Source organism: Mytilus edulis, chromosome 8, assembly GCF_963676685.1.
Source record: "Mytilus edulis chromosome 8, xbMytEdul2.2, whole genome shotgun sequence".
NCBI lineage: Eukaryota > Metazoa > Mollusca > Bivalvia > Mytilida > Mytilidae > Mytilus > Mytilus edulis.
In genome coordinates this window covers 2,822,870-2,967,048 of record NC_092351.1, presented here as the reverse complement: position 1 = coordinate 2,967,048, position 144,179 = coordinate 2,822,870, and the positions used below count along the sequence as shown (strand labels likewise).

Below are 144,179 nucleotides of genomic sequence, written 5' to 3'. Positions count from 1 at the left end.
TGGCTTAGACCAAAGTCTCCTACGATAATCTAAAAAACCCAGATGGCTTAGACCAAAGTCTCCAACGATAATCTGAAAAACACAGATGGCTTAGACCAAAGTCTCCTTCGATAATCTGAAAAACACAGATGGCTTAGACCAAAATATCCTTCAATAATCTGAAAAAACAGATGGCTTAGACCAAAATCTTCAACAATAATCTGAAAAACACAGATGGCTTAGACCAAAGTCTCCTTCGATAATCTTAAAAACTCAGATGGCTTAGACCAAAGTCTCCTTCAATAATCTGAAAACACAGATGGCTTAAACCAAAATCTTCAACAATAATCTGAAAAACACAGAAAGGCTTGAACCAAAGTCTCCTACAATAATCTGAAAAAACCAGATGGCTTAGACCAAAGTCTCCAACGATATTCTGAAAAACACAGATGGCCTAGACCAAAATCTCCAATGATAATCTGAAAAACACAGATGGCTTAGACCAAAGTCTCCTTCCATAATCTGAAAAACACATCTATGGCTTAGACCAAAGTCTCCTTCCATAATCTGAAAAACACAGATGGCTTAGACCAAAGTCTCCTTCCATAATCTGAAAAACACATCTATGGCTTAGACCAAAGTCTCCTTCCATAATCTGAAAAACACAGATGGCTTAGACCAAAGTCTCCTTCCATAATCTGAAAAACACAGATGGCTTAGACCAAAGTCTCCTTCCATAATCTGAAAAACACAGATGGCTTGAACCAAAATCTCCTTCAATAATCTGAAACACAAGGAAATGCTTAGACAAAAATCCCCTACGATAATCTGAAACACAAGGAAAGGCTGAAACAAAAATCTCCAACTATAATCAGAAAAACTTCTTTCTATTTGAACTTAAAATGCCTCATCTAGATCTTTGTCCAGCTTACAAATGATTTTTCTTTACCACTTATTATCATTTCAGCCCTTAGGTCCAAATATATACTCACCTCGTCTGGATCATTCCACCCCCCTGGTCCAGCGTATGATGACATATTGTATGGATCTTTAGCCCAGTAATTAATAATACTAAGTACACTATCAAAAGAATCCTCTATATCATTGTAATTCCTCCACATATTACAGGTCTTTCTGATGGCAGCAAAATCAGGCTGTAATAAAGTCAAAACCACATTAATTTGCCTTCACTGAATCAATCAATTAAAATTAAGGAATAAACAACTCAACCGCCTCTACTAGACGAAGGGAACGTTAAGTGTTACCATTGTTTGTCTGCCACAACACGTTCCCCAAAAATAGTTTTTCATTCTCTACCTTTAGTTTGCCTCTTAGACAAATGTCACAAAACTTATACACAGTGCTTATTACCACAAAACACAGATCAAGTTTTTAAATTGAGTGGCGTCACTTTTACTGTTCATGAGTTATGCCCATTGTAAACATAAAAATTGGTAAGTTTTTGTTTTTTCTTTGTTTTCTAACTTCAGTTTGTCTAAACAAAATGTTACGAAACTTTTACACGATACTTATTACCATAAAAATCTTATCAAGTTTGAAAATAGGTATATACCCTTTGAGTTATGCCCCTTTATATATGGAAACTTTTCTTAATCTGTCGTTCCAGTTCTCTGAATTTAGCTTGCCAAATGTAATGAAACTTAAACACAATGCTTAATACCACAAAACTCAGGTTATTTCCAATTTGGGTGGTATCACTTTTACCATTCTGGAGTTATGTCCCTTTATCACATTATATGCAAGTGGGTGCATCATCTGTGTCCCATGGAAGCATCCTCCATTTAGTCTAATTTCATCTTTTGTTTAGAGATAAAGGTTTATAATACATTTAAACAGACCTGCTGCTGAGGATTAATTTTCACTTCTGGTGACCAATTATTATTAACTTGATTTCCTGTTTTAAAAACTCCTGCATTCATGCAAAAATAAAATTCTGTTCTGTGATAAACACTTTATATTGCTGGTTTATCTTTACATATGGAATCAACGCAATATTAAATCAACAGTATAATAAATCTTTGTTAAGCTAAGTTTTCTCATATACCATACAATGTTTATGTTGAAGTAAGGGGCTACTCAAATCCTACATATATATAGAAGCATTCCATCATATTATATGTTCAACTGGCAAAGTAGTGAAGTGGTTTAAAACATGATTAAAAAATACGATTGACCAAATATTCTCAAATTTAAAAAAAACACTTGAGACAGGGAAATGTATTACTGAAGAACATATCATTATTATATTCTTAGGTAATACAACTTTCTTAACTGCCTGTTGTCTCTGTATTACAAAAATACTTCTTACAACATTTCTCAAAATCAATTATTAATCTATTCATAAATGGAAGTAAAATTAAATAGTTTATGTCAACTTCTTTCCATCTGTATTCATTGCAGGAAGAAGAGTAACTTTTATAAATTCTTAAAGTAAGGCTTTCTGAAATAACCTAATGGTTTATTTATTTTATTAAGTACATACCTTTATTTTCTTCACTAAATTATTCAAAGGCCATTCACAAGCAAACACCATTGGTCTTCCTGTTTTATTCATAAAAAACTCCATCACTGGATAACCTACAAATAAGGATAACAGTGGCATGGGTTAAGCAAGTTGTGTTCTAAATGTTAACTGTTTGACAGAAGAAAAAAATATCATGGGAAATAAAAAATTGTGGAAACCATCTATGTTACCTTATACTGAATTTAACTATATGAGACTTAAGATTTTAGAAGGATAACAGAATAGTACAAAATTGAAAGAAGACTGAATAGCATTTTTACATTCCATCAATTGTGTTCTTCTAATTTCTTACCAACTTCATGTCATGAGGGTCAGCATTACACTGGTCCAACTTACCATACTTCATGTCATGAGGGTAAGCATTACACTGGTCAAACTTACCATACTTCATGTCATGAGGGTCAGCATTACACTGGTCAAACTTACCATACTTCATGTCATTAGGGTCAGCATTACACTGGTCAAACTTACCATACTTCATGTCATGAGGGTCAGCATTACACTGGTCAAACTTACCATACTTCATGTCATGAGGGTCGGCATTACACTGGTCAAACTTACCATACTTCATGTCATGAGGGTCAGCATTACACTGGTCAAACTTACCATACTTCATGTCATGAGGGTCGGCATTACACTGGTCAAACTTACCATACTTCATGTCATGAGGGTCAGCATTACACTGGTCAAACTTACCATACTTCATGTCATGAGGGTCAGCATTACACTGGTCAAACTTTACGAAATCGACCCCCCAATCAGCAAACGTCTGAGAATCCATCTTCATGTAAAATTCACTGCCAGGATAACCGGCACATGTCTTCTTACCAAAATCTTCATAGATACCAAACTTAAGTCCCTTGGAATGTATCTGATAAAACAAACCCATGTGATTTAAGAATCGTATGTTAATCAGGTGGAATAATAGAAAACAGGCTATTATTTAAAGTTGGAATTATTTTTAATTATGGAATTTGTTTAATTTTCTGTGCTGGAAATTTTTAATAAATTCCATCTTTATTTGGTATAATAATGTTTTGAGCGGTTCATAACACTTTCCATATAATGTATTTTGTATAGATAGTGTTGTGCGCGGCACAGTACATTCTATTGAAAATGTACTATCTTCTTTGTAAAAGAAAGTGTTGTGCGCAGCACAGACCATTGAAGTACAGAATAAGCATGGAATTTACTAGAAATTTCAAGCACAAGAAATTATAAAAATTCCATGATTAATAATAATTCCAAGTTTAAATAATAGCCTGTTAGAAAGATAATAGAGGCATCACTTTGTATGTCCTATAATATGAGGCAGGCATTACCTGTAAATGGGGACGAAGTCTGTATGAATTATTTTTTTGTAACTTAAATATTTGTTAAAAAAAAGAAACGGAAATACCGTAACGTTTCCGATTTTGGTTCTGTTGTTAGAGATTTTAGTTGTGACGTTATTTAAATTATGACGTCATGTGCAATGTAAACAAAGAAACGCTATCATCAGGTAACGTTTTTTCATATCAAGGAATTATTAAAAATGAAATTGGTATTGCACGTTCCTTCCTATTTTATACTAGACTGATAAATATATATTTTACTCAAAGTTTCATACAAACGAGACTGGAAAAAGGAAGTACATTGTACATTTCTGCGTAGGTCCGGGATTTCAAAAAACAAAAAAAAGTTGAACGATTTTGAGTTCATTAGTACAATGAAAAATTCGGGAAATTTTCCCGATTTTTTTTTTTTATTGAATTTTCTACTGTTATTGGGGACTCGTCCCCATATAAGCTAAGTGAGTACCCATTATCTCTAATCAACTCCTATTATTTTGAACCAATTAAGATCCATGTATCTTCATCAGAATAGATTGCACATATAGTGAAGTTGTGTACCTGCTTTCACATAGCAATTATTATATCATATGTTTTTTTTTGGTTTTTTTTTTATTAATATTTCATATTTCCATATGTCAATGTATGTATATATATATATTTAAAGGTTCATTATAGTGAATTGTTTCAGAAACTCTGTGCAACCTTGCCATTTGTTTTTTTTTTATCCAATTTGTTTCCCACAGATGTAAATAACCAGAGATAATATATTATATGTAATTCTCTGCTGAATAGTTGTCCGGTTGGCAATTTCATACCACATCTTCTTATTCTTATAAATTTACTAATTTTGAGAAGCTACTGATAAAATGATTTGACACAATTTTTAATACATCCAAATTAAAAATGGTTGTCAAATAGAAAAATCAACTTTAAGAAGTACAATTAGTCTATACTCACATAGTCAGCTAGAGCCTTCATGCCATTTGGAAATCTTTCAGGGTCTCCTTGTAATCTGCCCTCAGAGGTTCTCTTTGATGCTGGCCAACAATCATCTATGATAATGTATTCATACCCAGCGTCCTTGTAACCATCAGATACCATAACATCAGCCATCTCCTTAATTAATGTTTCCCTACAAAAACAAAGTACATCAGGGATATGAACAAGTTTAAAAGGACGGATTACTTTAGCAAAATATATTTGAAGGAATAATGTTATGGGGTGAATATCAACTAGACAGCCACCAAACAAAATATAACAGCCAAAGATTAACATATGGAGTTCCAAATAGACGGTAAACAGCCATTAATTTTGGAGGCAAATAATTTAAAATTTTACTATATTGTTAATTCAGAAATAATGGCGATGATTTTATTGATGGGAATGAAATTGGGTGAGTATTGCAATTATAAGGACTTACAGTCTAATATTTGATACATATATATCTAGTTGATTCTTTATCAGAAATAGTAATAACTTCATTCCTTTTTTTGTTCATTCTTCAAAAACTCCTAATGATAAATGCACACAATAAGTTACAGTATTTACTGAAATGAAACTTGTAAAACAATTCTATGATTAGTGAAAAAAAGAATTCTGTATTAAGGAGGTACCTAACACTACAGGGAGATAACTCAGCTAAACATTTTAATCACATTGTATTGTTAAGTAATCAATCCATTAAATGAAGCTCACAGTATATGGAAAAGTGTAAAAAACAATAGTAAAGATGTAAAGGCAGGAGAAATAAAAGCAATAATAAGTACTCAAACGTACATATTCCAAGCCAAATGAGCTAAGTTTGATCTGAAAGTTAACCCGATGTGTACAATCTGTGAACAGGGAAATGAAGATCTAGAACATTTTATTCTACACTGCAAAGAATTAGAGCAAATAAGATCTAAATACTGCTCAAAAATAAAACAGACAATGGATGAAATTGATACCTCAACATACAAGAAGATCATACAACAAGGGAATTTACTGCAGCTCATAATGGACTGTACTAGCAAGGACATAAACTGTTACTCAACTGTGTATGAAAACATTGAAACTCTGGCTAGAAATATGTGTTATGAGATGCACTTGCTGCGAACAAAAAGGATAAAAAACTTGATCACAAGTACAGTATAAGTAAAAAAATTTAAAATAAAATAGGTCCTTACTAATAGTATATCCTCTTACTATTTTATGACTTATAAGTATTTAAAAAATAAATCTTCTCCTTTTAAAAATTGTAAGATATCAGTTTTAATTTTTAAAAAAATAATGACAAGATCTCCATATAAGAAATTGAACTGTGAAGAAAATTTATGTATATCTTAAAGCTTAAATTTTTTCCAAACCCCAACCATTTTACATAAATCTTATAAAATAATATTTTCATTATAGATCCTGATGTATGTATAGCACTCTTAACTAATAATTATAAGTAAGTTTAATTTGAGACCATTTTTTTCTTATTTGTAAATATATGCAGTTATTACTTAACGTTTTCTTACAACCCAGAACATATAAATTTTTATATATTTTTTAAAACTTTATGATGAAAAACCTATGAATTAATTATGATATTTATTATTTAGTGATTATTATAACCAAATTCAGTCATCTGTATATAATTAAATGTTTCATTATGTTTTAAGGTGTACATAGTTGCTAAAACTATACCCTTTGGGTAGTGCTCCACAATTAATGGAGAAATATACAAGAAACTGAACTGAGTAAATATTAAGCTTCTCGATGATCAAAATTAGTGTTTGTCAAATTGCTAATTAACCATTGCAATTTTTCTGACAAAGAGGTTGGTTCAAATTTTTTGAAATTTTAATATTTTTGTCAAAGGGAAATTAAACAAGCCAAATTAATATTAGTCAAGGTATTGGGTAATATAGAGCTTGATAAGTGTTTTTTTGTTATGTCTCAGGAAGCTTTATATTCAGATAATGGGAGTGAATAGTAAGAATTGAGCTTGAAAATAGTAATTTGTACTATGCATTGCCAGCATTGTAATATCTAATAACTCTTATTTGTGTTTTGTAGATGATTAAATAAACAGGTCATATATTTCACTCGAAATGTCGTTCACAGAACGTTTCCCACTCAGCTATGATAGCTGAGGGGGGAGATCTCCCTCTTTGACAGTTTCAGAGGTAGGCAGGTATGTGCATTGGTTCTATAGGTACATTGTCAACCACTTCCTGCATGAAAACATTTTTAAAGCATGGAGTAACACCTTGATGAAATAATTGTAAATAATTACCCAATACAATTTTTTGGATAATCTTTACAGTTGGTTTGACATCTGAATCTTTCCCATGTCAGCCATCCTAAAGGTGGTGTTAAAGCCAATCCATTATCTAGTGACCAAATACATGGACACAATAAGGAGACTATCAAAACAATCAACATTGACCTGTAATACAAAAATAAATCTGTCAAGGTATATAAGGTTTATCTGTGATTTTAGATATCAAATGTGTTCAAAGCAAATACATTTTTGGCATTGCACACACAGGCACTCGTCTCAGAAAAAAAATTCCTATATACCAAAGGTATATATAAAAAAAAAATTCTGAGATGAGTGCCTGTGATTGCACTTTTCAAGGTCATGCTTTTCTTACAATGTTTTATGATAGATTTACACTAAACTTGTTGGATGTGTACTGTTTGATATTTTAGTTTTGAATCAGTTGATTTTTCTGATACTAGTAGTTTTAAATTGGCTTTGAAATAGTCAGTAACTGTGAGCACTCGTAGATTGGTACTTGGAATCTGTTGTCTTTTTGTTTGTTACTTTTGTGCCGTTTTTGAGTCTAATAATTAGGCCATTTCCAACTGATTGTTACAATTGGTTATTTTATTATGTTGATACACTACTGTCCCAGATAAGGTCAGAGTTAAGACCTCAGTGAGACATAATATTTTCTATATCATCTGTTGTCTGTTACTGTCTTTTCTATTTGTCTGTTTCACTATGAATGTGTTATACAAGCAAATTAATCCCCTCACAGTTCCCCCCAAATAATTACATTGCATGTATATAATTATGTTTCATTATAATTATGTGACTTTGATTGGCTAACAGCAATCACACGTCCTTCTGAAATTGACATTCATTACACAATGAAATTTAACATTCATGACGACACAAGGTCCCACAATAAAGTGCACAGGTAAATTAAATAAAAACTTGATAGCCTCACTGGACACAATTACGAACGATTTTAAATATCATTTTTGAACTTTAATTTTTTTTTTTCTTTGTAGAATACTTTTCTTGAATTGTTTGTAAAGGAAATAATTCAGATTTTTTGTTTTTATGCAAGTTCTTTCGTCTAAAAAGCACTGAATTCTCTTTTTAGTTAGTGAACCTATGATTTTAATTTATATTTAACCTTAACTTTCGGAGTTCTCGGACTTTTCAATGCTCAGGGTCACCTGAGTCTGAGAAAACGTTCATTTTTGGATTATTTGGGCAAGATAAAGGGCATCACGCATATGAAAAGATTCAGGAGATATTTTTCTATCTATATAATGACAAAAGAAGGCAATTTGCACTAGCTTGTGTGCTTTATTCATGTAATTTCCAAGAGAGGGAGTCATTATTTTGACATTTACGAAACTTAATTTTTTGGTCGTCTGCAACATTAACCAAGTGCGCATGAACTTTTTTTTCGTGAAAACACAAGTAATGTAGTGGGTTTTTAATTAATAGAAACATTTATTGATTATCATGCATAAATATAATATAAGGGGGCAAACATTAAAAATCGTTCGTAATTGCCTCCGGTATTAAAGGCTAGAAATCATGTTTTCCCAATCCTAGATGTTTTGGGGTTATGAAATTGGATATGTTTGGGGAATATTGAATAGACACGTTTGGGGAGAATAGACACGTTTGGGGGAATCGGACACGTTTGTGGGGAAGGACACGTTTGGGAGTGTTACATATATTTCTTAATTTACTTTTGCTTTTTATTGATTTTTCTAAAAAAAAATTTTTAATGAAACCAAATCTTCTATACACTTTTATATTATAAACAGCTGAAAAATGTATTTCAAATGAAAGTTTTCATTCTGCAAATATTTTCTTTAAGTGGGACTAAACTTAGTGACATACTGAGCTTAATTATTTAACAAAACAGATAACGAGATACTCTGCCTCTGGTGCAGGTGTAAAATCACATGTGTGTCATGTGATAAGTAAAAATATAAGATTGTTGTCTCGTCCCTTAATTTCAACTCGACCCTCTCCATTGAAAAATAACAACTAGGAAACAGATCCCAGGCAAGTAAGTAAGTAAGTAAATTTTATTTAGAGTCGGCATATATATACATAATAACAGACAAAACATGATCTCACATAAAAAATTATGCAGCTTCATGCAAATACTACCAAATAAAAATGAAAAAAAAAAAAAAAAAAAATGCAATTAAATGAAACTTCAAATCTATTTGATTTGTGAGACTTCAGAGTCAAAGTTCATGAGGCAAGCGCCTCTGTGTGCATTGAAACGGGGGAATCAGCAAATCGCTTGAAGATCATAAAATATAACAGACTAAAAGCATAAAAACAATAAATAAATAAATAAATATAAGCACTAGCATTTAATGACAGGTATATTTAATAAATGCATAAAAAGCAGAGCAAAAGGCCATTATAAAAAGAAAGAAAGAAAGTTCAGCTTTGAGACAGCACTGGGTGGAAACGACATGAACTGCAGTAGCATTTTTGATCACCAGCAATATTTTAAATGATTAAACACTTAGCATATATTAATTATCATCTGGAGGATTCTGGAGGGTTAGATTAATAGCTGTAACATACACATTTTTTTTAATTAGACTTGGTCTAGTGTGGGACTACATTTAATAGTCCAAATAATAATGACGTCAGTCCCAGATTTTTTTTAAATAGCCTTGCAAGACGTCATAATTATTTGGATTAGGACTACATAACCTAGAGGCTCTGAAGAACCTGTGTCGCTCACCTGTTTTTCTTATTATTTTATTATGGAAATCGTGTTAAAATAGATTAAAATCATAACAGATGGCGGCCAAATTTGGTTTAATATTGGCCCCGTAATATAATCAAAAACAGGACACTTTTGTAAAGTTTATTGATATTACCAATACATTTAAGTACTTTTTGGTTTCAATCCATTCAAATGTTCTTTAGAAGACATTGGTTACATATTTCCTGATAGTGTCTGAAGCCCGGTGATCTAATTAAGGTCCTCCTGGTGGTCATCTTGAACAGTAGCAACACTTTTTTTGGTCACCAAGGCTCTTCAACTTCGTTCTTTATTTGCTCTTTTAAACTTTTTTGGATTCGAAGGTTACTGATGAGTCTTTTGTAGACGAAACGGGCGTCTGGCGTAAATACAAATTTAATCCTGGTATCTATGATCAGTTTATATTCATCAGCATCTCACAAGGAACATTCATGCCATTTGTGGTTTCATTTTATTTAATGCGCTTCTAGAAGAAGCGGTCGACAATTTATGTATTTCCTATTTCCTACTCACCATTATCAATTCCCCCCACCTTAGTAGCAATATATATGTATACCAACTTCACCTGCATATGGGATATACATTTCTCAACTTATTCTGTATTCAAGAGCTTACAACTCTCACTCAGACTTTGTAAAACGTCACCAGTGTCTGAGCAGAAAGTTGATTAACCAGGAGTATGTCAAAACTTTCATATTTTTTCTTAAAAAAAAGTTCATTGGAAGGTAACAAGACCTTGTTGATAAATATATCGTATCAACTTCACAAATAAGATGGTCTTGAATTATAGATTCTGGGTACTGACGTTGTTTAGTCTTAATCACGTATTATACTATTCTTTTATTTGCCTTTATGAATATTATATTACTTTAACTGTTTAGTCTGTTTTCATTGATATCCATTTGACGTCGCTCGGTACTTGTACATCCCAGTCTTCTTTTATTGATATCTATTTGACGTGGCTCGAGGTACTAGTACACCCCAGTCTGCTTTTATTGATATCCATTTGAAGTGGCTCAGTACTTGTACATCCCGTCATTGTGTTATTGTTCTTTGATAATTCTCAATTCTTGTCTTTCATTTTTGCTAATGCCTCGTCTATATGGCTTTTGGCGTTTCTTTGATACATATGACGTGGCTCTGTAACTATACATCCCTTTATTGTGGTATTATGCTGCATTCTTGTCTTAGTTATTGCTAATATACTTGGTCAATATGCCATTTTGGGCTTCTTTGTTACATATTTATTTGTTTTTAAAGTGATTCAGATTACACAATGTTGAACCCATACTGGATAAAAAAAAAAGTCACACCCATCTGTAGACATAACTATAAACAACTTAATTTAAGTTCTTACCACTATTCTTTCTAACACTAATACAAACAGGTATTGTAAAAGTCACCACCAGAAATAGTGTGATGATGAACAGCGGTGTCGATTTTAATCAGATGTGGATTCTTGAGAAATCTGAAGATCTACTACAAAATCAACAATCAATATCTTTGCAATTTTGCATAAATACCAAACACTTTTGATTTTCTGCGCTCTCCACAACTTTGTCTATCGGAAATTGAGATATCGACCACCTATAGCTCATTGGAAAGAGCGTTTTTACTAAAATATGGATCGCAGATACAAATTACTTGTTTTATATTTTTTTGCAATTCATGTATTCCAGTGAAGTTATGAGTATGAACACTATCGTAACTAGAAGGTCTATTTTACTTCTTGATCTTTTCCTCGATATTGAATTTGTCGACCTCCTACTTCCCAGTTACAAGTCACGGGAGGTTTAGCTACCTATACAACAATATTTAATGGCAAGAACCCACCATTTTCCTAAGAAAAAAGTAAAATCACAAAAATACTGAAATCTGAGGAAATCAAAAAAGACAGTTCGAAAATGTCTGTACCAAGTTATGAAGATGGCATTTGTTTTTCACTTGTTCCGATGATTTATTTGGCTTCCCCTTTTTGAATTTTCATTGGGTGTTTGGTATTTTTTTATACTTTTTTTACCTATCATATGCACTACATGTAACGTGCTTAATAAAATGCACGGTACCAATTTTCTTGCACCAGATGCGCATATCGACAATACATGTCTCTTCAGTGGTGCTCGTGGCCAAAATATTTGAAATCCAAAGCTTATATAAAAGATGAAGAGCTATAATCCAAAAGGTTCAAAAAGTATAGCCAAATCCGTGAAAGGAATCAGAGCTTTGCATGAGGGAGATACATTCCTTAATTTATAATAATTTTTATCATTTTGTAACAGCAAATTTTGATAACACTAAAAATCCGAAAAAAACATATCCAATTTGATTCTTCACACTCGTGCCAGGGGTTAAAAATTCCACTAGCCCGACGCCCGGGGCTAGATCAATTACGCCTCGGGCAGTTAAAATGTGTAACCCGATATGCCCGACGGACTAGTAACACAAAATTCTTGACGTTTCCAAAATAGAAAGTGGAAAATCCCTTCATCACTATTCTATGTTAGCCAATCCGAATCAATTAAGTCATCCGGGATTCCAAGAATTTGAACTGGTTTGTACAGGTCCTGTTGTATTTATTTTAAAAATAGAAAAACAACTCGGTATCGTGTGTTTATTGCAATTCTAGTACTTTAAATATTGATTTCTCATACCATGGCCTGGGGTATTGTACATTGCTGATGCCGAGATTTTCAATTAACGGTATTTGGGGGGTATGATGTATTGATCGGTATTGACCTGTCTTGTCGCACAGCTTTTGAGCACGAAACCATGCAACAAAATATTTCTTAATATTTTAATACGGGAACCCAAGGAACTTTATCAGTTTCAAAACGAAAAACTATAGATGAAGGGGGTAATGAGACTGACAATTCACCCCCACCCCCCCCAAATGCCAAATACGACCGGGAAAAGTGGAAATGTTTTTATAGTGTCTAAAACAGGAAGCCTACTAAGTCTTTATCGCGAGATTCACACATTTTCATGCTAATTTGGAAGGATTTGCCTTTGATCTATTGTTTTTTCTTTGATCTTTACAATTTGGCCAAAAACTCACGCATTTACCATATTTACTACCTGTAAAAAAAGTTGGCAGAACTAGGACACAATGATTCCTCTGGCAAGGTTGGCTATTGGTGATGAAAAAAACAGACGATGCTCTGTAAAAATTGCCGTTAATTACCCCAAGCACGCAAATAAAAAGTCTGCTTTGAATGTGGGAACAACTAAGTTAGGTTAAGCACCAACAGAATAAATAGCAGATTAACAAAAAATATGAAATACAGTGTATATCATGTATAATGTCTTCTTCAAAACAAAGGACACACACTTTGTATTAGGCAGCAAACTCTTGATTTTTACGGCATACTAGGGCTAGCAGGTCAGTTTTGATGGACTAGCAGTTCTGCCAACAGGGCTAGTGAAATCCTGCTGCCAATAAGTCCTGGGCTAGTTAGCTGTTACAAAATTTTTTAACCCCTGCGTGCATGTTCACGCGATATCTTATTACAAACGCGGCAAATAGTTTTATTCGGTAGTTCACAGTCGTACACCGGGAACGGGATTGTAGTTTATACATAAGGAACATATCTGATATCATCTGTGAAACAGATATTGCATAACGGTCAACCAACTCGTGATGGCGTCCGTAAAATTTTCGAAGGGATGATTTCAATTTCACCATTTTGAACTCTTAGTTTGATAGCTTCCTTGTAAGCAGCAACCCTCTATCAAGGAAATCATGAAAGAAACACAAGTCAAAGTTCACCTTGTTTAATAACACAACACACAATGCGGTAATATCAGTTGAAAAGGGTTATTAACTCACCAAAGATACCAGGTTTATAATTTGTTACGACAGACGCGCTTCTAAAAAGTCACGGTAAAATCACAAAGATACTGAACTTAGAGGAAGATCAATTTGGAAAGTCCATAATCACATGGCAAAAAACCGTTCGAGACTAATGAGTGCCGCTCAAATAAAACCAGCTGAAATATCAAATAAAATACGAAGGGAATACAATTGAAACCAAAACCTCCAAAAAGTTGTGCCAAAAATCCTAAGTGTTCTGAATAATTCAACATTTTATATTGAGTGAGTTTACATTAAATAAACATATCAAAGATATTTCTTATCAGAACACAAGCACTGACTTCTGAGCTTGTGAGCCATACACCTGCAGTGGCATCGACCAAGTGGTAAAAAAACCTCACCAAATATACCAGGCTTATAACTAATACGCCAGACTCGCGTTTCGTCAGAATAGAATTCATCAGTGGCGTTCGATTGTATCTAATTGGTACTAACAAAACAACAGAAGTAACAATCTTAAAGCCCATAGTTGGTCAGGCGACCTGTAGTTCAAAGCCAATTTTACTTTAACTAATAGCTTATGTTTTCTCAAACTAAGATATTATACGGTACCCCAATGACTAACATTTTTAAATGATAATTCCTGTTGACATCTGGGATAATGCAAATAAATGTTCTACAAATGAAATTTTATTGTAAAGTTAATACAAGTAGTTACATGGAAGATACTATATCTATGAAAGCCTCGTTTAATATAAACTATGAACATCAAATCATCTCAAAATTTAGAAAGTGGTCATCAACGCAGAGTGTAGACTTCAGACATCAAATTTCGCAGCGTATATATGTGAGTATTGATTCATTGTAGAGAATAAATTTTCAGATATCAAAGTATCTAGAGTATGAATGTTTTTGGTATCAAATCACCGAAGAGTACTAGTATAGACTTTTGATACGAAGTTATCGCAGACTACCAAGCTAAGGTATTAAAACATTGCAGTGTATATATGTTCAGGCAACAAATCATCACGCGTACACATTTATTTCTTAATGTCGAAATTGTCATCTTTCTGTTCAAGAGCTTGTCTTAACTGGCTTAACAAGCTGAAAAGATAAATATGCAATAATCAATTCTTCTTCGTTTTTAATTGATATTTCTGCATAGCTGTCAATAACTAAAAAAACATCCTGTTGTATATTTCTACCCAACTGTTACTTACTATATTTTATTAGAATGTAGATTAAGGAATAAATAAACAACACGTTTAATATATATATTGTAACAATCTAAATTGCATTCTGCAACACAAATGTCAATTATAATTAAACAAAGCTACTGATATTATAGTCGTGTAAGATTAAGTTCAACTATTTGTATTGAAAGACAGAGTTAACTTTTTTGGGTCTGTTTTTATGTTTTAAATATGTTTCGAATTAGCCTGCATTATATATTTTGTGATTCTGTGAATAACTGTTAATTCCATACAATTAGAATTTCAACACCGACTGGTGTTTGTATATTGAATTCAAAATTACCTATTAAGGTTTGTATTTTTTTGTCGGTTTAGGGCCATTTCCAGACTCTTTTCGTGCTTACCTGGTAATTTTTCTTTTTGTCTGTTTGGGGCCATTTCCAGATTCTTTTAATATTACAATTCCTTCCTGGTCACCCAGATTGCAGACATCTGATATATCTGGTATTGTATTTACTGCCGTGCCGTACAACTTGTCTTGTAAGATAGGATCTTTCTCTATGTAAAACATAACATGACAAATTATAATCAGCAAGTGTAAGTTATTTTCCTCATTCGTATGATGTTCTAGAACAGTCTTGTGGCAAACTAAGATCATGTGCAGAAGATTCCTTCGTTATCGTTTATTTAATAATATCATCCCAATTATCCCCTCCCCCTAATCCACATATATCGATATTGAAAACCAAATCAGATATTTATATAAGGCCTTAAGTAAAATATGATAATATTTTGTTCCAATCAGCAATTCAGCATAACTACCAAAAGCAATGTTCCTGCTGATAAGTTATCATTTTTATACTTTTTCTTTTAGCTATTAAGGTTTTCTTTTTTTATGACACACACTTAATTGTAGGTAAAAGTAAAACCATAAAAATACCGAACTCGGAGGAAAATTCAAAAAAGAAAGTCCCTAATCAAAAGCTCAAACACCTCAAACTAATGAATAATCTAACTATCATATTCCTACCTTGGTACAGGTATTTTATTATGTAGAAAATGGTTGATTAAACCTGGTTTTGAAGCTAGTTAAACCTTTAACTTGTATGACAGTCGCATCAAATTCCATTATATTGACAACGATGTGTCATCAACACAAACAGACATAAAAAGTAAAAAATGTCAAAAATAGGGGTACAACCATCAACATCGATTATAATCTTAATCAATTTAAACAAACCAAATATGTAACAAAGACGCACAAAAAGGCTTACAGACAAAGCATATACTAGGAAGCACAAATTAAAGACAAGAATACACAAATTTACCAAAGCACAATAATACAATGATGTATAATTACATAGCCACGTCATATATGTATTTTAAAAAAATAAACATAAAAAGGCATAGACAAAGAATATACTAAGCAAATATGAAAGACAAGAATACAAAATTGTTATTTAATAGCACAATAACGTGACGGGATGCATAAGCACAGAGCCACATCATATCTATCAAAGAAACACAAAAAAGCATGTAGACAAAACACATTAGAAAAAATGAATACGAGAATTATCATAGAAGAGTAACACAATCACGGGATGTATAGGCACAAAGTCGAATGGATATCAATACTGACTAAACAGCAAAAGCAATATTCATAAATTATTATTATTCACAAATAATGAGTGTAATATCTTAAAAGTATTTAATCTTTTTAGTTCACTAGATAACATTGGCGTCTACGATTGTTATCAAAAGCAATATTCATAAATTATTATTATTCACAAATAATGAGTGTAATATCTTAAAAGTATTTAATCTTTTTAGTTCACTAGATAACATTGGCGTCTACGATTGTTATCAAGGGACATTCTATTAAACAAAATTTAAATATCGAAACTGATGACTATGATCCAAGTAATAGAACCTTACTTACTTGTGTCGATCGAATAGTACTTGATATTGTTCTTTTCTTTTATTTCTACACACATGTAAAGTGCTGGTCTCACTCCAAATACTGTCACAGAGTTTCTTGCTCTATAATTTTACATTGTGAAGATTATTATTGGTAGATAAGATTATACGAGACATTAATGCAACCATACAATACTAAACATACCAAAAAGGGATAACATGCACATTTTAAAGTCACAATCACTATATTAAACAATACACTTCTTACGGTCATCCTATAATTAGAAATAAGCAAACAATTTAAGCTTGAAGGTTTTTACTGTTACAACTCTGTCCCATTGTAGGGGGAGAGTTGGAATCCCGCTAATATGTTTAACCCCACCACATTCTTTTCGTGCTTGTCCTTTCAGGAGCCTGTAATTGAGTGTTTGTCATTTGTTGCTGTGTTTGTTTTTTGTTTATTTTTTGTACATTCATTAGGCCGTTAGTTTACTCGTCTGAATAGTTTTATATTTGACATTTCGATTCCTTTTATAGCTGACTATGTGGAATGGGCTTTGCTCATTGTTGGAGGCCGTACCGTGACGTATAGTTGTTAATTTCTGTGCCATTTGGTCTCTTGTGGAGAGTTGTCTAATTTTTATAAATTTATAGCTGTTATTTTGTTATATTTGAACAAAAACTTAATGGCTTTTTCTTTTTTTAAGACTGATCATGGACAAGGACGTCAATGCTGCGTCACTCTAATGAAGGTTCACTTATACTACTGTTACAGGCGTTTTGGACAGCACGGTCAACTATTAAGAATATAAGAATGAAAGAAGACAACATACAAAATATTTTGATAAAGTGTTTTTTTTTACTTTGATTGCACAGTTGTAAACATATCTAATATAAACCTGTTTGTATGTCGTCTATGTGTTGGAATATCATCAAAATAATATCACTTTATATCATATCATGTAATTTGTCCTGTTTGATAACTATTTTTAAAAATGCACGCTTTGTTAAATGAAATTTTGGTTTTGGTTATCTGACTAAATCAGTACTTTGCATAATTCTTCTTAGCATGAACCTTACCTTAACATGTACTTTGTTGAATCTCCGTCAACACGAAAACTTATACACTCAAAATCTGACTGGGATAGTCGAGGAACAGTTAACTTAAACCCAGTTAATTCATCGCTAGTGAACTGTAACAAAGTGTCATCTCCTTCAGGATGTTTCCAGCTTCCTTTCAGCTCATCAGGGAAAACACAGTTCCCATCTAAAGTAGGCAAATAATAACAATGATAAAAATGATATCAATAATAATCCTTAAAATGCTTTCTTTCATATGCTTCACATATGTGTCCTTCATTTTTAAGGACAACATAAGAATACGGAGTATGATTGTCAATGATAAAAGAATCCACAAGAATACAAATTAAGCGGACGTACTAAATTTTATGTCACCATACGACCTTCAACAATGAGTAAAACCAATACCGTATATTAAGCAATGACATTTTAAATGAAACCCCAAATGATAGCTTTTGTGTTAAATCAGGAATAAGTATATTGTTAGTCCCGCGTGTATCACAAGCCAGTGAAAAATAATAATTCAGTTGAAATTACAATATTGTAAAAAAGGAATGCATACCCCTTACGCTTTGACATTAATCTTTGCCAAGATTCGACTATGATTTGGTTCTGTGCGGTTGGCTATTCAATTCATGTATCCGGTTTTGATTCCAAAAATGTTGGCCTTAAATAGACTAGTAAATAAACTGTCGAAATGCACATTCCAGGTGCAGTAGAATTGGCACTGTTTGATGTTCTGCTACCTTTGAGGCCAAACCTTTGCTTGTGGACTGTTTGACCTTGATGTACATGTATTACCAGACCATCCGTATATAGTACTACGATACAGTCTTGAAAATGGAAAGTATTGCTTTAATATTGAAAGTACCGGTTATAAAACTTCAGTGAATTAAGTAATGTATCTCTTTCATGAAATGCTCCGATTCCATGTTTGGTTTCGGCTAAATCTTTGGTCCGTTTGGGTTTTATCGGCTCTTGAACGTTAACATATGGTTTTGGATCATCAGATGTTAGGCACCAATTATCGAAATGCACATCTCAGGTGCGGTATTATTTTACCGTTTGATATTTGTTTATAACTAAAACAATGCAGTGTTGTATGCATTCAATAGTAATGGGATATATATATCAATGACACAGCAATCTACCAAGACAAAAAGAACCAAATCAAAAAACTAAAACATATCAAGAAGACAGTTTGTAAATATTTACAATTTTCATAATATATCGTTTGAAACTTCTTATAGTTGCTATTTTACATTTCAACTCGAATACACCAAAATTAAATTAATTTGGATCATGAAAAGTATTATACAGACATTAAGGCAACAGTAGTATACCAGTCTTAAAAAGTCATTAATCGATTGAGAGAAAACAAATTCGAATCTCAAACCAAATCCGAGATAAACACATCAACTATAAGAGGAAAACAATGGAACAACAGAAACGCCAACTGGCAACAAAAACAAAGCCAATATGCATGGAAACGAACCATATGACAACAACTTCCATATTCCTGACTTGTTACAGGATATTTTAAGAAAAGATGGTGGACTGAACCTTGTTTAACGGCATGCCAAACCTTTTACTATATGACAATGTTACAAAATATCGCTAAAACACTACGTGATAGAAATACAGCACAAACATACGCAAGGATATTAAAAGACAGAGAACCAAACATTTTTTTTAATATAATAGTCGACACAACATGCCAACTGCATAACAACAACGAACATATGCAATCAACGACAAACACCACAGGATATTAAATAACAGGGACGCGCGTACGCAATTAACATGCATTCTTGAACTTTATATAATTATTTTCACAATATTACATACCTGTGTAATTAAACAGCACTGCTACAAGAGCAAAGATTGCTAAATATTTCGTCTGAATCATCTTTGAACACAATTGTTCTAACTTTTAGAAATGAAGCAAGATCCTGACTACATCACTTTAAGCTTGTATTTATATTAAACAAACCGCCTACAATCATCATGAAATCAGAAACATGAAACTCCCAAAAAACTTGTAAACAGGATTTATTTTAGGTTAAGCATAAAAAGGGAATTGTTTAAAATCAAACCATTCCGTCATCAATATTGTGATGAAAATCCATTTTAATTTTTCAAAGGTGTTTATCAACACGTAAATTGTTGGCTATTAGTCAAACTAAATTGCTTGCTTTAATTTTGTATACCACGCAAAACCTTGGATAAAAATAAAATGTATATGAATATATTATATCGTGATACAGTGAAATAGCCAATATGTATATTTTTATTTTTATTATAATTGTTAAAATCCTAAATGAAATTGATGAAGTTTCCATCTCTGTAAATGATTATTTAATAATACATACATTGTATGTTCTATATTTTGTCAATCATGTATGATTGCATCCTGGTGGATTGGACCACTTAAACTTTCTTAAAAGACTTTAAACACGACAAATTTAAATATTTTGAAATATATTCTGTTTTTTTTTATTTGCTCTGTAGTAAACAAGGCCATGCATGTCTTCGCTGTCTAAGGTACATCAAGTTCATGTTTTATATTATATAAACCAAACTAGTGTTTTTCTAAAAGGGTATCAATGATAATTTTATATTTAAGTCTTTTCATGTCAGTCCATTGGAAATATGGTTTATGTATCCCTGTCATGCAGTCGCATAAGACACCTTAACCGCGATTTAAACTTCACCCACAAACTAAGAAAATAATGTCACTCACTATTTCAAATCGTTGTAGAATATTTAATTCTGGGCCGATTTTCATTTTTTATGCATCAGTCGATTTGTTTAAATAAGTTGTTCACGAATAAAGGTCTACCGACGCGATAGAAATAAGTAAAGGTGTTTTCCGACAGGTAATATTGTTAAGCTGTCTCGATTAAAACCACGTGATTGATAAGAAGTATCTCTGGTCAATTTATGACCGCGGCATCGCAGATAGTCACAAAAGAAATTAACGACAGTGTATTAATTAGACAGTTTCCATATCTTTTCTACAGGGCTACCCGGGTTATAAATAAATGCTAATTGATCTTTGTAGTTCCTGTCAATATAATACTTCCATGCTTACAGTGATAATGTGTGGTTACTAACCAAACTATATTGATGACCATTATTGCGTTTCCGAAAGATCGATTGTTGTTGGCCACAAGACTTATATTGTATCTAATTTTATAACATATGTGTTAACGTTATCATAAAGCAGTAGGTTTGGATAGCCATTAAACCAGGTTCAACCCACCATTTTTTCTTGAAATGTCAAGTACCAAGTCAGGAACATGGCAGTTGTTATCTAATAGTTCGTTTCTATGTATGTCGCGTGTGTTTTTATTGCACTTCAATGTTCCTGTTGTTCCTTTGTTTTAATCTTATAAATGTAGTTGATATGTTTCCCTTGGTTTTAGTTTGAAACCTGGATTTGTTTTCCCTCAATAGAATTATGACTTTTGAACTACTGTTGACTTCATTTTTATTCTTTTCAATATCTGAGTACAAGTTAGATCTTTTTAAATAACTACAAACTGAAATCTTGAATGACTAAAAAAATACTTTTATTATATAAATCAAAGATATATTTAATGACACGGTTTACAGGGTCTTATAAATGGTATAAAAAACATAAATTCAACCAACCTATCTGATATAAAGACGAGTCTAGGTATTTATACATCCAACGTTAATGAATTTAGCTATGATATGTTTTTTGTAAGTCTGCTTGGATATTGTGTTATGTCTTATCGTTTGTGGTTTTAATTCTATCTTAATTTCCTATATGTATGTTAAAGTTAAGATAATTAATCAGATAGTTCATTTAATATATGATTTTTAGTTTACTATATGCAGATGATTTATTTGTTTTTACACAGGTTTTTTTTTGGAGAAAAAACCGACGTGGTTAGAAAATTCAAATAATTACACCATTACTAACATAATTCTATATTAATATTCTTACAATGGTTAGAAAATACATCAAATAACACCATTACAAACTTAATCCCAATTTAATATTTTATCTTTATTTAACTGTAACGTCAATTTTATGATGTTGATACATTCATGTGACGCACAGTTCAAAATCATATTGTAGTGTACTGTGTGTGGAAGGTGTCAATTTTGTGTTTTACATGTTGTATAAATGTAATATTATATTATTTATGTGTGCAATTCTCTGTTCGGAGTGTTCTTTCGTGTATTTGAACTGTATTCCTGTCACGTAATGTTGCAGGTATTTTTGACATTGACATCTGAGCGGGAGGTTTGGTTAGCAATATAACCATGTTCAATCCACCATTTTTTTTTAATGAAAATGTCCTGTAACAAGTCAGGAATATGACAGATAAAATAGTCCGTTTACCGGGTATATGTATTTTGGGGTTTGTTTTTGTAGCAGTTCAGTGTTTCTGTTATTCCGTTGTTTTCCACTTATTGTTGATGTGTTTCCCTTGGTTTTTGTTTGTGACCCGGATTTGTTTTCGCTTAATCGATTTATGATTTTTGTACAGCGGTATACTACAATGCCTTTATTTAAAGCTTCATAATAGTTAGCAAACTACATTTTAGAAAGGAGGTCATATGAGAAGGAGAGAGGACGAAATACGATAATTACACATAAAATGTTACCGCCTATTCTGTAAGTGATATCAATTTGTTGAGAACGATTCGGTCGCAGAGGGAGACCGTGTCCTAATTACACATCCGAGTAAGAACGGAAACACCCGAAGTGTTGAAAACCTTCCGAGATTTTACAAAATAAGCCCGAGATCGTGGCTCAAATGTCGGTTTCTTTATAATCTCATCATTTTCGTCTGATCGAATTGCTATCCTAATGATGCTAATTTTATGTCAATCAGAGTGTTCACTCTTCTTCTCATATAACCTCCTTGATTATAGAAAGATAGTCTGGCTGATTTCTGATTTTGTCAGATTTTTTTTTATTCTTTCTCGGTCATTACTGAAGATCGATGTATCAAATGCCAATTTTCTAAATTGGACAGTAAATGGGTAGTGTTATGAGTTTTGCACATCTTTATTTACCTTACAATGTTAATATTTGATCTTTTGGTGTTTATGATTACTAGTAGTTTTCTTTCTGACAATCATATCACATCTCGGTTTTTATGGCGTACAATCAGGTTATCGGGTGAGTATCAAGTAAACGCTTGTATTAACAATTAAAACAAATCGCCTACAAAATTCATGAAATCGGTTACAATAAAACAAATATAGTTTACAATAAGGATTTATTAAAGTTCAAGCACAAAAAAGGAATTGTTCAAAATAAAAACAGGTGGTAATTTACAAATAATTAATTTTTACATTTGTGGGTGTATAACTTTACGTTAACTTGTTATCCAATAAATAATTCACAATCGTTTTTTTTTATTATTCATGTCACGCGAATAGCTAGCTCTACATATTTACTAGTATACATATAATGTCGTGCTTAATGTAATTGAATATAAGCATAGCTTTTTTTAATATATAATTATAAAATCCAAAATGAGAGATATTGAATATTCATATTATTACCCTTACGTTTAATAATTCTAATCAAAGACCGTGTACGACAATATTTCTTACACATTGAACCTTATGAAGCGTTTTGCTTTATTCAGCACATGAAAAAAACAATAAGAAGTTTAAATTCGTTTGGTGTTTTTTCTCCTTCATTACAATAACATCATATGGAATAATAACTTGTATTTCAATCATGATAGTACCAAATTGAATATTCCACCGTTTGCTGAGTCGGCAAGGTTACACGATTATTATATAACTTTCCTTAGTTTAGCTGTCTTAATTCTAGGGAAATCTCTTCCAGACAGTTCCAATTGATCTTGATTTTGGATTTGATGTTTATTTCGACAACACAGTGTATCTTTCCTGAAATGGCAATGCAAAATGTTTTGATTATCATGATTTTAAGGTAAAAGCGACTCATTGGTTATAAATGTGGTTCTTCTCGATTACATCAACTCTTCGTAATTTGTATAAGGTTTTAGATTTTTAAATAATTTGGACTCTCGCATTACTAAAGAGACTTTAAATGTGAGCATTTCATTTTGGTACATTCAGGGACCATAAGATCTGTTCCAAGTGTCTTTTTGTTGTTGGTTGGGATATACAAGTACGCGGCCACGTCCACTTGTATTTTTGTCCATCTGACGAGTTAAGCCTTTTTCAACTGATTGTTATAGTTTGTTCTTATGATGTACTGTTATAACAAATGTCCCAGGTTAGGGGAGGGTTGGGATCCCGCTAACATGTTTCACACCGCCACATTATGTATGTAGGTGCCTGTCCCAAGTCAGGAGCCTGTAATTCAGTGGTTGTCTTTTAAAGCTGATTATGCGATATGAGTTTTGCTCATTGTTAAAGGCCGTACGGTTACCTATAGTTGTTAATTTCTGTGTCATATTGGTCTTTTGTGGAGAGTTTTCTCATTGGCAATCATACCACATCTTCTTTTTTTATATGAATAACATATACGAGGAGGTCCTCTCGAGATCTTCATTGTACATATTGTGTAATAGTCTACAAAAACAGTAGTATCCGGAGAGTAAGTCTGTGCTTAAAACATCCAGATGTTGTATCACAAACACAAGAGGCCAGTTTAAACTACACACAAACGGAACCTGGCATGAAAAAACGGTATACTTATGTAAATACCATTCCAAACAACATTTTAGCATTTAAAAGGTCTTTTTTTCTAGAATGTCAAAATATTGAGAGCAAAAAAATATAAATGGTATACAATCTAATAGGGTATACGAATAAAATTCTCTTCATTTTTTTAAGCTATTTATATATTTCTAGTTGAGCTTTTATTTTTGAATGAACACAACAAAAGATATTTGCAACACCTCATTACCAATTCTTCTAAAGCAATCTATAATTAATATTGAGAGAAAATTACTGTTGAACAGTGGTGCTTAGACGCAGTCAGTTACACTTTTCGTATTTACTTGTTTTCAAAGTTTTTGTTTCAATCATAGTCTTTACTTTGTGTATGAAAATCCTCTGAGCCTTGTCCTAATACATTAAAACACTTAATTAATAATAAAAAAGCAATTCATCAAATGTCTTCTTTCGAGTTTAACTCGACGTTGTTGAACACTTAATGTATAATACAAACACAACTGACTTGTACAGACAAAGAAACTAGTCATACTAATTCACTGCAGACATTTGGTTGTCTGATAGACAAGTTAAAATTTCCGTTTTACTTTAGAGTTTAATTTAATAATTTGAAGTATAAACTTACAGTGTTTTATCTCCGTCTTTCAGCTTTTTATACAATATGCATCCTCCAATAACAAGGATTGAGATCAGGATTGTCATTATAATAATGAGGAATATGTATCCAGCATAGTTATAATCTGTCACGGACGTCGCTGAAACAATAAAGTTTAAGGTTACTTTTCTCATTGTGTATATGCTTCAATGTGTGTGTGTGATTTTATTTTTACGTGCGGGCTATGATGGCAATAGTGAGCAGGTGGTATATAAGTACCCCGAAAACTGTAAAACTCGTCAGGTAAATCCATCTTATCCATATCTTTTTGTAAGAAGTAAGATCATATAAATTTACATTGAGATATATCGATGACGTTGATACATTAACATTTCAAACTTTTCTGATTGGTTTTCATTAATATATCCTCCAGAACAGGAAATTAAAAAAACAATAAACACGATTTCCGACGCCTCATATTTAGATATATTTCAAAAATATGACATAATCGGTCGGCTTAGTACCAGAATCTATGACAAATAAAGGAAACAGTAGTATACTGCTGTTCGAAAGTCATGAATCGATCGAGAGAAACTAAAACGAAGGGAAACACATCATCTATAAGAGGAGAACAATGAAACAACAGAAACATTTAAGTGAACAAAAAATAAACGAGAAAACAAAGAGACCCATTTTAATTTTGAAAATATCAGTTTCCTCTACCTTAGAAGCAATATACTAACTTCACCTGCATATGGGATATACATTTCCCAACTCATTCGGTATTGAAGAGCCTGCAGTTGCTACTCCGACTTTATAAAATATCATTGTCACCAGTTTCTGGGCAGAAAGTTTATGAACAAAATCTATGTCAAGGAACGTCTCGTCCTCTTTTGAAAAAGTTCGTCGGAAGGTACCGTGACAAGCATTCCGTATCAACTTCACAAAAAACAAAATGGTCTTGAAGTAAGCTTTTAAATGCTGACGTTGTATGTCTTCTGATTTTCGTGTTAAAGTTATCTTTTATTTGTTTTTGTAAATTATTAACCTTAACTGTTTAGTCCATTTTTTGGCTTGGCTCATCACTTATACGTCCGCCATTGAGTTATTGTGCTTAGGTCATTTTTTGTATTCTTTCGTTTTTATTTATATGCTTTGTTTATGTGACATTTTTATGTCTTTGTTGACATATTTGTTTATTTTGAAGTGATAAAGATTATAACAAAATTTTGACTGCTGTACCCCTATTTTAGTATTATATCTGTTTTGTTTACACATTGTTGTCAACATAAAATAATTGTATGCGACTGGCATACCAGTGAGAGGTTTATCTAGCTTTAAAACCAAGTTTAATCAACCGTTGTCTAGATGAGGAAATGAATGTACGAAGTAAGGAATATGACAATTGTTTTCCATTCATTTGATGTGTTTGAGCTTTTGGTTTTGCCATTTGATCAGGGACTTTCTGTTTAAATATTCAATTTTCCTTGGATGTCGTTAATCCACCAAAGTTGTCATCTTTTAAGTTAACACCATGTATTTTATTGATATTCAGTGAGATAATGATATCGGGGTTTTTGTTCAGCAACATAAAACCGGTTTAACCCACCATTTTCTTCGGATGAATAAAGTACTAAGTGAGGAATAAGAAAGTTGTTTTTCACTCGTGTTGCATTGGTTGATAACGTTTGATTGTGTCAGTTTTAACTTATAGTTGTTTTATTATACTTTTTTCCCTCACAGATGTCACTGCGTTGAGGCATCAACCAAGTCAGTTGTGAAGGCTTGGTCAAATAAACTCGACTCAACTCAACTTTATATTACATATTTTATAGAACAGCTGCTGTACTTTAATTTCTTTCGATGCGACGTATCACTTAAACTTTTCCGTAAGTTAGAGTTGATTGCAAGAACTCTATCTATAATCTAGGCGAAACCACTTAGTTTTATTACAGGCGATGCAATGCGTTTTAAGTACAAGTTTGATGTGACCATGAGAACTGTAGCTTTATTATATGCGATGCCACATGTGACTTACCAAACGCTTGAGGTGACCTAGAGAACAATAGCTTAATTACGGGCGTTGCCACATGTCACTTACAACAAGTTTGTGTAGACTGTGAAAACTGTAGCTTTATTACGGGCGATGCCACATGTCACTTACCACAAGTTTTATATGACCTTGAGAACTATAGCTTTATTACAAACGATGCCACGTGTCAATTACCACAAGTTTGTGTAGACTGTGAGAACTGTAGCTGTTTTTACAGGAGATGCCACGTGTTACTTACCAAACGTTTGGTGTGACCTAGAGAACTATAGCTTTATTACAAACAATGCCACATGTTATTTACCACAAGTTTTATATGACATTGAGAAATAACGCTGTATTACAGACGATGCCACATGTCACTTACCACAAGTTTTATATGACCTTTAGAACTATAGCTTTATAACAAGCGATGTCACGTGTCACTTACCACAAGTTTGAAGTGATCTTGAGAACTGTAGCTTTTTTTACAGATGATTCCACATGTCACTTACCACAAGTTTGTGTAGACTGTGAGAACTGTAGCTTTATAACAGACGATGCCACGTATGACTTACCAAACGTTTGGAGTGACCTTGAGAACTATAGCTTTATTACAGAAAAATGCCACATATCACTTACCACAAGTTTTATATGACCTTGAGAACTATAGCTTTATAACAGGCGATGTCACGTGTCACTTACCAAAAGTTTGAAGTGACCTTTAGAACTATAGCTTTATAACAGGCGATGTCACGTGTCACTTACCACAAGTTTGAAGTGACCTTGAGCACTATAGCTTTTTTACAGACGATGCCACATGTCACTTACCACAAGTTTGTTTAGACTGTGAGAACTGTAGCTTTATAACAGGCGATGCCACGTGTGACTTACCAAAGGTTTGAGATGACCTTGAGAACCATAGCTTTATTACAGGCGATTCCCCGTGTCACTTACCACAAGTTTGAAGTGACCTTGAGAACTGTAGCTTTTTAACAGACGATGCCACGTGTCACTTACCACAAGTTTGTGTAGACTGTGAGAACTGTAGCTTTATTCCAGGCGATGTCACATCAGAATGATTTTGTTTTACATCACTACAAAAATGTGGATAAACTGTGGCATAAACTGTACTTCCAATAGATTTTATTGCCTATATTAAATTATAGATAAAATAGAATTATATGAAAGAAACTACTAGTTACTGAAAATTTAGATATGAGTTAAAGAAAAATGTTGATATCAATTATGAATGAAATAGATTAGACAATCTTCTAAACAATACCCCGAAATTTTCCCCTTGTAAACCCCCACCCAAAACAAAAAATAAAAATAGAAATAAACATTAACTTACGTAACAAACCATTCTGTAAGTAGTAGAATCGTCGACAGTGACGTCATTATTCCAGGTGTGTAGATAGGTAATACCGTTACTTGCCAGGTAATAAATACAGGATACTGATCCTGCAGCTTAAATCGAAAAAAAGACATTTCAGTGCATACTTACACAAGTTGATACCGAGGCAGATTATATGAAGATCATTTCATATCAATGATGACCATATGCTGATAATGTGGCTAAAATGATGAAAAAAGTAAAATCACAAAAAAACTGAACTCCGACGAAAATTCAAAACGGAAAGTCCCTAATAAAATGCCAAAATTAATAAATAATATAATAGTAAAAATTTCTATAGCGCCCTATATAACAATAAAATCACTCTAAGGCGCTTTACATATATATAACTACATGATAAAAATATAATAAGTTAACCACAAAACAAAATGGAATAAAAAATGTTATGTTTAAAAGAACTAAAAACGTATATATGAAAGATATATGAACATAAATAATTATATTGATAGAAAAATAATAGAATTAAAATCAATAATAGGTACCAAAAAAAAAATAAAAAATAAAAATTAAAACATAGAGAGCGAAAATATATTAAAAATTTAGCAGAAAGATTATAATAAATAATTGAAATGGTCATGAAAACTTTTGCTAGAATAAAAATTGTACGAAGAAAAAATCACAGCACATTTTCAAATAAAAAGAATAAGAATTAAGATAACAGCTTATTAAACGCAAGTCTGTAAAAATATGTCTTCAATTGTTTTTTAAAACACTGAACAGATTTAGAGTGACGAATTTGTACAGGTAGATTGTTCCATAGGGTAGCGGCAGCACGATTAAATTGTCTTTCACCGTACGTTTTTGTTCGGACATGTGGCAGTTCGAGTCTAAGGCTGCCCTCTGATCGTAGTGCCCTAGTTGTTGTTTGGAGATGTAATAGTTCCTGTATATAGTCCGGGGCAGTTCCTTGCAGTGCCGTGTACGTATAGACAAGGATTTTGAACTTTGGCCGGAATTCAACAGGGAGCCAGTGCAGTCCAGCGAGAATAGGTGTAATGTGTTCTCTTTTCCTAGTTTTCGTAACAAGACGGGCTCCAGTGTTCTGAACTCTCTGTAACCTTTCAATTTGACACTTGTTAACGCCGAAGAGTAGACTATTTGCGTAGTCAAGTCTGGAAGTTACAAGGGAATTAACCAGAGTTTTACAAGCATCCGTAGAGATGAAATGTCGGATTCGTCCAATGTTGCACAGATGGTAATTACACGATTTTACGATAGACGCAACTTGTTTTTCCATGGTAAGACGGCTGTCAAAATAAACACCAAGATTACGTACCGATGTGACACTATTGATGACATTTTCACCTACTTTAAGTTGGAAAACAGGCATGTTCTTCGACTGATGTTTCGATGAAAAGACGATCAGTTCCGTTTTATCCTGGTTTAGTTTCAACAGATTGTTTGACATCCAAATGCCAATTTCTTCCAAACACAATTCAAGTCTTTTAACGTAGTTGTTCCAGTCATCGAGCGGTTTGATTGTCATGTAGACCTGTGTGTCATCTGCATAGCAGTGAAATTTGAAACCATGACGACGGCATATATTTCCAATTGGTCTCGAAAAAAGACAATACAGTTTTGGTCCGAGAACTGAACCTTGCGGAACTCCGAATGGCAGATGACTGGCGTTTGATCTATCCGACCCTATAACGACTCGCTGGTTCCTGTTGGTAAGATAAGAACGAATCCAATTTAATGCTTTTCCAGTTATCCCATACGAATGTTCGAGCCGTTGAAACAATATTGAATGATCGATCACATCGAATGCTGCTGAAAGATCAAGTAATACCAAAACCATTGATAATTGTCCATCTAGTGCTTCCACGATATCATGGTTAACACGAAGCAGGGCTGTCTCAGTTGAATGATGTGGCCTATACGCTGATTGTAAAGGATCACGAAGCCTGTAGTTGTCAAGATGCTGATCAAGACGTTTATCCACTACTTTTTCCGACAATTTTGAGATGAAAGGAAGATTAGAGACTGGTCTATAATTCCGAAACAATTCCTTATCAAGTCCAGGTTTTTTTAACAAAGGTCTTACTAGCGCCTCTTTAAATGTTGAAGGCACTACTGATTGTTCAAGCGAAGTGTTAATGATGTTACCGATAAATGGAACCACAGCATCCATATTTTGTTTCAAAATATGCGTCGGCAGAGGGTCAAGCTCGCATGACTTGTTCGGTGACTTGCTGATGATTTTAAAAACTTCATCGTTAGTTGTGCGTTTGAAACAAACCAAAGGCTCACCATTAAACGGAGTGTCTTCAGCCAAAGATAACTCTCTGTTAAAGGAATGTTGCTGACTTAATACGTTTCTGATTGTGGTGACCTTATTGATAAAGAAATGTGCGAACTTATTAGACAGTTCTGTGTTCGATGTTGAGGTTGGTAGAACAATATCATGCTGCTTACCCATCAATGAGTTTGACAATTTAAAAAGTTGTTTGTGATCACCTGAGCAATCCTCGATTTAAAAGCTTTAACACATCAAACGAATGGAGAAAGTTATTGCACAGCTGTGCTGACAAAATATCGATTGTATAGTTAACAAGATATGGTATCCAATTAATTTTTATTTGACTGAAATCGGAACTGTCCCATACAAGCAGATACTAGTTACCTTTGTAATTTGAATGAAGGGTTAATGCTGTGACAAAAATAATGAAACAGCAATATGAAATATGATATTTATATATACTTAATGAATACTACGTTGATTCTAAAAACACAATAGATGATATGCAATCGCTTTTTAGATGCTGTTCCCTGTAGCTGTATTCGGCAATATTTTTCAAAAGTCAATATTAGTCTCTGACTATTTCTGATGTTTTGTTCAGGTTCTATATATTGCTAGTGATGCTTTTGGTTTGACGAACTTTTATCGTGTATGCATCATGCTTTTAAGTTTTCATCTTATATTGTATGTGTTATTATGTGTATTCCAGTTTCAGAAATGTACATGTTTCGCAATTATTGCATACAATTACAATTAACAGTATATTGTTGATATGTACAATGTTTATTATAATAACCGTATACCGTGCATGTAAAAGTCTTATATTCGAAATCATAACGCTATATACCTCAGTATACTTATCATAAAAATTTTGAATAGAAATACAAAAAAATAAAATTGAATAATCAAATTTATTTCAGCATTTGTTTCTATCAAATATGTATGCTTATACCTATATTTATCTGTGTGTATATCGTAATATATCGTATATTACACTTACAATTGTGTATATCGTCATATGTCGTATATTACACTTACAATTGAACACAAGACCAGAGGAACAAGCCTGGTATGTATATGACATCGCTGTTAGGTTGCTGCTACAGCCGTCAACACTGTTGCCGTCACAAGTTGTTGACCCACTATTGTCTGTTATGAGAACATTGGAATAACTGGCCAGAAACTGGGACGGACAGCTTGATTCCGTCATTGCAGGGATTATACCTGTATCTGAATTGAAAAAAAAACCCACTAATTAAAATTAACTGACATGGTACATTTTCTTCCCTTTGTGAAATGATGTATGATATTAATATGAACCTGCTTCATAATAGACCGACATGGTACCGGTTTATTATCATGCTAGTTCACAAGGTAACAGAAACAAAAACCCATTATCTTTACAACTAGCCAACCTTTGCTCTTACTACTAATGCCAATCAGAAATACAGAAAATGACAATTTTCAGGAATTCGGTATTACTTTAGACAGGGATCGACCCAGCGGTTCCCGTACTTGCTGTAAGCCTGCTACTGCAAAACTACCATGGTGGATCCACATGAAAATAATTTATTTCAGTATATTGAATGACGTAGAGAGTAACGTTGTTTACATTACATTTAGTGATAAATACGTAATATATACTCAAGACGAGACAAAACTAACAATTAATACAGAAGTTAATTTCTTTAAAGTGAGAATACCTTGAATTAAAGGTGAATAATTTGCACTCTCAATGTCAAAGGGCACATATTTCCCCTTACGACAGACGACCCATGAAATTTATTAGAGAGGTGTTGCAGGGGTTCTGTGTTGGACATGCCTTTATGATTCGTAAGTTGAATCCGACATCATGAAGTTTTGCATTTGAAAGAGTTCTTATGTTCATTATAAAAGAAAGCTAATTAGATAATAATAATAATATAGACTTATTCTACATACATTCTTCATTAACATATCGTTTGAAGTAACATAAATTTCTAACTTTATATCTATGTTTTAAAGAATAAAACAACTCGTTTGATTAAAGCGTTACTTTGACTATCAAATTCAAGACGGAGTTTGGTCATTGGATATTATCATTAGTCAATTTACCATTTTTTATAAGAGTTATAAATGTGCTCTCTTCGTATGGCTCCGTGCGATCACAAGCTTCTGATAAAGACACCGCTGTCCCTTCTAATACTCCGTACACATAGTCATATATAGTTGTCAGTGCTGAAAAGGCAAAGGAACAACTTCTAAGCTAGTAGACAGTACTACAACAGAGGGTTTAGCTAAAATAACTGCTGCTATCAATTTAGTGCGAGTTTCAGGTTAAAGTTTTTGGTCAAGGTAGTTTTTTGATGAATTTGAAGTCCAATCAACTTAAAACTAAGAACACATGTCCGAACTTTTACCCAGTTTCACAGTCCATTGAACATGAAAAATGATAGCGCCAGTGGGGCATCTGTGTACTGTGCACACAGTTTTGTTTAATATATATGAGACAGTTATTTTTTCTGTTTGAAAGGTTTTATACTAGTAATTTTTGGGCCCTTTATAGCTTAATGTTCGGTGTGAGCCTAGACTCCGTGTTGAAGATCACACTTTGACCTATAATGGTTTACTTTTATAAATTGTGACTTTGATGGAGAGTTGTCTCATTGGTACTCATACCTCATCTTCTTAACCCCTTATAAATACTCCAAAATACATGAAGAATTATAGTGTGTTTCAGACAGTCAGTCCAGATGAGACATTGATTAACTCAGAAGTTATTATTAATAAACTTACTTGATCCAAGATAATAATAATATTTATATGCCGACACACGATGAAGCTTTAAACATATGTATGCTCGTACATTGGTGTTCAGGGTAAACACATACCTATCAGCCCTGGAACAAAAATTAGAATATGAAAAAAAACATCGAACATACGAGATTGTGGCTTAAAAATCCTTTGTTAAGATTAAAATAGTGACATGAGAACTCATCTTTTATGTGAAAATGGTGGGGGAAAAAATCATTGCGTACCGATGCCAATAGTAACATTATGAATCCTTATATACAGATAGAATTAGTGGTATGAAAAATCAAAATACCATATTGGCAAGGCAAATCGGCTAACAAGGACAAAACGTAACACTAAAACTGTCATTAAACAAAAATGAACAAAAAAAGTTATAAAGAAGATGTGCAAAAAGAAAAATAGGTCTGACAATGAGTAAGCACTATATATAAGACTTGTTGAGAATAAATTGCCTAGTAATTTTAGGTATTTTATTGTATATTCATGAGTATAGCAAAGTTACTTACATTAAGAGATAATAATCTCCATTTTTCTCCGTACAGTTAAAGTTGAGTTCGCTAACGGTGGCTGACATAGCTATAGGATAACCCAACACTTCTGTTCCAGTAAAATTAAGATTGCCTTTGTGTGAACTATACCATATTCCTTGTAATTCATCAGGAAACTCGCAGGTGGAAGCTAGCAAATTAAACAATTGTACATACAGCATCACTCATATATACACTGCATTTTAATGGAAGACATCATATGCAGAAAGTTTTTTTTTCTGAGATCATGGAGACCTTCAATGTTTTCACAAAATATCTAACCAATTTTGTAGATTTTGCTAGGATTTTATTTCATGAGATTGAGAAAAGGAATATACGACAAAAACTAAAAGGAAAGTTAGAAGTTAAAGTCAGACATTGAATTAAGTTCCTAAACTCATATATTCACTCATAGACCGTTATACACATAAACAGATTTTAACTGTGTATCAAAGTTGAAACTTTCTTGTTTATGAATGACCTGCACAAGACAGGAAATCATATAAAATATACCGTACCTGAACAGGCTGTCAAGGAAACTGCAAGAAATGTGAAACTGTAAATCAACTTCCATATTTTTCTTCTCACAGAAAGTGTCATTCTATATAACCATTTTAAAACTGAAAAGATCTTACTTCGGATTATTTGGTTAATACGGCTAAACACTGGGATATAATCCCTGATTAAAACCATAACATGTAAGAAGGGTGTGGAATTTACTGTTCGATAAGTACATATACATTGAGACATCAGGATAAACAGGTGTGAATTGCATTGTGGAGAATCGTATCAATGTTGGAGGGTTGTGCATGTTTAAAAATTATAAGAATCAATGCATGATATTTGAGAAAACTGGGGAAATGTAAATTTCAAGCATTCAATATTAACATAGTTTTAATTTTACTGTATTCAAGTTAGACAACCAGATCATGATTTTGAACAGATTATTAGATTAAAGGGGCAATGTTCTCTTTTATTTAGTGTAGGTGGTAAGTAAGAAACTATGATTAAGTTTTACTGATGATTTGGATTTCATGCAGTTTAAACTGTTTGAGTCATCAGTCAGATTTGAAAAAAAAATCAGCAGTGCCTATCGTAAAACTAACTTGATATAAAATGACTACTACAAATACCACCCTACTAAACTCGTTGTTGTCATTCGATTTTTAAACAGTCTAGTTTAGTGTATCCTGTTATCCTGAAACTTATTCATTAAACTGAAATTAAACATTTTTTTATTGGTTTTTAACACTAATTGTTTTATTTATTTCTTTAATTGTATGTGATTGTATTTTGTAATTTACCTCTTGTTTCACATGTCAATGTGACGGAGTGTTTTTAAAATAAAGCATATTGTATTATATTGTAAAATAAAAAAATAAGAAAATTCTTAAGAGGAATTTAACTATCATACGAATACAACTAAGAAGATGTAAATTATGAGTATATATCTCCCAATTGATACGATATTCCCGGGCTTCTATTTCCTATCATGATATATTTGATAGAGGGTTCTGCTCACTAGCAAGCTATTAAACCAAGAGTACCAAATGGTGATTGAAGTTAAAATCATCCCTTCGTAAATTTTACGGACGCCATCACGAGTTGGTTGACCGTTATGGAATAACCGTTTCACATATATTCCTGATGTAACCACAATCCCGTTACCTTTTCACGAATGTAACCTACCTAATAAGACTTATCACCGGGTGTGTACTAACATGAGCAACACGATGGGTGCCACATGTTGAACAGATCTGCTTACCCGTATGGAGCACCTGCTATCACCTTAATTTTTGTTGGGGTCGTATTGCTTAATCCTTATTTTTCGATGTTACTATTGTTTTTTATGTTTGTTTGTTTGTTTGTTTGGTTTTTTTTTCTTTTTTAGCCATGGCGTTGTCAGTTTTTTTTTAATTTGATTTATGAGTTTCAATGTCTCTCTGGTATCTTTTGCCCCTCTTTTATGTAAATAAGACAGCAACAAATTTTTTGAAGTCAATGACATGCATCTTACAGTTTAAATAAAAGCAACGGATTTCTAAAAATTGCCGAGACTATAAAATATCTGCTTTAGACACCCAATTTTCAAAATGAAAAAAACAAAACAAATAAAAAAATATAAGCATCAACATATCAGGTAAAAAGATGAGAATGTCTTAATGGCAGCTCTAGAGAACTTAAGTACAGCTCTTTGTAAGAACCAGGCAGAGTGCGATACATGATGGTTTCAGATTTTATCAATACTTGGCCTAGTAGAAGCAGTAAATGAATACTGCTCAAAAAATAATTTTGAGTGCGAAAATATGAGTGGTTGCCATGGTAACGGACACACTATTTTTTGGTAGTTAAGCATGGTAAAATCTTTCAAAAATCAGCTAAATCACCACAATTCAGAGCCTGATTATGAATAAAATCATACATTTTGCATTAATGTTCATATGTAACATTGATACAATGTGGTTTAAGCTTCAATTTAGTGAAGATTGCATGTCAACCTAATTTGTATATTTTTTGAAAAATTTAGCGAAAAAATGCATATTTTCAACTTTTCTGAAATTGGGATTTTTGCGAAATTATCAAATTTTCTCTGGTGTTTTTCAGAAAAGTGCAAATGTGTATAGAATAGTTAGCACTGTAGTTATGAAGTTCGGATACTACTTTACCAAATTTAATGGAAAAATGCGTGGGATTTTTTTTAGTTTTGTCACCATAGCAACCGATTTTTTCCTTGGAAACGAAGTTTTTATTTGCAGAATATTGCAGTTTAAGAGCTTAAATGTCCTGAATTGTTTTATAACCAATAAGAAAATACATAAAAGCTAACGCAAACTTTAAATTACTATCGTCAAGTGTTGTTGACTTCAATTGTTACCACGGAAACACATATTATCCATAGCAACATATACTCAAAAACTGCAAAAATAGAAATTTATGTAAAAAATACATAAATAGAAGGTGTTTATTTCAAATTAGAATATGACTTCATTTTTTGCTTCACTCACAATCTTGTCTATGTTCTTTTCTTCAGATTGTTCAATACATGTTATATATAATGTAACATTGGGGTTGGGGTTGGAGGGGGGTGGAAAAGGGGGTAGGGGGTATGTTTATTTTTTAAAGATATCATACATGTAGATTCGTGAAAAGATAACGTTTGATCGGAGAGCTTAATTATAAATAGAATCAAATTTTTTTTCAGAAATTTCATATATAACATCGATTTAACTTTGTTTTAGTGTCAGAGCTAAGTAAAGGTACATTTTATTTCGCTTGTCAAGTTTTGGGACTTTTGTCAGATTTTGGGAAACCTTAGGTTGTATTCATTTGAATGCCTTAAAAAAATTGGCATTGACCCCCATTTATCTTTTTATAAATCTTGTACATGTATAATGATAAGCCATCTGTAAAAGTCTTATAAAATTTTAATTATTCTTAGATAGTTTTTGAGAATGTTAACTTGTCAATGATAAAGCTAGGAAAAGTCAAGAGAGAGAATATTTTCCTGCCAAAATTTCAATGGCTAATATCTCTAAAACAAGTACATTGACCTGTATATTTTTTTTACTCTTTGATTTCTTTTTTGATCCCCTATCGATACTAACTAGTTAGTTAGTTTGAAACTGAGAAACGTACTTCCTTCAGATTGCAGTTCAACCCGACCTTTAGATTTTTTGTTAAAATATCAAAAAAATATACAAAAAAAAACCACATTTTTTCTGAATACTGGTTTTGAGAAATTATCAAATTTTCTCATGTGTGTTTTTTTTTTATTGAAAAATGCAAAAAAATAAAGCATAGATAGTATTGTAGTAACAAAGTTTGAATACCATTTGACCAATATAAATAGAATATTGTGTGGGGTTCTCTTGAATTTTATCACCATATTAACGTATTTTCCCCTTGAAAACAAAGTTATTATTTGTTGAATTCTGCAGTATAGGGATTTCCATGTTCCCAATTCTTTCAAAACCTTTATGAAAATACATAGAAGCTTATATATACTCTAGATCTAAACTACAACGGTTAAGTATTATTACAACATTTATCATAGTAACAAATATCACCCATAACAACATCCAATCATAAGATATATAATATGATTTTGTGTTAAAAAATACTGATAATTATGTTAATATTTTCATTTTTCTAATGGGAATATAACTGCATGCTTTAATCTGTTTGACTCTCAGTCCTGTCTTTGTTCCTTGAAAAGACTCTACAAATTTGAATATATACACTGGGGCATTTTTGGTGAGGAGTGGAGGTTGGGTATATTTTGTTTGAATCAGGGGCGTAGCTTACGTTGAGGCAACCGCAACCGAGGCAGTTAACCGAGGCAACTGCCTCGGTAAAAAAAAATATTTTCCTTCACTGTATTTTCTTTTAAATGATTATTGCAGCAAACTGGCTACTAAACAATAATGTAGCATTGAACTTCTAATGTCTTGTTGGCGCGGTTATTGATTCATACCCTTTACGAATTATTCAAGACTTGTGGGAACATTTGAATTAATTTTCCCTCCTCTACTTGGAAATACCCTTTACGGTAGTTTTCTGTAATTCAAGTTTGTCGGAGTAAAAGGAAATCGACAACAGATTTATTGTGTCCTACCCCATTGCAAGCGAAAACAGTGAGTAGAATAGATGAGAATGCAACTCACGAGTCACCCGATCAAATCACTTTACCATTGAATTAGGTCAATTAGTTAATTTTGTGTCCGAATAATTTCTAGTATATGAGAGCCTGGGTGAGGTTTTAAGAAAACAGAAAAATCGGCCCTGAAATTAATTTAAAAGAATATGGATTTAAAATGGTGCTAAATTATAAAATAAAGGAAAATCAAATTATGGGCGACAATGATTAAAAAATAAATATTTGATTATCCCATTCTAAGCATTCAAACCCTAATTTATAACCGTTGACATGTTCCCCTACAACTATGTTCATTGACTTTGGTACTAAACAAAACAAAATATGCATTTATATATTATAGTGCACAGAAAATAATTTATATGTTGTGGTTCTCAAGTTTTAGTATCGCTATTTTAAATTCATAGTACGTTTTCATAAGCAGGGAATTTAAAATATTAAAGGAAAGAGAAATATGTCTGTTAGTTAATACGTATAATGTCAGTTTATATATAAAAAAAATCAACCAAATACTGTTCATTTATAATGAAGACTTCAGAATAAAGTAAATGTTAGTTATTCGCCGGTTGTCATGTTCATCGTGAATGAAAAAAAAAGTTAAAAATCATTCCATATGTAATTTCAAGACATTCGAAGGAATACATCACTAAAACAAGTGCCGTGCAACACTTTACATGAAGCTTATGTTTTTCTCTTAGTTTATCCTGAAATTTGTTTGTTCAATCCAGCTGTCATTTTGTGGTGATTATCTATAATTCGTTGATTCGTGACTTACGACCAAATAAATGATCATCACAAAAATTATTACAAATAAACTTTAATATTTGAGTTTTTTTTCTGTATTGAACATTTTGTACAGGTTTCTTCTATCCACCGAGCAAGGTCATGATTTCTTGTGATATGACGTATTACAGCCAACTATATTAGAGTTTACTACGGCTTGGAAATATATTGGGAGACATTAGGCATTTGAGCTGGCTTTCTGCTGGGAACAGTATGTCAATATATATATATGTTCCTGCTTTCTGTAACTGCTAGCAAGTCAGGAAACTGACTTTTCATTGGTTGTCTAATGTGATACCTTCACGTATTTTGTTATTTTTATAGCTTTGAGTATAGATAGTAAGGCATATAATTAACATTATTATGATGAAATAACATTGGACAGCAACTATTTTTAACGATTTTTTCTTGTTCAAATTGTAAAAACCTCTATAGCTTCAGGGGGGCTGCGCCCCCTGACCCCATGCCTCGTTATAAACAGAAGGCAAGCTACGCCACTGGAATATTTATATATTTTTATGTATAAAACCAGGTTTAATATACCATTTTCTACATAAGAAAATGCCTGTACCCAGTCAATAATATTTGACAGTTTTTATCCATTCGTTTGATGTGTTTGAGCTTTTGATTTTGTTATTTGCTTAGAGACTTATCCCCAGTGTTCCGTATTTGTTATACATGTATTACTTTTTCCTACAACATTTGGTTTCAATCTGGTAATCTATAATTCTTCATGAAATGTTACTAACAGATGATGGACTTCAGGGAGATTCCAATAGCACATTCTAGCTTTTGTCAAGGTCCGTATAATATTTGAAAATATTGCTCCGACAATATAATGTCCTTTACAAATTGGAAAAATTTATAATGTCTTGGTCTTTTAACAGAACACTTCACACATAACAAAGGTAAATCTCTTTGCTATTACTGTGCTACAATCAGGATAATGCAATGCTAAGGTGTACATTAACTACCTCAGATATACTGCACAGTTCAAATGTACTCATACCTTTAGGGGCTGATCCTAGACTTTGAAAGTGGTGTAATTCCATAAAATAAAAATAAACAGCTGCTCCATGAGCGCATGTTACACCCGTCGCTTTTTCAAAGAATACATTTCAATAACTTCTCTATGTAATATCACAAATTCATGAACTCTAATGGGGGGGGGGGGGGGGGGGGGGGGTATGTTAATAGATATAAACCCAACACTAAAGTTCGGCCGTTAGGTTTTCTTGTTTGAATTGTTTTCAATCGTCATTTTGGGATCTTTTACAGCTGACTATGCGGCATGGGCTTTGCTCATTGTTGAAGGACGTATGATATACTATAGTTGTTAATTTCTGTGTCATGTGGTCTCTTGTAGAGAACAATTAACAATTATACCACATCTTCTTTTTTAAATTAACAGAAAAGATAAAAAAAAATCTACATGAAAGTAAAAAAATATAATATTGTATGTATGACCAAAAAAAGGGGCTCCATAAAGGTTCTCCTATGGTCAAATGGTCACTATTAGAAATGTCTTTATAGTTAACCGTCTTGAATCGATCAAATGTGTGCACAATGTGTGGGACATTGGAAATTTATTCTTTTATTTCGCATGGGACACTAAAGTCTTGTATTCATGAATGATTACAACTTGTTGGAACTAGAAAGCATTGATAATTCAGAGTGGCTATTTGTCCGGCTAGCCGGAGGAATAGTGCTAGGGATATTTGTCTGGACATTGCAATGCGCATGTCATATAATGTGCGTTTGGAAGTGCGTTTAATATTATCTTCAGTAGCACCAAGGGGTCGCGTGTAATCCGATCACTGATTTCCAATTTTAAGATCATGGCTGAAAACGGCGATATCAATATTTGTGATAAATTTTGCAGTTTTCAGAATTTGACAATGGAACACGATAGTATGAACTTCAAGAATGATATAATCTTATAAAAGGGAATAAAAAAAAAATGAAATCACACGGAAAATGGGGAAAAAAAGATAATTTATCGGAGAACTATAGTTTTACAAAATTATTCGACTCGCTATGTACAGCTGAGTAAATGGTGGAAAAGATGTTTAAAGCAAGAGTAGTTGAGAAAGGCCTTTAAAATTGCATGTTTAACTGAATAAAATTTTGCTTAGTTATATTCCGAAAATGAATCTTGCAAGTAGTCCTCAAAGTGGTATATATGGGGGGTTGAGGTTGCATACTTGAAGTAGGGATGTTGGATATAGGATTATAAAAAGTGGGGTAATGAAATACACGGTACAACAAAGATGGGATCAGAAGAAGAAAAGAGGAATTTAGAAAAAGGAGCACACCCTGTCACCCCGACCCCATCACGTAAATAAAATCCCATCCCACCTAGTATTTCTGAATAAGGTTTTAACAGTGTTCTTTACTTTGTTTTTTTTGGGGTGGGGGGGGGGGGGGGGGTTACAGAAAAAACTACCACCTCTCTCTCAAAATATGGATAACTTTATGTCAAGGGGTCTTTAATTCTCTTTGACAGCTACACACATAATAATTTTGTACCTTTTTCAGCTTGACAAAATCATTTACGTTAACTTAAAACGCACGAGTCAAACACTACCCAAGTTTGTTATACATGTAGTTTCTTCTCTCTTCTTATATAAAAAATATGGAATATATATGATTTTTTTCTAATTATTCGTCATCCACGTTGGACTATAATACAAGTATGAAAAAAAAACAACAATTTTAATTGCCAGTAACAAGATTAGGCCCTAACAATAAAGATTGCTACCCCCTGGTGCTGCTGAAGATAATATAACACGCACACACAAATAGTGACATGTGCAGTGTATTGGCCGGACAAATAGTCGTGGTACTATTCGCCCGGCTAGCCGGAAGAATAGCAACTGCCTTGATAATTTTACAGAAAAATAAGATTGGTATGTATTGCGCTGTTTCTAGTGTTGCAGTTAATTGATAAGACCCTGTGTGGAATTTGTCAAATTATTACTGTTATTAATCTTGTATTTATGCAGACATTCTCAGCTTAGTGGTTTCATTCCAAATCTCTGGATTAATGCAGTCTTTTATAAAGGTTACAGAGACAGATACATAAAATAGGGGAGTAATTCATGTAAAGGTTAAAAAAAAACCGTTAAGAATAGAAGATTCAACCTAAGAAATTGATACCTTTTTACATGTTTACTATCTTAAAGGAGATGAGGATGTCAGAAGGATAAGAAGTGTGCTTCAGCTGAACCCCCTCCCTAACACACACACACACACTCAAAACAAGATATATTGTTATCGGAATCTTGAACTTATGAGATATATGTAGAGCGACGCATAATAAGGAATTATTCATAATTGATACAATTATTTTGCTTGATAAATTTGATTTTATAATTTTGCGGGTAATATCACAATTTTTTTACCGGGATTAGCACAATTCAAACTTAGCATATTCATTCTATTTGTCTATCTCGGAGATCCTGAATTCTAATTGCGGGATAGTAGTACAACAAAGGAGTTATTAATGATATGTTAATAGCTACATGTATATATTAAGAGGATTCCATTATACTGCACTTCTGATATTAGCGATCACCAATTGACTATTATTATTTTTTTAAGTCACCACCAACTTCAAATGTGTTCAATTTCCCTGTCCGTCTATCCGTCCGTCCATCACAATTCAGTTTTAGTTTAGAAATGCTTTGACCAAATGATTCTATTATTGGTTTGTTGTTATTATGTTACAGGTCAATTTTTTTTATGCTCAGACGGGTGTGTGCCATAAGAAATTAAAAATTTTCTTACAATTGTTAGGGCCATATATATCTTGCCTTACCATAAGCTAGGTTGGCCCGGCTATTGCAATTCCATGAAGTTCCTCATCTGCTAACTTTCAAAAACATATTATCAGATGATGAACTCGGAACAAAGTCCGACCAAACGCAATTATCTTTTCAAGTATCTACTTTTGTATGCAACATTTAAAAAAATCAACATACCCCCCTCCCCCTTTTTCCACCCACCCCACCCCAATGTTACATTATATGTACATTTATTGAACAATCTGAAGGGAAGAACCCAGACAAGATTGTGAGTGAAGCAAAATTGAAGTCATATTCCAATTTGAAAATAACACCTTCTATTTATGTATTTTTTACATAAATTTCTATTTTTGCAGTTTTTGAGTGGATGTTGCTATGGATAATATGTGTTTCCGTGGTAACAATTGAAGTCAACAACACTTGACGATAGAAATTTAAAGTTTGCGTTAGCTTTTATGTTTTTTCTTATTGGTTATAAAACAATTCAGGACATTTAAGCTCTTAAACTGCAATATTCTGCAAATAAAAACTTCGTTTCCAAGGAAAAAATCGGTTGCTATGGTGACAAAACTAAAAAAAATCCCACGCATTTTTCTATTAAATTTGGTAAAGTAGTATCCGAACTTCATAACTACAGTGCTAACTATTCTATACACATTTGCACTTTTCTGAAAAACACCAGAGAAAATTTGATAATTTCGCAAAAATCCCAATTTCAGAAAAGTTGAAAATATGCATTTTTTCGCTAAATTTTTCAAAAAATATACAAATTAGGTTGACATGCAATCTTCACTAAATTGAAGCTTAAACCACATTGTATCAATGTTACATATGAACATTAATGCAAAATGTATGATTTTATTCATAATCAGGCTCTGAATTGTGGTGATTTAGCTGATTTTTGAAAGATTTTACCATGCTTAACTACCAAAAAATAGTGTGTCCGTTACCATGGCAACCACTCATATTTTCCCACTCAAAATTATTTTTGAGCAGTATTCATATATTGCTTCTACTAGGCCAATTATAGATAAAATCTGGAACCCCCCATATATCACATGTATATGGCACTCTGCCTGGTTCTTATAAAGAGCTGTACTTAAAACAAAAAGCAGCAATTCACAAAATTGACTATACATGGAAAATAAAAGATTGGGATAATCAAAAGACGGCCACAGACGAACTTGTAGCTTCATGATGAAAAGCAAAATAAATATAGACCAGCAAAGTTACGTTTATCTCCCACACGCCAAAATGACAGATTTTAGGATATTTCCTAAACTTGGTAGCCATGTTATTATTACTTTTATATAAAACATGTGTTTGGATCATTAATAAATGTAGGTGAAAAACCTGTCAAAGTGGGTACAATTTGGATACCCTCGCGTTATAGTAATCTCAGACTGTACTGTAAATTAATCATATTAAATGACTTGAAATGTTATTAACATTTGTGATAATGGTTTTTCTGAATTTTTAAAATTAGAATTTTTTTTTTAATAGATAGTTTTTTTTTTTTTTGTCTTACATGTACCTAGAGATGTCTGAGATATATACAGGGGAAAATTAAGAAACTGAATATGACGATTGTTACTTTGAGATGCCCTCGTTATGAGTTGATTTTGACATTTTCCCTAGATTTTTCTGAAAAGAGGTTTATATAGTATTATTAGCGCCCTCTATTTTTTTAACTTCCTGTTTCCGGTAAAATGAAAATAAAGTGAAACAAAAACATCAAAAATACATTTAATCTCCAAAATGGAAGGAAACAAACCAAAAGAAACAAATGGATCACAGGCAGTGAAATCCAATGGAGCAAGCAACGACTCAATTTCGGATAGATCCACATCATTTCCTCAGGAAACCTCAAGCAATAGCTCAAAAGAATCAGACTCTCCATCCAAATCCCTGTGCTCTTCATCTTCAACATCGTCAGAAAATGTACCTGGGATAGAAATGAAAGTATATAACTCAGACATTCTTTAAACTTTTTTGTATGTTTACATTTACATGGGAAAATAACACTCCAAGTTTCTGAAGTTCGGTTTAAAACGTGACAGAATACATGTATATACTCATACTGAAATAAGGGTACATTTGTAACATTAGACATTAGACATTATTTTATTATACCAATCATGGGCCCTTGTCGGGCAAGATACAAAAACATAATAATACAATGATTATATAAACATTAGTGAAATACACAATAAGTAATACACAAATAATAAATTGATAATATGGGTAACATGAATGACATTATCCAACGAACACTTATAATGACCAAATAACACTGAAATTTTAACATTAGAACATATTTTTGGACTTTTACTGTCCTTCAGTTATGTCCATATAAATAAATAATTTTATATGATATGCAAACGGAGGAATAGTGTGTGTCCCATAAGATAAGATAAGATAAGAAAACTTTATTTTGATTTACAAATGTAATTTACATTGAAGTACAAATATACAACACAAGCTCCTACACAAGCTCTAAGGAGCTTTTGACAGAATATAAAAACATATACATGTAAATAACATAAATCAATCCAATTTGACATTTAAAAACAACCTGTAATACAAAGTTGAAACTCGTATAGTACATAATGTACATTGTAGCATGCAATAAAAATAAGCAACATACATGTACATGTATATTGATCATTTGTGTCTTTTTGTCCTGTGACTCTCTGTCCGCCAACATACGTTTAGCAGCTAGGTCAAGATTTTTAACCACCATAAAATATATTTTCCTGAATTTTTAAGAAATATCTTACTAATTATGGATCAGAATTGAACAATTTCAGTGAAATAAGAAAGAAATTATGATTTTTCATCGGCCAGATCATAACCGATGTTGGTCAGGTCACATAACCGTAACCTTTCAATACTTTTTTTTCTATATTTTTCTTATATGATGTGCGAAATGGTCTAAAAAATTGTCATAATTTAAAATTTGAGATGAATATTCTGACAAATAATAAAGCATAGATTAGTATTTTCATTTGGTCCTGTCATTGTCGAGGATTGTCCTGTCATTGACAACGTTGATCAGGTCACATTACAGCAAGCTTTTTATAATTTTTTAAAATATTCATGTATAAAATGGTATAATCTTCTCATATTTCAAATTTCAGAGAAATATTCTAAGAAATAAAAGAGAAATTAGCAATTTCATTTGGTCCTGTCATTGTCGATGTTGGTCCTGTCAGTCAGCGATGGTCATGTCAGGTTTTCATGACATATCATTTTATATTTTAAATCTGAGATAATTTCTTTAAAAATAAAAAAGTTATTAGCATTTTTATTTGGTCCTGTCATTGTCGATGTTGGTCCTGTCATTATCAGAGTTGGTCATGTCGCGTTTTCTAAAGTTTCTTACAATTTTTTTTCTTTTTTTTTCTTAAATCTATATATCAAATAATGAAATCTTATTATATTTCGAGATCAATCCTTTGAGAAATGAAAAAGTTATTAGCATTTTTCATTTGGTCCTGTCATTCGGTCCAGTCATTAGTGTAACCCACAATTTTAGATTAAAGTAAAACATGCTAGACCAGAGCAACCAAAAGCAACATAAAATACAAGCAGCTCAAGAATTATCTGCAAGCAGAACAGTGACATTCCAAACCATTCCAGGACTGAACATGCACACATTCCCCCATTTATTTTCTGGTATTGAGTATATAAATGCCTAATTTAAATAAAATGTATTCCAAACTACTTACATGCTAAAGTTACCATTGGAAAATTGACTCAAAGTCGAAAATAAAACTGTCAATGCTATGGCCAAAATAAAAAGTCCAGCAGAAAAACAACAATACACAAAACACAGCAAAGTAAATCAAGAACTGAGCAAACAAACCTCGCCAATTTTTATATGACTGCAATTTTTTTTGTGGTAGAATATTTTGTATATATTGGTATCAGTATCTCGTCGTCCGAAGACCGATGGTTTCTGTTTAACCACAAAAGAAAGGTCGGGACTGATTTTTGAGGGTTATGGTCCTAATAGTTAGGAATAAGGGGTCCAAATAAGCATTTTTGTAGTTTCCAGACAATTATGTATGTATCTCTCTGAAATTATACCACAAGTTTCCACATCTCAAAGGGATGGTTAGGATTGACTTTGGGGGGTTATGGCTCAAACCATTTTGGAATTAGGGTAAAAAAAGGTGCAAAACAATTATTTCTCATTTCAGATTTCAGAAATTAAAATAAAATGTTTTCAAATATTATTATTTTTTTTTTGAGGGGGGGGGTCTATACGCAATAACAAAGTGTATTGCACAGAAGCAAAAAAAGGGGGGATGATTTTTTTGGGGGGGTGGGTGGGGTGGGAAGGTGCTCAATTTGCAACGGCATAGTGTATTGCACAAATGCAAAAAAATTGAATACAGTTTTCCTTTGTCAGAAACCTATTACATGTATGTGACAAATATTTAATAACAATCCAAATTCAGACCTGTATCAAGCCCGAATATTGTTTCCATTTTTGCCCCAACTGTTCAGGGTTGAACCTCTCCAACAAAACAATTTACTTTTAAATGATTTGTAATCTGCTCTGTTTATATGATTTTCTAATCTGGCCAACATCAGAATCACTTATCAATTCAATTCTATAAATATTTTATAATTTACAATGAAACTGTACCTCACCCTAAACAGGTTGCCTTTTATGCCTACCGAACCTTTTCTTACATCCAGAACAGGTAAAAAAGGAGTAGAAGCTTAAGGCATATTAGCCTTACATGTACATTCAGTTTAGTTGATCAATATTAAAGTAAAGTTAAAACTGATGTTTTATTTCAGATTTTGAGAGATAGTGCCAAATTATCACAGTCCGATGAACCACCATTACTGGGAGGAGAACTTATCCAAGGAATAGGTAAACTGGCTGTCTAAGAATATACAATTATATAATATCCCGACTAGTGGCAATCAGGTGGTCAAGGGTTTCTTTTGTCCTTAAAGACCTACATGTACCTTATGTATTTTTTGTATTTAAAAAAAAAAGAACTTTGATGCAACTGAATTATCCCAACTTTTGGAAAAGGTTTTTGCAACCAAAAACAACATTAATTTATTCAACTAATAAATTGTTTTTATGGCCAGTGCCTTTATTGCTGTTGCAGGACAGACATTTTGAGTGCATACATCACACATACTTAAATTGTTTAAGTAGTTTTGTTCCTGGTCAAACTTTGTGCATGTTGTGTCAAAGTGAGCTAGGATATAAGTTACAACTGAGTTATTTTTTTTATATTTATTTTATTTTATCAAAACACAATACATGATCATGATAATATACAAAAGTATATAAATTATTCTTTACAATGCAGGTAATACAATTACAGATAATTATAATTAAGTTAATTTTAATAATTCTTACAATTACTAATTCTAAAGAACAGTTTGAGTTTTCTGCTGCAAACTAATTTGTCTATGTTTTGTTTTATTTTCTATAGTAAAATTTTGAAGAAGAAAAAAAATGGATAGAGAAAAATAAAAGAAAAAAAATCAAAAGTTTGTCAAAAAAGTAACAAAAAAATATCTAACAAAAGAACAAATACAAGTTTGAAATTTTTAGAAAAAAAAAAAGAAAAGAAAAGAAGAATTGGTCATCTGTGGTTTGCTCTATATATTACTGCCCTTATATGGTTTCTGATTCAAGAAAGGTGGAAAGTAAAGAGCCAGATTTATAGGTTTTCATTAGCAAATTTAAAAATAAAAGTCTCATGTATTTGTGTGATTGTTCTCAGTATAAACACAGAAAGTGCCAGCTATTCCATTCTTTCTCAAACTGTTCTTGGTTTTGTTTGTAAATAGCTACATTTTTTTCGGTACAATACAGATCATTTAACTTATGCTTGAGTGCCTGAAGTGATAGAACTTTTTTCAAACATCGACTTGAATAAATATAATACTTAATACAGAGCAATATCTTATTTTGTACAATACAGTTTCTAACATCAAAAATACCAAATACAAAAGTCTTACAATTATAGTTAAGTGTTACGTGTGCTGTAGATGAAGTCCATGTATCAAAATTTTCTAACAAAATTTGTACTTCTTCACATTCCCACAATAAGTGTATAATGGTTTCTGGTTGTATATTACAAAAAGTACAAAGAGGGCTTTGTACAAGTTTTATTTTTTCCAGAAAATAATTAGTAGTCAAAACTAAGTGGTTTATCCTGTATTGAAACCACTGTGCTCTACTATTTGTAGTAGTTTTAAATGGAAGTGTATAAATGAGTTTCATTTCATCATTAGTGACACCAAACTTTTCCATAATTTTCATTTTATTTGTTGGTTCCGTAAGATTTTTTCTCAATATGAGGTACATATCTTTGGAACCTTTTTTATGTTTAAAAAAAATCTTGATATTATTAGGAATGCTTGGGTAACAATTCTTAATTGGCGATGTAGCATTTTTAACAAACTGTTGTGAATACTGTTCATGCTGTTTAACACAATTTATTAAGCCATAATATTTCAGAAAATCTGTACGTATTTGATACACCTTCTGGAATTCAGTCAGAGAAAAAAATTCTCCGGCTTCATCTAATAAATCATTTACAATGTGTACACCTTTGTCATACCAGTCTTTGTAGAAAACAACATCATTTTCTATTTCAATTTTCTCATTAAACCATAAAGGCATATTCAAAAAATATTCCCATGTATATTCAATATTTAATGAAACAATTTCTTTCCAGGCACTCAAAACATCTTTCCAAAATGGATTTGTGCATACATTCATACTTTTTTCTATGTTTTTGACACCTGTATTTTCTAATAAGTCAGAATCAATCCCATAGAAAGCAAGAGTGTCCTGTAATTTTTTATTATTGATCAATCTTCTAACCCATGTACATTTTTGTGATTTTATGAAAGGTTTCAAACAAATCATTTTTAGACCCCCTTCAAAATAATCTTTAACTAATGTTTCTCTCTCAACTTTACCAACTGGTTTTTGCCAAACAAAACTATAAAACAAGTTATCAAGTTTTTTAATAAATCTAGAGTCTGGATTTGGCAATGATGAAAACAGATGGATTAGCTTTGGTAATGCCAATGTTTTAACCACTGTAATACGCCCAATTGGAGTTAAGTTTCTCTTGCTCCATTGCTTTAAAAGAGATTCAATCTCCAATATTTTTTTATCATAATTTAATCGTATCATCTTTGATAAATCTACATCAAAGTCTATTCCAAGGTACGAAAAATTATGTTTACCCCATGATAAGTTTAAGCTAGTACAAAGTTCATTCTGACTGTATTTCATACTGCCAATCCATACAACCTGGGTTTTACTGTAGTTAATTTTTAAACCTGAGATTTCCCAAAAATAATTAAGGTCTTTCATGCTTTCCATTAGAGATTCTTCAGATCCATCCAAAATAATAGCAGTATCATCAGCAAATTGAGACAATTTATTTTCAATACTAACAGATTTTAACCCTTTTATTTTCTTATTATTGCGAAGCTTAATAGCTAGTATTTCAGCACACAATATAAACAAATAAGGAGAAAGCGGATCGCCTTGTCTACAACCCCGTTCAATGTTAAAAAAATCTGATAAATTACCCCCTTGGTTTACAGCTGAATTAATATTAGAGTAGAAAATTCTCACCCAATTACAAATAGATTGTCCAAAATTGAAAAATTTTAATACTTCTTGTAGAAAATCCCATGATAATGAGTCGAACGCTTTTTCGAAGTCGACAAATAGGAGAAGTCCTGGTAGGTTTTTTTCTTCTGCAATTTGCATCAAGTCATATAACAATCTTGTGTTTTCTCCTATAAATCGACCTAGTACAAAGCCAGTTTGATCAGGATCAATCAAACTTCCCAATACTTTTTTAAATCTATTAGCAATAACCCCTGATGCAATTTTGTAAGAAGTATTTAGGAGCGTAATTGGTCTCCAGTTTTTAAGAAACTGTCGTGGTTTGTCTCCTTTAGGTATACATGTAATTATACCTTGTCTCTGTGTAACAGAGAGTTGACCTTTTTCAAAACCATAATTTATGGATCTTACTACAAATGGACCAATTTTTCCCCAAAAAACTTTGAAAAATTCAGCTGTAAAACCGGATGATCCTGGACTGTTATCATTTTTCATTGCTTTTAAAACATTTGATGCCTCATGTAGACAGATTGGACCCTCTAGATCACCTGACTCCTCATTTGTTAATTTGTTAACATTGTATTTATCAAAAACAGTATCAAAATTCTTAATCTTATCTGTAACAATATTTTTTTTTGAGTACAACTCTTGATAAAAAAATTTAACCTCTTTGAGAATATCTTTTTGATTATTAATCATTTCTCCATCATCTTTTTGCACTTTAGGGATAATTTTATTCGTAAAATTTCTAGATTCCAAATTACAAAAATATTTACTAGGTTTTTCACCTTCTGAGATCCATATTGCCTTGGATCTTAGTATACTCCCTCTTAATTTTTTCCCTCTAATGTCTTTAAGCTCTTGTTTTTTTTCCTCAAGACTCTGAAAGTCAGTATTGCTGTTAATATTTTCTTCTGCCCTTTGAATCTCTTTTGTAAGATTTTCTTCTTTGTCCCTCTCTTTTCTTTTCTTGTAGCTACTAAATGCTATAGTTTTACCTCTTATTTCCATTAATAAGGTTTCCAAAAATAATTGATCATCAATATTTAATAAAAAATCTGAATTCATAATGTTCTGCTTTTCTGAAAGTGGTATTGCAGAATACTGATTTTTTATATCTTCAATTTTTACATTTATTGTGTCTAAATATTCTTGGTCAGATAGCAATGAGTTATTAAACTTCCAGAGTCCTTTTCCCCTTTTGAAATCATTAAATACTAAATGCAAAACTATGATGGAGTGATCTGATCGATAGCTTGATTCTATATATGAATCTTTTAAAGAAGGTAATAACACATCAGATATGAGAAAAAAGTCTAGCCTTGACTGTTTCAGTGGTGACTTTTTTCTCCAAGTATAACGTCTTTTATCTGGATATAGTTCTCTGTATGGGTCAACCATACTTTGATTATCTATAATTTCCAAATATTTAACCTGGCTTTTGGATTGTTTACATGTAAGTAATTGTAATAATCTATTTCAGGATTAAGCACAAGATTAAAATCACCACAGATTACAAAATACTGATTCTCAAAATCTTCAATGATATCTGATATTTTTTCATAAAAACCTGGATCGTCCATATTTGGACCATAAATAGCAATTAAGGTTATCTTATGATTTTCAATTGTTACGTCTAATGCAAGATAATTTCCATATAAATCTCTTCTTTCTCTATGAACTTGAAACTCAAAATTATTTTTGAAAAAAATTGCTACTCCTCTGGAGTTTGATGAAAATGAGCTAAAATAGCATTTGTATCCCCATAGGTTTTCAATATCATTTTCTTGTGATGGAGTAAAATGAGTATCTTCTAAACAATATATATTACAATTTTTATCTCGCAAGTAATCAAAAATATCTCTTCTTTTACCAATATCGCCTAAACCCTGGCAATTTACTGACAAAATTTTAATACCTTCCATAATTCTTATACATTGTCAAATATATAATATAGAGCAAACATAGAGACCAAATATATATTAATATAAAAATTAAGACTAAAGGCTGAAAAGTAAGACAAGATACACAGTATCTTGTATAACCAGAATTAAAATCAAAAAAATTGTCCGACATGGTCACCACTGTATTGTTACACATTTGGTGTTTTGAACCTTTTTCACTAATTATATACAAAGATTTTAAGGCTGTGTAACAAGTCTTTGTTTTAAATTGTGTAGTACACAGTTTTGTTATAAAATAATTGGCATGATTTTTTTTTACCATATCTTAAACAGTCTTTCCCTTTGGTTACCTAAGGGAGATAACCACAATATTGTTATATACACATATTGCATATTTTATAGTCTATTTTAAATCAATCTAGCGTTTTAGATAAAATATTGGTTTCAAATTAAACACAAAATATCTTTGTAAGTATATAGACATGATGTAATAGAAAAAAAAACCCAAAAGACCCATATGATAATGATATGACATATTTAAGACAAAAGTGTAATATTGAAATGTTTATATCAATAGTTTCACGGTTAAAGTTGAAGATATCTAACTTTCACCATTTGCATTGTTCACATCTTTGGTTCTTTCATATTCAATTCTGTAGCTTATATCATCAAAAATGTCAAAAATAATTTGGAGACCATCTTTTGTCTTCCCAAATACAGATCCATTGTAATAGTATGCTACATCAATGTCTTTATGGTGTCGTAGTCCCTTCAGTAGATCTCTATTTTTTATGGTAATGTCATCATACAATTTCACATGGTTCTTCATTTGTTTCTTTTTTCTCATAATTGCTGTTTTCACCTCACTATTCACCACTTTAACAATCACTGGTGGTACTCCAGATTTGTAAGACCTCAGCCTGTGTATTGCCACTATATCTCTCTTTTCCAGCTTTAAATCTAGGTCATCTTTCACTGTTTTTAAAAAAGACTCTCTAAGATTTTCATCATTTTCTGTCTGGAAGTTTACCATCTTGATGTTAAATTTTCGAGAATATTGCTCATTGTAATTAGCCATTGACAATGCTGAATATGATTTGTTCATAGTATCCTCCATTTCTATTGTTAAACTATTTAATCTAGTATTTTGTTCCTCTAACTGATTACTTAAAGTACTATTTTGGGATTTCAATAGCTGAATTTCTGTGTTTTGTTTGTTAGTTATTTCTGTTACTTTGTCATTGACTTCTTTTTTAATCTCATTCTTTAGAGTTCCTAAAAGTTTTTCTACAATATTTGTAACAATCTGTTCAATGTCTGATTGTTTAACAAGATTTTCCAAGGCTTTTGTTAAATCATCTTTCTTTATGTTATCCTTCAAAGCACTTTTTATTTCCCCAAGGTCTTTACTAATACCACTAAAATCTGAGCTGAGATTCATACTATTGTCACTTTCTTCACTCTTCTCAACATCAGACAATGTTCTTTTAGCTTGTTTTGAGGCCTTCTCACCAGATTTTACCTTTCCTTCTTTGTGGTCTTTATTCTCTTTATTCTCTTTGTTGGTTAAATCCTTCCTTGGGGCAATAAGTGTTTGTACTGTCTTATTCAAGTTTTTACCTAAATTGTCTCTAGGCATATTGACTCTATGAACAGTTTTTACAATCCTTTAGTTTCACACAGAAAAACACTAAAAATGCAAATATAAATCCAAATGCAGAATTCTAAAGAATAAAACAGCTAAATCCTGAATCCTTATATGTAGAGGATCCTAAATATGTAATTTTCCAATAGCAACAATGTATAGAATCACTTCAAAAACACCAAAATTGAGGAGCTGAAATTAATGTGTCACACTCTTGGCAGCCATGTTTTTATTCAACTGAGTTATTACCTTGTTTAGATCCTGTTCCTTATGAAATCAAAATCAACATGCCTGTTTTTCATTGCTATTTCAAGATAACCCTAATCTAAAGGATGTTTTTTTTTTACAAATGTCTTATAAAAATATGTATTACTCTTTTTTTCTTATATTTGAATAGACTGAATAATCAACCCAGGAATAAAAAATGACTGATTAACAGTTAGTAACCATTAATCAGTAATAAAATTGGAAAGTTACGTTGCTGTGTAAAAATGTTTGACAGAAAAAAACACTTTCTATTTAAAAAAAAAACCTTTTATCTTATAGAGTTATAATTTTACTACTTTTTTTCCAGGAAGAGATGTGACATATTTATGTCCCTACAATGGACCAATTAAAGGAGCACTGACTGTCACCAATTACAAGTTATACTTTAAAAGCAGTGAAAGAGTAAGATTAGTTTTGAAATATTAAGTTTGCCATAAAAGGTCTTTTATGTATAAATAAAATGTTTATATCTGATTGTAGCATACATTTGATATTATAAGATAACATTCTTTAAATATTTAAAATGCTCTGATTTTATTGTTGAAGATTTTATGCTGACCCAGACTGGCAAGCCAAAAATAGAAGCCCTTACAGGCTGCCCTCCACTCCCTTGGTCCTCACACTTGATTTTTTTCCCTTGTTTGCCTTTCCATTGGCAATAAAGTCTACAGTTCAATTCCTAGATATCTTCACATCTGGCTGTATTGGGACTATAATGCATATATTAATCCTTACATCAAAATCCTTTGGTGAATAGTTGTTTTCTATGGCATCATACTCGATCGGCTTATTTTTATATTTTTTTGTATCAAAATATAATAGAATTGTTCACTTTCATGGAACTGGGTAAATATACAAATGTATGTATGATTTATTGTGTATTGTTAACTTATTTGTCAAAATCTGACATGTGATGTACTCAAAATAATCTAAACCCTAATGTAACCTTGAATATTTGCAATAATTCTAATACTTTTGTCTTAAACTTTTTCAGGAATCGTTATTTATATTAGATGTACCGCTAGGTGTGATAAGTAAAATTGAGAAGATAGGAGGTGCCACCAGTAGGGGAGAGAACTCCTATGGAATTGACCTGATATGCAAGGTTTGTCATAAAGAAGCAAATAATAATATCTATATTTATCAGTTAACACAATTATTGAATAAATTTACAGTTACAGAACATTTTCTACTTTCATTTAAGAACTTGAGTTTGAATTCCTTCATATGTTATTGTTTATACATTGAGTTAGAATCAATGAAAGAACATTACTTTTCATTCAGATTTCTTATTGATATTAAATATTGATAAGCTATAAGAATTGCCCTGTAGCTCAATAAAAACATTTTTTTCTACTTTTTATTTTTGAACTATTACTGCACACCATCATGACTTTTAAAAGTGTATCTTTTTTTATGTGATATATAATTGTCTCGCAATGTATTAGTTTGTGATTAGGTCTAGTTTATGGTGAACCACAAGTGGTAGGTCAATCATATTTGGTATGCAGTTGTATAAGCATTGACACATTTCATTTCTATGGAGATTATTTGGCCCTGCCCCCTCGGTCATGGTCTATTGACTTTGACACTTTTGCTTATTTTACATGTATTAGTTTGTGATTAGGTCAGTTTATGGGGAACCACAAGTGGTAGGTCAATGATATTTGGTATGCAGTTGTATAACCATTGGCATATCTCATTTCCATGGAGATAATTTGGCTCCTCCCCATTAGTCATGGTCTATTGACTTTGAAATATTTTCTAAGTTATCATGTATTAGTTTGTGATTAGGTCAGTTCAAGGGGAACCATTAGTGGCAGGCCAATGTTAATTGGTATTCAGTTGTATAAGCATTGGAACATCTCATTTCCACGAAGAATATTTGACCTCACCCCTCAGTCACAGTCTAATGACTTTGAAACTTATCTTAGTTTACATGTATTAGTTTGTGATTAGATCAGTTTAAAATGAACTGCTAATGTTAAGTCAACGTTATTTGGTATGCAAATTTATTGGCATTTGCAAGTCGTTTCCATGGAGATTATATAGCCCCACCCCCTCTTCATGGTTCATTGACTTTGAATCTTTTACATAGTTTACAAGTTAATGTTCATATTTAGGTTTAGGAACGACTTACAATATTTGGTATGCAGTTGTATTAGCATTGGCACATCTCATTTACATGGAGATTGTTTAGCCATGTAACTCAGTCATGGTTCATTGACTTTGAATATGTGCATAACTTGTGTAAAATGTTAAAGTATTGCTATTTTGATTTCAACATTTGCATAATCAAAGTTTCATTCAAAAAGGTGAGACATATCTCTGTAATAACAGTTTATGTACAACTTTTATTTAACAGGACATAAGAAATTTAAGATTTGCACACAAACAAGAAAATCATTCAAGAAGACAAGTTTTTGAGAAGATTCAACAGTTTGCCTTTCCTATTACAAACAAACAGGTAAAACTTAGAAATAAGAAGATGTGGTATGACAGCCTTCTACAATCAGAAAAAACCATACAGCATAGTCAGCTATAAAAAGCCACGAAATAACAAATGTTAAACAACTCAAACCAAAAAACTAACGTCCTAATTTATGTACAAAATAATGAACCAAATACAAATATGATGCACATCAACAAATGACAACCACTGAATTACAGGGTACTGACTCGGGACAGGCACATACAGAATGGTGGAGTTAAACATGTTTAAGGACACCCAATCCTCCCCTAAAAAGTGGCCTAACAGTACAACATTAGAAAAAACTGTAAAAATCAGTTGAAAAAAAACCTCATCAGATGGATTCAAATACAAAAAAAATCAAACAAAAACAGTTTTCTTAAATATCTGTAATGTCTTTTAATCAATTACAACAGCATAGTCCATGCATTACAATGCTTAAACATTATTGACCTTAATGATGAAGTAAACATTTGTCGTACAATGACCTATAGTTGTCAATAATACCACATCTTCTTAGTTCTATATTTGATATATTTCAGCCATTATTTGCCTTTGAATTTAAAGAAGATTATGGTGATGATGGGTGGAAAGTATATGACCCTATAGCAGAGTATAAAAGACAGGTAACTAAGTAGTTTTAAAATACTCAACAATCAATTATTTAGTTTTGTTCAATCTTTCGGTCAATTTTCATACGTATTCACTGCAGTACTAGTTAACCCACCCTTTTTATATCATTGCATTCAATTAAGATTCTTATTTACCTGTAGCATGTGTACCAAACAATCAAAAAATGTCTGAAAAGATATTGAATTGCATGTCATTAATCTAAGAGAGTACAGCTCTGAATTTAAATAACTTATGCTATACTCTTGACAAGTCTTGATGACTTTTAAAGTTCCCACTTTTCAGTTGATGTGAATTTATAAAATAACTGTTTACACCTAAACTCGTTAGCTATTGGTCTCACTTTCAAAATATAAAGTTATTTTTTAGTCCTCTTTCAAGTATTCCAGTTTAATTAATTATTAGTTCTGTAAATGTGGATATTTTTGTTGATTTCAATGTCAGACTAAATTTTCTATGACTGTTTTCGTCTTCAGTAATAAGACTTTTTATACGACCGCAAAATTTGAAAAATTTTTCGTCGTATATTGCTATCACGTTGGCGTCGTCGTCTGCGTCGTCTGTGTCGTCGTCTGCGTCGTCTGTGTCGTCGTCTGCATCGTCGTCGTCGTCCGAATACTTTTAGTTTTCGCACTCTAACTTTAGTAAAAGTGAATGGAAATCTATGAAATTTCAACACAAGGTTTATGACCACAAAAGGAAGGTTGGTATTGATTTTGGGATATATGGTCTTAACATTTTAGGAATTAGGGGCCAAAAAGGGCCCAAATAAGCATTTTCTTGGTTTTCGCACTATAACTTTAGTTTAAGTTAATAGAAATCTATGAAATTTTGACATAAGGTTTATGACCACAAAAGAACGGTTGGGATTGATTTTGGGAGTTTTGGTTTCAACAGTTTAGGAATTAGGGGCCAAAAAAGGGCCCAAATAAGCTTTATTCTTGGTTTTCGCACAATAACTTTAGTTTAAGTAAATAGAAATCAATGAAATTTAAACACAATGTTAATGACTACAAAAGGAAGGTTGGTATTGATTTTGGGAGTTTAGGTCCCAACAGTTTAGGAATTAGGGGCCAAAAAGGAACCCAAATAAGCATTTTTCTTGGTTTTCGCACCATAACGTTAGTATAAGTAAATAGAAATCTATGAAATTTAAACACAAGGTTTATGACCATAAAAGGAAGGGTGGTATTGATTTTGGGAGTTTTGGTCCCAACATAATAAGGGGCCCAAAGGGTCCAAAATAAAACTTTGTTTGATTTCATCAAAATTGAATAATTGGGGTTCTTTGATATGCCGAATCTAACTGTCATGACTGTGTATGTAGATTCTTAACTTTTGGTCCTGTTTTCAAATTGGTCTACACTAAAGTCCAAAGGGTCCAAAATTAAACTAAGTCTGATTTTAACAAAAATTGAAATCTTGGGGTTCTTTGATATGCTGAATCCAAAAATGTACTTAGATTTTTTATTATGGGCCCAGTTTTCAAGTTGGTCCAAATCAGGATCTAAAATTATTATATTAAGTATTGTGCAATAGCAAGTCTTTTCAATTGCACAGTATTGCGCAATGGCAAGAAATATCTAATTGCACAATATTGTGAAATAGCAAATTTTTTTTTTTTTAATTAGAGTAATCTTTCTTTGTCCAGAATAGTAAGCAAGAAATATCTAATTGCAAAATATTGTGCAATAGCAAGATTTTTTTTTAATTGGAGTTATCTTTCTTTGTCCAAAATCAACTTAAATCTTTGTTATATACAATATTCAATGTATATTCACTTTTTACTACCAACTGATAAATTAAAATAATCTTTACCATTCAGTGATAACAAGCAGTTTTTTTTACATCTTAATATTTTATGATGTATTTAAATGAGTAGTTATTGTTGCAAACTCCATTAGAAATTTTAATTGAGATTAGTTTTGGAATAAGGGAAAGGGGGATGTGATTAAAAAAATTGGGTTCAATTTTTCTCATTTGAAATTTCATAAATAAAAAAGAAAATTTCTTCAAACATTTTTTTGAGAGGATTAATATTCAACAGCATAGTGAATTGCTCTAAGAGAAAACAAAAATTTTAAGTTCATTAGAACACATTCATTCTGTGTCAGAAACCTATGCTGTGTCAACTATTTAATCACAATCCAAATTTAGAGCTGAATCCAGCTTGAATGTTGTGTCCATACTTGCCCCAACCGTTCAGAGTTCAACCTCTGCGGTCGTATAAAGCTACGCCCTGCGGAGCATCTGGTTAATTATGCTTCTATCACATATATCCTTCCTTTATTGAGAATATGATTATTCAGTGATATTATTGTTTTCACTGTAGACCTATGGTAAACGTTTATTGTTCTATACTGTTGATTGACTGATAATACCCACATATTTGTTCATTTCAGGGCCTTACAAATGACAGTTGGAAGATCAACAGAATAAATGAAAAATATGAATTGTGTGAAACATATCCTAGTATTGTAAGATATTTGTTCAATTGTTTATAGAATCATGAACTTAGATCCTTTTTACCGTTCAGAAGAATTGAAGCATATTTCTTACAAGAAAATTAGAGGTTTTACAATTTTCTCATTGGTCATAAACACAGGTCTAAATTTAAGATGATCTGATCAGTTCTGACTGTTGCATACTAAGCTGAGATCAGTAAATACAAATTTATAGATATTTGGTTTGACCTCATATCTAGTTTTAACATGGTAGAAACCATTTATCAAATAAGACTATATTTTACACCAGTAATAGATTATCTTAGCTGTATTTGGCAAAACGTTTCGTTAGTTTAGGTCCTCAATGCTCTTCAATTTCAAATTTTATTTGGCCTTTTAACTTTTTTTGCTTGGAGCGCCACTGATGTTTATTGTAGAAGAATCACACATCTGGCAGACATGATTATAACTGGTATCTTTGATGAGTTTATTTATAAACAGTTCATTAGATAATAAAATTGTTATTTATTATTTTTTTTAGATTGTAACACCTCAGGCTGCCACAGATGATGACATCAAACAGGTGGCCACATTTAGAAGCAGAGGAAGGTTACCTGTAAGTGTGTATTTACTTATCAATCAAAGGAATGTGGGGTTAAAGGTCAATGTGACAACACCAAACAACATTAGGTAGTCCCCTACCGACAAAGTTGAAGGGGACTTAGGTTTGCACTCCTTCTGTCTGACTGTCCATCCATCAGTCTTGCTAATCATTTTTCCGAAATTTTTTCTCATGCTTGAAGATGTTAATTTGATATTTGGTGTAATGTTTTATCATGCCAAATTACAGATCAAGTTTAAATTTTGTCGTGATCTGATGATTTTGTGCAGAGTTATTGTATTTGGAAAATTATTTCAAATAATCAGTTTTCCACACTTTTATTTGTCATTCTTGAAGACATTGATTTGATAATTGGTTCATAGTAATATTATGACAAGTTACAGTTCAAGTGTGATTTTTGGTCCGGTCTGTTGAATTTGTTGACAGTTATGGTCCTTGGACTTAAAAAATGCACTCTAATAATCAGTTTTCATGCTTGAAGATATCAACTTTATATTTATTTTATAGTTTACACCATGACAAATTATAGATCAAGAGTTTGTTTCAATTCAAAAAGATTAAATCGGTAGTGGACTATGTATTGCCATGCAATACTCACAGAATGTTTGTTTATCAAAAAATGCTTTGGTCTTTCTATGTTCATTTTCAATGAATAATTGAACACTATACAGACAGGTTTTGACCTACTTGTTCCTAACATTACCAAGATCAGAGAGAATTATCAAAACGATTTGTCAGACATTGTATTTTTAAAACAAGTTATAAAATCTCCATTGCAATTTTTTTTCATGTTATAAACTTTCTCTTAGTATTTTATAATAATCTGTCATATGGGTTGTTTTAAAAAATTTACATATTATGGACCACATTTTTTTATAATCTTCAAAAATTATTTAAATGCAATTAACGCAAACATTAAACTACATGTACCATACCCCTGTATACTAGCATTTAGAAACGTTGAAATATTCCCACACAAAGCAGTTGGCTAAATAAATTTCAAATAATTTTTGTGTGACCATTTCCATTTAATAGAGAATTATAATACATATAAATGTTTTTGTATGTATCTTAATAAATATCTATTTAAAATTATTTATGTTTTTAAAACTTACTATGTATATCAAAATATTATTATGCCCCATTTATGGGCATTATGTTTTCTGGTCTCTGCGTCCATTCGTTCATCCGTCCATCTGTCTCGCTTTAGGTTAAAGTTTTTGGTCGAGGTAGTTTTTGATGAAGTTGAATTCCAATCAACTTGAAACTTAGTTAATATGTTCCCTATGATATGATCTTTCTAATTTAAGTGCCAAATTAGAGATTTTATCCCATCTTCACGGTCCACTGAACATAGAAAATGATAGTGCGGGTGGGGCATCCGTGTACTTGGGATACATTCTTGTTTAAGTTTATTATTGTGTCTACATTTCCTGTGACCTTTATTTTTAGGTTTTATCATGGATACACCCAGAAAGTCAGGCTACAATAACCAGATCAAGTCAGCCTCTGGTTGGTGTTGCTAACAGAAGGAACAAAGATGATGAGGCCTATATACAGATGATAATGGATGCTAATGCTCAATCTCATAAGTTATATATCATGGATGCTAGACCAAGTGTAAATGCCCTTGCTAATATGGTAGGTTAGATATTAATGGGCTTAGATAAAACAATTACTTTTTCTGTGAAAGTGAGTTAAAAATAAAAAGGTATCAGTTATTGTATTCATCAGAAATTTTAATCCAAATTTAAGACAGGATTCATAAGAGACAGTGGTACCAAATCTTAAGTTTTATGTAGTAAAGTGCTCAATCTATCTGTAACCATGGTAGGTTCAACAGTTTATTTATGACTGTAGATACAGATCAAACTAGTAAATTTACAATTGTAAAAAAACATCAATTGAACAGATATAAATGTAGCCAGCACCTGTACTCAAGATCAAACATGTCAAGGTCATTATGAAAATTCCACAATAAGGAATTTGTTTTAATAATAAAAGAACATGAAATTCAGAGGAAAATATGTCTGTATGTGTACATGTTAAACATACATAAAGTATTATGTAAGTACATAAGCTTAAGTTTTTTTTAAATAGCTTGATTCAAGATTTTAAAAATGATATTTTTTCAGGCTAAAGGTGGTGGCTATGAGAGAGAAGAATCTTATCAGAATGCAGAAATTCTATTTTTAGATATACACAATATACATGTAATGAAAGACAGGTAAGCTTTGTGCTAGTGGTTGGACTTTTCCTTTCTAAAAAAGATTTTTGATTTTAATATATCATACCTCTATTGTTAGATTACTAGTGCAAAAAAAAAAAATTACTAGTGCAATATTGGAATTTATTGCATGCTAACTTTTGGTTACTTTCTGTGGGAAATATTATATTGATATGCAATAATAATGATTATCATGACCATAACAATGGCTGTGGCTTTACTTATCTTTTTTTTTTATTGCAGTTTAAGAAAGTTACGTGATGTTGTATTTCCAACAATAGATGATGCCCATTGGTTATCTAACATAGAATCAACACATTGGCTTGACCATATAAAGGTATGAAAGATTTGATAAAACATGGTAAATCTTGTATTGATCTTCTTTGAATAGCTGAACACGCCTAGTTCATGCTTAACCCATCTATAACTAAGGGGTTAAATTAAAGGTCACATGAATATTAATTCAACGAGATCGAATTATTAACTTGCAAGTTAACAATTCATCAGTGATGTTTCTTAGCTTATTTGAAGAAAAAAAAATGGACCAAACTGGCTGCTAAAAGTGATTTATTTATTTTGTATTTCCTTATTTCACTTTCATTAATCTAATAAGAAAGATGATGTCAACGTACAATGATATTTGTCTTTCTAAGCAAGAAGTAATTCACATGTATATTTTCAGTTTGCTTATTCCCCAATGAAATCAAGCTTATATAAAACACTAACTATTCATAAATTAAGAATATATCTTGAATTCATAAATTACACATTGGAAATATTCTAAATATTACTGTTATATGTTTTCAGCAAATACTAGCAGGTGCTTTGAGAGTTGCAGATAAGGTTGAATGTCAGAAGACATCAGTATTAGTTCATTGTAGTGATGGATGGGACAGAACAGCTCAGGTAGAAATCTATTTAACATGTTTAAACACAGTGATAGAGAAAAGATTAAGTGGGGTGTCATTATAGCAAGTCAATGTTGTTAAACACAACCATCTGATCCTGACTCCACATATGTCAAATTCAGTAAAAAGAATAGAAATTTGTGTATGTATTTATACAATAAATTCTAAGGCACATAGACAAATCTTTATTAGCAAGTAAACTTGTTTAAAAATTTGATACCCTGACACATATTTGAACAGTTTTAAAAGATAATTATAAGACAAGTTTATCTTCTTACAGATACATGTGTATGATGTAGTTAAAGACTCATTTCAGAACTATGTAAAGATCTGTTAATGTAATAAATGTGTTACAGTTTTTCCATGTTTCAGTTATATATTTATGCTAATAACTTTTTCAGTTGACCTGTTTAGCCATGTTGATGTTGGATCCTTACTATAGAACAATTAGAGGATTTGAAGTTCTTATAGAAAAGGAATGGTTGAGTTTTGGTCATAAATTTGCACAGGTTGGTTACTGTATAATTCATGTAGTACAATACACAAACTAGGTTTACAGGAATTGCAAATAAAAATAATATTTAACATTTGACAAACCGCACTGCACCAAAAACCACAGACACAACAAAGACAAGCAACAATATCAAAACGCTCCAATAGGACGTTTTTCACATTAAAATAATCAGATCTGGTCATAATACCTATTCTGATTTAATATAAATGTAATTTCATGGTAAGTATATTTAACCAAATTCATATAAAATGCAATAAAATTAATAATAAGATTAAGAAAAATGAAATCATGTTTATGGATTATTTTAAGAACATTTCAATATAAAGAGAAGGAAATAATTACGAGGTAACTGTTAACAAAACATTTACCTAGAAAAAGCTGTTATTTTGTTGGCAATCTTAGCACATCTGTCAACTTTTATATACTAGATATTTAATTAACCAATCATGGTGCTCAAAAGGATGAAAGTACATTTAAACAAAAACATGTATACACATTTAAACAAAGTCACATAAATATAAACAATTTCATTGACAAAGCTTTAAGTCATCATGGAAGAAAATGTGACCTGGAGAAAATATGTTTTGATAATTTCATAGACCTAGGCCTATGGGAGACAACTAACTGAATTTATATATATATGTTTAATTTTATCAGAGATATGGTCATGGTGAAGATAAACACTCAGATGCCGACAGATCTCCAGTGTTCCTACAGTTTATAGACTGTGTATGGCAGATGACTAAACAGGTAAAAAAACTAAAACAAACAAAAACTATTGATTGAAAAAAGGTATTATGTAAAATTATTTCTGTAGATTAAATATCTTCAGTCATTGAGTATATTGAGTATAACATTGAGAAAGATAATTGCGAATATGTCAAAGAGACAACAACCTGACCAAAGAGCAGACAACAGTGAAAGGCCACCAATGGGTCTTCAACGCAACGAGAAAATCCTGCACCCAGAGGTTGACCTCAGCTGGCCCCTTAATATAAATGTGTCAGTCTACTACTTATCCAACCCTATTTGATTTTGTTTGGCAGGGACTGTTCCATTTAAATAAACATGGGACCCAGTTTAGATTTTTATTTTACCACAAGCAGAGAGGCAAGACATATCTCTTTGTCAAAAGTTTATTGAACATCATTTATTGAGTTAAATATAGATTCGTACATTGATATGAGTGCAGTGTTCCAGCTAGGCCGTTTTCAGAGGGCGCGGCGCCCGCCCTTTTCCGAGTGGCGCCCTGTGCCCTTTTTACAGTTTCCATGGCGCCCTGCCTTTTTTGAAGATCGATTGCATATTAATTTGCGTATTGACATGATACGCTAATTACTAAATTTTACCTGGGGAAAATATTATGACTTTGTTTACCACCCCAAGCTAATCAATGGTTACAACTGGTGTCATAATCTGTTGTTATAGGTAATCCGTTTATCGGATGGGTCATTAATGATCATCAACATTAATTCGTTCAAATAGAATCGGTCAGTCGGCAATTATCTTTGAAGAAATGTTCATACAACAACTTGGGCACAATTTGCGATGTTTACCGTAGTTTCATGGAAGAAACGTAATGACAGAAAGTTGGAAAACCATTATAAACTCGTTGAAGACATTGTTTTACTTGTTTTCTGTAAAATAAACAGAAAATTCAGACGTATTTGTCATTGACTGCCTTCATTTTTGATACGAAAATAACAAAATCGGCCGCCATATTGTGATCATATTTACATCATATTAAGGTACTGTTTATAATCCTCCAAAGAAGGAGCACACCCGAATAAAGAAAGATAACTCAATCTGATTTTTTTCCTAGCATTGAGTAACCCATTTACATATTCTAAAATGTGTCTCCATACTTCTTGCTTAAGAATATATATGTTTAGGTATTTATTTTGAGTTATGGGAAAAGTTAAAGAGGGTCTTAGTAGCAGTGTTGGTAGGGTGCCTTGGTCATCTTTTTCTGTATTCTTTATTTTTGATACTATTTTTCACTGTTGCTTTATATCCTAAAATTGTGAATTTACTGAGCACAGCTGTTTTGTGCTGTATTGCCATCAAGCACAGCAGGGGTAGAAAGGTGAAACTGGTAAAATGTGGTAGACCATAGAAACAGTATGAAACAGATCTCCTTTCAAAACATACTGCATATAAAGTTCAACTGTGCCAAGCAATGATAAAAAAACTTGTGTGACAAGCTGCTTGACAAGTTTTTCAGCCTTAAAAGTAGAAAGATAGAGTTCTATATGGGCTAAAGATGTTGTTCTTGTATAACCTGTGATTCAACGAATAAACACAAATGTTTGATTGACATCTTTTATTAAAATATGCCCTTTTCATATTATCATATCGCCGTGTTAAATGCCCTTTTTCAGGATTGGCACCCTGCCCTTTTGAAAACCTAGCTGGAACACTGTGAGTGGATTATCGGATTTATCCAATCGAGATAGTTAAATTATCAATTTTAAAGTCCGAGCCTTGGCAAGGACTTCAACATTTTTAATTTAACTATTGAGATTGGGTAAATACGATAATTCACGAGTAACTATGTAAGAATCTGTTTCTCTAATGATTAAAAGATACATTTTTTTTTTTTGTTAACCGAAAAATCCCCTTCGAGTGCCTTTCACATTGCACGAAGTTGTCGATTTCATTAACACCTGTTGATTCATCCAGTTAGCTAAAAAGGTCATGACCCTTAAAATCATCCAATGATCTTTTAAGATCATCGGCAACCACACGTTGATTAAATTATTTTATACAATGGGTTCGGAAAGGGATAGATTTCCATAGAATTAGAGAAACAATATAAAAACACAGACCATGACAGAAAGCATTAATACTGGAAAAAAGTCTGACTTCTTCCACCAATAAACAATAAAAATCTGACATGAAATAGCACAATAATGTTGAAAGTGGTGTTTAACACCAATCAATCAATCACACTGTGACAGTTGTTAGATAATAATATTTTCCTTCTTGCAGATGATAGACAAATAAAATGCCACAAAATACAGGCTAAGGTTTTCCAATATAGTGTGTATGGGTAGTCTACATATTTGTGTTTTACTGTTGATAAATTGTATTTTTCAATTTTACTTTATTATATTTCAGTTTCCCAATGCCTTTGAGTTTAATGAACACATGTTGATCACCATATTGGACCATTTATACAGCTGTTTGTTTGGGACCTTTCTGTGTAACTGCGAACAGGCCAGGATGACAGAGGTATAGATAGACCATTTGTATGCAATAAAACTTTCCCTAATGTTCAGTTAAAATCATTTGTAATCAGTCACATCTACTCAAATCAGATATTACCTTTGTCAGTGGTCATTTCCAACACTTTTTTTTACCTCAATCCTTATAATTGATACCCAAGAAAATAACTGAATCTACACAAGATAATCTAAATGAATACTTGAAATTCACTGTACAATAATGGACAAGTGTCTAACAAGCTTGAAAATGCTTTGAATCGTCTCAATTCAATTCATCAGAGAGAACCAGAAATGGACATCAGACTCAGACTTCTCTTGAACTGAATTTTAATGTGCGTATTGTTATGCGTTTACTTTTCTACATTGGCTAGAGGTATAGGCGGAGGGTTGATATCTCATAAACATGTTTAACCCCGCCACATTTTTGCGCATGTCCCAAGTCAGTAGCCTCTGGCCTTTGTTAGTCTTGTACTATTTTAATTTTAGTTTCTTGTGTAATTTGGAGTTTAGTATGGCGTTCATTATCACTGAACCAGTACATATTTGTTTAGGGGCCAGCTGAAGGACACCTCCGGTTGCAGGAATTTCTCACTGCATTGAAGCCCTATTGGTGACCTTCTGCTGTTGTCTTTTCTTTGGTCGGGTTGTTGTCTCTTTGACACATTCCCCATTTCCATTCTCAATTTTAAGAAGTCTAAGTAGACCAAAAATACACTAGCAGAGTCAATTCAGAAAACATTTTATATCAGTTCATGAAATACAAAAGCTTTCTGCAATGATCATCTTATATACAAAGTTGTGACCTATGATTTCCATTTAGTTTCCACAGAAAGTTAGAGACTTTTACTAAAAGACTGTTTACTCAACAATATTATTTTGCTTGAATGTTACAGAAACTGAAAGAGAAAACCGTGTCATTATGGTCGTTTGTAAACTGTCAGCTTGAGGAGTTTACCAACCCATTGTATGCCTCTTATCTCCACAAACATGTACTCTTCCCTGTAGCTAGTATGAGGAGGTTGGAGCTGTGGACAGCATACTACTGTAGATGGAATCCTAGAATGAGGCCACAGGTAGGGACAAATTGATAGAATGAAAAATGTCAGGACAATAATGTACACTGATAGAAAGACAAATTTAAAGAGTAATGCAAATCAAGGTTTTTCAGGATTTTCCTTCCTCAGAAACTCTATTTAACTCAAAATTTTGTAAGCCAAAGATGTATAAATACTTGATTACAGGGGGAGCTATTTGACCAAAAGGGAGCTGACTTTAGTTCAACTTTGACTCAGGGAGTGAAAACTTTTGTTTCTTAATAAATTTTGCTTTTATCAATGAAGGATTTCTCTTTATTCTAACCTTAAAAAAAAGATATACTTATTTAGTAGTTTTGTTCTGTGACTTTTTGCTAATCCTAATTATATTTTTTTATTCTGTATGAATTAATTTTTTTTTTTCAGGAACCTATCCATCTGAGGAATCGAGAGTTACTTATTCTGAAGCAACAACTGACCAAAAAGGTAGAGGAGCTACAAAAGGAATTAGATCAGAAGAATCTGAGAGGGCGTGGATTAGATCAACCAAGTCCCAGACCAATTCCCAGAATATCTCAACCTGTTAATGTATAGCTGATGTGATTAAACATTATATTTACTGTCAAAAAACATGAGAACTGCTGTGTGTTTGGATTGAATGCATTGTATCAAATCATTGACTATTTCTGTTGAAAGGGGGAAAAAGATTTGTTTTACTAACATCTTATTTAATTTCATATTTGATACCAAAAAGATCAATAAAGTTATGACAAATTGTTGGTAAAGTGAATAATGGTATTTTATTTTTTGATACCGACTTCATGAGCTAAAATATTAGCTCAATAAAGCTGGATCACTTGATATCTGAAAAAAAATTATGAATCTATATTTATTTACATGTGTACATCATGTTTTTGTTCTGAAGAAATCAGAGCATATAAAGTTTAAAACACGATATCATTTTACATGCAAGAGTGAATTTTATGGATTTATCTGAAGTAACAATTTAAATTTGACTAGAGGGAAATTGACTATTTTATACTATAGATTGAGGGCAATGACAATAAGCTGTCTTTGTATGAAAATATTTGAAAGTATGTATGTGTTACAATTATTGTATTGGACTAGATTTAGGTAAACTTTTAAATATTTTATTGATTATTTTTTGTAGTTTAATAACTGTTGTGAGTATTAGTCAAAAATAGAGTAACAACCTATTTGGTTAGACCTTTACAATAAATGTATGATTATTAAGTTCACATCTATACAAGTTCCAGGCTGTGGCATGATTTTGGAACAGACTAACAACAAAATAGTAGTATTTTTCAGAATTTAAAACAATGAATGAGAATTATTTCAGTATCCATTTCTCTTTACATACAATTGTTTTGCTAACACATTTGATGTATTCCCCTTTTATTATATTTTTTTAAATCAAAAGTGTATTGCATAAAGAAGGGGAGATAACTCAGATCCTGATTTGATATTTTTTCCTCATTTTTGCACAACCCAAATCATACTGAATCATCTAATTATTTAACAAGACCTGAGTATTCTTTACAAAGCAGATATTAAAATAAAACATTTTTTGCTAATGTTTAATCTAATTTATTTTATGGACAATATGTTTGTCACAAATTAATCAAGTGACTTATGGCTGACATATTTTGCCTGTGGTCTGGATACGTTTTCATTTATTTGTATATAGGGACTTGTGCAATGTAAATGTACCATTTAAACCTAACAGAAATGTTAACTTGGTGGCTGACTATTTGAGATGCTTAAACAAATTGTGAAAAGAAATCAAGACTATCTTTAACCTTTTTTATGGATCCAAAGATTTGTTTGTTTATTATGCTAGTATACATTATAGTTAAAAGAAGGATACAATTATCATACTTTCTGAATATCAATGTTTTCTAGTTTCAACTTGAAACATGTTAGTCTTAAAATGATTTTAATTACAAAAACTATTGTTTATCAATTTCAAGAGCCCATAAGTCATAATAAAGTTTCCATGGCAACTTGCACATCTTTTAAAGTTGTATATTGTTTAAGTATTTATTTCCATCAGAAGCCATTCTCTCATTGGCTTTAACTTTGCCTTACAAAGTTGAACAAACTGTGTGTATGTGAGTAGTGCTTATGAAGGTAAGCCAATGAGAACTAATGGATTCATTATACATAAATATTTATTTATATGTTTCCATGTTTTTATTCAAGTACAAATGATGAGTTGATAATTAATGAGTTAATGATATAGTTCTTGATTAAAAATATTTCAAATATAAATAAAAACTACCTTAAATTTGTCTTTTATTTTTTGTCTTGTTTGACACAGTCTAAAAGTGAGTCATGTCGCCAGTGTTGGCGGCCGCGGCATCAGTGGTGGTGGCTGCGGTGGAAACAATGTATTAGTTTGTGATTAGGTCTAGTTTACATAACTCTGTGATAACAGTTTATGAATCAGGTCAACAGTTTGGTTTCAGTCATATTTGATGAGATTGGTATGCACACAATATGTGGAGATTTTGTGAATGCAAAAATATATGGAATAAAATGACAGATTAGGTCATATGGAGAGTTATTCCTTAAGTAGGCTGTAAAACAGGACTGAAACAATTGTTTATATCTTTTCTTAATTTTTTTTGTGCATGGGCCAATAGGCCAAGTGAGCTTTTCTCATCTCTTGGTTTAATTTCCATTGTCCGTCATCGTCCATCCGTTATTGTTGTCATTGTCGGTTAACCTTTACTAAAATCATCTCTGAAACTACTGGTATCTAGTTTTAAAAAATGTGTTTGATGACCCTTCCTGCCAACCAAGATGGCTGCTTAAACTGAAAAAAAGAACATAGTGGTGAAATTGTCAAAATCGTCAGTTGACTCCTTATTTGAGTTTTTGCTGTTTAATGAAGATTTTTACTATTTATTTTGCATTTTTGCATTGCATCTTAAAATTTGTAAATGATAGATACAAACTTAAATCAGAAATATCAGCAAGACAAGAATTACTGATACAACAATTTAAATCAGTATTTACAAGGGACAACGACAAAACATTGCCGAAAACAACAAAGCACATAAAGATCTCAATCCCATTCCTTGAAATAAAACATGAAGGAGTCAAAAAACTACTCAGGCAACTAAATCCATCAAAAGCTTCAGGACCAGACGGTATACCTAATAGAATCCTCAAGGAGTGCTCAAAACAACTTGCACCAGGACTCTCAATAATATACCAAAAGTCAATAAATACTGGAGAACTGCCAAGAGACTGGTTAAACGCTAACATCTCGAGCGTCTTTAAAAAAGGAGATAAACATGCACCAGAAAATTATAGACCTGTATCACTAACATCTGTGCCGTGCAAAGTACTCGAACATATCATCTGTAAGCACATACTAAACCATCTAGACAAGCACAGGGTACTAACATCACTCAACCATGGATTCAGATCCGGATACTCGTGTGAGACACAGCTACTAGTCACACTGCACGACTTCATGAAATCACATGATGCTGGAAACCAAATTGATGTTGCTATCCTGGACTTTTCAAAAGCATTTGACACAGTGCCACACAACAAACTCCTACACAAACTAGACGAATATGGTGTGAGAGGACCACTGAATAAATGGCTAGAAATGTTTCTAACTCAGAGAAGGATGAAGGTTGTCATTGATGGAGAGGAATCGGAAGAAGTTACAGTGGACTCAGGAGTGCCACAAGGAACCGTACTCGGACCCCTTCTCTTCCTCTGTCATATCAATGATCTCCCGGACTCAGTAAAATCAACTGTTAGACTTTTTGCTGATGATTGTCTGCTATACAGAAATATAAAAACTCAACGAGACCACACACTGTTACAACAAGATCTGGTTAGCCTAGAAAAATGGGCCAAAGACTGGGGTATGCGCTTCAACGCAAAGAAATGTTACATCTTGAGCATTAAGAACAAAAGTCAGAAGTTCTATACCCTTGATGGACACATACTCCAACAGGTCAAACACAACCCATACCTGGGACTACAGATATCGGACGATCTGAAATGGACCACCCACATTTCAAATGTAACTAAGAAAGCGAATTCTACACTAGGCTTTCTTAGACGCAACCTAAGATTTTGCCCAAAAGACTGCAAGAAAACAGCATACATTTCATTGGTGCGATCTACGATGGAATATGGGGCAATTGTATGGGACCCTTATACATCAAACAACATCAACCAATTAGAAAGAATCCAAAGAAGAGCAGCCCGTTTCATCACAGGGGATTATAAATCAAGAGAAGAGGGATCGGTCACCAAAATGCTAACAGTGCTGGGACTTGAAAACCTACAGTCCAGAAGAACAAGCCAAAGACGGGTATTTCTGTACAAAGTGGTTGAGGGTTTGGTCCCAGCTATCAAACCTGACGAATTTTTGGTAAAAAGCAAAACCAAAAGGACAATCAAACCTACACGCTTTGTAGACTTTGAGAGCACAAACATAGTTACCAACTCAGTTAAAAACAACTCAAAGGCAATTGATACTACAAACTGTAAAACTGAACAATTTAAGAACTCGTTCTTTGTCAAGACTGTTATTCATTGGAACCAACTGGAAGAAGCAGTAGTGTGCGCCAAGTCAGTTGAGAGCTTCAAAACAGCTCTCCAACGCCGTCAATAGGCGCTCTCTCTCCCGTCGAGTAAAAGCCAGTATTGGTACCTTCGACGTAACGATACAGATACAGAAGAACTACAATTAAAACAATATGGAGGAAATTGAAGAGTCCTTTTTGGAGTTTTTGCCCATTAATGGTGATTTTCATAATGTTTTTGGCAATTTGTCTTATATGATTTAAATAAATATATATAAATAGACACTTGAAATCACAAAAAAGAAAATGATCAGCATGTCAAGATCTAATAACAAGTAAAATTTGCTGATATAGTTTAGTATACTGTCACTCTTCGTAGAAGTGATTGCCCTTAAGGGCATAAGATACAGTTAAAGGGGAGGTAATGACGTTGCTAACGTAAAATGTTATTTTCGCGATGTCAAACTATGACATATCGGGAAAAGATGCATTTTTCGACTGATTTTTATCATTCAAACTGATTTAATTTGAAAACGAGTGCATGGACCCCTATTTTTTAAAATGACATTTTGTTTCATTTTGCAGGGAGATTATGTGGACCAAATTTTATAAAACTAAATAGTGCAATTTTTTTTAATTTTGATAAATATACAGCAAAAAAATACGTTTTTTTCTCAACTCATGACCATTTGATAAATATGAGTTATTTCTGAATAAAAAATGCATAAATTTTTAGGATACTTATAAAATACAGAAATTACAAATTATTTAACAAAAAACAATTTGCGTTTATCTTTTAAAATAAAAAAGTTGTGGCTTTCTTTCGAAAGGGAAAATACGGCCACAAATCCGAATTTTGAGCAAATATACAAAATTTCGACCTCAATTAACTCAAAAAGTAGCACATGAAGGTATATTTTTTATTACATATTTGATTTAATCAGGCAAAAATAGCCTATATGGAAATTTTCATCAAACTGTAAATACGGATCAAAACTGTATCGTATGCCCTTAAATAAGGATTTGTTCAACCTCTTTTGTTTTTTTTTAGCAAACAAGAAGATAAGAGAGAAACTGAACAGACTAAATGATCAGCAATACAAGATCCTATAGTTATTATTGCCATCATGATACTTTTGCATTTATACTACTAGCAGAAGGTCATTGGTCAATGTATAAATTTTGTGTTTAAGGTCTGTTGTTCAAATTATCAATTGGTGGACTTTATTTGGCGCATTGGATGATTATAAGGTGTATAAATCAGTCTGGTAGGTATCATCTGGTCTTTACCTCATGCATGTCATGGTTCAGTTGTCAGACTTCAAATTCATTAACTCCAATTCAGAACTTAATTAAAGTAGCTCTCTCCTGACAAAAAGCTTTGATGTCATTAATTACATAAACTAAAACAAATGCAAAAATTAAACTTTTGGCAAAATTGTGCACTAAATTTTGAGTATCAATGTGCTCAATAGTATATTTATGTAAGATTTCCCGAAAACCAGGGGTTATTTTTAGTACCGATTTCCCAGCAGTTGTGTTTCACTTTAAGACTTTTTAAAAACATTGCTTGAAATTGGCATTTACTTAGATGTTGTTTAGAATATGTAAATATGTTTGTGTAATGGTTTTGATGCTTTTCTTATAATATCAATTGTAAAATCTTCATATATATATATATATAGGAAATAAAGATAATCAACCTAAAACAAATTGATATCGACTTGTAGCACAAGACCATGACAACAAAGTTATAACAGTAGATGTATGCTATGTTGAAACAACTTTCGGCATTGAGCACACTCCCGAGAAACCATGACGATCGTTTCGGTCGCTTCCTTTTAATAAGATGTAGACGAACTATTTCAGCAATCTCCAATAAAAATCTGCAGAAAGGTAGCATAATGCCAGGGCAAAAAACTAAGAGAGCTACCATTTGATTTTTATGCGGGGGCTAGGATGAATTTTGAAAAAAATGGCAGGACAGGAGATTTGAGGAAAAAAAGGCAAGATGAGCAACTTGGCAAAAACAAGGACAGGAGGACAATTCATGTAAAAAAAGTTAGGATAAACTAAAAGAAAAGAAGGCAAGACCGAAAAGAGTGAAAAATAAAAGGGCAGGACAGAGATTACAACTAAAAACAAACACAATTTTTCATCCTAGCACCCTCATAAAAATTAAATGGTAGCTCCTTAACAACACTAAAGTAGTGCTCCAGCGTAAAACTCGCCGGTATTAGAAAAAAATCAGAGAAAATGACCAAACTCAATAACGTGAGCGAGTAATGTCATTTTGTGAACGTGTTCGTATAAACGCATACCTTAGATTGACAGACGTTGCGACCAAAATATTTGAGATTATGCTACCCTCCTGACAGCTCCTTTTTTATGTGAAATAATAGGATTTATTACCAATATATGAATTTACAGTTAAATCGTCCTGAAGGCTACTTTCAGAATATTATACCATTTGAATGATCAAAATAAGGAAGTTATACAATGTAGAGAGTTATTTCACTAGTATCTTGTTGAGAACCAATTTTTCTAATTTATTACTTGAATTTGTGCATTTTACGATGAGCTTTTCACAAATAAACTTTACATTTAACATAATATATTATATTATGATGTAATGTAAAGGTCCGTGACATTTTACATTATATAACTTGGTAATCCAAAGTATGTGAGGTTGCCAGATTTTTAGCCTTTTAAAATGAATGACTTGTACTAAAATTTATTGTCGAAAATTTAGTTTGACATAAATTTGTATTTTAAGAGAATTAAAACTAAAAATGTACCATTAAAAGCAGGTAATTTATCTTATAAATTATATCTCAGGAGCACCTCGGAGATCATCTCTAGTTTTTGGTGGAGTTCGTGTTGCTTTTTCTTTAGTTTTCTATGTTGTGTCATGTGTAATATTGTTTGTCTTTTTCATTTTTAGCCATGGCGTTGCCAGTTTATTTTCGTTTTATGAGTTTGACTATCCCTCTGGTATTTTTCGTCCCTCTTTTATCTAAATGATCAAACGCTTTTTTTTAAAACTCCGAAACTTGTTAATTTAACTATATGTTTCATCTCAGAATAGGTTTCGATTGTTGTAAACATATTGTTTGAATTGATGTTAAGTTAGAAGTACATGAATGTAAACTACCCTGAACATATGGGGTAGTTGTAGTTGTTGATTGCATAGAATCATAATAACTGTGGCAGCTGTGTTACTATATATTAAAAAGTATCAGAACATACCAAATAGAACATTTATAAATCATAAGTCCAATTGAGATGGCAACACAATGGTAAAAAAAGTAAAAAACCATAACACATACAAAACGCATAAGAGATCACATGCAAAATACATACATATAATAATCCATAACACATCCAAAACATATAAAAATAATAACACGCAAAACGCATAACAGAAAACAATCCATAACACATGCAAAATGCATAACATAACCCATGCAAAATGCATATATTAAAGACAACAATACAAAACACATAACAGAAAACAAGCAAAACATAAAAGAAAACAATCCATAACACATGTAAAATGCATAACATAACCCATGCAAAACTCATATATTAAAGAAAACAATACAAAACATATAACAGAAAACAAGCAAAACATAAAAGAAAACAATCAATAACACATGTAAAACGCATAACGGAAAACAATCAATAACAAACGTATAACATAAAACATGCAAAACGTAGAAAGAAAACAATCCACATTACACATGAAAAATGCATATCATAAAAAAAATAAGAATTTGCAACCCGAATCTCACTAAAAGCCTTCTGGAAATGACTTTTATCAAACATCTCTCTGTTGCTTTCCCGGAGATCTTAATTTAATGAAATCAAACTTATAATGGAGAAAACGTTCTTTGATACTCTTTATTGCCACGTACACTGGACTTTTATGATATAGAGGAGTGTATTGTCTAGCATATATTTTTAATAATGTATACATGTAAATTGTCCTATGTTTATATTGTAACATTTCCTCCCATAATTATTTTGGAAAAGAAGACGTCAATAATATTTAAAGAAAACTTTAAGTAAAGCTGCACCCGTATTTGATTTTGATAAAACCGAGACGTTATCATTTAATGACATATATATGATAGTAAATAACGCCACTGTAAACACGGGCCATTTATTGCCTCTTCACTTTCAAGTTTTATTCAAATGATTAACATTTTTCACAAAATTACAAACCTAAAAGATTTCAAGTGATTTTGTTACTTACTTATTTGATAAATTCTATCATAATGATAAAAATATTTCCCACAAATTTACTGACATTGAGTCCGTCTTTCAAACGCGCAAGTCATTTTTATGTAGAAAGTCAACATATTTTCGAAAAGACATTATAAATTTGCCAGATAAACTATACACCCACAGCGCCATAAATTATATAAGTGTCTTTGTAGTCTATTTATTCATAACCTGTGTCATGCACAATATCTTGAACATAAATTCTAAAGATTCCGTAATATTACCTCTCCATTTAATTTTATCATTAAGGAAGACTGCTTGAAGAGAACTTTAAAATGAAATTCTTAAAACATACGAACAAAACGGTAATATTCGTTTGGATTATAATGGTTTTATATAGTATACACAGCTCATGTGGGGCTTCAACATCATCAGTTACACCTACAGAAACGGATACACCGACAACAACAGCGGATACTATGGAAACAGAAGGGTCAACATCTACAAAACACAAAGAAACAACTACAAACATTACAACAACGGCTCAAACAACAACAAATTATAAGCAGACAATAAATACCGAAATGACACCGGAAATAAGTACAACGATGGACACGACATTGACAACGACGGGTACTACAAAATCAACCGAAGCTACGACGGAGACGTCGCTTACAACGATGATGTCGAATGAAACACTGACATCGCCTACAACAATGACGTCGCCTACAGAGACGACGTCTCCTATAACGACAGCCGGCCATCCCAATACTACTACAGATAGTTCTACAGCAAGTGCTTTACAACAAGGAGTCGATCCTTCAGAGGGAAATGTGGCTATTGGGGCAGTAATGGCTATAGCTGTTTGTTTAGTTATTATCATATTAATCGTGTTATTAGCTAGAATTGAGAATAATTTGAATGGAACGGCAAAATCTAGAAAACTTTCAATATTTGATGTAAACAGAAAATCTGACAATAGTCTTCTTATACGTGAAGGCTCTACAGCTTTCTGATTCATGGATAAATGTGGCCATATCATGGAAATTAAAACGTTTCCATATTAAACTGATATTTGTTTCTTACAATTTCATATGAATCAACTATTTAAAAGGACATATGAAAATAATAACGCAACGTTTGCATTACATTTACAATTTCACAATCGATAAATTATGGAATATTTTCATGCATTTATTGGTGATAACATTTCTTTCGTGAAAATTTGATTAAACAGAAAACACGAATCTGAAAGATACATGACATTTCTTGGACAAGTAGGTGATGTACATTTTTTTTTATTATTGATATCGGCTTTAAGTGTAATTGTTTAGACTCACCACATTGAGGTGACGTCATAACTCCATTTATAAGTCATATGTGTACATCATTGTTTATTTAAACGTTTAAACGTGATCGCTTTTATTCGCAGAGATGTTGCTGCTGTTTTTTTTTATTGAAACTTTATTTGTATTCATAAATGCATTCATTGTAAGGTTTTTTAGTTAAATTTCTTCCTGGGTTTATTCTTGAAGCATGATCATTTTATAAAGTAAAACACTTTTATATTTGTACTTTGACCAATGTCTAAAATGTCACTTTAAACGCTTATCAGTCACTTTAATAAACTGCAATGTTGTTGTAGTAGTTGTTATCTTACTATTGAATAGACAGAAAATTTCAAGATATCTGACTTTTAATGATAAATCTAAACATTGCAATTCAATGATTTAATGGGACTCTTAGTGATCATCGATAGAAATAAAAATAAACACATACAAAATGTAACTTGTTAAATTTGCAAATTACTTTTAAATTATCTTTCAGAAACAATGTATATGGATACAAAATATGACTTTTAATAAAAACAAATATTATATTATTTAAAAGCTATACCTTGAGGATCTAGGTAATGCTCCTGTGGTTATAACCCTCCCGCTTTTTCGATTTTCTACAAATGTCAACGCTTCATATGGGTTCTGGAATTAAACACATTTATTTAAAAAAAAAAGCAGTTGTTGGCATGACACGGGTTCTTCTCATGTATTTTAAGATGGTATAATAATAAACCCCTAACTGGAGGGATTGTGTCTGATATTCATATGATGAAGACATAATCTATCAATCAGTTTAATTGAGATTTGCAGCTGGCATGTCAGTTACTGCTAGTAGTCTGTTGTTATTTATGTATTATTGTCATTTTGTTTATGATCTTTTGTTACCTCTTCTAGAGGTATAGGGGGAGGGTTAAGATCTAAAAAAATATGCTTAACCCCGCCGATTTTTGCGCCTGTATAACGTCAGGAGCCTCTGGCCTTTGTTAGTCTTGTATGCTTTTTAATTTTAGTTTCTTGTGTATAATTTGGAGTTTAGTATGACGTCCATTATCTTCGAACTAGCATAGATATTTGTTTAGGGGCCAGCTGAAGGACGCCTACAGGTTCGGGAGTTTCTCGCTACATTGAAGACCCATTGGTGGCCTTCGACTGCTGTCTGCTCTATGGTCGGGTTGTTGTCGCTTTGACACATTCCCCATTTCCATTCTCAATTTTATAATACTGATTTAAGTTCCCACACCATCTGTCTATTCAATATTATCAGGTCCAAAAGTATTGGAAATGAATAACACAAACCTGCATGAAAGTGGAAGGATCTGGATAAACCGAAAACATCTAACCGTCCAAGTACAATTTGCTCCAAGTACAATTTTGCTAAAAATGTTGTAATCTGTACATAACCTTGCTCCTATTCTAAAAAAAGAAAAGAAAATCAAACGACACAAAAAATGTTTTGAAAACCTTTGATTTCCAATCGAATTGAATTTAGGGATACCACAGATAGTTGAATAGAAGATTTGGTATGATTGCAAAAGTAACAAAAGATAGGTGAAAGATATCAGAGGACATTCAAACTCATAGATAGGAAATAAACTGACAACGCAATAGCTAAAAATGACAAAAAGACCAACAGACAAATAATAGCCCGCAAGACACAATATAGAAAACTAAAGACTATGCAACAAGAACCCCATTAAAATCTGCGGGTGCTCCGGAAGGGTAAGCAGATCATGCTCCACATGTTGCAACCGTCGTGTTGCACATGTTATTACAAACCCAGTAAATAGTCTAATTCGGTTGGTCACATGCGTGAAAAGGGAACGGGATTATAGTTACGACATAAGGATCTATGAAACGGATATTCTATAACTGTCAACCAACTCGTGATGGCGTCCGCAAAATTTACGAAGGGATGACTTCAACTTCACTCTTGGTTTAATAGCTTCCATGTGAGCAGCAAGTGTCTCATGTGAGCAAACCGTGTCTCAGATTTCCAAAAACATCAATAGAACAAATTTTATACCCAATTGAATTTAGTGATCTCTTATGAATTGATGTTGCAAACTTCATTGAAGATTTATGAGAGAATGAAATACAATAGGAAAAATCTGAGACACGGTTTTGGAGGTCAAACTGTGTTATGCAAGAATCTATAAAATATTTTGGGATGCTATGAATAACAAAGAAGCTAAACTAATTCCAGTATGGACATCACAATATAGCAACTTATAACATAAAAGTTAATTATGTAATAGTTATGTCATAATGAAATTATCATCATTTGAAAGATTAATCATTCTTTTTTCTTTTGGTACCTCATTTATAAAATTTAAAGAAGGATGAGTGGAATTACATCAGTTTAAAGTTGTCTGATTGGGGATGAAAAATCTTTGTATTGTGCTATAGTCCGTTTGATTTCTATAAATCTTCAGAAATTAATTCTTAAAAATTCATTTTTACTGATAATTTTTTTTTCTTCATGTGTGTTAATGTATGATATATACGAACTCTGACTATGAATATCATAATTTTGAACCAATAATAAAAAAAGTTACTCATTGGCTCTCTATGTTATTTCTATTTTTTTTAATGTTAACTTCTCAATGGAGTATGTATGAATATTGTAACAGCCTTCCATTCAAAATACAAACATTAGACATGTGCGTTAAACCTGTTTCATTGTACCATGTGACTTTACTCATTTAAATAACTCTGGTCATGTGATTACTGAGTTTTCTGTTTGCATACTTTTGTATTTCTCATCGCATATAGAAAGCTCAGTATTCACATGACCAGAGTTATTTAAATGAGTGAAGTCACATGGCAAATTTCAATTCATGCATCAAACATCACACCCCTCCACCCCCCAAACATTGATGTATTATTTGATCATAATGATTAAACTGATGAGCATATGGAGTATATTATAGTTATCAAAGGTACCAGGATTATAATTCATAGACAATAATTTAAGGCATAGATTACCTTAGCTGTGTTTGGCAAAACTTTTAGGAATTTTGGTCTTTAATGCTCTTCAACTTCGTACTTTATTTGGCCTTTTCAACTTTTTTGGGTTCGAGTGTCACTGATGAGTCTTTTGTAGACGAAACGCGCGTCTGGCCTATATACAAAATTTAGTCCTGGTATCTATGATGAGTTTATTTTTTAACACGCCAGACACGCTACATAAGACTCACCAGTGACGATCATATCAAAACATTTCAAAAGCCAAACAAGCTGAAGAGCATTGAGGACCCAAAAATTCCAAAAAGTTGTGCCAAATACGGCTAAGGTTATCTACTCCTGGAATAAGAAAATCCTTAGTATTGCGAAAAATTCAAAGAATTGTAAACAGGAAATTTATGAAAATGACCATATGATTGATATTCATGTCAACACCGAAGTGTTGACTACTGGGCTGGTGATACCCTCGGGGACGAAACGTCCACCAGCAGTGGCAACGACCCAGTGGTGTAAAATAGTTATCAAAGGTACCAGGATTATAATTTAATACGCCAGACGCGCGTTTCGTCTACATATGACTCATTAGTGACGCTCTCTCAGTTGTTATTATAACACAGAGTTACATTTCATTTGATGCTATCCTCTCGAAACATTAACAGTTGTATTTCTGTCACTTTGCATGCAACTCACATACAAGAAAGAACAAACTCAAATGTAGACTAGTGTCAAAACACATGTCAGAATAACATTAGTATTCACATTTCATTGACTTTTTCTTGTGTGGTTGTTTGTTTTGTCTGATAGTTATCAAAATAAGCTGGAACTTTAGATTGTTAATCATTACTTCTCGTTCATTAAACATGCTAAATATCCAACAACAAGTAAGAGATAGTTATGGACAGAAAATAATAAGACGTGCATTAAGCTAGAAGCGACACTTAACAATATAAGTTTCTACAAGTAACTTAACGCATAAACATTTGTCATTAAGTCTAGGTGAGAATGAAGTGTTATCTTAATATACACAGTGACGCCAATCAAACAATATTGCTTCCGCGTTCCTTCTATAATCGAATAAGTATGGATTTTTATCAAATTTCAATGTAATCTCACGAGGCCTCATAAAGGAGTCTTCAAATTATTCAATGTCATTAGTAGTTTACCGTTTAAGTTTATAAGATTTTCATTAGAAATGATAATAAAACATTCAGAAATATTTCGGTTCGTATTAAAATCAGATCGAAAACAAAGCAAAGAAAAGCATAATTTACTAGATCAGTATTTCATATTACCCACTTGTAATTATTATCAAAGATTGTTCAAACATTGATAATAACGTTCAGTGTGAAACAAGTATGAAGTGAAAAGTTAAAAATACTATAGAAAGATCGATTCGATTCACAGAAGAAGGATTGACTCATATAAAGGAAAATGTTAAAACAGAAGATTCATTTAGTGCTCGCTATTTTATTAACTTTTGGAATACAGTGTTATTGTAATACAACGACAGCGGGTTCTCAAACTACAGAACAATCGAGTACAACTACTGTACAGAACTCTGTAAGTAAAAGCAAAAAGTCTACTACAAATGGTAATACTGCTTCCAGTAGTGAACATACAAGTACTACTACCAATGCTAAATTAGTATCTACCGAACAAAGTGCTGCCTCTATAAGTACCGAGACTGTAAGTACAAATGTAACACCAGGCTCTCCATCTAGCACTGCAGTTGTTACATCTTCATCAATATCGTCAACCATTTCGTCTTTTACGACTTCAGGTGCAATCACAGATATAAATACAGACGGTATCAACTCGTCTTCTTCGAATGCAACACCAAGTACCATTAATACAACAACCACTGGGAGAACGACGACAACTGTGCAAAAGACGACAACAGGTCAACAACCCACAACCAAGCAGACTACAAAAAGAACTACTGGTACAACCAATAACATAAATGGCCCAAGTAAAAATAAAGGTGAACCTATGTCATTAGAGGAGAAACAGAGGAGAAATGGTATAGTGTCCGCCAGTATCTGCGTAGGTAGTCTCGTCCTCATTGGAATTGCATATTTGTCTAGTTTTGTTGACAAACCTTCGGAAAAGGTACCGAAATTTCCAAAGAACAAATATAATCGGGAAGAAACAAATTATAAATCTCAAACAAAGCCAGCAGGTACGAAGAAAATAAGTTTTGACAACGGATTTTCTATTCAGGAAACACCAACAACATCTAGTCATCAACCCAACTTAAAATCTCCAGTCAAAACGGACCAAATCGAATCTCCTATCAAAACGGACCAGATCGAATTAAATTCAGTAGAAAATAACGACAAAAACATTCAAAATGAAAACCGTCGTAGAACTGGATGGGATGTTCTGTCTAAAGATCCAGCTTATTTTGATAACTATCAGCCGAAACATACAACTACACAAGCAGAAGTCAATGAAATGTGAACAATTATTGTCCTGTATTTTCTGTCATAGAAGGAGACTTACAAAATCTTTTTTTCTTTATGTCATTATGTTTGAAAGTTGTTTATTACAAAAAATGATATTGTAATTTATACAGAAATGCTACTTTTTATATGATCTTTAGTTTCTATTTATAGTAAAAGTTTCGTAATATGGTGTTATCAAAAACTTTCTTATCGTATGAAAATTTATCATTTTGTAGTCTGACAAGTTAATCAATTATAGATAAAACTAAAAATAATAATCAATATCATTGATTATGTTATCGGTTAAAATATTGAGATATTTTATACAAATTCATTGTAACTTTGAATGTACGAATTAATGCAGATTTCGTTTATCATAGGCGACAAGAAATCAATTTCCCTTAAAAAACGAGTTTTACTGCTTCATCTCCATCCCAGGGGATGTTTGAAGACTCGCATGTTTTATCCTGCCACGACAAAAGTACGTGTGCCAAACCTGTAAATCAGTGCTTTTATTGGTTGTCGTTTGTCATATTTGTTTGTCGGTCAGTATTGTAACTAAACCTCTTAAAAATTTTTGTCAGGTTGGTGCCTTATTTATAGCTTACTATGCAGTTTTTAATTGCTGGTGGTTGTTTTTACAATAGTTGATTATATCCATGTCGTTTGATCTCTATTTTTATAGTCTTGTTTATTTTATTTAAATGTACAATTCCTTGGTAAAGCAAAAACAGTTGTTTCCATTAAAATAGGTAAGACAATTTTTCCTTTTTCTTTTTGTTTTGATGGATGTCGTAACAAATTGTTGTTCCGAGGGGAGAACTGTGCCCAACTAACAGACAAACAAGATGTATGGTTGGTATCTTACGTATAGTAAAATATCTGAAAGAATTCAAACAGGTATTATTATAAAGTTTAGCTTCAGTGTTTTCTTTAATGTTTTTTTTGTCACATGTCAGTTTGGGCATGGTGTCTCTTTTTCATCAAGAAAATTGGAACAGCAAAAACAATAAGTCACCATGCTTGTATTGTGTCTGTACTTCCGTAAAGACTTTTTTAAAGTAACTTTTGTATTTAGAGAAAAACCGTACGCAGCAAACACATTTTAAGTTATGGCTGACAATATCTACAAGAAACTTGTAAAAAAATAGAAAACGGTAAATGGACACTGTGTGGGTAAAACTGCTGCCGTTTGAAGCTAATTATCTCAATTATTTAAAAGTTGTCCTCGTCAACCAGGTAAGCAATTCCGGTTATTGGAAGAATATTTAGTGACATTTATTTCAATGTTTCGTCAATGTGTCTGGTCATTTTCTAGGTATGAGGCATACTCGACTGTTTCCCATACGTCTTGTTTGCTTAAGATGAAGAAGTAACAAATCATCTTTAGACTATTAATATTCATACAAAATATTCATACAAGATACATTAATGGTTATATTGTCGCAGTCAATATTTGAAAACATTTCTTGTAAACATATTGTTATAAAAACCAAAACAGAATATAAAAATGAGGAATTCTAAAGAAGCACTATGTTTTTCTATTCACTTTGCGGCTGCCAAGAATATAGTATTTTGCATTTCTTTGTCATACCATTCCCGGACAGATGGATTGATAGCACGTGGTGTAATAATCGACTGCTGTGTAGCTTCTCTTGAAATTGTTGGAATCGATTGGCGTGTAAGGTCACGTGATAAAGTTGGAACTTTGTCACCGCCTTCAATGAATGGTAGTGTACTAGATGGCACGTGCATAGCTGTTGTATTTACTGTACTTTTCATCGATCTAGGACGATTTCCAGGAGGGTTTTCTATCTGCAGTTCCGTTTCGGATTCGGAGTCTTTTAATAATGGTTCTTCCTTCTTAGATTTCTTGTGTGCAATAAAACCACATATGAAAACTAATAGTAAGAATAAAAACAAGGCAACGAATACTATTCCAATAGTTGCCGCTACTGTCAACCCAGTGTCGTCTGTTTCTGTAATAATATCAGCAGGAAATCACACAGTACAAAGCACATAGAAAACAAACAATATTAGATACAGTTTATGTGTGTCATCCAAATAGTTTATAAATATCTAGTCGTTCGGGGTTTTACAAAAAATAGTTTTTGTGGTTTTGTTGCCTTTTCGGGAAAAACTTATAGTATCTTTAATTAATAAGTACAGCGCAAGTATAAACAAATGTTTAGATCGAATAAGCATTTTGTTTCAAAATAAACAAACTTAATCCGTTTAGAAAGCAATGTGAAAAATGCTTGAATTCCATACAAGCACAGATTACCCACTGTAAGACCTACATTTTTATTGTTCATTTTCATGTTATGTATTCTGGCTGCTCCCTAACATCCAATTTGTCTAGCAAAATCACAATTTCGATTTATACTGATTGACATAAATAAAACATATCTTCCCAGAACTACAGCCGAAAGAAAATTGTAACAAAGAATACTGAATGTTGATTAGCTGTGTATAGCTGAAAAGTATGGTGACAGAAATAAGTGGCTGATCATGAATAATTGTTATAAAGTAAATGAAAACGTAAATCACACCAAGTTAGCTCGTGTCGCATGTTAAACTTTTACATTTCTAGTAAACAGTAATATGATAATAACACATTCTACGAACGTCAAAGAATATTCAATTGTACAATAATCTAACATCTAACACAATAAAAAAACAAATAAATAATAAACATGTATTTAAACAATCACTTTCCAAAATCGGAAGAACAATATAAATTCATAAAAGACCAACATTGCATAATGTTGTATACAAAAACGTAAAGAAATACTATATTGTGCATATGCTGATATCATAAGCACTTATCTATAATTGCATCTCTCTCTCACAAGTATCAATTAATATTATATCTCACGTCCAAATTGTACTTCAATAATCACTTCTCACTAATCATTTTTCTTATTCTTCTTTTTTACTTTTTTCTTTTTCTTTTTCTTCTTTTCGGGAGCATGCCTTTCGTCTATAGTATTCCAATATCCGTACACTGGACCATATCCATCGACTGGTGTTAATCCTTCCGGTATAGGTGATGGTGGATCTAACTGATCACGCATATTCTCCGAATCAATTAATGTCAAGTCATCAGAATAACCCATATCACTCCATTCACGGACCATTGGATTCACCACACTCGGTGTTATAATCTGTTGTCGGAGTGTAGAATGTTGGGTTAGATCTCTCTCCAGTCTTGGAACCTTATCCCTATCTTCAATATCCTCAATATCCATATCATCGTTTCTGCGCATGTTTGAATGGTTGAAAGGTCTAATATTTCTCATCATATCTGGCCTTGATTTGTCTTCAGTCGGCATCTTTGTTTCAGCTGGTGCCACACCCTGATCAGGTGGTATTGGACCTGGGTCTACTTTCCTGGTCTTCTTATATATGCAGAACCCAATAAGCAGCAACAGGATTAAAAATATTAATAGTACGCCAACGGCTATCCCTGCGCTGGCGCCAGCGGTCAAACCGGACGACTCTGGAGGCACTAAAATATTACAATATAGCATATAAACAGATGCAAAATGCAAACTTAGCACATACAAAAAAGTAAAAAGAACAAAAATACCGAACTCTGCGTATTCTAAACGGAAAGTTCCTAAGAAAATGGCAAAATCAAAAGCTCAAACACATCAAACATATTCATTTTTTGGTACAGGCACTTGCTTATTTAGAAAATGGTGGATTAAACTTGATTTTATATATAGATAAACCTAGCATAGAATAACTTTGTATTGACAACGATGTAAATTAATCTCATTCATTTAATTGAAATTGTTTTGAAATACCAAGACCCGAAGAAACAAGGCAAGATGTCTTCACCCTTTTATAAAAGAGGATGGGGCAATTTCCTGATGAGCCATTTTCAAACAAATCTTATAATATTCACTTAAATTCACGGTAAATCACTGTCAACGAGACAAATATCCACAAGAGACCAAATGCTAGAAAATGAAAATATCTGAACTAAATTGCGTTGAAAGACCAAGACACACATAAACAAGGAATATAAATGAGTACCCCTTGTTTTACAGAGGTAATGCTGATTTAGTTTTTTATATATATATCAAGGAAATTTTCAATCTATTTATTATGTCAGAATACATCTCCATTTACAAAATTTACAAAAGAAAGATGTGTGGTTTGATAGCTAGCGACAAAACTATCCCAAAACCACACAGCGACATTAATAACTGTCATATCCACATTTTATATTCATAATATAGACTAGTAGCTGTTGCATACATCCGTCATATATTTTTTTCTTATCCATGGTAGTGAGTGTCCTAGTGAGAGACCTAGTGCAGATAAATTATTATTTTCTGAAAACTTACAATGAAGCATGGTATAATTTCAATTCAAATATAGACACTCATAGAATTGCTTTTCTAAAATTGTGCTAATGATAAAAGTTATCTAGAAATGAATTAAATGACAGTGACCACATCACCAACACAAGAGTTAAATAGTGCATTGTAATTGTGTCGTTTCTTCATTTCTGTGAAACCGTGAGCATAACTCCAGCTTTGTATGTTTTGTTACATTTATTACACATTTTTCTAATGTATATTTATTTTGATGATTTAAACAAAGTCGGGTAACAGTTTTGCAGAATGTTGAACCAATGAGATCTAAGAGTAAACATACATTTAACCTAATCAGTGTGTGTTCTTATATGAGAAATAAACCACAATAAATGGACCTTACAGAATGCAAATCAAAGAAAACTTCACAAGTATTACTGTGTTAATAAACGTTCGTCAAGAGCAGTCTCACTACAAAATGTACAGTCTGAATAGACCATATTTTGTGCTCAACCTCAGATTTTACTTGATTCGACTCGACACAATCTCGACAGTATTGAACTGTACTTAACTGTACTTGACTTTGGTCTCGACTATACTTAGTAAGTCTGATTCAGTACTTGATAATCTTAGTATAGTCTGAAATGGTCTCGACAAATACTCGACTAAAGACAAATATTACATGGATAATAGTTCTTATAAAACGAAGAGCTATAATAAGCTAAAGACACACACAAAAATATACGTACCACAGGTAGCTACAAGAAAAGAGAAAAGATGCCATTTTAAAACAAGGAAATATATTTTCTAATATTTGTATCGTTTGAACAACGGTATACTACTGTTGTCTTTATTTAACTGACTACTCAACAAAAACTGACTGTCACGATACAGCGAATAGTGATGAAAGTGGCAATGAACACTTCCAATTAATCAATCAATCCACGTTAGTTAGTCCATTACGTATAAGAATATATCGAAAGTATATTATTAGTTATATGGTGTGTTAGTGACCTACTACGATATATGTCGTGTATTCATGTTTGTTTTTTTATAGATTAAATGTACTTTAATCATTCTTATCATTTTCTGTGCTTATTTTGTTATTTATTTGATTGTAAAGCTCAAATTTTCGGCACCATGATTGGTTAATGAAATTATCTTATCTTATCATATGGGGTCAGTGAATTTACTGACTCCATATATATAAGAGACCTAACACGGTATATATGGGGTCAACACATTCCATATGGGTTGGGAACGATACTCAAATCGATATATATGGGGTCAATTAATTTCATATGGCGTGAGAGCGAAGCTCGAATCCCCATATGGAATGTACTGACCCCATATATATCGATTTGAGTTTCGTTCTCACCCCATACGGAATTTATCTTACCGACTGTTTTCACAAGTGGTTTTTAGACAATCGACCTATCAAAGTGATTTTAAAGTAAGTTTTAACATGTTTAAGAACCTTACTTCCATTTGTCTACACAGAAAACAAATGCCCAAAATAACAACTTTTTAGCGTTCAATTTGTTTTATGAATTTATGTCAAATGTTCATTACATGTAACAATTTCTTTGTCTGTTGGAACCTTCCAGATTTTTTGTTTTGTTTTGAAAGGGAAATAACTTTTTCAATACTAACAACTTGTTAGCTTTTAAAATTGTGTCTTATGAATTTATTTCCACCTTATATCATCAATTTCTTCGTCTTAATCCTTTCAAATTTTTCCTCAACACCGTGTTCTTTTTATAAAGGGTTGTGCCATCTTTTTTGTTTTGAAAGGGAAGTAACTCCTTACTAACCCCATATGGTAACTAACCCTATGTGTTTCTATGAAGGAGATGTCACTGACGATTCAGAAGCTAATAGTGCATTCTATGCAAATTTAACCAATGAACAGTAAAATTATCCATAGTCCTTTAAAAGATTAACAGCATAACATTTTCAATCTTCGTTTAGTTTTTGATTTTAACAACAATGATTTGAATGTTAAGTTTAGATGTATGATGTTGTCCGTTGTAACCCGGATTTTTTTCTCTCAATCAATTGATGAATTTCGAACAGCGGTATACTAGTGTTGCCTTTATAAGATACTTACAACTAGCTGTCAGTACCACTAATCCCCCAGGACTTGATACAGAGGTTGGTGTTTGTCCAGTGGAACAAGACTGAGGATATTGTGAAGCATACACGTTACCATCAGTCGAAGATTCAACAACCTAAACAAACAATTGTATATTTTAACCGTCTTTTGTACTATTACTTGGTAAGAAAGTGCATACATGATATAAATATTTATATGAAATTGAGAATAGAAATGGAGAATATGTCAAAGGGACAACAACCCGACCAAAGAGCAGACAATCGTCTTTTGTACTATTACTAAGAAAGTACATACATAAAATCTATATCAACCATGTAAACAAATATGTGAAGAGTTCACTATATGCTTACTATAGGAACAGGAATATCTAGAATAAAAAAAATGCTTGTGTGAAGGGTACTTAATCTGGACCATGTATACGTTACCCGGACCATGTACAGTATAACAACTCGGAAACAGATAAATGAATTGGAAAAGGGGGCAATAAAGTTTTGTGGAAGCATTTAAGTAATTTGTGTATCAAGTAGAGTTACAATAGCTCTGTTTTTTCATTTTTAAACTTTGTTGTATTAATTGATTGGTTGTATCTTACTTAATTTCAAGGGAAATTGTTGGTTGATTGATTGGTTGGTTGTTGCTTAATAAATGACAAGGGAATGTCCTTCCTTTTTTTTTTTATAAAATAATTGGTTGTGTTTTACTTAATTTCAAAGAGAAATCTTTGGTTGATTAATTGGTTGGTTGGGTTGAATGATTGGTTATGATTTACTAAGCAGAGGCGGATTTAGAGGGTTTTTCAGGGGGCCCGGACCCCCCTTTTCTGAGAAAAATTTGGTTGATTATATAGGGAATCAATTAAGCATGACTAGAGCGGACCCCCTATTACGGGCAGGCAATGGGCCCCCACTTATGAAAATTTCTGGATCCGCCACTGCTAACTGGCAATTAAAACATTTTATTGGAGATTATAGTAGATAATCTGAAAAACTAAATAACATACATAGCACACAATCCTGTAATTCGTAGATTCATCAGTCGTTGAATCCAAATTATACAACGTTACTTGGGTATGAGTACCGGAAGTCGTTGATGAGATACAGTACAACTCGCCACCACCTAAATCATAATGAAATAAGTGTACAGTTCACAACAAAACTCTTGGTTTTTTTTTAACAAAACTATAATTTATGAAATGACTTGTAGTTATAAATGACTTGTAGTTATAAATGACTTGTAGTTATAAATATTATTTTGCAAGAAAGAAGATACAAATCAAATAAGTTAAAACATAATTTTAAAACAGTCCCCGCAAGCTGCAAATTTATTGAGGGAAAACAATGTATTTAAGGGGTTCAAACATTAATTACTAGTACTAGTATGTTAGTTCATATAATTATGACGTCTAGCAAGGCTATTTTCTTTTTTACTTCATTGTCCAAGCTTCAATAAAGTATCCCTGTGAAATACTTTCTGAGTATCCAAGAAAATACACAGAATATAATAAAATATAAACATTATCTTTTTTCCATCAATTAAATCAATCTTTTTAACTTTATGAAAAATACATTTTGAGATACTGTTTTGTTCTCATTCATAAACCTTCGTAGCTCCTTTATAAACATAGCATACACATCTAAAAATTTCAGTTTTTGCTCGGATACATAGTACGACTTGTAAATACAAAAACCTAGTATTGTCAAGAAATAATTAAAACCGTTATACCCTTGATTTGATATTTTGTATCCAAATACTATATGTTTTGCTAATATCTTGTTTTGAAAATTAATTTTTGCTAGAAGATAATGTACTTTCTCCCAAAAATCTTTCAAAAATGAACATGTAATAAAGAAATGCAAATAATCTTCTTTTGTTTTACAAAAATTGCATTTATCGTTCTCAGATATTTTCCACTTTAATAGTAGTTGCTTTGTAGGAATAATACACTGAAGCAGTTTCCATCTGAAGATTTTTAACTTATTTTCCTTTAAAATTTCAAATATAAAATCGTACACAAATGACATATGTGGTACGTATTCTAATCTTAAATATATTGTCCAAATGTTGATGCCGATTGGCTTTATATATTAGAAAATATTTATAAACCTCCTCCTGTTTTAACCCAACTTGAAATTACTTGTAAATAAAAATCGGGTATTTTTCCAAGTCCATCTATTGATTTAATATTATCTAAATTCATGTTAAAGACAAGAACGTTTTTACCAAGATTGTTAAAATATTTAGTAGGAATAATCTAGCAAGGCTATTTTTATTTTTTTCTTGTACGCCTTTCGAAAAAAATAGCCTTGCCAGACGTCATAATTATTTGGACTACTAGTATGTCTGCAAGGAAAAACAAACATGTACTTTTATTGCTTTTATTTAACTGTTCATCTGTATATGTGTTATGATTCATTATGGTATACCATTTAAAGAAAAAAGATATGTCTTATAACAGAGACATTTATCTTATACCTGTTGAACCTTGAACCAAAAGACCGTCCAACTTAATACCTTTGATACCAATCAAGCAAGGTAATATCAAGCCACCATCCGCAAAACGTTTTACCATTATTTTCATTTTAAATAAGTGTAAGGGACCTTGACCATTTACCTATTGAACCCAAATTTAGTATGCTACTAGTATATATTTGTTTAGGGGCAGCTGAGGGACGCCTTCGGTTGCGGGAATTTCTCGCTACATTGAAGACCTGTTGACCTCCTGCTGTTGTTTTGTCTATGGTCGGGTTGTTGTCTCTTTGACACATTCCCCATTTCCATTCTCAATTTTATTTCTTTTCTTCCCTCTATTTTTTTTATAAGAAGTTTCATTTCAATTACACAAGAAACAATCCAGTTTCCATGCGGAAACCAATTCCTAAAATATTTTCTTTAGTAGCAGTGACCTGACTTTTGACCTTTTGACCCCAAAATCTATATATTTTCAACCCTGTGACGAGCAAGCATTATTCCAATCAATGAATACTCAAGTTATCATAGGAAACTTTACTTACTGGAATATGCTTGAACTGTAGAACATGCTGTATAATTGAAGGACATCTTGGTAGTTGTATCGCACACATTAAGACTTCCGGTTCCGTTACACTCAGCTTCAGCTGTTATATTAGAAACATACCCAAATATTCCGAGAAATGCATCTGGACATTGTTCAGCGAAATTTGCTGCATCAATACCTGAAACATAAACAAATCGTTATACACTTTTTACTGTATTCTTATTGAATTTTAATTGGTACATGGTTATTATCAAAGGACCACAGCGAGCATGCTGGAGTCCTAACGTTTTCTTTATTTTTGTAAAATTATTATTGACGTAAAGCACGAATTAAGTACATGCATCAATGTCATATAAAGGATTTGGCCATAGTAACATCTGAAAAAGGCAAGACAATTTTATTTAAAAAAATAAAGAAACGAAATGCATGATTTATTTTCAATGACATACAAGAAAAATAACTAGTGTTCCAAGGTGAGACACAATAGCTTATGACTTGCAAGAGCAGAGTATCAACTAATTTTGTAAAAGACTGTGCTTTACTTTTAACAATCAATAAACTTATAAGGAAATAACAGAAAAAGACTAGATATAACAAAAAATATCTACTTTTATTTTGTTTTACAGAAGGGATCCTGAAAGGAACAACTTTAGTTTTATCTAAGTTTTCAATCAATCAATCAATCAATCAATCAATCAATCAATCAATCAACCAATCAATCAATCAATCAATCAATCAATCGATCAATCAATCATGTTGATATGTCTACACCGACGTCTTGCTATATAAAATTTGATAGTTGATGATCCTTAAAAAAGAAAACAAATTCCAGGCATCCACAGCAACAGACTGAACAGTTAATTCAATATAAAGATAAGGAGATGAGGTATGATTGCCAATAAGACAGCTATCCCAAAAGACAACAGGATTCGATAAGAACCTTAAACAATTAAAAAAAAATCGGTGAATAAAATTGAGAATGGAAATGGGGAATGTGACAAAGAGACAACAACCCGACCATAGAAAAAAAAACAACAACAGAAGGTCACCAACAGGTCTTCAATGTAGCGAGAAATTCCCGCACCCGGAGGCGTCCTTCAGCTGGCCCCTAAACCAATATAAACTAGTTCAGTGATAATGAACGCCATACTAATTTCCAAATTGTACACAAGAAACTAAAATTAAAATAATACAAGACTAACAAATGCCAGAGGCTCCTGACTTGGGACAGGCGCAAAAATGCGGCGGAGTTAAACATGTTTGTGAGATCTCAACCCTCCCCCTATACCTCTAGCCAATGTAGAAAAGTAAACGCATAACAATACGCACATTAAAATTCAGTTCAAGAGAAGTCCGAGTCTGATGTCAGAAGATGTAACCAAAGAAAATAAACAAAATGACAATAATACATAAATAACAACAGACTACTAGCAGTTAACTGACATGCCAGCTCCAGACTTCAATTAACCTGACTGAAAGATTATGATTTCATCATATGAAAATCAGGCACAATCCTTCCCGTTAGGGGTTTAGTATCATACCATCATAACATATATGAGAAGAACATAACCCGTGTCATGCCAACAACTGGTTTTTGAATAAATGTATTTAGTTCCGATGCAAAGACCCTATAAGTGAATCAATATTAACGCCAACATATGCAATCTTTAATGCATGTTACAAGAAGATGAACCATTAAGCATCGGTACACATTCTTCGCTATTATTGTCATTTCTATTTTTTTTATCTTTTAATCGAACAAGTTATCATACTTAAATACTTACTTGGATCTAACAATAATTGATAATCCGTGTTTGACGTGTCATCACATACAAGGGATGAAGTCAGCGATGTCGAGCTAGAGGTATACATAAATCGTTCATCATCTGCCTGTGACAGCTGACCTTTGAAGAAATGAAATAAACAATGTTTAATTCAACTGTTATTTTCTTCTACATGCATTTTTTTTTAATACGAATTGAAAAAAAAACATGGTACAATTCTTTTGAATATTTTGATGTTCTAAAATTCTGTATAAAGCTTCTTTGGAATTGCAGAAATATTTTTATGATCATAACGTTACTGTATGGGATACTCTTGGAAATATAGATTCCGATAGATGAGACTAGGAGGGAACGGTTTCTATACAACCTGGTACAGCATCAATCAATCATTAGAGAATTGGATACACTCTACATTGTTTTATGTTATTAACTTTCAGACCATGGTAATCAAACGACGAATAATTTTTTATTGATATTTGTTTCCCCAGTTTCAACTAAGGTAAGCATTGTATGTATTTTAGACTTTTAGTGGAATGTTACTTATTTGCTTTGATGCCCCTATACATTGTAATTTACTTGACCTTATGACATATTTATACACTGTAACTTGTCTTGATGATAGATGTTTACATTGTAAAAAGTAAAATCTCAAAAATACTGAACTGCGAGGAAAATTCAAGTCCCTAATCAAATGGCAAAATCAAATGATAAAACACATCAAACGAATTGACAATAACTGTCATATTCCTGACTTGGTACATGCATTTTTAAATAATTACATTAGATGTATGTTTCACTATAATACGTTATTCTGATTGGCTAACTGCACATCACATGTTATTCTTTGAGCAATTGCATTACTCAATAAAACTTTACATTCATGATCACACGAGGTCCCACAATAAAGTGCACATCATATGGTTGTAAAAGCGTTGACCGTGCGCACATTTTTAGAATGCGCTTCATACAAAATGTACTTCGGTCAACGCTGTACAACCCAATGAAGTTACAAAAAGAAGCATTCAATTCTTAAATGTAACTTACTTGTTTTGATGACATATTTATACATTCCCGTTTTGACTGCCGTAAACTCGATACATAACGAAGCAACTGCAATTGCATTGAACAAAGGAATACTCTCAGTTCTGTAAGATAAATTTAAAAGAAAAATGATAGAAAAATGTGTTCTTATATAATCAAACTAGCTAAAGGATATTACATTAATGTATCTCCTGTAATTCTTGATTTTTGTTGTCATCGGGATTGTACTTACAAAAGTAACACGACGGATGTTGCAAGTGGTGCAGTATTTACTTACTTTTCCGGAGGACCTGAGATCACATCCATTTTTGTGGGGTTCGTGTTGCACAGTATTCAGTTTTCAATGTTATATTTTGTATTCCGTTATTTGAGTTACTGTTTGTGTCCTTTAAGTTTTTTTCTATGGCGTTGTAAGTTCATTTTTGGCTTATTAGTTTGAAGGCCCCTTTGGTATATTTTGACTTATGAGTTTGAAGGCCCCTTTGGTATATTTTGAATTATGAGTTTGAAGGCCCCTTTGGTATATTTTGAATTATGAGTTTGAAGGCCCCTTTGGTATATTTTGACTTATTAGTTTGAAGGCCCCTTTGGTATATTTCGGCTTATGAGTTTGAATGCTCTTCTTGAAATCCTGAATAGAACAATTGCATTTTAGTACTTAGAACGTTTTTATTGGGCTGCTTTGTATGTACAATTTCATATATTTCCGATAAAATTGAAATCAATCTGTTTTGTTAAACACTTTCACAGTTTTGTGCAACATAACAAATAATTACTATTTGGTTTTTGGCCATATTTCCGTTTATGAACCGTTCAGTCATCTCACAAAACTATATAGACCTAACAAAAGATCATTGGTCCATATAATCTTCTGAGAGGTACCTGAATGGTCCTTAAACTACCACTTTGAGTTTAATATCATAAATTGATACCTCTTTAACCGTTTTATATTCGCCTATTCTCTTTAAAGGTTTTCGTAAGAAGAAAAATAAACCGCTATGAAATAATAGGAATTAAGAAGAGTAAAACAGCAAATTATAACGCATTTCAATGTCCAAAGTTAACATCCAATAGCTGTTTAAAATAAACTTACTTGAACGAGTAGTAACTTCCGGTATGGTCAAAACACTCGAAGGTCTGTCCGCCTTTATTGTATATAGAATAATTGATGAGATGGGTGGAGTTGAGTTCTATAGTGCCAGAGTTACTACTGGTCCATGTTCCAATCAACGCTGTCGGGATTGTACATCCAGCAACTACAATATAATAACATTATAATGATGATAGAATCGAAAATCCTTCACCCTTACAATAATGCAATCATTTGCAATCTGAAACCGGTTCCTTTCAAAATTGATGGAGTTTTCACTTTTTATCTGTATCAAAAACAAAACAATTTGAAACCAGGTTCTGAAACCAGCGAAATTCACTACCTGTAACTAAAAATCAAAGAACACCTCATTTTTCAAGGAAGTTGTTTGGATAGTACATCATTCAATGTAACTGGAACATCACTTTTTCGAAAGTTGTTTGGAATGTACATCATTGAAGTGGACATATTTTGCAATACTCTTTTAGTAGATGTATTGCATACACTATCAAATTTTATACCTGTTTAGGTACTGGAACACATTTGCTTTTATTAAAACTTCTTAATCTGGCGGTATGTTGTCTTTCTTGGAGGAGTTGGTTGCAGGTGGGTGGGTGTTTGCTGTCCATGTAGGTGATTTAGGTTATCTGTATTTTCGTACATATGCATACTAGTATACAACATGTCAAAATGTCAACTTTTATGTTTACAAATTACTTTCTAAATTTGAAAGCGTGTTGTTACTGGTTATCTTAAATTTTTTATGCTGAATTGTGTAAGAATTACGATAATTTTTGTTTTTAGTATTTTTGTAGTGAAACGCATTTCTGGGCAGCGATATCCATTGTGTCAGATATGAGTGCAATTTTTTTTATATTTAACATTAGACGAAGCGTCAATTGATATTTTATAATATGTATTTTTATGTTGTGATGTTACACTATTGTATCAGATAACGGTGAAGGTTTGGTACCTATTAAAACGTTTAAACCCACTGCAATTGTTGGTGCACCTGTCCTCAGCCAGGAAGCTCATGTTCAGTAGTTGTCGTTTGTTGATGTGGTTCATAAGTGTTTCTCGTTTCTCGTTTTTTCAATATAGATTAGATCGTTGGTTTTCCCCGTTATATGTGGAACTGTCTAGACAAAAGAGGACAATTAACCATAACTAACACTCATGTGTTGTGTATTTCTGACTGTTCACGACGAGCCATGTTTGGACATTGCAGTCAAAACTTATATCGGTTCATTACGACTATGCGAAATCAGAAGATACGTTTTTTTTAAAATTGTCCATGATACTTGACGAACTTCAATATACTTTTTTTCTAACTTACCGTAAGACAAGAAAAACACAAACCAAGTTAACAAATATCCAAGAATCCTCATTTTTCTAAGTCATTATGGCACTATAAAATAAACTTTTTCGAATTAATTTAATTAAAAAGTAAATTTTCACAATTTTTTTTGTGTCTCCATGTTTTCATTCTCCATTACAACAGTGCCATACTTCAGAATAGGCCAGTAATAGGATTCAACTGCTAAGTATTTATATAGATGTCAATATTCACCCCTCTCTTCGCTCATATATCTTCAGGAAAACTTATTTTTTGTTTGTGTATTACATTACTTTATTACGACATCCAACACAATCGTGAATAATATAACATCTTTCGTTTTTCCTCCCCTATTCTTCCCTCCCTGTAGTTTATGTATATCTTGTGATATCGAAGAGTTTAAACATAAAGCAGTAGGTTTACATTAAATCTGCTTAATTAGGATTAATCTGCATAATTTCAATTTAGCAAACTTAAGTAAGTGTAAAATTTAAATCGTATTATTCTTCTGTTGTATTTTAAATTATAATATTTTGTCCTAATAAGGTCACTGACGTACGAAAAGCCGCCAAATATTTTAAATACCCACAACTGATCAATTGATAAAGTAGAAATATTCTCTCTTTGACAATACTTTTGAAATGACAATTAATTATTCCTTCATTAATGCATCTTTTAATGATGAAAGTATATTTTAAAACAAATAGATGTGTTATGATTAACAACGTGCACATTGTTTAACAACGACTTAAGGCTATATAGCTACAGGTCACCGTAAGTCAAGCCTCCAACAATAAGCCAAATCTACACCAAATAGATTAAACTATAAAAGGTCCCGGGATAACAAAAATAAAACAATGCATAGACAAACTTAACGAGGTTGAAGGTTACAAGATACATGTAATTTAAAACATTTCCTTCAGATTTTATAGTTGATATTTCTTCTTTTCTTTTATTGCTATATAACACAAATCGCTTTAAAACAAAAATGATATAGTTATTTTTGTTCATGTCATTTAAACAAGTTTTACGTAATATGTAACGACAGGATGGTTCAAATATTAGATTTGTTATTTTTATGCCTCATACCAATTTTTGGGTTAAGACCAATTACAACATATTTGTACCATGCGTTCTTTAGATTGTGCCGTCACACCTCTGTCCCAGGGTACAAACATGTATAACCCTGCTCCATTCTTTATATGTGCCTGTCCAAGGGTACAAACATGTATAACCCTGCTCCATTCTTTATGTGCCTGTCCCAGGGTACAAACATGTATAACCCTGCTCCATTCTTTATGTGCCTGTCCCAGGGTACAAACATGTATGACCCTGCTCCATTCTTTATGTGGCTGTCCCATGGTACACACATGTATTACCCTGCTCCATTCTTTATGTGCCTGTCCCAGGGTACAAACATGTATGACCCTGCTCCATTCTTTATGTGGCTGTCCCAGGGTACAAACATGTATGACCCTGCTCCATTCTTTATGTGGCTGTCCCAGGGTACAAACATATATGACCCTGCTCCATCTTTTATGTGCCTGTCCCAGGGTACAAACATGTATGACCCTGTTCCATTCTGTATGTGTCTGTCCCATGGTACAAACATGTATGACCCTGTTCCATTCTTTATGTGCCTGTCCCAGGGTACACACATGTATAACCCTGCTCCATTCTTTATGTGCCTGTCCCAGGGTACACACATGTATGACCCTGCTCCATTCTTTATGTGCCTGTCCTAGGGTACAAACATGTATAACCCTGCTTCATTCTTTATGTGCCTGTCCCAGGGTACAAACATGTATAACCCTGCTCCATTCTTTATGTGTCTGTCCTACTGCAGTTGCATGTAGTGCAGTACTTCACTGTTGTCGTTCAACTTGGTTCGTGTCTTTCATATTTGTTTTTTCGCAAATTGTTTTGTTATGAACCAGGTCATTTAAACAAGTTTTACGTAATATGTAACGACAGGATGGTTCAAATATTAGATTTGTTATTTTTATGCCTCATACCAATTTTTGGGTTAAGACCAATTACAACATATTTGTACCATGCGTTCTTTAGATTGTGCCGTCACACCTCTGTCCCAGGGTACAAACATGTATAACCCTGCTCCATTCTTTATATGTGCCTGTCCAAGGGTACAAACATGTATAACCCTGCTCCATTCTTTATGTGCCTGTCCCAGGGTACAAACATGTATAACCCTGCTCCATTCTTTATGTGCCTGTCCCAGGGTACAAACATGTATGACCCTGCTCCATTCTTTATGTGGCTGTCCCATGGTACACACATGTATTACCCTGCTCCATTCTTTATGTGCCTGTCCCAGGGTACAAACATGTATGACCCTGCTCCATTCTTTATGTGGCTGTCCCAGGGTACAAACATGTATGACCCTGCTCCATTCTTTATGTGGCTGTCCCAGGGTACAAACATATATGACCCTGCTCCATCTTTTATGTGCCTGTCCCAGGGTACAAACATGTATGGCCCTGTTCCATTCTTTATGTGTCTGTCCCATGGTACAAACATGTATGACCCTGTTCCATTCTTTATGTGCCTGTCCCAGGGTACACACATGTATAACCCTGCTCCATTCTTTATGTGCCTGTCCCAGGGTACACACATGTATGACCCTGCTCCATTCTTTATGTGCCTGTCCTAGGGTACAAACATGTATGATCCTGCTCCATTTTTTATGTGCCTGTCCCAGGGTACAAACATGTATAACCCTGCTTCATTCTTTATGTGCCTGTCCCAGGGTACAAACATGTATAACCCTGCTCCATTCCTTATGTGTCTGTCCTACTGCAGTTGCATGTAGTGCAGTACTTCACTGTTGTCGTTCAACTTGGTTCGTGTCTTTCATATTTGTTTTTTCGCAAATTGTTTTGTTATGAACCAGGATGTTAGTTTTTCTCTCTCTCTCTCTCTCTCTCTCTCTCTCTCTCTCTCATTTTTCATATCTGGACCTTTAATAGACTAATATACGGTATAGGTGTTTCTCAGTGTTGAAGGTCTAATGGTTTTGATAATTGGTTAGTACCACGTTAGCTCTACTGGATAGTTGTCTTATTGAAAATCATATCACATCTCACATTGTCGTTTATACTTATGTTTTGCATTGCAAACACATGTTCTGGTCAATTATTACATAGAACATTTCTACAGCAAATTAAAATAACTATATGATGTTTTAGATAGACTGATCCCAACAATTCGCCATGATCATTTAATGTTACCATACGTTCTTTAACTATGGAACACCCAATTGTTGAATTTGTTTATATGGACATGTCTTTCTAACAGTTATACAAATGGTTTGTTTTTGGATGGTTTTGGTCGTGCTGTGTGTATAAATACATAGCTACGTCCGATGGAAGTTTTAGGATAGTGCCAAACTAGACACATAAAGACATCATTTCAACACCTCTTTAAGCGGACCAGTGATAGTCTGTTTCCATGCACAGTGTCGCCACTTACCCAACATATCAATCTTTACCAGATGTAGTCTTCCGACTTCATCCTGGTCGACCTATTGAGCAGTTTGAAATTTATTGCTTTAAAAATTGCTTTCGTCCTTGATATGCTTGAAATATTTGCCACTGGTTCTTCACCAACATTAACTCACAATCAGTCATTGATTGACGAGTGGCAACATCGTATCGAATTTAGGGAAGTAATACAAATCAAACTCAACAAAAGACCTGACATCGACACAAATACTTCCCTAGTGATTGCTAGGGTTTAGAAATATTGTTCATTGGCTTCGACAGTTATATAGAAGGATGAGGTACGTCCGTTTGGTTAATCTAGAAACGAAGACCTTAAACAAGAGCTTTTTGGTCAATTCAATAACAAAAATATACAATTTTCGTGCGAAAGAGGTAAGGAGGGGGAGAAATCAAATGCATTACTCCAATTTTAAAGATTTATAAGGATTGAATATCATTTTATAGGAAGTTATTGGTATAAAAACTAGACCAATTCACTCAGAAACATATCATGAAAGTCGTTTGGACTTTTATTTATTTGTGTGTGAATCAACACTCACGGTACTGTACATCCCTTGCGATGTCATTTATTTTCCTATTACATTATTTGTACTATTTCAATTATCTGAGTAATACAATTTAAGGAAATATTTGAACTTGAATACCAATATCAATATTATATAAATTTCAATAGATTTCTTTTTGAATCTAGTTTATATAAATGTTTTAAAAAGGTATTGGCCATCGAACTTTCCACCAAGTTACAAATTGTGCAAAATTGTCAGATTTTGTATAGATTATACATGGTAAAGCACCTTTGGCTTGAATAGAAAGAAAACTATACTTTATGATTTAATAAAAAAAAGTCGTCAAGATTTTCGGGTTTGATTCCTTACTAAATAACAAATCATGTAAAGTTACTGTACATTCCATAATGAACAAAATATTTTTTTGACTTATCTCCCCTGATATATTTTCCAATCAATGAGTTAAAGTAGATATAATGTGAAGTTAGAAAAATCATAATTCTTACAAATAAATTTCATGTCTGCATCAAACTTGTTAATTTCAATAAAAAAATATCATTTATAATAAAAAAAAAATTAACAATGGACTCCCGATCTATCTTGAAAAGGAAATATTAATTCAGAATGTGCATGATATACAGTGCAAACATTGTCCCAATGAGTCCTGCGTAGCCTGCAGTCATCGCTGAAGACGAACTTGTCGCTCGTGTAGTCTTAGTTGTGGCAACAGTTGTTGTGGTGGACGGTGTAGATTGTTGAATTGATGTTGATACAATGTTGTTCCAGAAAGTCTTAAAGTCCTGCACCACTGTGGCTCTACAAATAAATCAATATCAGATGAGATATTTTATTCAGGTAAATTGTTCCTTGTAAAACAACTTTAAGACATTGTTTAAAAAAACTTTAATAATTGAAAGAATTCAATTTCTTAAGAAATACACAATTATATAAATAGCCAATATAATGCGACACCTGTTATGTTAAAGGATAAACGCGAGAATGAATTCGAAATAGTAGATACTCTTATCTAAATGGATTAAGGCTGTGAGGTCGTTGATACAAATCAGAATTGAGAAACTGAATGGTCTATCATTACACATGCTACGTCAATCTTTTTAACAATTCTTTTTTCGATGCGTTATTGACAACATATTTGTTACGTTTGGAGGACGTTTTTCAACAGACAATCGGCATTCCCATGATACGCAGCTGTGCCCCTCTTCTTGCCGACTTGTTTCTTTATTCTTATCAGGCTGACTTCATACAAGAACTTCTTAGAAAGAAAGAAGAGAAGTTAGCAATATCCTTTAACTTTACTTTCCGCTATATAGATGATGTTCTCTCACTAATAATTCAAAATTTGGTGACTATGTCGAACACATCTTTCTAATCGAAGATGAGATAAAGGATACAAACAAATACAGTTAATTCTGCCTCATATCTTGACTTCCATCTAGAAATTGACAATGAAGGTCGGTAGGAAACAAAACTATACGACACAAAAGATGATTTAGCTTCTCAATTGTGAATTTCACATTTCTATTTAGCAACATTCCAACAGCGCCTGTATACGGAGTACATATCTCTCAACGGATACGATGTTCCCGGGCTTGCATTTCCTAGTCTATCATGATTTCCTCGGTAGAGGGATGCTGAACACAAGTTAGCTGTTAGACTAAGGGTTCCAAGTGGTGAATCGAAGTTGAAACGCCATCACGTGTTGGTTGACCATTACGGAATATCCGTTTCACAAACGATATCAGATATATTCCTTATGTAATAACTACAATCCCGTTCACTTTCCACGAATGTGACCTACCGAATTAGAATATTTACCGGGTTTAATAACGTGAGCAACACGACGGGTGCCACATGTTGAGCAGGATCTGCTTACCCTTTTGAGCACCTGAGATCGCCCTCAGTTTATGGTGGGATTCGTGTTTCTAAGTCTTTAGTAGGGACTCTGTGGGATTTTTATAGAGGTATTTCATATCTAATATCCATGTGTTATTTGAATGTACCCTATGTCAGAAGAAATTTAAAGCACATGGTTTCAGAAAATCATTTGACCTTTGACCACTAGCACGTGTCGGACTTTGATGTCGATTCAATTTTTTCTCGGTCAAAATTTCTATCCTTAATGCCAACTGAAGGTACATGTACAAATGTGTAAAAATATGGATCACTTGCCGTTTGATTAAGGACTTTCCGTTTGAATTTTTCAGTATTTTTGTTATTTTGCTTTTGAATACATTGTGTTTAAAAACTCTCTTTATGTTTACTTAAATCGTATGTTGTGGTCATTAGCTTTTTCAAATGATCAAATAAGGACATTTTCAGGGATTATGACAATAAAATTGCAAAACAGATACTCTTCTATGTTGTGTCTTGTGTACTTTTGTTTGGTTTTTGGTTTGTTTGTCTGTCTTTTTTTTAGCCACGGCATCGTCAGTTTATTTTCGATCTGTGAATTTGAGTGTCCCTATGGTAGCTTCGCCCTTCTTTTATAGATTTTTTTTAATATCAAGGTTTATAGGAACTTTTTCTGAAGTGTCTGTGGTATTCTCATAAAGATACGTACGTTATTATGACGTTTCCAACAGGTTGTGACGGGGGAGTCCAGATCGCTTGTATATCTGTCTTACTATCATTACTAGTATGGGTTATTGCAGCACCACTCTGAAAGTCAATTAAATTACATTAATCGCACCGTGTTAACATATACATGGTGTTAGTTAAAACAAGGAAAATTGAGAATGGAAATGGGGAATGTGTCAAAGAGACAAAAACCCGACCATAGAACAGACAACAGCAGAAGGTCACCAACATGTCTTCAATGCAGCGGGAAATTCCCGCACCCAGAGGCGTCCTTCAGCTGACCCCAAAAGAAATATATATACGAGTTCAGTGATAATGAACGCCATACTAAACTCCAAATTGTACACAAGAAAAAAAATTAAAAATAATACAAGACTAATAAAGGCCAGAGGCTCCTGACTTAAGACAGGCGCAAAAATGCGGTGGGGTTAAACATGTTTATGAGATAATGTATACAAATAAAAATAAAATTGAGAATGGAAATGGGTAATGTGTCAAAAAGACAACAACTCGTCTAAAGAGGAAAACAGTCTGAAATCACCAAATGGGTCATTATTAATGAAAAATGAAATGATTATTAGCTACGAATTAGACACGCAAAAATTGATATGAAGGTTTTTTTTAATAAAGACTCACTATAGAAACAGTGTTTCGCTAATAGTAATTTGTTTGATATTAAAAATAAATCAAAATAATCCCCAAAACATTGTTGATGTATGTTTGGCTTGCAAGTCACACCAAATTTTCACTTTTTTATTTATCAAAATGTACGGTCTATCGATAATAACGTTTTGGCATTAAAGCAGATAGTGTTTTTCTCAGACGTCTATACACTCAATCCATTGGGTGTCTGCTGATAAAAACATAAAAGAATATATAAAACAAATTGTATACAAAAAGCGCATGTAAAACTATTTAGAACAGTATAATACTTATCAAAAACAAATGTACAAGCAACGCAAATATAAACAACATAGTGTCATAGAATCGTCGATAAAATCAAACTTATTTATCCAGATAGTTTTAATTGATATGGTTGTACTGTAGAAGTTAACTAACAACATGGTTACACTGTATGAGTTAACTTACCACATTGTTACACTGTAGAAGTTGGGTTTCAGCAGTTGTTATGACGGTGAAAGTTCCCACTATTTGCTGCCGGTCTGCTGTTCTCATCTGTATCAAGAAACCTTTAAACTTCGTACCTAAAACACCCTTTAAAGTCACTGTGAAAAAATAACTCTGACATCAATAATCGACGAAGAGCTGTAATATGAAGGCTTTGAGACAACTATACATCAAGACTATAACACAACCCGTTCTTAACTACACCATGACAGTAATTGTAAAACAAATTCATAAAAAGGGATAAGATATAATAATTGACTACTGAACGACGAAGACGACAACTACTATAGGCAGTGGCGGATCCAGAACTTTTCCTAAAGGGGGGGGGGGGGGGGGGGGGGCCGCTCCAGTCATGCTTCAATGATTCCCTATATAATCAACCAAATTTTTCCCACGAAAAGGGGGGGGGGCGGGCCCCCCAGGCCCCCCCCCCTAGATCCGCCTATGACTATAGGTAACCGAAAAAGCTGACAAAGATTGAAAATTCACAAAACTCACCCCGTTCATTACTTTTTACTTTTTCTTTTTTTTCTACTACTAGTATCATAGAAAAGTCGGATGGTGGTCTGATCTGAGTTCGTAGTGTGCAACTTGAAACGTCACACAATTCCAGCATATTGTATTGCATACACAATAGATTCAGTGTATGTTTACTTGTGTTTAAATATGTCTTTGATTGAGTTAAGCCATTATTTCAATTGTTATTTTACAGTGTGTCTTTCTATGTTGTGATGTAACACTTAAGTCTATTTTTTTTCGGGTAAGGATGAAGGTTGGTACATTTTCCTATTAAAACGTTTGAATCCGCTGCATTTGTTTGCACCTGTCCTAAGTCACGAACCTGGTGTTCAGTGGTTGTCGTTTGTTGGTGTGGTTCATAAGTGTTTCTTGTTTCTTGTTATCTTTTATAAAGATTAGACCGTTGGTTTATCCGCTTGAATCGGTTTACACTAGTTATTTGCGGGGCCCTTTATAGCTTGCTGTTCTGTGTGAGCCAAGGCCCTGTGTTGAAGACCGTACTTTGACATTTGACAAAGTTTAATGGTTTACTTTTACAATTTGTGACAAGGATTGATAGTTGTCTCATTGGCACTCATACCACATCTTCTTATATCTATTGCAAAAAATACATGAGGATCGTTTATATGTATATATATAAATATAATTATTTTCTGTAACTGTATCTTACACTAATTTGTAGGATCCTTTACTATAGATAATTTAGCTGATCTGTAAAAATAACATCTCCATGCCTTATATATCATGTACTGTAGTACGACACTAGATTAAAACTGACGTGGAAAGGTAACACCCGGCCACCGAAAGCTTCATTATTTATGAAGCCCAGGTGGTCGTGTGGTCTAGCGGGACAGCTACAGTGCAGGCGATTTGGTGTCACGATATCTCAGTAGCAAGGGTTCAAATCCCGGCGAGGGAAGAACATAAAATTTGCGAAAGCAAATTTACAGATCTAACATCGTTGGGTTGATGTTTAGACGAGATATATATATATATACCACTCGTCTATATATATATATACAACTACCGCATGACGTTACTATAACGTAACGTCACAAGTCGTTACTATAACGTAACGTCACAAGTCGTTACTATTAACGATAACAATTCTGTCTGATGAACCGCTGGAGATGCGGTGAAAGCGCTAACAGAAACAATGTTCGATTTATGATGTGATTTTTTTGTGTTTTTTACTTTTAAATTATATATATATATATATATATATATGCTTGTAAGAGGAAATTTTCAAGTGCGAGAGAACAGCTTGTACAATCAAAACTATATATCCTTCAGTTGTGTCATGGGTTTCCCTTAAAAGCAAAAAATTCAATCATTTTGCATTATATTTATAGACTTTTGAGTTTTACACCAATAATTTAGAGTAACTGCATTTAATCTGTTTAATACACCTTACCTAAAACGTTTTCTGTAGTAGTATAGTATGTTGAGTTAGCAGTCACTGTATAGCGCTTGGCGCTAGTTGAAGCGGTTGTTCCGTTATGCTGTGGAGTTCTAGTTTGACAAGCTTCAGGGGGAGCTCCGGTCGGATAAGCATGGACAAAACAAAGACAACAAAACAGTCCTACAATCTTCAAACAGGTCCCAAGTCCGCTCATCTCTACCTACAAAATTGTAAAATCCGTATTCCGAAAACAAAATTATCGTGTTTAAAAAAAAAGACGACGATAAGGCGAAACAATTCATGAAAAACTGTGAAATACTAAAGATCGAGCAACAAAAAACAACCAACAACGGATCTAAAAAGATGCACATTAATATTGAATAAGTTTATTTATATGTATGTCAATCGTACCATTAAGGTTTCAATTGTTCCACGTGTGTTCCATTGTATTATTGTGGAAAAAATGATAATTTGTACCTGTCTTTTGAGGAGGATATTTGCCGAATCGATTGCATGCGTATTTGGTATTTGTTTTAGTATCTGTTGTTATAAGGACTAGCGATAAAATAGACTAGACTTAAGCTGGCAGTCCTTTTTTGCAGCCAATCAAGGTAGCAGCCATTGTAATGAGTCAATGATTGACTTTATAGAAGACAGGAAGCCAAGAGATTTGTTTGCATTTTTTATGATGTTTTTGTAAATTGTTCCATTTTAAATTTGACTGTAGTGTTACGCCAAGATATTTTGCTGATGTTACTGCTGGTTATAAAGTATGGTTATGCAGGATGTAATCGCGTTTGAATGGTTTCTTTTCTCTGTGTGAGGATTGGAACTGTGCATTTTCCAGGATGAATCTACATGAGCAAATCAACTTTCCATTTAGCAGCGGCCTTTAGATCTACTTGTAGTTTTGTGTAATCGTGGTAGGCCCAAATGACAGTTCCTTGGAGCACACCTGATGTAACTGGTACTGTATTTGATGCTATTCCGTTTATACCACTGTTTGTTTACGGTCTGATAAAAAATGCTTAAACAATTTAAGAGGTCTGTCTGAAATGCCATAGTTTGTAAATTTGTAGAGTAGACATTTGTGTTTTGGTAAAATCCATAATAATGAGGTCTGTTTCTTATATTTCAAATGGGTTGTGATTCCGATGATTTCGATTTCCGGAAACCATATTGGAAGTCGTATAGGATGTTATTTGACTCCAGATAGGAATTAATGTTACTAGTCACAATGTTTACTCAATCAACTTACATCAAATACACGTTAGTTTTTTACCATGTATGTAGTATTATTATGTTTAGTGTGAATGTATTGAGTATAAACATGTGTATACGTGTATATATGATGTCCTCTTGTACACCTATGTGTCTGAGGTTTATTAATAAAATATATTGTATTGTATTGTACTAGCTTTGTGGGTATAATTTGCGTAATAACTTTTCGACACCTGGTGTTGTACTGACTTAATTGTTAATTAAGAATATCTGCATTTTCAGAAGTGTCTGTAAGAAAATATGCCATCTTTTTTTCAGATGTGCAGTTCTTGTATTATTATTTCCAGTGTCTTTTTTGGATTTGTATCTGTGGGCTGATGTTAGTCTAGTTATTTCATTGGTAATCCACAAAAAAGTTTTTCTATGTAGTCCCAATAAGCCTACCTTTGCTCTTTTTGAACTGTTTGCTTTAGTTTCTTGAATTTTAATTGGTTATTTTATAAGACATGTTTTTCTATTATATGGGTTTTCCTATTAATTGTTAGTTGTTTTGAACTAAGTGTTAGTAACTGCGAGTACTCTCAGATCATTGATTAGTGTCTTTTTGTTGTTGGGATATACAAGTACCCGGCCACGTAAACTCTGTTATTTTTGATATATTTCACTGATTTTTGTAGTTCGTTCTTATGTTGTACTGTTATCAGGTTAGGGGAAGTTGTGATCCCGCTAACATGTTTAACCCTACCACATTATATTTGATAATGTATGTATGTACCTGTCCCAAGTGCCTGTAATTCAGTGGTAGTTGTTTGTTGGTGTGTTACATATTTGTTTTTCGTTTATTTTATGTACATAAATTAGGCCGTTACGTTTCTCGTTTGAATTGTTTTACATTTGCCATTTCGGGGGCCTTTTTTTAGCTGACTATGCGGTATGGGCTTAGCTCATTGGTGAAGGCCGTACGGTGACCTATATATGTTTATTTCTTTGTCATTTAGGTTCTTGTGGAGAGATGTATCATAGGTAAGCATACCACATCATTTTATTCATATAGTCTTTATTTGTATGTGAGCATTTTGTGCGGTACATTTGACACTATTGATGCGAGAAGATCTATTTTGAAGATTGTCCATAGTGCGCCTGCATTACTTGAGTCAAGAGTTCTATTTACTCCGAACTGAGAGATAAAAATATAGAACATGTGACATCTCTAATAAGGTCAACATTTATGTTTTCTCATTTAGAAACAATTGAATGTTTATTATAATATTCCTATTATATCGACGAGTATAATTGTGCTAACAATGAAATATTTGTCGCTGAACTAAATTGACATCGGACTTGGACTTCTCTTAAACTGAGTTTTATTATGCGTATTGATGTGCGTTTGTTTTTCTACATTTGCTAGAGGTATAGGGGGAGGGTTGAGATCTCAAAAAACATGTTTAACCCGCTGCAATTTTGTGCCTGTCACAAGTCAGGAGCCTCTGGCCTTTGTTATTCTTGTATGATTTTTTTATTTCAGTTTCTTGTGTATAATTCGGAGTTAAGTATGACGTCTATTATCACTGAAATAGTATACTTATTTGTTTAGGGGCCAGCTGAATATAGTTATCAAATGTACCAGGATTATAATTTATTACACCAGACGCGCGTTTCGTCTACACAAGACTCATCAGTGACGCTCTTATTAAAATATTAATAAAATAAAGCCTGAAGGACGCCTCCGGGTGCGGGAGTTTTTTGCTACATTGAAGACTTATTGGTGGACGTCGGCTGTTGTCTGCTCTATGGTCGGGTTGTTGTCGCTTTGACACATTCCCCTTTTCCATTCGCAATTTTATTACATTAATTTATCGCAAATTTAGTCGAGAATACAGGATAAAATCATTGAAGAGCGTTGGTTAATGTAACATACATAATACGTCCATGAACTTTGTTAGAACGACGCCTTTCAATAGTCGAACACATTATTATGATTATATTTAACAATATTTAGTATGAACTACGTTTATTCATCTCAAAGTTTTGGTAAATATTCAAATAAGATGAAGTGTTACTTATGCAGTATTACCTTTCCTTCTTCATGTCTGATCCTCAGCTAGCTAGTATATATATAGACACATTAACAGTTCAAAATATAGAAAGTAATGTACACAAAGTTCTCTTCGGGTTGTGAAAACTATCAATATTATTTTTTTGTTAAATAGAATTCATTTATTTGGCCATTTAACAATTAAACTATATTTTCGTATTGAATCCTTACTTCAGAATAGAAAATGACGCCTGGTTTGACGCAAAATTATGGATTTCTGTTTAAATTAAAAGGAATGTTTATTTTACACATTCTATTGGTATTTGCAGTCAAACTTCTCTAGTAAATCTATAACTGGGTTTAATGGACATTTGTGTCTTGTTTCTGATTCTACCTGTTAAAGATGGACAGAAATGTCCGTTTTGTATTAAGAGGATAAAACCGAAAAACATTTAGTAATTTGCAGATATAATGCAGATAATTTCTAAAGCATTTGCCAAGTCTGACCAAGGAGGTTACATTAATACTAACTGACGAAAATGTCGGAAATGTAGTCAATACAAAATGTAGTAAGTCTGGCATATTGAGATGCAAAAAGTGACATTCTAGTCTTGGTTGGAGTTAACTTGTAAAATTGTCTAGTGTGAAATCTCTTTAAAATTTAATATTTGAATTTTCAGCAACAGCCCACCAGAGACCAAATGACGTAGGATTTAACAACTATATGTGACGTTTTTTCAACAAGAAATACGACTATAAAATTTAACAAAGATATAGGAAGCGAACCTGCCAAAAACCACTCACAGTGACCAATAGTTGTTAATGTCTGTGTCATTTTGGTCTCTTGTGCAGAGTTTTCTCATTGGCAATCATACCACATCTTGGTTTTTATATTTAGGGGTGTTAAGGAAGTGTAACTAACCCAATAATGCTTTGCTAGTGACTAAGTTGATGTTAATATTGGGAAGTGAAAAATTGGTGAAAATTCGCATTCAATTATGTCACAATAGGGAACTTATGGTGTGATTTTGGCTACTATAGGTCATTTGTGAATCAGAAATTTCATAAAAATCGATGTTGTTTTTAAAAAATTTAAAAGGATGACTTCATACATTGTATTAATAGTATTTTTAATTTTAATAACGTTTGAAAAATGTCAAATGATATTGAATAAATAACAGAAAACAACTAATACACACTGGGAGTACGAGAGTTTGGGTTACGCCCCCGGGAAAAAAGTTTGAACAAATCCCGAATAAATTGAATAGAGACTTTTAAAAGAACTGCCATCAAGTTTTATTTAACGTTAATATATATGATTATTGGTTACGTCCCGACAAAGTAAAGATTGGTTCAAATGCAGATAATAATTACAACTGTACAAAGTAGAAAGAAAAAAATAAAATAAAAATCTGCTATACCTTAAAACTCAAACAAATAAACCAAACTAGCTTTTGATTTTGAAATGAAATATTATGAAATATATTAGATAGACAAAATGTGACTATTAAAGAAAATGAAGAATGAAAGTAAAAAAAATGTGTTTACTTACTTCACTTTAATTCTCAAATTAACGACATAATATATATAATTAGGGGATGATCGTTAGTTTCCGGGTTACACGTCCGGAATATGATTAAAAAATATCAGCCTTAACTTAATGTCGGTGTGTCACAAGTATATATCTGTTTATAAATTTTGTTCGTGTATATCGTATTGTCTCATGGAGGGTGTTGAGTATTCGCTATATAATTATGCTATCGTTCTTCGTTCGGTTTGGTTTAACGTTAATTTCTATAAATAAATTCGATATAAATAGGTTGACGTCAATGAGACAGCAATCGAACCAAAGAGACACTTAGAGCGCACCACATTTACTTTTAATTCTATTCTTTTGTTTATTCGAGCGTCACTGCTGAGTCTTTTGTACACGAAACCCGAGTCTGGCTTACAAATTTATTATCCTGGTATATGGGATGAGTTTTTTTCCTATACAAATGGGTAAATAAAAATTATGTCAAGCAAACAATCGTCCAAAGTATGAAATCTTATGGATTAGTTAAATTGAAATACTAGAATTTTTGAATAATGTAAAAAGAACCACAAGTATTTACTAGAAATAACACGAGAGAACTTGCGGAAGTTCTTGTATTGGGTTGAATAAATATATTAGGGTAAAAATATTTTAAAAATATGTTAACCAGTTCACAATCTCTATTTCTGGATTTACAGAGGGGGCAAAAGACACACAAAAAAGAAATACATACAGACAAACATGTTTAACTAAGAAAATAAAATCACTTGGCTCAATCCCTCATATTGATATATATATCTTTATTAGCCTCCCTAAGGAGAGATAGTGATATCAATACAATAAAATAGCATAACACAATATATACAAATTTGAATCGAAAAAAAAAATAAAAAAAATAAATACATAAATGAAAAATAAAAAAAATAGTAATAAGAATAATTGAAACTACTTTCAACTTAATTCACATTGTAAATTCGGATTGAGAAGGGGAAAAAAAACAAAAAAAAAAACACACAAAACTTTGAACTTAATTCATATTGTCAATTAGGAATGAGAAAATGTTTTGCAAAATCTGTAAACATATTTGACACATAAAAATTGAAAACGTTTTTTCTGCTCACAGTCTAGTTCAAATTCGGTTTCGCATGAGAGCAAAATGTAACAGAAATCTTCGTCATTTAAGGATCCAAGAAAGGCACTGAAAGTTATTGGATTTAAGCATAGAAGCTCGCACCAGAATTCATCCCGAATGTCGGATAAATAGTCACATGACGAAATTGCGTGAATACACGGGTCGGTGAAAAGTTTACCACATTTATCGCATAAAATACTGTAATGTACAATATACTTCGAAACCCGAGTAAAAACAAACATTAATTTTTGACGGACCATCCAACTGTATCATAAAATATTTCTAAATGGTATAGTGTTACTTTTATTAAAATCTTTAAAACATTAAAACAAAGTACCGTAAAAACAAAGGAATTAAAGGTGACATCATTTTGTTGTATCATTCTAAGGGAAGGTGATATTATTTACGGTTGGGAGTGAGAGTTTTAACAAGAAGATTTTGAATATCAATATGATGCCTTGGTAAGATCTGAAAAGAAACAACCATGTTCAATGTACTAATAGAAAAAATAAAAATAAAAAAAAGAAGTGATATGTTTGCCGTTCAGACAACTATCCATTATAGATAAGGTATGTCCAAAGAACATATGGTGTAAATGAATAATCTGTCCTGACAAAATACAGGATATAATTGCGTGCCAAAAAAATACAAAACTGGTTTAGCAAAAAATGAAAATCAAAATCAATCCACGAAAAAAACATTGTGCCCCCTTCCATTATATATAATTAAATGGTGTTCCTCAAATAGTTTAGTTCTGTTTTTCTTTTTAATATAACTGTGATATACAGATTTCCTTACCTGCCAAAGGTTATCAGATATGGTATATATCGATGTAATGGACTCTTCTGGCTAACAAGGAAGTACCGTATTTTCAGTTTGGGTTTTACACGGATATGGTTTATAAAGGACCACTGTTTTTTTTCTCTTTCTATACAACAAAGAGATAAATATAAAGATACGAGACGTTCAACAATAGAATACGATTGAAAGTTTTTCCGTCCTTGTACGAATTTTCAAAGATGCGTACATTTTTTGTGTTCCTATTGATGTTGACTTCCGTGAAGGAAACAAAAGTAACCGCGACCATTAAAACAACGATTTTAAAGGCGAATTTTTACACATGACATTTACATGCAGTAATATAAATAAGAGACGAGCAGTCATGTTACCATTGCAGTACTGACCTTCATACATAGATATATGAGAAAGCTACGTGGATATTTAAGTACTGACACATTAATATAGAATAACACCCATGAGGCGATATAAGATCTGACAACCCTGTTATGCTGAACATCTTTTTGTCACAAACTTTTATATGTTTCTACACCAAAAGTTTCAAAATAATTCCAAGTGCAGAAATAATACATAAATCTGGACGGCTGGCAATATTTCCAGGTGTTGTTGTTTGTCCCTCTTGGTCACGGGTTTGACCTTGCTCATTAGGTCTCTGTTCCCGTGTTGTTACATCCGGTTGTTCCTGTTTGCTGAGTGTTGTTGACTGTATGTTTGTCCAGAAAACATCATGGCTTTCTACAACTGTTGCTCTAAAACAGCAAAATAAAAAAAATATTAAATTGAGAACGGAAAGGAGTAATATGTCAAAGTGACAACAACCCGACCAAACTTAAGAGCCATCAACAGCCTAAGGCCACCAAAGGATCTTCAATTATCAGATAATCATATACAAGATATTGAGAAGCAGGAATAAATCATTCATGAAATTGTAAGACATTATAAAAACCCATACCATCTTGTCATTGTAATATTATCAAGACATTGTAATACCATCATGACATTGTAATATCATCTGGTAGGCATCATTACAAAGTCCGTATCAATATGACATTGTAATATCATCACGACATTGTTGTATCATCATGACATTGTTGTATCATCATGCCATTGTTGTATCATCATGCCATTGTTGTATCATCACGACATTTAAGAGATAGCTGTATTGTATTTGAAGCTTTAAGGACGTCCCTCGGTAGTTTTACTGTCGCAAATACCCGTTTACCTGTCTCCGCTCCGCGTCGCCAGGTAAACTAAATTTGCGACAGTAAAACTACCGAGGGACGTCCTTAAAGCTTCAAATACAATACAGTTATCTCTATTCTAATGCAAAACAAGTTCATAATTAAATTTCAATCATAATTTCAGTGTAAAATCTTCATTAAAAAAAATTCCGCGAAAAAATGTTATCTTCTTTGGTCCCTACACTACGTGACGTCATAGGTATGCTTCCGGCGTCAAACATATACAAAGGGCGTTTTCTGGCTTCTGTGCCGCTTCAGAAAGTAATAAAATTTGATAAAAAGAAGATTTTTAGACGCAAGAAGTGAGTTTATTGTTTATTATTGTAGAAATAACATGTCAATACATTCCGAAATTCAAAATGTCGGCTTCCTTAGTTACAGACAAGGAGATAGAGAATTTTACGCTTGCTGTCATCCAATCAGAACAATTGTTACAAAATAATTGCATTAGAATGTTGTATCGTCATGACATTGTTGTATCATCATGACATTATTGTATCATCATGACATTGTTGTATCATCACGACATTGTTGTATCATCATGACATTGTTGTATCATCATGCCATTGTTGTATCATCTCGACATTGTTGTATCATCATGACATTGTTGTATCATCATGACATTGTTGTATCATCATGCCATTGTTGTATCATCTCGACATTGTTGTATCATCATGACATTGTTGTATCATCATGACATTGTTGTATCATCATGCCATTGTTGTATCATCACGACATTGTTGTATCATCACGACATTGTTGTATCATCATGACATTGTTGTATCATCATGGCATTGTTGTATCATTATGCCATTGTTGTATCATCATGACATTGTTGTATCATCATGCCATTGTTGTATCATCACGATATGTTGTATCATCACGACATTGTTGTATCGTCATGACATTGTTGTATCATCACGACATTGTTGTATCATCATGACATTGTTGTATCGTCATGACATTGTTGTATCATCACGACATTGTTGTATCATCATGACATTGTTGTATCGTCATGACATTGTTGTATCATCATGACATTGTTGTATCGTCATGCCATTGTTGTATCATCATGACATTGTTGTATCGTCATGACATTGTAGTATAATCATGCCATTGTTGTATCATCACGACATTGTTGTATCGTCATGACATTGTTGTATTATCACGCCATTGTTGTATCGTCATGACATTGTTGTATCATCATGACATTGTTGTATCATCATGCCATTGTTGTATCATCACGACATTGTTGTATCATCACGACATTGTTGTATCATCATGACATTGTTGTATCATCACGACATTGTTGTATCATAATAATAATAATAATAATAATAATAATAAATTCTTTATTTAAAGAGGGTAACTCAATTAGAAATAGTCTAATTTTCATTGAGGCCCTCAAACAAAATACATGCATACAGTTAACATTCATACATTCATACATTAATTTACAATATATATATTACTAGTATATACACAATTCAATCATTGAAATATACAAAGGGTAATAAATGACAATATTTGATATAGTTTTGTTAAAGGAAAACAAATAAGTTGACTTGCATATAATTTTCAAGAAAATGATTATAACTATGTTTCTTGAATAATTCCACATTAGGACATTTCTTTATTTCGAGTGGTAAATTATTCCATACTTTGGTTGCAGAATAATGAAAAGATTTTTTATAAAAATTTGTATTTGGTCTTGGAACAAAAAGATCATTATTAGAGACAGATCGTAAGTTGTGGCGTTGCACATCATCAATATTTAGTATTGCTAAGTAATCAGGTGTTAGCCCATTTACAATTTTATACATTAGAATTGATTGTTGGTATTTTATTCTTTTGGTAAAAGATAGCCATTTTAAAGAAGAAAACATGAAATTAGATGGAATAGAAATATCGCATTCCAGTATAATTCTTGCTACTCTTTTTTGAAGTTTTATGATTCTATCTGAATCTTTTTGTAATAAATTTCCCCAAACTGAACTACAATAGTCTATATATGGTAGAATATATGCATTATAAAATAGTTGCCTTGTGTGTATTGGCAAATATACTTTAATTTTATATAAAAGTGATACTTTAGATGAGATAATTTTACATATACGATCAACATGATCTTCCCAGCTTAAATTTTCATCAATGTCTATTCCAAGTAATTTGAAAGAATGGACATTCTCAATACATGTTTCGTTGACGGTAATACATAATTTTGATAGTTTTATCATCATGACATTGTTGTATCATCATGACATTGTTGTATCATCATGACATTGTTGTATCATCATGCCATTGTTGTATCATCATGACATTGTTGTATCATCATGCCATTGTTGTATCATCACGACATTGTAGTATCATCACGACATTGTTGTATCATCATGACATTGTTGTATCATCTCGACATTGTTGTATCATCACGACATTGTTGTATCATCACGACATTGCTAGACATTATTATCAAACATATCATTGTCCACCACATACGATAGGGTAAACTTTAAGTAAATAGCAACAATGAAGCATTTAATCTCAGTAGATAAAATAATAAAAGACAATAATCTGCACTAAAATTTATATTGGTATAAGACTTAAACTCTTAAACACAACTAAAATACAGATAAGATAAATTAATAATACAAAATATCGCATTCATGAATTCTCTTATTTACGGATAGAAAGTTCAACGTACTTAGCTTGATGACAGAAGGAAAAATACGGAAGCCGGTTAGTATCAGGGTGGAGTTTTATTTTTAAGTCGTTAAACGACTGAGCTTAATTGTTGTAGGTTACAAGGAAGTAATTATTTACATAGGCGACAATGGTAGCCTTATTTGGTCCTGCCTTTTCACTATCAAAGATCCATTGAAAAAAATTTCGAATTCTGAATTATCAACACCTTTTGGTGTAATTGCAATGGTCAAACACATATGGTGCCGCAGCTTTTTTGATAGAAAAATAGCACTTTTTAAGGGTACTCAACGGTTCCGGAATTTGCGAAATGGTATGAATGAAGGTCATCTGTATTTACTTCCTTTTAATCATAACAACTTAGCTAACTCGTTAAACGACTTGACTGACTCGTTTAAACAACTTAGCTTAATTTGTGATCTTTCTCTCTTTGTTGAAAGCCCTTCACTTGTATTTTTATACAAGTAATGTTGCTTTGTATAGACACATGTCCAAAATTAAATCTGTACCTCGCATAAAGCACTCTAAGGGTTTGAAGTTGTTTTGGTTGTTGAATGGTTGCTTCAAAGACGCGTAACCAAGTCGCGTTTTATTCATGTTAATCTAAACCTTAATATCAATAAATTCCTTTGAAAACTATAAATTATAGTTCATAAACTGCACCTATCTTGTGCGCATCTTCTTGTATAAAATATTAAAAGTTGGTAATATTATGATTATTTGGTAAGGATCGTAATCAGTTGAATCGAACGGTGTGTTGATTTAACGTTTACACAATTACGTCACGAATCTTGACCATTTACAAAAACAAGACTTATCGTTTTGTAGATATGACATCTGTTGAAGAAAAGCTTGGACCAATAGATATGTATCTAAAACTATAAATGAATAGTTTATGACGTTATTGATCAAATGATTGCTGTTCCCCTAACGTTCAGTGGCAAATATTTCATGCATATTCAGGACGATAACAAATAACAAGTTAATTCCCCAGATTTATTTTAAAATCCTATGAAAATTAGGCAATGTACGACGTATTTTATTCTTATCACTTACACGATTCTAAGTTGTCCATCTGCTTCAGACGGAGCGGACCATAGAAAACTGGATGTATTTTTATCTCCATTTTCTGTATGTGTTACTGTACTGTATTCCTGAATTAATAAAGGTTGGTTTAATATCTCTGTGATATATAGACAGTAGTTATTCTGTGCTTATTAAGATGGAACTTTTGAGGTTAAGTTGTTGTGTCCTAAATCAACTGTACAAGAACATTCATGAAATAGATTATAAATTTAAACAATGTCAAATAACATTCTGAATGTAAATGATCTATTATGTCATTAAAGAAGAATGTTATAGTATATATTTTGGTTGATTGATTGGTTGTTGGTGTTTAATGCCACTTCCAGCACTATTGGTTATATAATAGGGGACAGTTTTTATTTGTGAGCAAAGGTGGATCAGGGGGGGGGGTGCTGGGGGACCCGGACATCCCCTTTCGTAGAAAAAATTTGGTTGATTATATAGGGAATAACTGAAGCATGACTGGAACGCCCCCCCCTTTTAGGTCAGTCAGCGCCCCCTTCCCTTATGAAAGTTCTATCTGGATCCGCCACTGGTGAGTGTGCAGAGATAACCACTGATCTTCGGAAGTAAATTAAATGAACAACTTAGACCATTTAGATATCAAGGTCCTTTAATACAGAAACAATTTGCTCAGACATAAAACATCGTCATCATTTCCTTGATTATGCTTTGCATCGCTTTAAACTTGATTTGCTGGACGAAATTATAATATCACGTAGGCAGTTATGCTTCGCAGTAAAACAAGCAATATTTTATGGCAATAGTTCTCTATCAGTCATTTTATCGGAATGAGTCATTATTGTATAGGCTTTGTCAAATATTAACCCAACATACTCAATAAGTTTAAGTGTTACAACGTGTATATGATATTCCCTTTTCTAAATAACATGGTATCAATTCTCAACACGTTCCCTTGAGTAGAGCTGTCGGGATTATATTGGTGTTTAGGTTTTATACGGATGTGATATTGAAAAGGCCATAAAATATAATGTATACCGGTACTGTTAGTTGTTACCTATGATACTGACCACATTATTACATGCAAGTAGCTGTCCACTATCGTCAATATAAAATCCACTGACCATTGTGTCATCCTCAATTCTTCTCATTTGTATCATGTACCCTTTAAACAATGTACCTACAGGACTGCTTAGAGTCACTGAAGTGTTAAAAACAAATAAATATACAAAATACTTATACTGTCTAAGAATTAAAACATATATGTGATCGTTGTTGTTTGTTTGAGTTTAAATTCTCAGAAGTCGGATGTGGCTGTCGGATTTGTTTGGTGTGCTATCTAATACTTTTGGTTAATTCAGTGATTGGACGTTATTAGGCCTATATTATTATGTTGAAATTAAGACATGGATACTAAAATGGTTTGGAGAGAGCATCCTTTAGAGTAAATCACAAATAACAATGATGAAAACACCGAGACTCTTGATTTTTAATATCAATGAAAATGTGTCGAAATCGGTATTCGAAAATTCGATATCTCGATCGAGATCGAGAGATTGCAATAATATTTGCGTGCGTTTGAATTATTTGGCATTTATCATATATCCAGATAATCCTGGTACATTTGATAACTATATGCTGATAAGTCGCATTCGATTGGCAATTCAAGCAATGTCACTTTACTCCTAATCAGTTGTATTTGATTAGCATTGTCACAATTGATATTCTTACCATTAACAATAGTTCCATATGTATATGACGTTGTGTTAAGAGTGACTGTATAGGGATTTGATGTCTGTTGAGGATTAGGACCATGACTTGGGGTCATGCTGTCACAGGCCGAGGATGGTGCTCCATTACGGTTTCCGTATGTAACATGTTGCAAGCACAGACAAATCTGTACGACCAAAACAACTTCAAGTAATTTTCTTTTGTTCATTTTCATTGCTGAAGAAAAAAAAAAAGAATTATTAAAAATAAACTGCATTAAAACCATCTGATTTACAAGTTATTTGAAAATATTTTTTTGTTAAACAAGATAAGCATGTTAAAGAAATCAAGGATCATGCCATTCAAATATTTGATTTTTAGTATTTATTTTAGAGTAAGTACAAGAGAGGCAAAATATAGACATTAAAACACATAAGTAAAAAACGAACAGAAAGTGCCATGGTAAAAATACGAAAAATAGATACCGTTTAACAAAACAAACATAGAAAGCATAAAGACTAAGCATCACGAGAACCCAAACAAAAATTGGTTTCATGGAACCCGGAGGTGTAGATACAGCCCCACGTGTGACATCCGTTATGTTGTACAAAACCGGTACTCGGCAAGTAACATTCGAGAAATATCCCCCTTGTATTCATTATGTGTCTGTCCCAAGTCAATAGCCTGTAGTTGAATGGTGTTTGTTGGCATATTCTATTTTCGTGAATTGTTAGGTAATCAATTAGGCCGTTAGTTTTCTCATGGCCTTTATAGCTAGCCTAGTATAGTACGGTATGAAATTTTCACATTGTTGAAGGTCTCACTGTTGCCTAGGATTGCTTACATCCTCTTCATTTGAACTTTGGTGGATATTTGTCTTACTGGCAATTATACTACATCTTCCTCTTTTCTATTTTCTACTAAATCTTAACACATTTTATTTAACGAAAGAATGTTCCTATAAATGTAAAACGTTCAGTAACAACCCTTATGTGGGATATGATTTAGAAAGAAAAATATTCGTGACATTCGCAACTAAGTCATATATAGAAAAAGTAATACAGTTGAAAAAAAATATTAACGATCTTATTTTCCATTGGTCGATCATCCTCCATAATATTTCTACATTTTTAACCAGTTTTATATATATTTTACATTAATTATTTTTTATTTCTGTTTTCAATCTTATGTTGCTCTTGTCAAAGATTATTTAAAAATAAAATTGAGAATGGAAATGGGGAATGTGCCAAAGAGACAACAACTCGACCATAGAAAAAAACAACAGCAGAAGGTCACCAACAGGTCTTCAATGTAGCGAGAAATTCCCGCACCCGGAGGTGTCCTTCAGCTGGCCCCTAAACAAATATATACTAGTTCAGTGATAATGAACGCCATACTAATTTCCAAATTGTACACAAGAAACTAAAATTAAAATAATACAAGACTAACAAAGGCCAGAGGCTCCTGACTTGGGACAGGCGCAAAAATGCGGCGGGGTTAAACATGTTTGTGAGATCTCAACCCTCCCCCTATACCTCTAGTCAATGTAGAAAAGTAAACGCATAACAATACGCACATTAAAATTCAGTTCAAGAGAAGTCCGAGTCTGATGTTAAAAATAGTCTACATTCGTTGAGCTTATATCTTGCCAATCTTACCGTGTTATTATAAATAAAGAAAGTCACCATTCATTCTAAAATGCATTTGTCTTTCTATTGTCAAACTAACCTATCTCTTGCCAAAGATAAATGTAAAGAAATAAAGCTTTCCGTTCTTTCTTCTCCTTTCATACAGTAGTATTCTATATAATCTGTAACAATATTTTCAGGCAAATTTTTATTAATAAGATCTGAAATAAGATGCTACTCTATGTCACAAAACTAAGGATTACATCTTATAAATAATTGAAACGTTTACAACATTTATTCGGTTTCAATATCTTATTCATCGATTTTTACAAGTAAAATATCAAGAAGTGTACAGAAACTGCGAAAAAATAGTGAGATTATAATAATTTGATTTTTAATAGTAGTAGAAAGCTGGCAGTTATAAGGAAATAGTAACTTTTTAAGGAGAAACGATTCGGAAGCTTGTTATGGAAAATCTTTATTAAACATAATTAATCTAAATACCAAAGAGCATCGGCGGCTAAATTGAAGAAGTAATAGATAAGAATAGTAAAAAAAAACCCGCTTTTTCTTATTTTCATGGACAGTTTAATTTGTAGTTTTGTAGGTTTTGTAGGTCAACCCAAGTCCAAAAATCCCCAATTGATGCCGTCGGAGCTTAAAATACAATATTGTTATCTACATTCTATTGAAACTGACAGAAAACAAGGTTAAAACATGTATTTAAAAACTGTCATATGCCGTCTGCGCTTGCGCGTACGTTCCATAGCGTCAATTGTCAATTGATGCCATGTAGATAAGTGACATTATCCAATCAAAATGAACTTTACAAACGTTGTTGCATTAGAATGGTAGTTAACGGTTTCACTGAGACGATGTTTAACCATACACTGACTCCTGTCATAGGTAAAATAACAAAAATACCGATCTCCGAGAAAAATATCCACAAGTAAAGTCCCCTTCTATTAAACATGCCAAAATTTTGACATGCAAAACACTTATTTTACTGTTTTATTGTTAACATGAAATATTCTCAGTGAATTGAGTCAAAAACCATATTTGAGGGATAATTGCCAGGAAATAGGACTCTTCCAAGCCAGCGCATTTGGAAGCTTTTTCTGACTTTGTTTTCTAATTTCCTTTATTGGATATTACAAAACTTGTTCGTAAGTAACTCTGTACAGAATATACGTTAAAAAGGAAACTTTTTGAAACAGTAACAACATTTACTAAGAGGGATCTATTAAATATCCCTCTCTTGAACAATGCCCAAACTTAAGTTTTACGTTTAGCATTTTTGAAACCTCTATAGAGTCGGAAAACTATTACATGGGTAGTTTATGCCTAAAAAGTACAAATTTGGAAAGAATGAGAGGTATAAATGGGCCTAAAGGGATCTTGTAATGAAAACAAAAAGGTACATTAGTAGTGTTCATCATCTCAGAATCCTCTTTTGTATCAATATTCAACTGTTTGTATGCAGAATATTCGACCATTTATTGGAGAATTTATTGCTCTACATCATATTCTTTCATGACGCAGCGTGATTTGAATTTTTAACAAAATTTTGCACAAATCGCTGTAGATTTCATTTTAATTCTTACTTAATTTCTCTCAAACTTTTAAGCTTGTTATAACAAAATGGCAGCTTCCTACATCACCAAAGTTATGTGATATCTTACTTAATTGTATATGTTAAACATGTATTTCCATTTCACTGTTGTAATGTTCGTCTTGACTTTTGTCTCTTGAAGTATTTACACTACTCATTTCCATGTGCAAAACATAACAAAACACTTTTTACAGAAAAAAAAGGTTGATGCTTATTGATAATATCATATAATTTAATTTTGGATGTAACACTTCTTCTGATTGGCAAACGTCGTTTGTTTATCATATCATAGACACAACTTTGTCATGTGAACATGACGTCATCAACATTTTGTCATGATTTACGCCGGTTTAAAATGGAATTTAGAATTAAATTATAAGAAATAACTGTAACATTTTATCAGTCTATTCGAAATAACATAAAAAATGTGGTACACACTGTTTAATAACCCGCTACGCGCGTTATTCAGTGTGCACCCCATTTTTAGCTCACCTGACATGAAAGGTCAAGTGAAATTTTCTCGTCACTTTGCGTCCGTCGTCCGTCGTCCGGCGTCCTGCGTCCGTCGACTGTCGTCCGTAAACTTTTACAAAAATCTTCTCCTCTGAAACTACTTGGCCAAATTTAACCAAACTTGGCCATAATCATCCTTGGGGTATCTAGTTTAAAAAATGTGTCCGATGACCTGGCCGTCAAACCAAGATGGCCGCCATGGGTAAAAATAGAACACAGGGGTAAAATGTATACTTTGGCTTATATCTTTAAAATCGAAGCATTTAGAGTAAATCTGACTAAAAAGGTAAAATGTTGATCAGGTGAAGATCTATCTGCCCTGAAATTATCAGACGAATCGGACAATCTGTTGTTGGGTTGCTGCCCCTGAATTGGTAATTTTAAAGAAAATTTGCAGTTTTTGGTTATTATCTTGAATACTATTATAGATAGAGATAAACTGTAAACAGCAATAATGTTCAGCAAAATAAGACCTACAAATAAGTCAACAAGACCAAAATTGTCAGTCAACCCCTTAAGGAGTTATTGCCCTTTATAGTCAATTTTAACAACTTTTTGGTCATTTTTTGTAACTTGTACAAAAATCTTCTTCTCTTAAACTACTGGGTTAAATTTAACCAAACTTGGCCACAATCATAATTGTGGTATATAGTTTAAAAAATGTGTCCGATGACCCCACCTACCAAACAAAATGGCTGACATGGCTAACATTAGAACATAGTGGTAAAATGCAGTTTTTGCTTTATATCTTTGAAAGTAAGACATTTAGGGCAAATCTTTCAAGATTTAAATGTTCATCGTAATAAGATCTATCCCCTCACAAATTTTCAGATGAATCCTACAACCTGTTGTTCGGTTGCTGCCCTAAAATTGGTCATTTTAAGGAAATTTTGCAGTTTTTGGTTATTATCTTGAATACTATTATAGATAGAGATAAACTGTAAACAGCAATAATGTTTAGCAAAGTAAGATCTACAAATAAATCAAACATGACCAAAATTGTCAGAGAACCCCTTAAAGGAGTTATTGTCCTTAATAGTCAATATTGAACAACTTTTCGTCTTTTTTGTAACTTGTACAAAAATCTTCTTTTCTAAAACTATGGGCCAAATTTAACCAAACTTGGCCACAATTATTACTAGGGTATCTATTTAAAAAAAGTGTCTAATGACCCAGCCTACCAACCAAGATGGCCGACATCAGTAAATACAGTAACAGGTGAGCGACACAGGCTCTTGAGAGCCTCTAGTTTATGTTATTTCTTCATAGACAGAAAATATATTACAGTCATTCCTTAAATAAAATTTATTTTCTATTTGGTTTTGAAGAATAGAGAAGATATAGGGAATTATTACACTATGTGAGAATATGGATGTTTTTTTTACAATATCGTATTTGTCATTACCAAAAAAAGTGAATGATGACGAAATGGCCATGAAGATCTATACACATTTGCCTGGTTAGTAAGCAGAGTTTGAATCAGAAGAATGTACCCGTATAGGCCTCGTCTTCCTTTTACTAAGAAAATACAAGTACATGTAAATTCTGCTTGTGTCAGTCTAGCACAAAACGGGGGCTCGAATTGTGTTTTCTCCTCTTACCAAGGTAATTATTTCATGAACTATTTTTACATTGTATTTTGAAATTAAATTGTGTATATTCTGCAGCAATTACAGACTGAATCACTCAACATTTACATACTTTAGAACATTAAGGAGATAAGCGTTTTGTGGTTTTTAGTGATGTTTCTATATATCCTTACATGTATCCCCCTGTTCCATTTATTACACTTTATCAGATTATATATATTTTTAAAACTTAAACTTTAGTGATTGTTAAACTATATAATTGAAAGAGAAATCTGAGATGATTTCAAGAACAGACATTAAGAATTTTTTCTTCTTCAAACAGATTTTTTGAAGTAACAAGCATCTTTTAGAAGAGTAAATCTAGAATCAAGCGATACCCATAATCAAACATAGATTTGATGATGTCCTAATGTAATGGGAATCTCCCTAGAATTGATAGAGTTCCTAGGTTGTGCATTTTTTATGAACACCTAAAGCAACTGCCTGACTTAATATGTATTTCCTTATATTCTAAACTTGAATAGATCTTAGCAGCCGTTGAAAGAGCTCTTAACAGAATAAACATTTAAATGATAAAAAATGTATTTATGATAAATCTAAAAACCCAATTTTGAATAGAATGTGTTTTAATTGTTTTCTAGATGTCATTTATCTTCTTCTGATTTTCATACAAATTCAAATTTGAAATATTTCGAGACATAGGCGTTTATTTAAAATATTACTGCAGGACAAATTGATGTTTGTTTAAGAGAACATTTGTACATTTGGTATTCTATTTTATATCTTCTATATGCAAATTCATTCATAACGGTATTATTTAGCAACATATACATTTAGATAAATGAATCAGTGAAATGTCAACATAGGCGGATAAAATACTTATATCTTATGCAATAGAATATAATTGTACACACACAACGGAGGAAGCGATGGGTCGTTATCACACAACAGGTAAACCACTTTTTTCTTTTATAAATGAAAAGTAGCACGAACATTTATTTTCTTCTTATTTACAATATTGATCATTTTATGAATTTAAACAATTAACATTCTCGAATTTAATTTAACACGTTTATTGTTTTGTATGCTCACATCAATAATCTCTACATTTAAAATATACACTTCATATGTCGGTGTGAATCAGGCCTGTGATTCAATGTTAGAACAGCAGTACAGGAACAAATCTTAGTATGAGCTTCATCTGATCCATTTCCTTTGCATTGCAACTTTTGTGTTACTCCTTTTATACATCTGTACTTTTTGTTTTTTCATTGGTTGTTAACCAAACTTTGTCTTTTCATGTTGTTTAGTATTTTTGCAAATCTAAATCTTATATTTGAATAATTTAGTTTATAATGTCTGTGGATAAAGATCAATTTGGTATTTTTTTTCGCATGTTTAATTCAGGGTATAAATTAGCAATCTCTAGCAATCAACCGTTAATGTTATTGATTACAAATCTGCTTAAAGGGTTTTTAGGGTGTTTGTGCTGTTTGTTCCTGGTCATACATGCATTGCCAACATCTAGATCTCCACTACTGACCAGCATACATCTAACTGACAAGAACTGTACTGACTGCTGTGAATTTCTTCAGTGTACTGAACAATTTACTGGCAAAATAAACATATCTACTGGTGGATTTCAATTCATTGAAGCAGCTTGCAAGTATGTGGATTATTTTTATTTAATTGTATGGGATATTCATATCCGTTTCCTTTTTTCAATATCAGCATATAAGGTCCTGTTTCCATCGCACCAATGAGTAAACCTGACACCTCCTAGTGAGCTATGAAAGGCAGGCATCAGTATAACAACATGTGAAACAGTGTGAACACAAGAAACCAACAGACCGATTTAAACTACAGCAATAAACGATAAAAAACACTGCCTCAGGACGCCTGGGTTGGCTGATACTTAAATAATGTTGCAGATAAAGGGTCACCCAGGGCATGCTTTGGCTCAAGGTCTACAGTTGTGTTTTCAAGGATTCCAACATGACTCGGCACCAATAGACATATTATTTCTTTAAGAAGAATTTTTTTATTCCTCATTACATATAAAATTTTGAGAATTGTTGGGGTTTTAATTTTAGTATTTTGTATAGCTTGTAAGAATGAAAGTGAATCAGAACATATAATAAATTTGGATTTATCTGAGGAAGCAATAAATTTCAAAGCCAAAATTATTGTTTTTGCTGCAGCAGTAAAGATGGATGCATCAGATGGCAAACGGAGAGTTGCAGCTCTGTCCCTGAAGACAACAGCAGATGCAACTCTGTCACCATCTTTTGATCCATCAGTAGACAGACTCTCAACTGGTGAGGTTTTAAATGCGCCAATAAAGGGACGCAAACCCTGGTGATGCACAGCATCGAGAATCTGTATGTAGGACTTCCTTGCAGAGCCATACACTATATAGAGCCATAATCTAGTTTAGATCTAACTAGAGATCTATATAAATTAAGTAAATAGTTGCGATCAGCACCCCAGTCAGTGCTGCCGACAACTTTTAAAATATCTAATGCTTTCAAACACCTTGATTTTAATCTAATATTAGAGAATATGTCTTTAATATATTGAAAAATGAATGGAGTAAAAAAGATGATAATAATTTACATGAAATTAAACCTAATTTAGGTAAACCTTTCAATAATTTTATGTGCAGAAAAGATCAGTGTGTTATTTCTAGATGTCGTATTGGTCATACTAGAATAACGCACGAATATCAATATAACGAATGAAGTAGAACCACAATGTATACCTTGTAACTGCAAGTATACTATTAAAAATGTTTTAATTAATTGTATTGATTTTGCTGATATTCGTAGGAAGCCTTTCAATGTCAATAATATGTATGATTTATTTAATAATGTTCCATATACAAATATTGTTGCATTCTGAAAAGAAATTGGAATTTATAATAAAATATTAAAATGTTATTATATTTAATTCGATTTTATTTTTTTATCACGTTATCTTACTGTTGATTTTTATTTGTGAATAATCAATTTGCTTTAGCCTAGAATTTTAGTTTATTGAAGGACCTTTTGTCTTATTTTAAAATATGCTTTACATTGTAAAAAATATTCGAATAAGCTCTCGCCGCGATATAGCCTTTTTGTGCTAATGCGGCGTAAAGCAACCAACAATCAATCAATTAAAATAATGTTGCAAGGTAAAACTGATTATGAGGGCGAGTTAAAGCTTATACATTGTAATACAACAATTGGAGCAATACAAAATATGATTAAAAAAAAAATCGTTTATTGAAATCAAAAATCCTCCAGAGAAAGTTGACCTTTAATGGATTTGGCTTTTTTTTATGGTCCGATTACTTTTTAACTGTGTCGTTGGCTATTACGGTTAAAAGTGTTCCGATGAAAGACAATATAGAAAAGCATTCGGACGCATACGATTTATCAAGTTAGTTTTATATATTAATCGATGATCAGAAGTATTTAATTTTCAATTTTGTTTTAATTTATTTTTTCAGTGACATGGGAAAACAACAAATGTTGTCCTGTTATACTCCAGAGAAACTCCAAAGCTGTTCCTACCTAAAGCGCATGTCTTCCTTTCTTCCTGGGCAACAGACCATGAAGCAACAATTGACGGAAATGTGCGCACACAAAGAGGGTCAGTAAACTTATACTACGTTTGGGGTGGATTGTATGGCTGTAGGGTAGATCTTTGGGCTCATAATTATAAACAGAAGTGTATTGTGTAGTTTTGTATGGAATTATTTTGAAGTCTTTTTTTTACACGGTGTTTTCAGTACTTCTAAGGCTTATGGTTTGAGTTGTTTCTTCATATCTTCTGACTAATGAATATAGTATAAGTTATCTTGGTGTAATCAGGGTGTACCGAATTTTACACCGTTGTTGAAAGTTCATACACCCTGAGTCGCAAGATAACAAATTTATTTCTTATGAACAATTCCGTTACTCATTTTTAAACCTGGATGTACAATTGAAAATGCGAATGAAAAATTTCCAGTGTAACATTTTTTAAACTTCGATGTTGCTGCGTATTGTCAAATACTTTTTCTTTGTCTTTTGGAAATTCAGAAAAAAACTGTTCTCTCGAATTTTTTTTTGAATTTTTTAATTTTTTGTCCTTTAATTTATTTGGACATTTTATTTATTTTATTATTTTAATTTTTTGTCTTTATTTTGGCAAATTTTTTTTATTTTTGTTATTTTTTGGCAAAATTTTATTTATCCCGGGGTGAACAAGGGTGGGGTGCATTAGTTACACAGTGTGCAATTGTCCTTAATACGAGAATTTATTGGGTCAATAAAATTCATATCGGGTGAGGCGAAACCAAAACCGATATGAATTTTATTGACCCGATAAATTCCGTATTAGGACAATTGAACATGTGTAACGAATTTATCCTGATTTTATTATTTTACATATTATTATATTCAAATTCAATTTTAGGACAATATCAACCAAATAAATTACAGATATTTAATCTGAAACTGAAAAATTTAAAACATTAGGACTATAAAGCAACTAATTTTTTTTTATTAGGTCAATGATATAAGGGAGATAATTCCAATTGACGTAATAAATAAGGGAGATAATTCCAATTGACGTTATAAATAAGCGAGATAATTCCAATTGACGTGATAAAAAATTGTACTGAAATTTATTGAGACAATATCAGCCAATCAAATTGCGAGAAATTACTCTGAATCAGAATAATTATTTACACCGGGGTAGTTAACCAATCAGATTGCAGTATTTTTGCTGCATAAGAAATAAGTACTTACATGTATATCACACACAAAGAAAACCAACACGTTTTATATTATTTTGTTTCTATTACAACTATAACTGCTAACATGATCATCAACAACTTAGACTGAATTTCTCTTTTTATATGATAATAACACTTAAAAATCGTTGCAAAAATCTATCTTGAATCGAGTTAAGAAGTACATATTGTTAGCCATATAGTTCAATAGTTAACATATTGACAACCATAAAGGTTAGGACGCCATATATTGGTAACTGCAATGTTAGATCTTAAAATTTGACGCAGAAAATTCATATCTTCCCTCGATGTGATTTGAACCCAATCTATTGTAAATCATTTTGCGGTATGTCCAAAGACCTGTACCAATTATCTAACAATGCTATATATTAAAGTATGGTTTCATATACATGAACGAATATAAGAAAGGAGATGTGGTATATGACAATGAGATAACTAGCAACCAAAGACCGTAGGGAATTAATACAAGACACACTAGTTTACCGTACGCGTGTGACCTTCAACAACGTTGCACGAACTCTGTATTATTATATACACGAGTCAGATATTTGCAGACCTTACAATGATGGGTCAAAATTCCATAACAGTACGTTATTTACATTTTTGTCTGCAGATTTCCTTGGACTTGAATCATGCATATCAGCCAAATCATTTGTGGACAGTTATTCTATCTGTACGGCTCCATACGTAGCTGCATTAAGTGATAACACAGCTGATATATGTCAGTAAGTTAGGATGTGAATTATTTTTATCTATCACGTTTAAAACAAAGAGGCGAAAAACACCAAGGAGACATTCAAAACTCATATTTGGAGAGAAAATGACTATGCAATGACAAAAAAAAAAAAAGAGGACGAAAAGACAAACCGTTTACTTTACATTAAATTGAAAACAAGACTGAGCAACACGAAATCGAACACACTTTTGATTGATAGCAGGTGCTTCGAAACTGTAATCAAAAGTTGATTCATTAGTGGATCTCATTATGTTGCCTATAGTATTACAGTCACAAAACATTGTTGTTTTAGTCCGTTTTATCTAGTTTTGAACTCAACATCATTTTAAAAACTTTTGGCAAAACTTTTAGGAATTTTTGGTCCTCAATGCTCTTCAACTTCGTACTTTATTTGGTCTTTTAAACATTTTTCGTCACTAATGAGTCTTTTGTAGACGAAACGCGCGTCTGGCGTAAATATAAAAGTTTAATCCTGGTTTCTATGATGAGTTTATTTAATCATAGTTCAAAAAACAACAATTCAGGTTTCTGGCGAAGCTCTACATTTAAATACTAAAAAATACGCTTTAAGTATCTTTTATCAAATATGGAGTTATTACCAGCCAATCAAGTGACCTCTATTGCGTTTTATCTATTATAAAAGTAGCTTGATACCGGATCAAAGCCAGAATCATAATCAGTACATACATACGACTATAATGATTGACGCATTCGTGTACAACGCAGCAGATCTTCGTAAGATGTATTTCTGAGTACGTGGTTTTCGTAATAGTTTTACCTGTAATGTGCTTCTATTTTCTTATGTTTAATAAACAAATATATGTATCTTGGTTTATATACTTTCTACAGGGTATACAAAGTCCAGGTGAATTGTACTCTTGCCTTACTGACCAGGACCAACTGTAACCCAGTATATGTAAATACGTATCGCTCTATACAAGAAAAACAGCTAACGCAGACATGTGAAATGTTGAAATACGTACAGTCGTTGATCGGATAAACGGTTATAGCATATGAAATCAAAATAAAAATTAAATTTTTCGTGCGTTGATGTTGCCATCGTTTCAAGTATTTCATTGATAACTTCAGTTTAATAATTAAGGACATACATATTGTATCTAGATGTCTGTTTGTGTCATTAAGTATTTGTCTAATCAACCTTTTTTCCCCTTTACCTTTTCACGTCCCCCTTTATTCATATTATTTAATGATACGGACCATAGACAGAATCTTCTAAAAAGATACAAATTATCACATCAAATGTCAATACTAATAATCCATTTCCAATCCGGTACCTCTTGTCTGGTACCTTCTTTTGATTATTTTTTATTTATCGCTTAATATGAAGACATTTATTATGATTCATATGAGGAGCAAGTCCAAAAACATCTTGTAGTTTTTTATGGGTTAATGTTATCATGGATTTTAACACTACAGATGTGTAACGGCCAGTATTCATGACAAACAAGCTCCAAATGAATTAGTTTTAACATCGAGACATTGACATCTCAGGATATAGATCTTTAAATGAGTTCAAATAAATGCATGTTATAATCAATCTATGTTATATGCAGTGTATGTTTTATTGTTTGTCCTTTATTCGGGTTGGTTTGGCCAGCATATTGTCAGTTTTTATCGCACTTATGGTTTGCGGTTGCTTTTTTGGTATAGATATCGTTTTACTTATATTTGGCCTTTTAAGAAAAATACTTAAGGATCATTGTTCTTATATTTTTTTTTCCCAAATCAAAACTACTTTATAAAATATTTCATCGTATTTATACAATTGAACAATTTGAAGAAAACAAATTGACACTGTTTGGAGAAAAATTTGGATTTCCTTAGATTTTCGAAGTAAAAAAAAGTAATAAATAAATTGGTAGAATGTTGGTTCCGGTCCAGTTCCAGTTCAGTTCTTTATTATTCTGCTGTGTGTTATTCCATTTGTATACTGAGGGATGCTGATTGTATATTGATAGAATGTTGGTTCCGGTCCAGTTCCAGTACAGTTCCTTATTATTCTGCTGTGTGTTATTCCATTTGTATACTGAGGGATGCTGATTGTATATTGGTAGAATGTTGGTTCCGGTCCAGTTCCAGTTCAGTTCTTTATGTTTCTGCTGTGTGTTATTCCATTTGCATACTGAGGGATGCTGATTGTATATTGGTAGAATGTTGGTTCCGGTCCAGTTCCAGTACAGTTCCTTATTATTCTGCTGTGTGTTATTCCATTTGTATACTGAGGGATGCTGATTGTATATTGGTAGAATGTTGGTTCCGGTCCAGTTCCAGTACAGTTCCTTATTATTCTGCTGTGTGTTATTCCATTTGTATACTGAGGGATGCTTATTGTATATTGGTAGAATGTTGGTTCCGGTCCAGTTCCAGTACAGTTCTTTATTATTCTGCTGTGTGTTATTCCATTTGTATACTGAGGGATGCTGATTGTATATTTATCCAATACACATCGTACCGCTTAACAACTGTTGATCTAATGTATAATATATCACAATTTAATTAAAATAAACATAACCCTAAACACAATAAAATTATTTATATTTGTTATCATGTATTAATACATAAACAAATGCACACATGCATGTGTACGACAGTAGTTCTCGAACTACTACCTATGCATGGGATGACATGAATCAAATATAGATTCTACAATCTCCTTCGGTTTGCAGTTTTTTTTCGATTGTCGCATTTTATTTTTTTTTTACTTTATCCGATTTATTTTGATTTGGACGCTACTTCTGACAATGTTTTCAAATTGCGTTGAATGATCACGTTGACTTCACGATATCTTAACATATTAGAATGTGTTTATTAATTTGATAGATGCTTTTTGTTTTTTTTTGTATATGTTTGTTTGTCTTGAGATTGTAACAGACTGCTGTAACCATATTTTGGCTATTTTATCTAGTATGTCTGTTTGTTCACTCATCGTTGTAAACGCAACGAAATTTGATGCAACTGTCATAAAATTGAGAGGGTTAGCGCTATAAAACCAGGTTTAATCCACCATTTTCTTAAAAAAAAAAAACCATCGTAACGTTTGAAATTTTATCCTTTTGTCTTTACCAGAATATTGATATTTGTGTCTTTCTTAAAAGCGCACATAAGAACTACTTAGAATTTCACCAAGGTCGTACGACTTTATCATAAATTGGGTTTGTTTTTGATTTGTTATTATATATAGACTTTTTAAGTCGATTGCATATCATTGATTGTGATCGAATGAATATAATACTATGGACAAGCGTGAGCTTACACGCGCCTTTTGTTAAATATTCAATGTTGACCTGTAGATGTCATTCGGTAGTTTCGTTCGTCACAACTCGGCCGATTTTGTACCTTCATTGAAGGCAAGTAGCGGATTCATCCGAAGATTGCCGATTGTTGGTAGTTCCTAATATCTCCAGGAATAGCATACAGGGTGAGCGCTATGGCGCCCAATTTCTATTTTTCTTTTCAACATATAATCTGGTAGATATTTGTTTCATAGGCCATCAAACCAAATCCCTTATTTTCAGGTGATTTATTATTTCAACCCATTTTGTTTTACCCAAGTACATCTTTATTAATGAACCTACACGAAACGTATTTGTCCTACAGGTGTCGATGGAGATATCCAGTTGAATGATGCTGCATGTTTGTCAGAATTTTCTGAATGGGTAATAGTAGAGTTGATCTGCAAAAACATTTACTACTATGAGATACACTAATATATTTAAGTTTCTCTTATTCTTCGTCAATTTATCCCTTTCTGCACCCATAGCGTATTCTTTTTTTAATCAACGTGTGGTTCGTTTGATCTCAGTTCTGCATTGGTTAAAATCCGATTATGACATCGAATGTTCTTGCTTTCCTCTGAATTTCCTATTGTGACGGCATGAAAAAAGGCGATAATGCCTGATGACGTCACATAGAAAAAGCACATCTTTTTGCAGATCATTCGAAAAGAAGGAATAAGTTGGCCTGAATATTGTTCGAAAATCATTAGAGAAACAGATTCCACCACAAAATCTCGTGTAATACGCTATTTATCCACTTTCGACGGTTAAATTTAAGATATTTAAAACGCTCGGCGAGCCTCGCGTTTTAAATTTGAAAATGAAAATATCTCGAGTAAATAAATATCGTATTACACTCGATGTAGTGGAAGAATCTATATATATGAAATTGATGATCATGACGATAGATGATCATGGTGATCTAAACATATAAATGGTTTCTGAACACCGCAGTTGGTGATAAATGAACTTTAATTCTATTCCATTTAATTATTTTACAACTCAATATAGACTAGAAAATTGAAAAAGAGAATGTGTCAAAGAGATAACAACCCAACCAAAGAGCATAAATAAAGGCAACAGTAGTATACCGCTGTTCAAAAGTTATAAATCGATTAAGAAAAACCGAACACGGTACAGAAAAATTTGAAGAACACATGGTAGGTAGAACTGTTTTGTCTAGCAAACCTTCCGCTTTTATTGCAATCTTCAAACATATCGCTAAAATGGCCATATTATGACCAACCATGTTTTTTGTTGGTTGAAATATGAGTGCGTTGTTAGTTTATTTGACATATGATATTAGAATAACCGAATTGTATTCAAATCGCGTAAATATACACGAACAAAGAAACGAATCTATGGTAAAAAATTACGAATTAAAAAAGGCTGTGCTATTTGTGTTTAAGATAATATTGATTCTGTCATTTCGTGTATATTTAAAAAAAAATTGAAATATATAACGGGTTCTATCCCATGGCATATGTTTTTTTGTTTTGTTTGTTTTTATTTTGTGTTTAGAGCGCTCTTTATGATCCTTAATTTTTTTCAATATAAATATTAGTTCGAGCTACTACGACGAGAACTATATACACGTATACTATACTGAATTGTAAAGCTTATATATTTGATGACTGCTTTTGTACCTACCATATTACCACATGTCATCAACTTGCCATTGTTTACTACAGAAAATCTACCAACAATGTTGTCGTTATCTGTTCTTCTCATCTGTATCATATATCCCTTAAAAGGTGTATTGTCTTGGCTACTTAGAGTAACTGTAATGTTAAATTGTCTTATTTGTATCCTATATCCTTTAAACGTTGTATTGTGCCGGCTAATAAGAGTAACTAGTATGGTTAATTATCTTATTTGTATCCTATATCCTTTAAACGTTGTATTGTGCCGGCTAATAAGAGTAACTAGTATGGTTAATTATCTTATTTGTATCCTATATCCTTTAAACGTTGTATTGTGCCGGCTAATAAGAGTAACTAGTATGGTTAATTATCTTATTTGTATCCTATATCCTTTAAACGTTGTATTGTGCCGGCTAATAAGAGTAACTAGTATGGTTAATTATCTTATTTGTATCCTATATCCTTTAAACGTTGTATTGTTCTGGCTAATCAGAGTAACTGCCGTATTTATAATCTTATTTGTATCATATATTCCTTAAACGTGGTATTGTCCTGGCTACTTAGAGTGACTGTAATGTTGTATGATCTTATTAGCATCATATGGTTGTAAACGTTGCATTGTCCCGGCTACTTTGAGTGACTGGTATGGTTAATTATCTTATTTGTATCATATGTTCCTTTAACGTGATTTTGTACTGACTTCTCGGAGTGAATGTAATGGTGAAATTTTTTATTTGTACCGTATATTCCTTAAAAACGTTGGTTTGATCTTGCTACATATTCTCTCTGGCACACATATTGAAGTTTTCTTTTATCGACACAAATATTATTTTTTCTATAAATGTATGTGATGGATGGCTAATACTATACAACAACCTTAACGGGTATTGTATTTTCATTCGGATAACTAGCTTTACCCATAAAGACTCAATATTAAACTGGTGCTTACATAGTTTTTGTAAGATAGTTAAGATGAATAAGTAAACAAGTTCATAGATATAAGAAAGATGTGATATGAGTTTCAATGAGATAATTCTCCATCCAAGTCACAATATCAATGCTCTTCAACTTTGTACTGTAGTTGAAGAGCAGCCTGGTACCTTTGATACTAGTAACTAAATATAAAAGTAAACCATTGTAGGTAAAAATACGGTCGACAAATTTCGAGTAGTTGTTTAATAGAAATAGCAATAAAAGAACAGCGTGTTTCCTATATAACAGTTTCAAAAATTTTTGAAGTATCATTATTGTTTGGCTCAAAAGATTCAAAATACCATAACTCCTCCTGATAAAAGTTATCGAGTAAACATATTTGTCATATATATAAAATCTAAAAGAGGAGGATTGTTTTAGCTGTACATTGGAACATACCAGTATTCAAGTCGCCTTGTTGTTTAAGCTAAGCAGTCAAAATGACATGAAAACAGTACAGATATTTTTGAACTTGTTTCTGTAATTTAAGATATAAAATCTCACCTGAAATAACTGAGCCGTTGGTATAAGTTGTGGTATTTAAAAAAAGCTTGTAAGGATTTCCCGTCTCTTGTGGTAAATATGAGTGATTTGGAGTCATACTTTCACAGACAGAGGTCGAAACGCCATTATAATGTGAGAATGCTAAATATTGCAACTGACACAATATGACTAAAATCATTCCCAGTTTCATTGTCTTTGAAAAAATATAAATATGATTGAATATCATGCTCTTGGTTTTAAAATACAAATTCGCCATTAAAGCATATCATCATAGAAAAACAATTGTATTCTTAACTTGAATTAGTTTTTATTTTATCTAATTTGATAACAATGAATTACAATGTACTGTATATAAACTTATCATACTGTATATTATAGTATCAAATTAAACCGACAAGTGAGGTCACCATCCATGTTCTAATTAGAGTTATATTTAATATAGTAAAACTGACCAAATATAGTCTAGGTGCTAGTCACAGACTGTTTTGCTAATGTTTTAGCTTTAGTTTGAATTGTGCAGAAGAACAATACAAAAGAGTAAAAAACCGAAGCATGAGGTATAACTTTATAACTGTATTACCTGAGATCACCCCTAGTTTTTAAATAGGGTTCGTGTTGTTTATTCTTTAGTTTTCTATGTTGTATGTTCTTTTGTTTGTCTGGTTGTCTTTTTCAATTTTATCCTTGGCGTTGCCGGTTTATTTTCGATTTATGAGTTTGACTGTCCCTTTGGTATCTTTCGTCCCGCTTTAATAGTTCACCCCTAATTATTTCTTTACTCTTTCATCCCTTTTTGATATATATCGAAAATTAAATAACAAAAATACTGAACTCCAAGGAAAATCCAAAACGGAATGTCCGTTACCAAAAAGCAAAACTCAAAAGTTCAAACACGTCAAACAGATGGATAACAACTGTCATATTCGTGACTTCGTACAAGAATGTTCATTTGTAGAAAATAGTGGATTGAAGCTGGTTTGATATCTAGCTAAAGTTCTCACTTGTATGACAGTCGCCTTGAATTCGATAATATTTACAAATGCTTAAATCAGAAACAAGGCGAAACGAAAGGTAAACTGACTATTTGAAATCTTTAGTAAGTCAGATCTACATGATTTCAGCATATTATAGTTTTTTGTTGTTGTTAAATATGAATTTCATTTGATCTAATCGGTGCATTTTAAGGAGATGTGATATGATTGCAAAACTGTCCACCAAAGTTCGATTGGAGTGGTTGTACGGCATCCAGCAATGACAAAAAGTCATACTGTATAGTCAGTTATAAAAGGCCCCGACATGTAAAATATAAAACATAGTTTTTTTGTTTTATGCGGTGTTGATTTTGATAATTGTTGAAGGCAGTTATCATGTTCATCGTTGTCCTTTGGTGTGTTGATAGTTGTCCTATTGACGTACCTAATGTACGGTACATATCATGTTGTCGCTCTAGCAAGCATGTTTAACCCTGTGTCACTCTGAATAATCCTATCTTTATTGAGGAGCCTGGAATACAGTAGTTGTCTTTATTGCTGTACTCTGTTTTGTTTTCATTTTTTGTTTTGCACATAAACAAGGCTGTCAGTTAGAAATGTATTTACAATTGTCATTTCGTGGCCTTTTATAGATTATTTGGCGATTTCGGTTTTGCCCATTGTGAAAGTAGTTCGCTAAACACAATTAATCAGCAATTTCACACCAATGGTACTTTCATCAGTTAAATGAATGAAAAACTAACATCAATGATAGAATGATTTAAAAATCTTTTAGATTTTTTGTACTTACTTTTCTGTAGAATATCAAACTCCGATATAGTGGCAAACTCGTTTGACGGTTGATAAGGCAAAGTGATGCCGCCGTTTGAATTGATCAGTTAATCAGTTAATCAGAGCCGACTGTTTTATTCATTTAGTGTTAGTCTTTACATATGGAATTGTAAAATATACGGTATGTTACCATATAAGTTTTCCGAAAAACAGAATATGTGTATGTCAAACCTGCTACATATAAACATACAGTAAAATAGTGTGAAAAAAGGCATTTTCCATTGATTATTTTTTTCATATCAAAAGAATCAAAAATTCATAAGTCTAGCTGCAAAATAATACTGAACAATCTAAAAGGGTATATCATTACAAACGTAATTGATTTTTACACATCTTTAAAAAAGCCAAAGATTGATTTTAAATCATCTTTAATACAAACTAAACAAACATAGAGACCTTGAGTTCAATTTGTCATTATAAATAAGCATTTGGAGGTATAAATGTTGAATATCGGCTAGTACAATGTTATATTTTGTAGGTTTGTAAAATTCTGTATTGAACAATCAGTAAATAAATTTAGCCAAACTTAAAGACTGGATTACATAAACTAACAGAACAACTAGAAAAACAACTATCATAATCCTGGTTTATAGCACTCGCATTTCCCCATTGACGTAACAATTTCCCCCTTTTTTTTGGCTCATTGTTTACATTTTTTCTTTATACATGTTTACATAATCTAATTTCTACTTATGTCTTTAGGCATGATATTTGACTATTCCTTCGATTTTTCGTTCTCTTTTCAATACAATATTTACTATGAAATATATCTACACGAATTCGTATGTTTTTAATGTTTTTTTGAAGCTCGGACATTCAAATGGCGTGCTAATTAATTATGTGTTATTTGGCTATTAATCTTATAGAATACAAACTCGAGTATTAATGCTTAGTTGTGTAATGTGAATGCGTGATTGTACTTCTGGGTTCTATATCATTGAATTTTAAGGGAGGATCAGCAAGGTCCACTAAACAACAGTAGATCAACGAAGTGACACACACAAAGAAAACTAAATAACCAGTATCCACATTTATATGGGTGTGATGTTTCTGTGGTATCTTTTCTGTCTATCTAGTGTATAAATACTGCACTAATTTGCATTTTAAACTTTTATATCTTGAATTACGGTTAAAGAATTTAGATGAACCTTAAGTTGATCAATCTGTTACCTTAAGCAATACAGAATTTGAACTGGCAAATGTCTTTTTTCTAAATCTGTAGTTTCTTGATTATGTAGGCATCGATAAAGTCAAACGCACTGATTTCAAATATTCAGACTCACGAGGAATTTGATGATGACCTAAAACATTATTATCAGTTCACTTTATATAAATAGTGTACTTAGAAACTATAGTGATATTTTGTGTCCATCATTTGACAAGTTTATATCAGGTCTTCATATTTGTTTTGTCAACTTCCTTATAACGATGATATTTTCCTGGACTAATAATATTCTTCATGCAGGTAAACTTTTTTGAATCATGTGACTAAGTAATTAATTTCTAATTTCAGCTGTTGCTCGTATTTGATATTATATTATAAACTATTACGATGAGCGATGTTTTATTCGGGTATTTGTCCAAGGCCTACAAAATTATTCAAAATAAAAAAATGACAATGCAAAATAAAACTGTACCATTTGCCCTTCAGGACAAAATTTAAACATCCTAAAAATAAGGTCAACAGTAGTAAAACGCTGTTCAAAAGTCATAAATCGATTTAGAGAAAACAAAATCTAGGTTACAAACTTAAACTTAATAAACAAATCAACAAGAGGAAAGTAATGAAAGAACAGAAACACTGAAGTGCAACAAAAAACAAATGCAAAATACATAGAAGCAAACTACATGTATTAGATAAAAACATATTTTTGACTTGGTACAGGACATTTAAAAAAAAGAAGGTTGATTGAACCTGATTGTGTGGCTAGCCAAACCTCGCACTTACAACTGCTACTTTTTAAAATGTACGGTAACAAATGTCTGAACTGAAGTTGATAAATCAGGTTATATCAAAGAATGTGTCCTTTTTCTCGATCTTTCAAGGAAAAGGATTTTTTCTCAAGGAAAAGGAATGTTTTACAACAGCAGCTTTTAATTTTGATGGAGGACAAATCGTAAATCGTTCAGATTTCTATATTCATATAAAATGAATTCTATGGTATGTTTTAATAAAACTATTGGTTGTCTTAGTGTTGATAATACTGATGACAGTGTTAAATGCGTATTGAACTGGATGTCATTGCCCTTTGTTATTCTACTGATCGAAAATGAGGAAGTTTTGGTTATCATCGCCGCATGTTAATGTTCATGCGCAATGCCTTTTATGTAACAACGAATGATGTCCGATGTGTACGTTACGTGACGTCAGAATTGAATTTCAGAGGAAAGCAAGAAAGTTTGATTTCAATATTGAATTTTAATCAATAAAAAGTTGAGATAAAACAAACGGTGGAAAGTATGTAAATAATATTCATACTTTTGCAGGTAACATTGCAAAATATCTTATAGTTATTTTCGGTTGCCTTACTTTGAAATGTTGATGAATGCTGCATCTGTAGGCATCATTTGCAGCGTTTTTCTTCACACGAACGACATTCTCCAGAAGTACTTCTATTATCAGACACTTCAGCCCGCACCAGCAGGTTCCGCAGACTATTAGGTTGCCTAAAAACTATCATTGGAGGCTCGGGAAAAATCTTGGATAGTTTGGAATTCTTTTCAACTGATTTCCAATGTTCACGAATGACACCAAAGCTGTTTTTGAGAGATGGGTGGTAAGTTAGAACACATGGAGTCATTTTCTTTTTCTTTT

General features: G+C 32.5%; 9 protein-coding genes across 10 annotated transcripts in view; 4 read left to right on the top strand and 5 right to left on the bottom strand.

Annotated features, from left to right (window-relative positions):
• The window catches only part of LOC139484610 (alpha-N-acetylgalactosaminidase-like), a 12,370-nt gene extending 3,300 nt beyond the window's left edge, over nt 1–9,070 (bottom strand). The window contains exons 1-6 of the mRNA XM_071268397.1: nt 8,981–9,070; nt 7,121–7,273; nt 4,816–4,990; nt 3,221–3,395; nt 2,483–2,577; nt 972–1,133 (exon numbers count right to left, since the gene is read on the bottom strand). Of these exons, the coding sequence (XP_071124498.1) occupies nt 972–1,133; nt 2,483–2,577; nt 3,221–3,395; nt 4,816–4,990; nt 7,121–7,269 (756 nt within the window). The 5' untranslated portion in view covers nt 7,270–7,273; nt 8,981–9,070. The remainder of the gene's footprint in view (nt 1–971; nt 1,134–2,482; nt 2,578–3,220; nt 3,396–4,815; nt 4,991–7,120; nt 7,274–8,980) is intronic.
• Nucleotides 9,071–14,360: 5,290 nt separating this feature from the next.
• On the bottom strand, nt 14,361–19,886 carry LOC139484609 (uncharacterized). The gene is made up of 5 exons (XM_071268396.1): nt 19,725–19,886; nt 17,877–18,063; nt 16,819–16,919; nt 15,284–15,437; nt 14,361–14,790 (listed from the first exon to the last, which is right to left on the bottom strand). Exons 1-5 carry the CDS (start codon nt 19,783–19,785, stop codon nt 14,727–14,729), a joined length of 567 nt encoding a protein of 188 aa, XP_071124497.1. The 5' UTR covers nt 19,786–19,886; the 3' UTR covers nt 14,361–14,726.
• A 3,240-nt stretch (nt 19,887–23,126) lies between these two features.
• Nucleotides 23,127–34,919, bottom strand: LOC139484608 (uncharacterized). Its single transcript, XM_071268395.1, has 9 exons — nt 34,658–34,919; nt 34,119–34,290; nt 33,595–33,698; nt 32,914–33,036; nt 31,858–32,049; nt 28,518–28,633; nt 28,184–28,316; nt 25,165–25,294; nt 23,127–23,783 (listed from the first exon to the last, which is right to left on the bottom strand). Exons 1-9 carry the CDS (start codon nt 34,887–34,889, stop codon nt 23,669–23,671), a joined length of 1,317 nt encoding a protein of 438 aa, XP_071124496.1. The 5' UTR covers nt 34,890–34,919; the 3' UTR covers nt 23,127–23,668.
• Nucleotides 34,920–45,068: 10,149 nt separating this feature from the next.
• LOC139484607 (phosphatidylinositol-3,5-bisphosphate 3-phosphatase MTMR2-like) lies at nt 45,069–71,221 on the top strand. Its single transcript, XM_071268394.1, has 17 exons — nt 45,069–45,344; nt 48,198–48,273; nt 55,145–55,239; nt 55,832–55,942; nt 57,203–57,304; nt 57,850–57,933; nt 60,340–60,414; nt 60,923–60,997; nt 62,456–62,644; nt 63,139–63,230; nt 63,474–63,567; nt 64,038–64,136; nt 64,540–64,647; nt 65,310–65,402; nt 67,773–67,886; nt 68,773–68,952; nt 69,340–71,221. The coding sequence occupies exons 1-17, from the start codon at nt 45,141–45,143 to the stop codon at nt 69,505–69,507; spliced, it is 1,959 nt and encodes a 652-aa protein (XP_071124495.1). The 5' UTR covers nt 45,069–45,140; the 3' UTR covers nt 69,508–71,221.
• A 6,885-nt stretch (nt 71,222–78,106) lies between these two features.
• Nucleotides 78,107–78,736, top strand: LOC139486695 (salivary glue protein Sgs-3-like). The gene has a single exon (XM_071271616.1). The coding sequence runs from the start codon at nt 78,107–78,109 to the stop codon at nt 78,734–78,736; it is 630 nt and encodes a 209-aa protein (XP_071127717.1).
• Nucleotides 78,737–83,452: 4,716 nt separating this feature from the next.
• Nucleotides 83,453–84,481, top strand: LOC139486694 (mucin-21-like). The gene has a single exon (XM_071271615.1). It carries the CDS (start codon nt 83,453–83,455, stop codon nt 84,479–84,481), a length of 1,029 nt encoding a protein of 342 aa, XP_071127716.1.
• A 2,893-nt stretch (nt 84,482–87,374) lies between these two features.
• LOC139486693 (uncharacterized) lies at nt 87,375–99,320 on the bottom strand. Its single transcript, XM_071271614.1, has 8 exons — nt 99,174–99,320; nt 97,841–98,003; nt 96,751–96,851; nt 95,707–95,826; nt 93,921–94,100; nt 91,910–92,025; nt 90,904–91,024; nt 87,375–87,976 (listed from the first exon to the last, which is right to left on the bottom strand). Exons 1-8 carry the CDS (start codon nt 99,223–99,225, stop codon nt 87,375–87,377), a joined length of 1,455 nt encoding a protein of 484 aa, XP_071127715.1. The 5' UTR covers nt 99,226–99,320.
• A 4,192-nt stretch (nt 99,321–103,512) lies between these two features.
• LOC139484606 (putative defense protein) lies at nt 103,513–112,362 on the bottom strand. The gene is made up of 5 exons (XM_071268393.1): nt 112,335–112,362; nt 108,860–109,067; nt 106,888–107,024; nt 105,782–105,879; nt 103,513–104,016 (listed from the first exon to the last, which is right to left on the bottom strand). The coding sequence occupies exons 2-5, from the start codon at nt 109,059–109,061 to the stop codon at nt 103,815–103,817; spliced, it is 639 nt and encodes a 212-aa protein (XP_071124494.1). The 5' UTR covers nt 109,062–109,067; nt 112,335–112,362; the 3' UTR covers nt 103,513–103,814.
• A 15,069-nt stretch (nt 112,363–127,431) lies between these two features.
• Nucleotides 127,432–134,167, top strand: LOC139484605 (uncharacterized). 2 transcript variants are annotated; one of them, XM_071268390.1, is made up of 5 exons: nt 127,432–127,477; nt 129,078–129,273; nt 131,101–131,243; nt 133,004–133,115; nt 133,976–134,167. In XM_071268390.1, the coding sequence occupies exons 1-5, from the start codon at nt 127,447–127,449 to the stop codon at nt 134,124–134,126; spliced, it is 633 nt and encodes a 210-aa protein (XP_071124491.1). In that variant the 5' UTR covers nt 127,432–127,446; the 3' UTR covers nt 134,127–134,167. The 2 variants fall into 2 exon arrangements, with proteins under 2 accessions (XP_071124491.1, XP_071124492.1); XM_071268391.1 differs by lacking the exon at nt 127,432–127,477 and adding an exon at nt 128,416–128,558.
• The last annotated feature ends 10,012 nt before the right edge of the window (nt 134,168–144,179 follow it).

Bases quoted from the DNA above. Each gene is read 5' to 3' on its own strand.
- LOC139484609 (XM_071268396.1), bottom strand. From the start codon at position 19,785: ATGATTCAGACGAAATATTTAGCAATCTTTGCTCTTGTAGCAGTGCTG. The intron at 15,438-16,818 runs GTAAGTAAGGTT...TGTTTTACATAG, and splicing joins GTACTATTCGATCGACACAA to AGAAAGATCCTATCTTACAA. The intron at 14,791-15,283 runs GTAAGCACGAAA...TTATCTTTTCAG, and splicing joins ACAAAAAGAAAAATTACCAG to CTTGTTAAGCCAGTTAAGAC.
- LOC139484608 (XM_071268395.1), bottom strand. From the start codon at position 34,889: ATGTCTCAATGTATATGTACTTATCGAACAGTAAATTCCACACCCTTC. The intron at 28,317-28,517 runs GTAAGTTAATGT...AATTTAATATAG, and splicing joins CTTACAGAATGGTTTGTTAC to GCAATAAAATCTATTGGAAG. The intron at 25,295-28,183 runs GTAAGTGACACG...TTATTGTTTCAG, and splicing joins ACAGTCTACACAAACTTGTG to CGACGTCCGTGACAGATTAT.
- LOC139484607 (XM_071268394.1), top strand. From the start codon at position 45,141: ATGGAAGGAAACAAACCAAAAGAAACAAATGGATCACAGGCAGTGAAA. The intron at 57,934-60,339 runs GTAACTAAGTAG...TGTTCATTTCAG, and splicing joins TAGCAGAGTATAAAAGACAG to GGCCTTACAAATGACAGTTG. The intron at 63,568-64,037 runs GTATGAAAGATT...ATATGTTTTCAG, and splicing joins ATTGGCTTGACCATATAAAG to CAAATACTAGCAGGTGCTTT.
- LOC139486695 (XM_071271616.1), top strand. From the start codon at position 78,107: ATGGTTTTATATAGTATACACAGCTCATGTGGGGCTTCAACATCATCA.
- LOC139486694 (XM_071271615.1), top strand. From the start codon at position 83,453: ATGTTAAAACAGAAGATTCATTTAGTGCTCGCTATTTTATTAACTTTT.
- LOC139486693 (XM_071271614.1), bottom strand. From the start codon at position 99,225: ATGAGGATTCTTGGATATTTGTTAACTTGGTTTGTGTTTTTCTTGTCT. The intron at 98,004-99,173 runs GTAAGTTAGAAA...ATTATATTGTAG, and splicing joins TGTGTTTTTCTTGTCTTACG to TTGCTGGATGTACAATCCCG. The intron at 96,852-97,840 runs GTAAGTTTATTT...TTTATCTTACAG, and splicing joins GGAAGTTACTACTCGTTCAA to AACTGAGAGTATTCCTTTGT.
- LOC139484606 (XM_071268393.1), bottom strand. From the start codon at position 109,061: ATGAGCGGACTTGGGACCTGTTTGAAGATTGTAGGACTGTTTTGTTGT. The intron at 105,880-106,887 runs GTAAGTTAACTC...ATTGACTTTCAG, and splicing joins TTCTACAGTGTAACAATGTG to AGTGGTGCTGCAATAACCCA. The intron at 104,017-105,781 runs GTACGTATCTTT...ATTTATTTGTAG, and splicing joins GTTGGAAACGTCATAATAAC to AGCCACAGTGGTGCAGGACT.
- LOC139484605 (XM_071268390.1), top strand. From the start codon at position 127,447: ATGGCCATGAAGATCTATACACATTTGCCTG. The intron at 127,478-129,077 runs GTTAGTAAGCAG...ATCTGCTTAAAG, and splicing joins GATCTATACACATTTGCCTG to GGTTTTTAGGGTGTTTGTGC. The intron at 131,244-133,003 runs GTCAGTAAACTT...TTTTGTCTGCAG, and splicing joins AATGTGCGCACACAAAGAGG to ATTTCCTTGGACTTGAATCA.